The following is a 119589-nucleotide window of genomic DNA, read 5'->3' as shown; positions in this document are numbered from 1 at the left end:
GAGTAGGGAAGGTGGTCAAGCACCAAAGATAAAGAGGAGCCTTTCATCTTTATTTTACCAGGAGTACAAAACATCATTTGGGGAGGTTGGCAAAACTGAATGGAAATGATAGGTCAGTTTTTATTCTGCTACTGACTGGCATAATAACGACCTACACTTTAGAAGATGCAACGCTGGTCCTGTCCAGGTCAGTTAGCCTCACTGCAGCCATATCCCTGTCATTTCAAGGAATCATCCCTTGTCAGCACTCCAGTCTAAGACCCATTCTCGCCTTAACAGACATCACAGAGCTGTGTCTGTCAAACAGCAGCAATGAGGAAACCCTACAATTACAGACGTGACCATTTCACTAGCACTTATCAAGTACCCAATGAGAACTACTGATCAACTGTATCTTCTACTCTATACTATATATAAAGACAGACAGACCTTGCTTCAGGGCTTTCTCCCTGATTAGCAGCAGCGTCCTGAAGTTAGAGACTTATCAAAGACAACTGCCCTATAAACTCTGCAAATAAAATCTTTATCTAGATACAGCAAATAAGGTTTGTGTTGAACCACTTCCTGAAGCTACCCATTCTCCACCAGTACTAAACACTGTTTACTTTTATTTTCTAATTCTAGCCTGTCTCTTTTTTGTTTAATTGCAACCTGGGAGCAGACAGCTCCAGTTTTTATTACCCACTATATTACGCCCTCTAATTAAACAAATCCTGACGATTGCATCAAAGAGCGACATTCAAACCCCACATGATAGGAATAGAAAGTTTTGTACAGGAATTCACTGCAAATCTGCTGCATATCAAACACTAATCACTCAGAACAAATAGCCCTGCTTTTCTACTACATTCCTCCCCATCCCACATACCAACCTTGAAACCTAACGAAGTTCTGTTATCTTTGCATCCACTGTCCAATCCATTTCAGGTCAGGGAATCATGCACATGTAACAAGGATCTCCAGCAAATGGATCACACCTTCAAATGCTGTTGAAGTTTAAATTACAAATGAGTTGATAGAAAGAATCAAGTTAATTGTCAGTCATTTGGAAACTATTTTGCAGTTAATAGGTTGTGTTTGTTTTTTTTAAATCCAAGATCTCAATGCTTAGAAAGGTAAGTATGAGTTCTCCTTTCAGAACATGGAGTACAGAAGTTAAGTGACTTCCTCAAGGTCAAGCTGCAAATCAGCAAGAGTCAGAAACAGAATGCAAGTTTGATGTCCAGTCTCTTGCTGTAGCCACTAGAGCAGAAAATCCTCTTGCTCTAAAATAGCAGCATTGAGTGTTTTGATAAAAGAATCAACGGGTTATTTGGGGATGGAGAAATAAAGTGGAGCGTGAAGGAGGACGGTAGGGGTCTTGTGTTCCCAGCTGGGAAAGCAATGACCTCTTGCTAAGTCTTTGCATCTTGGACTGAGCAAGGTAGCATACTGAACAGAGTATTATGCAATGCACTTGAAACTCAAACGCTATTCCAAATTTGGCTGCTGCTTCCACTATTGCTTTGGGATAGAGACCAACAATCACCACAAGCGTAGGGGAGAGGTGGAACTCTGCTTTTGCTCTGATGTGCCAGTGGTGCAGCACAAATAGTTACGGACTGATCCAAATTCTGATTTCTAGGAGTATAGTCACCTGACATACATCACATGGGTTATGCTTTCAGTGACACCCTGGAAAGAGCCAGCACAATCAAGTTATTACAGCCAATGTTTTGCCTATAGATTTCCCCACTTGTTAGAATTGGTTGAAGCAGCATTTTGCCAGCAGAACAAACTTCAAAGCTTGTTTGGCCAGCAACACTGACATAGTATTACTGAAGTGTCAAGGTAATAGACAAAAAACAAATTGTAAGGGAACAACAGAAGTTTGATCACTCAAGTTAAAACAGACGTTTCTCAAATTCTCCCAATAACTGGGGCAAGCAACATGAATGTCTCTAAAAATCCCTTTACCACACATGAAATCCACAACCAGTGTTTTGTTTCCTAAAGATTTTACAGAATGCACCAAACTGGGCAATGCCTATGTTTAAGGGGTTCATTTATTATGTCAAAGAAAGATGGCTCCTGGAAAATATCCCAAAGTGCAAGTATTATAGGATTTCACCAAGAATAAAGGGTTTAAGTTGTGATGGTTTGCCCCTGATAGAAGGCTTCAGCATAGAGGCATGCAAAACTCAAAGAACATCCTACCGTTTATCTGGTCTTTCAGATTTTTATCTTTTAACAAAGATCACAGAGAAAAACTGGGGCAAAGTTTAAAAGCCTCAGAATATTTGTTTTTTCCCTTCACAGCTGAGTTTTCAGACAGGGATAACAGTACATCATCGGCTTACAGGCTTCAAGGGACAGAAAAGCAGACTGAAAGCCTAGTTAGGATACATCTGAAAAGCTCTGCAGAATGAGTGTGTCAGCCTTGCCCACTGTAAATCTAACTCAGATATGATCACAGATTAAGAAACTGGCAGGGAGCAGGAATGTGTAGAAAACTGGACTCAAAATATGATCAACACCAAGTCAAGTTTTGTGCCTTTCTAGAACATTTGGACCATCATTTCTCTTGCCCTTTGTCATTCAACACATCAGGTTGTAGCCTGCTAAGAGGCAGCAGGATTAGATTCGCTCAGGAGGGCAACAGCCGAATAATCACCCACTACATTCCTGTTTCCCTGATAAGGAATATATCCAAGGACTCAGCGCTCTGGACATAACACACTCCTGCTGACCAAAAAATGTTTACTTAGATTTCTCACAAGCCACAGAGGCAAAGATTTCTCTAGCAATTCCTTACCAGCTTGCTGTCAAAGTTACGGGCCACCAGCTTGAGACAGGCACCTTCTTTAGTACAGCATCCTGGGGAGGAAGACACATTGTATCCTGTGAATTTAAGTACAAGCCACCTGTTAAAAGATTCATCACACCAGTCCTTAAAGTAAATTTTGATCCTCCAGTTTCATTAAAGTAAATGTGCAAGTGCCATGCTTCAGAAAGTCAGAAATCCACAAAGGAATTTTTCAGACAGGGATAACTTTGCATCATCACCAGCTCCGCACTCAGGATTTCTAATTTCTCATTAGAAATCCTTGTTTACAAGGACACCCATTTAAAAAAGTGTTACCTATAGTTACTAAAAAGAAAAGTCTACCCCATTTTCCCAATCTCCTCCCAATTTGGGTCCTTTGAACGATCAGCACTGTGTGATTACAATCAGTTTGCTCTGTGAGACAAGGCTGTAAAACCACACACTGGCAGGGAGAAGAACAGGCAGGTCCATTACCTGAGGCTACTTTGAAATTAAATTTTTATTGACTATATTTCAAACCAACGGCATCCCTCTTAGTCCAACTTTTTCAGTGCTCTTGGCCAGACGCTAGTTTTGGGGCACTTCCACTGGCCACATACAGAAATACGTGGTCTACAAAACAGTGTCCTCCGCATGGCTTGTCCTCACCCATACAATGCATGCGAGGTCATGCCGTACAGAGGACACCATTTTGTAGAGCAGGTCTGCTGTGGGGTGGACACTTCGGGGGGCCACCAGTTGGACAATGGAAATGTTGCATGTTTTCTTAATGCAACTCCCCCTCCCGGCTCCCATATACAAGAAGAATCCACCAGAGCTTTCTGTAAGACATTTGAGGGCTTATTACACATAATACATCTGGGCATATGGAAAATATATTAATACATCCTTTGGAGGTGCATTTAGCTTTTATATTCCCTGCTGAGTCACTGCTTGGATTATCTGCTCTGTGCCTCCCCTCAAGCCAAAAAAAAAAGCTTAAAAGGGTTTCAGGGTAAAGTCATGGTCAGTGCACAGACTTTTTCACTAGCACTAGTCCTGTGACAAATATGCTTGTGGGATGAGCTGCACCGTATGTCTCCAAAAGGGAGTGTTACCCAATCCCGCCATACTCCGTTCTCCTAGTCACCTTTGACTGTGTCAGCAACCGGATGTCCGGCCTAGCACAGACTGACAGACAAACCTCCATCCGCAGAACATGGCCTTTCGACTCGTGGTCTTTGAAAGCAAAGGGCTGTGCATTCAAGTGTCTGTTGCAACAAAGCAGCAGCCATGCCGGGGGAGGGAGAAGGGGCAGAGGACCTATAATTACATCAATCAATCTATTGAGCTTTTATATCTGCGCTCATTAGCCCGAGGGATCACAACAGAGTCATTCAGCACCACTGGACAGAGCAGCCGTGCCTCCATTTTCCAGTCACAACGAAAGGGACCTAGTTTTTTGACTGCACAAGACAGATGCTAACATTCCTCACCATTGTGCAGGTGAGTGAACACTGGCTAATCAGAGGAAATTTCACCTTCATTCAAGACTCATGGGCGGTTAGTGGGAGGGATACTCTCGTCCAGGAGCCTCAGCCTTGATTTCCAAATAGAAAAAGATGCTGCACCCTGGGAATTTAAGAACAGGACACAGGATTACAGTCAGTCAACAAATGATAAGACAAACTTTCATTTCTGGGTTTCCTTAAATCAACTTTGCAGTGCTGAGCTTCAGAACCACAACTCCACAAGTGAAAAGATCTTTTTCAGACAGGGATAACTTTCTATCATCACCTGCTCAGCTTTCACAATACTTAAGACCTGTCCCAGGCAAAGCCAGTGTACAAAGCCAAAGGTTCTACTCTGTGACTGTTTCTTTCATTACCATGCTCTGCACCTCATGTGACAATGACACCAGGTAGCATTCTCAGTACACACCTGGAATAGTCTCGTTTTCTTTTGGACATTTCAGTTAGAGGCTGTGTTGTGCAAAGGCATTGCAAGTTGAGCATGAAGGCTGTTTGGTAGCTCAACTCATCACCTGTGCAGAAACAAAATAAACCTTTTAGTATCAGAGTATTGCTGTTGTAATAGAAATCACACCAGAACTGCTTAGATAAGCACTTACTTCTCTTACTGAAGAGAATGGAAAGATACCTATAGATTTCAAGAGATTTTGGAAGGGTTCTTTAGTTTTCCCTATCTGTGCAGTTCTCCCACATAGCAGGAGAGAAACACACCATACACAAGTACATGTTCCTGTAATTAGCAGGGGCAGTCAGCAGAACCCAGCCTGAAAAAAAACTTAGCTTTGTTATATTGACTGGATTTCATACTGACTGTTCTCTGTTAAGGTAACCTGAAGAAGAGACCCACGGAACTCGGCACAGACTAAAATCTTGTCTTTCACTGGACCAATTTCTGTTGGTGGAAGGGACATTACTTTACCTCCCTTGACTCCCTGGTAAGGTGTCAGACGTGTAAAACGCTAAAGTTTGAGCAAGGAAGGACCAGACTTCAGGCTCTGTTCCTGGGGGAAAACCACTCACTTTAGAAGTGAAAATTCTCAGACACCTCCCACGGGCCAGCCCGCCCCGAAGTGCTTTTCAGTTTAGCACCAACAGGACTTACAGCACCAACAGCAGCAGGATTCAAGCTCTCCATTCAAAGAGGGCAATAATAGACTAGAGTCACCGGAACAGAACAGCTGCCTGGGAGGTGTCCCTCCGAACCACAAACCTTATCACTCATGTGACTCTCAGGGGCCATTAGCAACGCCCCGGGAGAAGAAACGAACCAGCGGGCGTGCACACAGAGAACCATGGACTAGTTTAAGGAACAACCCAATGGCCCAGCAAGACGAGACCTGGTAGGGGCGGGTTAACCGTGAATTACTCTAGTGACGTCAGGCCAAGGCCCCAGCCGCCAGATCCCCTAGAGCAGCTTGCTCCCCCCTGGACCTGCACCGTCATTAGCCCAGCGCCGAGGGGCTTTAAGCGCCACACTTACCAGCTCTCAGCAGGGTGCTGTCTGAGCTCGCCGGCTGCAGCCGGGCTCTCGTCCCGCCCGCAGGCTTTCCGCAGGCACCTGCAGTAACGGGGGCAGCCAGGGGGTTATTGCGGCATCTCACCCCCGCCCATGCCCCGCAGGTTCTTCCCACCCAGCTGGGCCCGCAGCTGCAGGGGGAACAGAGCCGGTTCATAGCGAGGCACCGGGGCACGTGGCACTTTCCCGGGCTGGGGGGTGAAGGGAGGCAGCCCTGCTGTTCTCCGCACAGGCTGATGGGGGAGGGGGGGTCAGGCCTTACACCACCAGAGCGACACGATAATCGGGCACCGACCCACCTGATACCTGGCCGGGACGATGCCCAATCGCCGCCCGATCCCATTTCACGAGATCGCGTCCGCCCACCAGCCGCCGTCACCGAGGATGGCAGTGGATCCCACCAGCAGCACAGCCCCAGCCAAGCCCCGCACCAGCCCCTGCGAGACAGAGAGCGAGACCCAATCCGCGGCCTATCCAAATCCAGGCAAGTCTCGTTTCATCTCACCAGCCTCCTCTCGCGAGGCTGAGAGGGGCTCACGGGAAATGTAGTCTTTCCGCTCACCACTAGGGCTGCCAGTGCCTGCCTGACTCCCTGAGGAGTCTATTGCAGAGAGGCTGAGCCGTGGGTGGATGGGTGGGAGAGAGAGAGGGAGGGGGTGTGTTCCCGTCGTGCAGCCCGCCAGGACCTCCCAGCAGGTGTTTTACATGCCGCTGCACGGGGCGGGATGCTAACTTTATTCACAATTAACTTGCATGTTGGGAAGGCCAAATTCTGCTCAGGATTGCACCCGGCTGGACAGTCACCATCAATGGGGCTGCAAATCTGCTCAGAATTGGGTTCATTTCTTTCTGCCAGTCCTGTCTTGGCCCTTTCTTCTGTGCTGCTCCCTGGATATTAAATGCCCTACCTAGCCGAGCTCCTAAAGCCGCCTCCACATCTCCATTCCAGCCCTTCCTAAAATTATTATTATTCCTCTTTATGCAGCCACAGCGCCTAGAGGGAACAGGCGCTGCTGCACTAGGCATTGTACAAACGCATAATGAAAGTCCCTGCCACAAAGATGTAACCCTCTATGTATACGAAGGTTGCTACAGCAAAGAGAGGGGAGATCTTGAGGCACCAGTGAGACGATTTTCATTAGCGTAATAAATGGTGGTCACATCACACCAGTTGCCTAGCCATTGTCAAGTGTTTTGTAGGTACCGGAGCGGAGGTGAGTTTTAAGAAGGCATTTGAAGGACAGTGCAGTGACTTTGTGTTTTGATTATGGAGAACTCCTAATGGGCCCCACTCAACCCATGAATTGTAACAAAATTTAAATAGCCAAAATGTGCAATGCTCTAAATGACACAGATGGAACAAAAAACAAGAGTAGCAAATATACAAAGTATCCATTTCTACCTTTCTGGGGTTTATCTGCTCATGCCTAGATGTTTTCTTTAACCTGAACCTGCAGGTTCCTATAATATAGGAAAAACTTTGGGCACCTTCCCTATATTAGAAATCAGACATAAAGATTCTTTTCCCTTTTCTTAGGATTTATCTTTCCCCCCCACCCACCCACCCAAAAAAATAGTGCTGGTGAAAGCCCTCCTAATTCTTTCTGTTGTTAGAATAATGTGCTGGGGACTGTAATAACACCCTGTGGCCAGGAGAAAGTCTCTACTCCAAAGAGCTTAAGAGAGAGAGAAAGTGTGAGAGGAGAAATAGAGGTGAAGACATCTGAGGTCACACAGCAGGTGAGTAGTAGATGTGGGAACAGAACCCGGTTCTCACAGACCATTCGACTAACCACGTGACTGTCCTGCCTCTAGGTGCCACCCTGTGTCTAACCAGAGACCAGGCACAGTGTGGGCACCAGCCATTCATGCTTACCCAACAACCCTCCCCACCAATGACCTGACCTGGAGAAACCATTTCCAGGGATGATATTGGAGTTCAGTCTCCGTGTCCATTCAGTGCTTGACCTCCCAGTGGAGGCTGCTAAGACGGATGCCAGCTAGTGCCAGTTGTGGTGGTGTTTCTCTGTGATGTGGGCATCTGACGACTAGGTGCTGGACTGAAACCCACCAGTTCAGTCTCTCTCTCTTCTTTGCACCTTTTCTCGTCAACATTTATCATTACAGGTGATTGAAACATTCTGTAAACTTTTATCCACTTTCCCACAATTAGGGTAAATTTGTTGGCCCAGTTATTACAACACTCCAAAAACCCCACACCAGCCAACCAAACAATAACCCTTAATAAATCAACCGTAAAACACAATAAAGGTGAATAAATAAAAAAAAATTTAAAAGCCCCCAAAACTAAAAGTGTACCCCATGCAGACCCCGAAAGGAGAGGAGAGCCAAAGACTCCATGAAGTCCATTAGGGACTTTGCTATTGCCATAGATTTTGGGTGGAAGGCATCAGATACTACAGTCATGGACAGCAGTGAAAGCCTAAGCTAGATAGCTGGATACCCATAGCAAACAAATTAATTTTGCTAAATAGAAGTAAACAAACCAACACAATAAATAAGTGCCACAATATGTACTTATGTCTTTTATCTGAGTTGAGTATGGTTCACTGTAATTATTTAAGATCCTACACTCCCAGTGAAGCAAAAAATGTTCCAGGGGATATTTTGTAAGAATGACAAAGTCCCTGTACTATGAAAGCCGGCTACAATAGTGCTTCCACTCTTAAATCTTTACTGGGTGATGGAGAAAGCTTTTTGTTTGTGTGAGTGTTGGAGTTTGTGGATTAACAAAGTGAGAATTAACGAGGTTCCACGAATCACGTCACACGATAGGTATATACATGTTTCATTGCTTATCCACAAAGACTTGTCTCCTTGAGAAACTTGATCTTCCCTTCATCTCTAGGGGGCGTCCATGTCAAACAAATCTTCAGTGGAAGAATTTTGCCTTACAATTGTAGTGTATGGAAAAGTCCCATAGAATTCAATAGAAAATGATAGCTTTTCTGTAGGCTTTATGAACCATTCTGTAGAACTGAATAGAGAAGTCTATCCCTGCTTAAATAAACCTATAGTAGCCAGTACCAGATGTTTCGTACAAAGAGCAAGACACCCCGTAAAGGATGTAAATGGAAGAATCTGCGCATCAGGGAAGATTTTCCCTAACCTCTGTCAGTCAGGGGTTGGCTTACGCCTTGGAGCATAGGGATTTATATCCCTTATTTTCTATCCTGTCTCATGCAACCGTGGATGTTATTATCAACACTATAAATATCTAATCTTATTCTGAATGCTAATAAATGCTTGGCCGCTGGAAGATTTTGTGCAAATGAGTTTGTCAGGTTAATTAGGTGCTGGGTAAAAACAAAAATTAATCAATTTCAACAGATAAGTCATGGGTTCTCTTGTTTCAGTCATACAAATGAATGGCAGTCATCACTTGAGTTTGGGGGGTACAATATTTCTGTGGTATTGCTGATCCCCAGGTCATATGCCAGGGTGATGAGAAAGGTATATGAGGGATGAAACCTAGATAGATAGATCAATCCATCCATCCCAGGGGTAAAATAAAATCCTGTCTCCACTGAAATCAAGGGGAAAACCTCCATTGATTTCAATGGGTCTGGGATTCCACCCCAGAATTGCAGGGGGAGGTCACTTTTTCAGTATTGCCACCTGACCCCACTCTTGCCCATATTTTGGTATAACAAGCATTTTCACAGGGAGAAGTTTGCTTGCTTATTAAATGTATCAATTGAATTATGCCGCTCCCTTTCCATCTTGGAACCCTGTCCATCACAGTCTTGCCCAGCAGCAAACACCATGGGTACGTGAGGCTTGGAAAAGCAAAGTGTCCTTTGGATTTGAGACCTGCTACTGTGGTTATCTGCTTAAACATATGGGCATTTGAATTGATTTTTTAAAAGCCCCCCATTGCTAAATGTTTTCTGTGAGCAGCAATCCACAGAGGAGGTTTCTGAAGCAAAGGGGGAAGCAGTGGTAGCTGAATAGACTGGAAGTCTAGTTTGTTACCTCTGCTCTTTGGGTTCTCAGATTTCAACCCACTGCTGTGCATATCAAGTTGGCCTTAGGTATATGGCTGGAGGCCAGATCCCAGTCATTCTGATGTTAGACTGTAAGGAGGAAATACCTTTATGTTGCCCAGTTGTACTAAGGAAAGCGCAAGATGAGGCACTCAAATCTAATTCTCTGGAGTCTCTAGAGGTTCACATCAATTCCAGGTGGTACAAAGAAGCCCCCCAGACCTCAAAATAGAGCACAATAGACAGAAATTATACCCCACCTGCACTGGACAAGGCATAGTGCAAACTAAGGCCCCATGATAGAAAACACCCCTGTATTCACACCCTACACATCATCGTAATAACCATCATACAAAATATGCCTTGTAAAGTATCATTTGAAAACTAATAACTTGCTGGTCAATAATATCATGGTGAAAATTATGTAGCAACATTATATGTAAAGTTATGAATTCTCCAAGTATGATGTTGTTAGCACGTGTGCAATCCCACATAACCCTGACTTGGCAAAAGCTGTTAAACAGGTCTGTCCTAAATTAAGGCATGTAAGTCTACCTCATTTTACATATAAGTAATAAACAGGGTTCTGGAGACATCAAGAGGGGGAAATGGTAGGAAACAAGACAAATCCGCAGTTCAGCATACACAGAGGAGAAGAAAGAACAGGGAGCCACCTTCCTCTCCAGACTCCATGTTGCATTTTTCTGTTTGAATATACTTTGCTTTGAGGGGTAATCCTCAGAAGAATCCACTTCAAAGGGTGACTGGACTATAAAAGTGAAAGACAAAAACACCTTAAGGGATCTCTCCTGATATCTCTCCCTATCTTTCTCTTTCTTTCTCTTCCCCCCCACCCCCACAAAGTCAAAGGGACTTTGGGGGGGACCCTGACCTGAGATTTTGATCAGCAATGCTGCTGGAAACGTGTGGTAAGGCTTTTATCTTGAACCAAGTCTGGCTTGTTAAGTTTTAGCTATTAGAAAGCGTTTTTATCTCCTGTAACCATTTCTGACTTTTGCACTCACTTACAATCTAGCTCTTTGCAGTTAGTTAAACTTGTTTTATTCTTTAATTTAAACTAATCCAGTGCTGTGTTTAAACAGAACTGTTTGGGTAACTCCAGGTAAAGTAGCAAACTGCTGCATATTGACCCCTTACAGGAGCAACGGATCTTTAATATCGGAAGTGCCCAGGAGAAGGTCAGTGCAGAACACGCTTTGGGGAAAAATCAGGATTGGGAGTGTGTTGAGCCACTCTGCAAGTAGTAACCCAGGCTGGTGGAAGCCGGAGTGTGACTGCAGTGTTGCTGAGAGGTTGCTGGGGTCAGAGCTGTTGGGCTAGGACTAAGGCTGTGCGCAGACACTCAGGGTGTGAGCTGCATGCTGTTAGATTGTTGGGAGCTACAACGGGAAAGCATTGTGAGGCACCCAAGGTTATGGGGCAGGTGGTGACTCAACCTCTCAGTGGTCTGGATTGCACCTTGGAATGAGACAGGCCCCAATTCACCAGAGCACTTAAATACAAACAACTTCAAGCACATGCTTAAATCCATCCCTCTGGATCAAGTCACTTAAGCTCATATTAATGTTTAAACACGTGTATAAGTGAATTGGGGCCTAACTCAGGAAAGAATTCAGCTGAGAACGGGGTGCGCTGACTGATGGGCCCATTTGACTCAAGCTGGAATATTAGTAAAGGCCTGTGCTGCACACTTCAGATACGGATTCAAAAAGATCCAGGGCTCTGATTTGGGCCCTTCACTACTGAGGGTTTGTCTTCATGTACAACGCTACCGTGGCACAGCTGCACCCATGCCTACACAGGGAGTTAGGTCGGTGTAACTACATCACTCAAGGGTGTGGATTTTTTCAGATATAGGTCTGTAGTGTCAACCCCGGCCTGAGACTGGAAACTGATCTCCTGTCTCACATCTTATGTAAATGTCACCAAACAGCGGAAGGAATGGATGATTCACCCAGCCAGCTCATTATTTTACTGACTTCTTCCCGCTCTGGCTCCACTCTGCCATTTGCACACCTGCCCCGTGTTTCGGAAAGAGTGCACAGGCTACTCCTGAATGCATTCTCTTTGGAATGCACTGCTGGGTGTATCTAGCTCCCACAGGTACTGATATGGAAACTGAAGCCAGAAACTATTTTAATTTTCAGCTTCATGTCAGATGTTTTAGTCAATCAAGGCAGCCGGCGTTCTAAGTCCCGGTCAGATTGTATCAGCATCTTGTCTTTGAAGGAATAAATTATGACACATGAACACAAAATAAATCATTCTTATTACAAAAATAAACACATACATATAGGGGCCCACCCTCTGTACTTGTTGGACAATAACACTAGGGGTCCAGGTTTTCCATGGGCAAGTGACGTAAACAAAATTCCGCACCAGACGCACACACCCGTGTGCACACAGAGTAGACACAAACATGCAGCATGGGTGCACACATACCAACACACCCTGGGATGTCACTTTAAATGTCTGCATTGCAGAGATGGGGTCAGGGCCAAGAAGTTTGGGAGTGATCATGTTGGGAAGTTGCTTGAGGCCCATCTCTGACCCATTGCAGATGCGTGTGTGCAGGACACACGCTGACACATGCCTTGGACACACAGAAAGACCGGCAAACAATACACTGACACACACATGAACACGCACACATGCAGCACATGAGGGAAATGTTCTTGCCTTCGGCACCCCACACGACTCCTCGCCAGATGACATTTCAGGCCTTGTGTCTTATAACATCCCATCCTGCCACATCCAGGGCAATTTCTGTGGCCCTGGCACCTTCTTCTCCCACATCACCCTGATGCATGGGACACCTTCGCCACCACATCCCTCCTGCATAGTGACTTCTGATGGGCTCTCCACAAGCAGGATGCTAAATAAACCCAAACCACCAAGTTCTTCCGTCCTCTGATTTCCCTGTGTGCCCTGTCATCTCAGGATACATCTACACGACATGCAGCTGTTGTAGACCCAGGCTCTGAGACTCCCTGCCATGGCCTGCTGCTTGCCAGATGTGCCCTCCGTGTCTGTCTGCTAGACGAGGGCATTCATGTGTGTGTACTGTTCAGCACCAAGGAGGGAAGCAGCATGGAGAAGCCACTGGGCAAGGGAATTGGGAGACTCACATTCTATTCCATCTCTGCCATGGACTCAGTGTGTAGCTTTGGTCAAGCTATGGTGCCTCTCTGTGCCTCAGTTTCCCCATCTGTAAAAAACAGTCAAAGATACTTCCCTTCTCTTTGTCAATTGCTTTAAGATCTGCAGCTGGAAAGTCTCATATAAAAGCCAAGGCTAGATTTTTAAAGGTATTTAGGTGCCTAACTCCCACTGATTTCAAAATCAATACTTTTAAAAATCTGGCCCTAAGTTTGCTCACAAATAGTCATTATCTTACAGAGCCCAGAGCATGGTAGGTGTTGTGCAGTACAAATGAGGTGGCTCCAGGCCTGATCAGATATTCTTACTATCTCCTTTTAGCCATGATGCAATGGATGGGGGGAACAAAAAAGTAGGGAGCCTAATACATTAATACATTGTGTCTTGCCACAGAGACTGAGGATGCTGGTCAGGGTTGGGTCAGCCGGTGAAACCCAGGCTGCTTGGTGTCCATTTCACACTGTACGTCATTAGCACCCATGTCATGTTTTGTGTCAGACCACAGCAACGTAAGCGGCACTAAGTAATACCAGTAATGATCATAAAGAGAAGCAGCAGCAGTTCCGTTTACTGGCTGGATTTTCCTCTGTTGACCCTGAAACGCCTCCTCTGCATCTCAGCAGCCTTTATCTCAAATGTGCAGGAATTCTTTCGTGTCAGGGCCTGGAAGGCATTTCAAACAAACAAACAGAGATTTGCAGCCAGTCAGATAATTGAAGTGAATCGGCCAAGTTCTAATTCCCTTTGTACTCGGAGCAGACGTTTAAAAAGACGAAAACAAGAGAGGAGGCTGCCAGGGGGGAGGCCGGCCTGCTCTCCAACCCATTCCTCCCAGGACACCCAACCCACCCAGGACAGGTTTTGCCCCTGATCCATGTGTGGAGCCTGGAACTAACACATAGATTAAAATTCAGGGCTGACATCAAGAGTTGACAGGCGTAGTACAAACATCCAGTTGGACAGGATGTCTGCACAGGCCTGAAACACCCCCAGGCCTGTCCCAACCTGCCCAGAGCCTGGGCCAAAGCCGGCCTGGGGTATTAGGGAGGGTTTCTATTTTGTTCTGGTAAGGAACATGGAGGTGGACTTTCCAGGTCATTACTTCAAATTGTTCCTTGTTAAGCCTAGTTCCACTTTACTTGATGCCCCAGCTGTGGTGCAGACAGACAGGTGTAAGCTTTATTTTTCTCCTCTTTAGCCTCCCCAGTCCCAGCTCTTCAGACTTCATCGTGTGCAGACCAGACAAAGTGGTACTGTGCCATGCTCATCCCTCCACGCCACTGGTTTCCTATTGATTGCGAAGGCTCCACTTCAAAACTGCCCTCTTTGTTTTTAAAGCCCTTCCCTGCATTTGCCTCCAGCTTATCTCATAGATGGGGTCTCTGTCCCTCTCCCTGCTTCCACCCACTCACTGCTCACCCCTCTCCTCTCTGTCCTTTCACTCAGGCATAAAAATTGTGCAAGAGCCTTCTCCACTGAAGCAGCCTCCTCAGACTCCATGCCTCAGCAGCGCTCCATCTCCTTCCAGATTTCAGCTGAAAACATATGAACCAAACCTGGACTGCAAATCCCTATAGGTTTGCCCAGGCCAGTTCAAGTGCCTTTCTTTTTCTTTCCAGCTGAACCACAAACACATTTATTGTTGTTTTTCTGTTGACCTAATAACTCTGGCATAGCTAGAGGCTGAACAGCCTTCAGATGCCACTGTATTTGCACGTTGCAAGCACTTTCCTTCCCCCCCCACCACCCGCCCAGCTCTCATCTAAAACAGGCTCGCTGCTGAAAGAAAGTGGGAGGGGAAAACACAGAGCATGCAAGATGGCTGATCTTTGATGGCAGTCATGTGTGCTTGTGAGGAGAGATGGGATAACTCAGAGAGCGGGATAACTCAGGAGGGATAACCCTCCTTTCCTCACTCAGGGAGATATTGCCTTAACAATCATCACTCCGCCTCCGTTCCTGATCTAGACAGTGCTGCTCATGTTGGGTTTCTCAGTCTCTGCTCTCTGCCAGATGCGGCCACTGACTTGGCATGCAGCAAGTCCGCCCATCCCATCCCATCCCATTCCTTCCCCAGCAGGGAATCCTGCCTGCACTGCGTTAGCCAGGTGTCTGCGGAACGCAGGGGGAGAGCCAGGGGATCCGACAGAGGCTAATGAGAGTGGTGATAGCATCCAAGCAGTGCAGGTAAGAGCCTCCTAGAAATACTAATAAACGGAGAAACTACAAAAAACAAAACGAAGCTGTGAGGGGAAGCCAAGGCCACCTGCTCCCTCCAGTGGGATCAGAGGAAGAGGCAAAGCATCGTGGGATAAAGAGGGGCACTTCGGCTGGATCCTCAGCCAGGCCAAATATCTTCCCATCACACTGGCTGCTTTTCAAGGGCCTGTTCTGCCTGTCACACTGAAAGGACTGACTGGGCTTGTGCCCCTCATGCCAGACTCTCACCGCTGTCTGTAGTGTCTATAGTATTCATGCTTTTTTCCCCTCTGGTTTTTGAAAAATTGATAGCAAAAATTATCAAAATTCAAAACTGTTTAATTAATGTTTGAAAAATATCTTAACACGCCTCATTTTTGCCCTCAAAATGAAAAAAATTCAAAATTTTCATTAAAAATTTCAATTAAAAAAAACCCACCTTCCTCCTCCTCCCCCCACAAAAAAAACCTTGTCATTCAAAAAATTCCAGCCGGCTTTATTGACAGACTGGTGTTTTTTGGTAAGGAGTTCAGACAGAGCAGTGATGCTCATAGCTGCAGAGATTTTAATAGGGGGCACATGAAGTCCTGGTACATAAATTCCCATGCAGATCGGGTACACATAGCCACAAACGCTTGACCCAGCGGAACCTTTTATCTGGAGTCTCCCACTGTATGGATTTTCTACATGTAGTCTGGGCATTTACCATCTTGTATCCTCTTCTTGATATTACTGTGGGCCACTCAGATCACGCTGCAGCTTCTCCACGTTTTAATCACACCTTAAGTCGGCAGCCCTGGTGCTTTGTGGAGTTGTAAGGCTAGGACACCGGACTGGAACTCAGGTTAGCTGAGTCCTCGTCCTGACTCTGTCTCTGAGGGCTGCTCTATACCACTGAGCTTTTGTCGACAAAACAGTGGAGGCACACACTCTGCAGTGCTCCCCCCACCGATGTAACTCCCCTGCTACGCCGACATAAATAAAACCACCTTCAACGAGAAGTGTAAGGCTTATGCCGGTGTAGTTAGGGCAACGCAGGGTCAGTGCAGACACTGTGTCCTTTACACCAGCTGTCGGCTGTTATTCTTATCAATGTCAGGGCTCCACACGAAAGCCAGGTAGCTAGAGCCCAGCTCCCCTCGCCGCCCCCTTGGATAGCTGAGAGGCTGGACCCCACTCCCGGCGGGGAGCGAGGCAAGAAGCCAGGAGTGGCTTCCCCTGGCTCCCAGCAGGGAACAGGGAGAAGTCCCAGGTGGCTTCCCCCAGACCTCGTGGGGATTGAGAAGTGTGTGTGGGGGGGGGGGGAGGCAGCGGGTGGGCTTGCCAGGTGCCCAGGAGCATGTGGGGTAGCCGGGCTCCCGACAGGCAACTGCCAGCCTGGTCTCTCAGCTCCTCATACTTGCCCCTCTAAGGTCAGTGAAAGTTCTTCTGGTGAGGATGCGCACCACCGACCCCAGTGTGGACATCAGCCATCGCACTAACGAACGCGGTGACTGTAAAATGGAGACAGCAATGCTGACTTCCTTTAACAAGATGCTTTGAGATCTGCAGAGGGACAGTACTCAATGCTAATAATAATAAATACTTTGTTCTTCTTTAGCTCCTTTCACCTGAGGATCTGAACATACTTTAAAACCACGATTCACAGCTCCCCGTCCTACGAGGTAGGTAAGTAGCACAATCCACATTTTACTGATGGGGAAGCAGAAGTGAGGTGACCACGTGGAGCTGTCAAGCAGTGCGTGTGTGGGGGTGGGGGAGGATAGTGTTGTGAAAAGGGGGGGGGAAATGAATATGTGGTTCTCCATAGAACTCTGGAAAGAGCTGAGGGGACTTCCTCCATGGGTAGAAATATCATCCCCAGTGGTTCGAGAATTGCCCGTTGGTAACAGGGTGATCCCATGTGCTTGCAGGACTTCACTTTAGGGCCCTCGTCAAGAAGTGTCATTGTGTTGCAAAGTTATACTGTGTTAGGGCCACATTTGGCTGGGCTGAGATGACAGTCTCTGAGTCTATGAGACACTGTGTTGCATCCTGAGGACTGTCTCTTTGTTCGGTCACTGCACAGCACCCAGCAAACGGTCTATGACTCGGGCCCTCAGGCCCTCCAGTAACACTAATAAATAACAATAAATAACGTGCCCTCAGAAGGCCATGTTGTGTCAAACCATCACAATAAGCCAGAGCATTATAGCCATGTGACGACCCAGCATCTCGGGGATCCAGGTCACCCCGCCTGACAAATTCACAGTGGCCCGGAGGAGGCAAAGACATTTGAGAGGCCTTCCTCCTCACCCTTCATTACTGATGGAGTGTTCCCAACGGCTAATCATGCGGTATTTGAGTTATGTGCACAAGGTAACGCAGCCAACTGGTCCTTCTTCCGAGTTCCCTGGGATACCGCATCAGGGGAGAACGCACACACCTGCGCTGAAGCCAGGGGCTGGCAGTTCCAGCGGCTGTGGGGATAATACGAGGGAGGACAATTCCCACCATTGAACTGTCGCTGACTTTGTGACACCTGTACAGCCAAGAGAGATCCCAGCGAATAACGTCTCTTCGTCTCCAGCCCCAGAGGTGTTTCCCGGGTCAGCGAATCCTATGGACATTGGAGATGTTGCCTCTGTCCTCCTGTCCTGGTGCAGAGCCAGTCTCTCAGCTGTCTTACGTCTCAAGACTGCTCCAGTCAGTGGAGATTAAGATAACATTTATTGTTAGGACAGTAGTTGAGCAAGAGATCAAAGCTTGGTGCCTCCAGCTGGAGAACCAGCTGCCAGCCAGCTCCTGCAGAGAGGGCAGCCTATCACAGCAGTTACACAGAACGGGAATTGCCTTATAGCTGGGATCAGTGACCCTGGTCCCTGAGGTCCTACACAGCAATCCAGAGCAGTGCTTGGAACTGACCCGGGCTCCATCTGCCTTCCGGCTCCAGAGATCTTGAACCATTCTTGGCCAGTAACATCTGATTCTGCACTTCCTCTGCCTGGAGAGCGAGGGGCCAGTCTTCCCTGCTGGAGAGCACCCTTCCATGAGTTACGTGTAAAACACGGAAATGGGCGCAAACCAGAACTCGGAGCCAAACCCCCTCGAACTTTAAGGCCGTTCAGATTTGGACAGGCGTGTCCGTCTCTGCTAATAAAGGACCCTTCCTGCTCTCCCGTCCACTCAACCCTCAAGAGCTGGTTTTTCACCTGCCTGGGGCACTCTGCTGTCCTTTGTGGGGGATTAGGAAAAGTGCGTCCATTGCAAGGGATTATTCCTGGCACCAGCCCTCCATGTCAATACCAAGGACTTTGCCATCGACTCACCTTGTGTTCAGCTCTCCACGCCTCCATTTCCTCTTCAGTGAAATGAGGCTAATAATCTCTGATGGCTGGGGCTGGCTCTGGGGATTAAACCCCACTTGGGGTATCAATCAGTTAATGTCTGCAAAGAGCTTGCAGCGGGCAACTGGCTGCGTGTGATGATGAAATTGCTGGAGCTCTGTTCTCTTACACCCACTCTGAATCTGGCCTGTACTAGTGAACAAGGCAAGCCTGAGCGAGGGAGAAAGGGGGAGAGAGAGAGAGAGAGATGAAAAGCCCTCTGGACTTGGAGAGGCGCCCTGTGTAAATAACATCCACTGCACGCAGGAGCTTCAGCCGTTCCTTTTCCTGCTGTCTTTTCTCAAATGAAAAATCTGATTTGCCTGACAGATGGCTGCAGGTAAACATTGTAATCAAGGTGCTAATGAGAATGCTTCGTGGCACCCACAGCTTTTTAGATCTCAGAGGCAGACAAGCGTGCAAAGAAAGGCCATTCACACTTTCTGGAATATATAAGCGGTGCAGCCAAGGCTGAGAGACAATGATCAGCCAAATGCCAGTGACATGATAATGTGCAGAAATCCCCAGGCAAACTGAGATTGCCGTGTGTCCTGCGTGGGAGGGAGGTGTGTGGAGGGGGGGAGGGAAGCATGGAACGAAGGCGGATGCCACTTGTTATGTGCCTCCACCTCACTGCTGCAGTCTGACACATTTCACCACCACCCCCATCAGGTCTGGCCTGGGGTGGTTGGTGCCTTGAGTTTTCTTGTCTTTCCTTCCCCTCCCACTGACCCGGGGCTCGGCCCATTTTGCCCTGGGTTTAGAGGGAAGGTTCAGAGGGTTGCTGTTACTTGCTGGATTGAGTGTTGAAAGAGGGGGATTCTGACTAACGGGGGTTGGAAAGGAAGGATGGTCCAGTGGCGAGCTGGCCAGCTAGAACTCAGGAGAAGTGGGCTCAAGTCCCTGCTCTTGCTTCTTTGGCAAGTCACTTAGTCCCAGATCCTCAAAGGTATTAACTCCCATTCAATTCAGAGGGAGTTTGGCAACTAATGCCTTAGAGGAGCTGGCTTTAGTCTCTCAGTTCCTCATCTGTACGCTAGGGGTAACAGCACTGCCCTGCCTCCCAGGGGAGCTGTGAGCATTAATACATTGAAGGTTGTGCGGTGCTCAGATACTACAGTAATGGAGGCCATATAAGAACCATAGGTTTTGCTCTCATTCACACTGGTTTAATTCTATTAGACTCCATGGAAACTGAGAGCAAGATCTTGGCCATGTTCTGAATGTAGACGGGTGACCAAATGTAGACGTATTATCCATGGGTGAAACTTCCCTGGGTGGAGTTACACTGTGGCTGTATTTAGCCTAATGTGTGCATTGGGTTTTGACGAGACATTCCCTGGACTGGTTTGGGATCTAGCATGATTGCCGAGAGAGTTCTATGTAATTGCTCCAGGGCAGATGGCTTGACCGGGTTTGGGATGAGTTTAGAATGAACCCGAAAATAAATCTGCATTAGATTCAGAGTGACTGTCACAGTCGCCAGGTCTACACTGGGAAATGCGCCATGTTGGAAAACATGCTAGCTGACACATTTTAACTAACATGATGTTAAGCATGATTTTGTCCTGGATGTAGACAGGGACAGAAGTTTTTCAAATATGTTAGCTGGTTACGGTGACCCGAGGTTTGACCACCCCTTGGGAAATCCAGATCTAGGGTTAGCACTAGGTGTTAGGTGTATTTAACATCATGTTAGTGAACATTTTCAACTGTGACACATTTTCCCGTTGTGAGCATAACCTTGGACTGGGTCAGATTTATACTGAACTTTGTAACAGTTTTGCTTTGGGTTGGAGATTGCGCCCCGTGTCCTTGTCCACCTGTCATACTCTGGACCCCAGCCAGCCAATGTGGGTCAAAGGACAGTCTGTATCAGTGGTCAGCATTCATGCAAGAGGTTCTGATAGCCAGGAGAGCCAATCCAAGGGGAAGGTACAGCAAGGCAGTTGGGGGGGTTGGGTGGAGCAACAAAGCCAGGTCAAGCAGGGTCCAAACAGCAGCTAGCCAGCAATGGCTTCTTGTTCAGACAAGGCCAGAAAGCAAGCAGGAGTTTTATATGCGATCACCAGCCAATCAGGGTCAAGACCATGTGGCCAATCAGGAAGTAGGTTGCAGAACTCTGGAAGATGGCCCACCCAAGTTTGTGAATTCTCTGATCAGCTGGAGTGGAACAAGAGCCACGGCTGCTTCCAGAGGGTCTGGGTTTGAGACCGAGGTTCAAGACCAAGGTCCTGACACAACGTAGTTGGAGACTCTTATAGTTCATCTCTCCATCCCCTTCCAGACATGGATTAAAGACCTGCCCTGCACCATCCCCAGTATCGGTGACAGGGTGGGTTAGGGTTGTATAGTACCATATAATGAAAAAAAACATGCCATTGTAATTGATATGAGCAAAGGGACAAGCTTGGGTGTGGCAACTGGAGGAAAGCATGTGTGCGAAGCTTTCTAGGCATGTATATTGGGGAAAAGTATTGGGATCCGGAGCCCCCTTTGAGGTGAGAGCGAAGTCTCTGGCCCATATCAAAAGACTTCATAAATAAAGGTTGGCTGGAAGCGCTGAAGGGGCAGAGTTAAGGTTAATTTAAATAACTAGGGCTAATAAAAAAACAAGGGGGTGGAAAGGAACAGTCAACATTTTGTCCAAAAAAAAAAAAATTCCTTGTTTTTGTGGTTGAATTTTGAAATGTCTGCATTCAAAATGTTTCCCTTTGCTCTGTAGTTGAACAAAAGCGAGGGAAACAGTTAACAAAAATGTGATTGACGTTTTCCTCCCTTTCTGGGTCAAAATTTGAAGTTTCTTTGTCAATATTTCACTACCTGAAAAATTCTGACCCGCCCCAGGAATAATGTTGCAGACAGGAGTGAGAATATTTGGCCGCTGTGGGTTCTGAAGTCTCACCCTCCCCATTGCTTCTGCTGCTGTGTGGACTAAACCTGGCTGAAGGTGGGCAGAGGTCTTGTTAAATGAGTGCAGCAGAATTCAGTTGGAGCTGGAATTAGGCTCTAGATCTCTTTCTTTCCTGCACCAGTTTCTTTCTCCTCCTTGGCTTTAGAAGCCAATGCCCTTGAGCCAGGCATGCCTGATGTGGGTAGGCGACTGGAAACAGCAATTCTTTCATTCAGCCACATCCTTCTGTTTTTGTTTGGCTTTTTTTCCCCTTCTCTAATCAGTGCTGTGCCCGTCTGGCAGCCGATGATCCTTGGCTGTCTCTCTGGGAGCAGCAGGAAGGTGAGGGGAGAGGGGCAGCAGCAGAATCAAGCTGGGTCAACAGAGGATTAATTACGTTTCTGGCACTTTGCAGTGGTGTCGCATCAACACAGAAAAATCAAGGCATTTTCCCTTCGCCCAGCGCATCGGGAATAGCAATTAGTATTGTAAAGGGCTGATTAGAAATACAGCACCGCGTAACCAGCTTCTACCCTTTGTAATGCTCTTTTACTTGGTCTAGGCTACGGCTTAGCCAGCCTGTAGTGACAGGTGATATTTATCACCATCAGCTCTCACCCTCTTAAAGGTGACTGCCAGTCATTTTCTCATGGATATGAACAACTGTCTCAGAGAGCAGCTGGCACATCACAAAAGACATTCCAGGGACAAAGTATGCTGCTCCCCAATGACCTGGCTAGTGTGTCTGTGTGACACTGCCCTCTATCTGAGGGTGTCATACCTGTGTGTCATAGACCCTGTACTGCTAGAAGCGCATGAGAGTCTCCTTGGGTTAGAAGGCGCCCATACTCAAATGACAGAGGCCAGGCTGTACTTGGATCTGGCCTTAGTTAAGCCCTGCTTGTACATTCCTCCCCTTCCCAGTGGTTCCTAGGAATTCCAGGTGGTGCTAGCTCTTGTGATTCATGGTGAGTCTGGAGAGATTTGGTGGTTTTTCGTAAATTCCCAGCTCCTGGAGTCATGTGATTGCACGTGACTCTTGGCTTTCTTTTAAAAAAAAAAAAGGAACTTTCTAGCCCTCATGGTTGCAAAGAAATCTTGAAAATGTGCCCCTTAAGGCTAAAAACCTCAAACAAACCTCAAAACCAAAACCAAAAAGAAATCCCATACTCCAGAATGCAAATCAAAATAATCCAGCATTTGTTTGGTTTTTTTTAATCTCATGATTTTTGGGGTCAGAGTCCTGATTATTAAATACTTGGCATTGGCTATATTGTATTGAGTTCCAACCAACACAAGGCAGTGACACTTTATAACAAAGAACACATGTATACAGATGAAATAAAACCAAGGGACAGCATACTGGGTGCAAACATAGATCATGCAGGGAGGAAGAGTACAGTTGGGCTCTAGCAGAGTGAAGATGAGGGTATAGCTCGTAAGAGAATGATACCCAGAATGAAGCATCACACAGTCAGAAATCACCTTAGTAACACCGAGACTCTTTTTTGTTATAGAATACACTGTTACATCCATAAATATGATTATGAGTTATTATTTATAGAGTTGTGCATGACACTTGACAGACAAATCAAATGACAGACAAGTTCCTGGCTTTTACAGTTTAGAACAGGGCTGGAAGGATTAGATTTAGATGAATAGCTGGTGTGGTGTCAGTAGCTGTGAAACGATGGCTGTGTCTACACTTAGTGCTGGGAGTGTGGTTTCCAGCACCATCTGATATACTCGCACTAGCTCTTATTGAGTTGGCATGCTTCAAATTGTAGGGAAGCCGCAGGAGTGCAAGTGGCGGCCTGGGCTAGCTGCCTTGAGTATGTATCTGTGTGGGTTTGTATTCCAGGCGACTAGCCCATGCTACTGTTGCTGCAGCACAAGCTCCTGCAGCTACGCTGCTGTTTTCGGTGTCCTAGCTCAATGAGAGCTGGTGTAAGTGTGTGCACTTGAGCTGGGAATCACACCCCCTAGTGTAGAGGTCATTTATGTTTCAATGTTTTCTGTGTCCTGCATCTTACAATTTCTAAGAACTTAGCCTGCATGCAGAGACATCAGCTGTTTGTTCTCAGACGTCAGTGCAGCTTGTTAAAGAGAAGTACTCACTGTGCTCTCCCAGGGAAACTTTACTTGCGTTCTTTCTTGTTTTGTTGTTTTCCCTTAATCTAAAATAAAACAGTTTAGCCTGAAAGTATATGGTTGTTCGTTGTGTAGAGTTCAGCTTTCCTTTTGCCAACAAACAAATAAATAAATAATAAACAGAAGAAGAAGAAGAAGAAGAAGAGAGACAAAAAATATTCATAGTTACTAACTACAATATATGAAAAAGGAAAGCTAATTATTTTTAAATTGTACTTAAAGGCTAATAAGTGTGTTTATGTTCATTTAAAAATCATTATTTGATTCTGCTTAAAAGTAAAATATAAGTACATTAATATAATGGAATATGATTGCAATTTTATTTCTGAATCTGTTTTGAATCTCAGCTTCCAAAGACATTAATTTTTTGAGTAACTAGTACTGGTTTTCTTTCTTTCTTTCCCGCTAATGCAAATAAATATCTATATTACTTTTTGAGTTTCACCAAAGATCAAAATCAAATCCTTCCATAAGGTCTAATCATAAGGAAAAGAATTACAACATGAAAATGATGTGTAATCTGCGCCTGATTCTGTTTTCTGCCATTCCAGTGTAAATCAAGAGAAATTCCAATTGGAGTTACATCACTTGGAAATTGATTAAGTAAGGTCAGAATTAGGTCCACTGGTAAGAGTTGGGATCTAGGCCGGGTTCACTGTGATCAGATGTATCCCATAAATGTTGCAAGAATGGATGATGGTCATGAATAACTTTTTGTATGAGTATGTATGGGTGCAAAGTTACTCGTGTGTGTAAGTATTTGTAGGATAAGAGCTCTGAAGTCTTAAGGTCTTTTCCATTCTGCAAGACTGACATTTCTTTTTCTAAGATCTCAGTGTTATTCAGTGGAATGCACCCTGCAGGGCAGATGGTATCTTAATCTCCGGAACTATGGAAGGTATCATGGAGCTCAGAGGATTGTCTTCTGTTAATGGTTGTATCAGGAAATGGAAGACATTTTTTCCCAGTCACAGTGCAAATGATTTGAAATTGGCAGTCTGTAGTCAGGGGAATGCTGATGCATGTGTATAACTTTGTTGGTCTGGTTATAGGAATCCCCCGAGGTTCTCTCGTGTTCTAATATACATCTACTGAATAATCACTTTCAATGAGACAGATGCAGTTCTCCTGGGCGCTGCTACCGTTCAGTGCAAGCTGCTCTTCGTGGACAGCAGTGTTTCAGGTGGGCAATGGAGGCTTTGTCACCTTGCCGCTGCTGCTGCTGCCACCACTGTCACCAGAGGACTCCTGAAAAATCAGAGAATGCATCTTGCTAGTTCATTTCCCTTTAAATATTGTCAGTAGCTCCCCCCACCTGCCCAGTGTAAGAGCTAAACCTTCTGTACTGAAGACCTGTCTCTGCGGGTGAGCAGAACAGCACCAATCAGCTCAACTTCTCTTCTGCTTGCAAGATCGATCCTGCTACCAGAGGGCCCCTAGAGTGGCACTGCTCCAACATATGGTCAGTATCGGTCTCGTAGCTAACCACATGCCTGGTAAGAGTTGGCTCAAGGTGGCTCATCCCAGCTGCCAAACACTGGGTTGGCTCCTAGGCAGAGATAAACCTGAGCTGCATGGCTTAGATCTATATTTTCCTCAGTGTGTTTTGGTTTGGCCCATTATAATAGGGGCAACATTTGCATCTGGTTCTGGACTTCCCAAAGTCTGGACATGCTCAGATCTGGGGCCTTGGATATCCTCCTGCTAGAAGTACACAACACAGCCCTCTGGGAACAACTTTGGCAGCCATAAATGGAAGCACCCAAAGGCGGTGGCTGCGTTGGAAAATGTGGCCACAGATGACTTGTCGAGGTCCCACAGCTAGTCGGTGGCAGTCAGGCTTGGAACCCAGGAATCCTGAGTCCTGGTCCGGCCTGGATGAACCGGTGTGCACTCTGTGCGCTTGCACACGGCCCCCCAATCGCAGGGGGCCACCAACCAGGTTTGGACCTAAGGTTGCCACCTTTTAAACCGGCCTGGCTGGTTTTAACTCCCGTGTTGCCGGTTGCGATGTGCTGGGGCTTTCTTCACTTGGAACTAGTGAAAATACTCCGGCAAGTTGCAACAGCGCAACACCTGCTGTGTGCATGGGGGGGGAGGGTGTGTGTGTGTGTGTGTGTGTGTGTGCCAGTGGCTGCTTCCACTACAGCGCACAGATGGCAGGGCATCCGGGAGAGCTGCCAGCATGGCACCCTGGATCCCATGCCACAGACTGGGCCTCAGCAGGCCAGCCTGGAAAACAGGCACGGATCTGAGACTCACCAGCAGGGAGCGGTAGGGAGCAGGATGGGGGAGGCAGGCACTCCTGGGAGGGGCTGGGTGTGGGGAATGGTTTGTGAGCTGGGAGGTCTGGCAGCTGGTGGGGGGCGCCTGGGAGGGGAAAAGGAGGGTCAGGCTGGTGGTGGTGGTTTGGGGGGAGGCAATGTCCGTTTCCTCTGTCTCTCAGAGGTGGTAACCCTTGGGACCCGCCCAGGTTTGACCCGGCCACCCCCATGTCATGACTCGTGTTGGGGGGGGAGGGGGGGAGCAGACCAAACTTCAGTGAGCGGCATGGCGACCTGCACATGGGAGCGCTGCCCACTCAGCTGTGGTGCCCTCGGCAGCTGACCCTCCTCTCAGCACACTCCCCGGTAGCCCTGGTGATCAGAGCCATGTAAGAGTAGGGGAGCTTCTGAGAGGGGTCCAGTTTCTCAGGTCCCTTCAGGAAGGTGGGGGCCCCCCAATTTCCACGGTGCACAGGGCCCCTAAATGCTTTGATGCCGCCCTTCTCTTGGCCCTCCGCCCTAACCAGTAGACAACACGCTAGCTAAAGTACGTTAGAGTCGAGGTCAAGCTGCACAATTCGGGTCTGGATTCTCAGATGCGGAGGTTGAGTTATGGCGCAATCTGAACCATAAATGAAGCCAGATTTCTCCCCTCTCTGTGTCCCTCAACCCTGCCTCTGTGAAGGCACAAGGGAATGGTTCACGGGTATGGACAGGGGTCTGAATTCTGTGTGGAGTTTTATCAATACAAATCTGGAGTAACTCCACTCACTTCACCGGAGCTAGACCGGAGCTTACACTCGTGCAAGTGAGAGCAACATTAAACTCACAGACTGCACAGAGCATTGTCTATTCAAAACAATGAGGCCAGGAAAGCCAGCCAATCGAGCCATTAGATGGACCACATGTTCCTTAGTGCTTTATACATTCCTTTAATGGGGGCAAGTGGGCCTGCTTGATTTATTATTAACCAGACTGTACAATCTGAATATTTCTGTAAATTGGGGGTGGGGACTCCAGTCGCTCAAGCTAAGCTCCAAGTTGATGAATGTATTGTATTTAGAGACTCCAGGGGCCCCGGTGGGATCATTGACAGGATTAGTGCATAGGGGAGAAGTGGAATTTTCCACCCTTCATCTCGCCTGTGAAATTAGCAGACTGGCACTGTGCAAGTTGTGGTCATTTCCCAGCTTTCCCATTTCACTTGGTGGGAATGGGGGGGTACAATGAAAAGAGTGCCCTGCCCCCTTTCCTTCTTTGTCTTTCCTCTCCTCTACTGTGTTATTTGAAAGTGTGGGAGGAGAAGAGGACTCTGGTTGTAAATTAGCCCTGAAGAATTTTTCAATTTCAGATGTGTGTTCTCCCCCTGTTATTTAATCTCTTTGCTGCCAAACTCCAGAGAATTAATCTTGGTCTGGGCTGACAGAGTTTACATTAAGTGCTGCTCAGATAAACCATATCACCCAGTGCAGATGAAGAGGAGACAGGGAATGGGAAAGGAAGGGACGGACTCCTGGTTAGTATCATGGCTGGGAGGGATTTTCTTTCTTTCTTTCTTTCTTTAATCTGGGGTAGTCAGTGCAGCTCCAATGAAGTCAATTGAGATGTCTAAATTTATGTCACTTTGGGATCTGAAATCAATGGGAATTAGGCACTTTTGAGGATCTGGGCCTTGGCCCATAAAGTATAGAGGAAATTAATCAGTATCCCAAAACACTGCACAATGCCATTAAAGATGCGGGTTAGAGATCAGGCAAGTAAGCTCTTCGGGGCAGGGACTGTCTTTTTGTTCTGTGTTTGTACAGCACCTAGCAGAATGGGGCCCTGGCCCAATACAAATAAAGGAGGAGGAGAAGAAAAGGGGATAGAGTTCCTTTGAGGTTGCAAAAATCAGGCAGGATTTATCTATCTATCTATCCATCATGCATTAATAATGAAATATTGATTTTCTTTACATTTGTATTTGATGGCATGTTAGCTGTTTCGAATGATCTTATATTCGCCTACTAGGGTGAGGGGAAGAAGAAATTTGCACAGTGATTCATGGTCTTTGCTGGGATCCCAAATAAGTGGGAGAGCTAGATTTGCCTGGGCCAGCTCTGACTTTCAACGATGCGCCAGGGTGCAGGACTGGACGGTCAGTGGTACGCTGCTTGCTGGATAACCATGCTGGCGCAATGGCGGGCTGGTGCGAGGAATTTGCACTGGGACAGATGTGTGTGCTGAGGATCAGAATGGAGGTGCAGAGCTCCCCGAGGTTTTGTCTTAACCATTCATTGAACTGGAATTTTCCATTCATGTTCTCCTTTGGGGCAGGAGGGAATCCAGGTTCTGGAAGTGAAAGCTGCTCCTTGGGGGAGATGAATTACTACGTGTTCGACCGCAGGTTGATACATTTATCCTGTCTCCAGAGTCTGCTGTGGATCATGTTACAGCCTCCTTTCTCTGAGGGCAGAAGCCCTCAGAGCTAATAAAATGACCCCTCACCTTAATAATAATAACATTGGATGGGCTACATTTGTAAAGCTGGGTGAATGATTTGGGCAGAAGTTTGGAGCTACCTCATTCTAGCTGCCCAGCTGTACCTGTTGGTGAGTTCAGGGTTAGTGAACACAACATCGTGCCAGGCGTAGGGCTGGGGGAACCCGTCTGGTGTCAAACCCCTTAGAGGGCCCTTAGGTTTAAAGATTCAACTCTAGCTTTATTGAGCTTGTGGCAGGGTGTGATCGGGCATACAAACCCCATGCTGGTTAGCCAGGGGTTAGAAGGAGCCTGAGCCCAATTAGGCCAGATGGCACCTGGTCTGGGATGCTAGGCATAATTGGTGATCAAACCCAGCTGGGGAGGAGTTAGATCTTCATACAGGCAGGAGTTGCAGGGAGAATATGCTGCAGTTTCTCTGTTGGTAGTAGAGCTCAGAGGAACAGGAAGACACAGCAGGAGATGGCATAGAGAAGGCTGTGGTAGAAAAAGCTAGGCTGGAATACCCTGCAGAGCAGATGCAGAAGGCTCATGTGGGGCCGTGAGTTAAAGGGGTAGAAGCAGCTAAGCCAGGGGAGCCGAGCACAGGAGCGTGATTTTTGGAGGCGCTTGGCAGGGGCAGAACTTGCAGGGGCCCTGGTATTGGGCCTGCTTGCCCTGACGTGCGGGTTGTGATGGGTTGGGAACATGGCCCAGGGCAGGAACTGGGCTGCTGGGGGGAAACCCTGGGAGGCCTTGCTCACTAGAGGAGCCTGGCAAGAGGCTAGGGAGAAAGTTGGGGTGGGGGGAAGTGTTTGGTAGGAAGAAGTCCTGGGAGGAAACAGCAAGGAGTCTGGAGGAGAAGCCTGTCGCTGCTTGGTTATAGGGACCTTGGACTGGGCCCCAGTACAGTGTGGGGAGCTGAGTTGGGGAAGGTGGCAGGAGGCGCCTGAGATGGGAAGAAGGATGACAAAGCCCTGAGTGAAGGGGTGCAGGGGCTGAGGGGCCCAGTGTTGAGTGCTGAAGACCTGACCTAAGGACTTTGGACTCTTGGCTGTTGGACTTTCTGTTCCTTTGGAAAGAATGGCACTAAAATGTGACCTGGCAGGACAGCCACGTCCCAAGAAGAGGCAGATCCCAGCAGGACCTGAGGTGCTAGAAAGAAAAGAGCTGCTCTGCCCTGGCCATCCGTGGGAGGCGTGCTGAGGGTAAGCCCCCCTTCCATTCTGGGATATGGTTACTAAATGGGCTGGCTGAGCGGGAGGGAGAAAGACACTGGAGAAAAGAAGGAGCAAGAGAGTGGGTAGGGGTGGAGGTAGTGGGAGAATCCATCAATATCCTGAATAGACACTGATTCAGCTGAGCACAATGGGTCCATCCTGTGTTGGCACCACCTATCCTGGGCTGACTGTTGTCCTGTATCTGACCATGGGGCATAGGGAGGGATTCTCAGCTGGTGTGAACTGTCACAGCTCTATTGGTGGCCCAATGATCGCTTATGCCAGCTGCGGGTTCAAATTTAAATATTCGTCTAATGGACTGGACCAATGAGTGTCAGTCCCTGTTACACTATCAGATGGTGGTTGCCAGCGTGCACCGCTTGAGGCTAAGATTTAGGCTCCAAGTCAATATTTGGGGAGCTAAACATGTGGTCTGACTGTCAGAAGAGCCCCTGTCATGTCCCACCCCGCCTGTAATCAATAGCGCTGTTGAAATTTTGGACATCTTATTTAGGCGACTCAGTGTGTACTTCAGAGCCTCGCTTTGGACGTGTCGTTGTTAAAATCTCGGCTGTAGTATTTTAAAGCACTGGATGGTCTGGCTGTGATCTCCCATGCGCTGGTGTAATGCCAATGTTTGCAGAGCTACTCCGAATTTGCACTGGCAAAGGAGGGCTCAGAGTTGGGTCTAAAGGGCTGAATGTAAGAGTCGTGCGTTGGAATCAATCTGATTGCACTTCTTAAACCCCAGGCCAGTTCAGATCCAGGTTTAGCTGTTGCCCTGAATGAGATGATTTCCTGAGTTGGGGCCTTAGACTGTAAACTCCTTCAGGCGGCATTTATGCAGTGCTCCGCACCTAAGTAGTAGTAATTGAGTGCGTTGCGAGTGGTCCCAATGGAGGGATCAGATGTTACTGGTCCATCTGTTTGTCCATGTGTACTGGTGGAAGGAAGAAACGGGCTAGGATGGGGGAGAGATGGTAAAAAGACAAAAGGAGGGGGAGCCATGGAAGGAGCAAAGGTACTATGGTGAGGGGTGGCTGTATAAAAACCTTAGAGGAAAAAGATAGTGGAGGAGGAGGAGACAGAACTGGAAAAGTTACAGAAATAAAAGGACTGAGAAGAAGGAAACAGAGGCCGGGTGGAAGAGGAAGTTCATAGATTCGAAGGTCAGAAGGGTCCATCGTGATCTGGGGGGATCTCCTGTATAACACAGGCCATAGAATTTCCCACACATAATTCCTAGAGCAGATTTTAGAAAAAAAAATCCAATCGTGCTTTTTAAATTGCCAGTGATGGAGAGTCCACCATGAACCTTGGTACATTTTTCTAAAGGTGTTTTTTTTTTTTTTTTTTTTTTTTTAACAGCAATTAACCATGTTTCCCTTTGCTGATGGCAGCAGAATCCATCCTCTTGGCACTGTCCCTACTCACCAGAGCAGGAAAGACACTGGGCTCTAACTGAAGGGCCTCTGGGTGCGTCTAGACTGCAAAGAGCCCGTGGAGCCGCGTTTCAGAGCCTGGGTCAGTGGGCTCAGGCTGTGGGGCTAAAAATAGCAGTGTAGCTGTCCCTGCTCGGGCTGGAGTCTGGGCTCTGACACCCGGCGAGAGAGAGTCTCAGTGCCTGGGATCAGCCCGCACAGGAATGGACACATGACTCGCTCCAGCCCAAGCCCCTGGCGCGGAGACTCGGCACTGCAGGTTTTTTTTGCAGTGTAGCCAAGCCCTCAGTGGCCTACCCCCAAGGTTTGGTGGGAATGAGACATGTGCAGGCTGTCCACAGTGAGTCACATCTCACTACAACCCAGGCCCACTGCTCCCGGTAGGTGAACTCTGTGAGCAATGATGGGACATTTTCTGGTGACAACAGACCAGAAATTGTTCTTGAGCTCCTGAGCTACAGATAGACATTTGGCTGAGGTCACAGAGGAAGCCCGTAGTAAACTGAACCCTGGTCTCAAGTCCCAGACTAGCGCCCTAACCACTAGGTCACACTTCCCCACTCTGAAATAAGCCCATTTTGGTGCGAAGGTGGCTCATGATTTAAAAACACCAGAAAAATCTCCCCTTCACTATGTTCCTCTGCAAGAAACAAGCAGTTGATTGTAACCACAAATCGGAGAAGTCGGGGCAGGCCCGGAGAATGGCACAAATGAAATGTTCATGAAAATTCACCCCACCTAAATGGTCATCATTGCATGGGAGGAGGAGATGTGCAACGCCTCTGCTGATGAGTTCTTGTGAGGCGGAGCCACCCGCCAGCATGTCCTAGCCTGAAATCTTAGTGCTTCTCCATGGAGGTGGAGAATTCATGCTAAGCTTTCACAAGTACTCCCGGGAAGATCGTTGCTTGCCCGTTCCATTAATAATAATGCATCTGGAGCGCTTTTCATCCAGAGTGCTCCCCAAATGAGGTGCTACTCAGACTCCTGAGGGCCATTTCTTACTACGTGTTTGCACAGTGCCTGGCACGCTGGGGCCTCTGGGTGCTGGTGTAATATAACAATAATAACCAATGAGATCATTCTCCCCATTTTACAGGCGGTGAGCGGGGAGGTCTCTCTGGTCCAAGTCTTTCTTTCCCTGTCTTGTTTCTCAGTCTTTTTTAAAAATCTCATTCCTTTTGCAAATGTTTCCCTCTTGTATTCCCATTGTTGTTCTCCTCTAAGTTCTTTTCATTCTCTTTTTTTTTAAAGTCCGTCTTGGCTGGGGGAAGCAGGGAGGCATTAGGCCTCAGGCAGAGAGCTGAGGTTCAATGATGGAGACAAGCTATCTTGGAGACTACTTAAGTATTCATAATTCATTGGCACTGAATTATTTGTGCTCACTGAGCTGTTTGCAGCAATTAAGCATGGAACTTGGGAGTAACCTTAGCGGCTCTGATCTGAGCCGCATATGGCCTGTCTCGCAGAAAGCAGGCAGAGGCAGGAGGAACTGTTGCTCCACTAACGCAGTGGGAGGAGGGCTGGATGCCGTGGCCGTAGAGTAGACCTCTCTGTTTTACCAGCTCTAAAATGCCACCCTGGGCACTGAGGTAACGTTATTGCTGGCGCTCGTTCAAATGCCTCTTGGATAGATTATACCTAGGGCCGCTGTGCCCCAGGAGATGATGCTCTGCCAAGCAAACAAGTCGTTTCATAGCCGCCTTGATTCTACCACCCCTAGTGCAACGCACAGCAAGGAGAGCGAAGCTATTACTTGCCAGTGGTGCTATGTGGGCCCAAGAAAGATTAAACCCCAGGCGTCGCCTCTGCACCAAGGGGGTGCCAGTCTCTCTCTCTTGCACTTCAGCACACCACGCTAAAGTGGGCGGGAACAGGTGCGCAGGTCAGTGTGTGACTCTTTTGCCTGTGAGGAGGGTACCCAGCTACCCATTTAGGTTCCACTCCGGCTACTAGGCCCTAGCTATGTTCTCCTAGTGCTGCATCTGGTTCCACTGCGCTCCTTGTCCTGCTCTTTACACTGTGCTTATATCCCCAACACTCCCCATCTGCAGGGCTGAGCTGGGAGGGGAAAAGGCAGCTGCAGGTCGATCCCATCCGCTGGGTAGACCTCATTAAGGAGGGCTCAACGCAGCTCACAAAGGAAGGGGAACCTCTTTACAATCCAGACACGCTAGCCCTGGCCCTCCCTTTACCCAGCAGAGAGGGGTTTGGAGATTTGGGGCCTGGATTTATCTTGTGGGAGGCTGAGTGTTGGCAGGTGTGGTGTGAAGATGTGAGTGTCTGGGAGAGCCCTGCCCGTTAGCTGGAAACGAACAAAAGAATGACCGTAGCATGCTGCTATAAGGGATCCTTTATGGAAAAAATAACTTCCTGCTCAACAGTCCTGAACAGTGGGTTATTAACACCCAAATGTCCCTCCCAACCCCATATTTCGTGTTATCCCTCTTCTGGTGTAGTAGGCTAGTGACCTTGGGAGCTGGGCCTGGTTCTCCACTCTTCCACCTGTTTGTTGCTGCTGTCACTCCATTAAGCTACCTTGGTGTAACCCTGGTGTAGGGCAGTGGGTGGGTTCTTTGCATGTTGCTAACCCCACTGCCTTCCAAGCTGCTGCTGATCCTGGTGCCTTAAATTTTGTTTCAGATTTGCCCAATAGTTCTCCTGAGTGAATGTCCATGCTGGAGCTGGGTCATCAGACTGAATCAGTCTCTGTCTATGGAGCAGATGCAACCACAGTGCAAGCTTTCCCCAGCCCATCCCTGCCTAGGGGCCACTCACCCTGGCCTGGAGGAAGCCTTCTAAGAATGTGCTGGTTAGCACAGGCTCCACACTGAGCAGAGGTTCACACTTGGTTGCTGTGCTGAATTCTCATTCTGGAAGGGGCATGTGGGCTTGAGACTCTGGGAAGGTAGTGTGATCTAGTGGACAAAGCCAGACCTAATTTCAGAAGCTAAGTCGACCCAGCTATGTCTGCTCAGGGGTGTGAAAAATCCAACCCCCTCCCCCACAAGCGATGTAGTTCAGTTGACCTAACCCCCGGTGTGGACAGCACTAGACAAGAATTCTTCTATGGACCTAGTGACTGCCTCTTGGTGTGGTTTAATGCAGCCGTCACTGTAATGAGGGTCTATGGCGTAGCGTTTCAAATGTAGACAAGCCCTAAGATACCGTCGCTCTTGGGTTCTCCTGCTTTCTCTGCTACTGATTTGCCATGTGGCCTGGGGGCTAATCTTTGTCCCTATAGCAATGGCCTGATATTTATTACCAATTCACGTAGGTGTCAGGGATTAATTAACGTTGGTAAAACTGGAAATTCTCTACCAACGTCTAGGTGCTGGATTGAAACCCGGCCCCCATGTATTCACACAGGCCAGTGAAACCCCTCCAATGGGAATGCCTTGTAATTGCTACTGAGCTGGGTGAGGTTAGACCAGCAGTCTAGAGGAGAATGGTTTCCTATCTTCCCCCCTCCCCATAGGTTCCCCTGAGCCTTCGGTGAGGTCAGGGTTACACATCTGGCGATTAGCAGTTTGAGAGCGTTGGATGGTAATCGACTTCCTCCATTCTGCTGGAAGCACGTACAGGATGTGGTGGCGACCCCAACGACTGTGTATGAATTATATTTAACTGCACCTAATGACTTTTCCGAGTAACAGGCGAACACTGATTTAACTGGTGAGTTAGCACTCTTGGGTTTTGCTCAGGGCTTGTCAAAGACGTTCTTGTTAGGGGTTAATCCAACAAACAGCTGGTCTCTGTTGTCTTGGCTGGACAACCAGTCACATCTGCTGTCCAGAAAAGATGCCACCTCCGACAATCTGACATGAGGGGTCTCCAGTTGGACACCCAAACTGAGGTGGATCAAACTCGTGAGCACTTCCAGACTCTTGGCTGGTCCCCGTCTGTAAAATGGATATAATAAAAGTATTTCCCTACCTCACGGGGGTCAGGAATGGATGTGAGGCTCTCTGAGGCTACAGCGATAGGGGCCGGATTAGTACCTAGAGAGGTGATGAATGGGCTCAGCTCTTGCTGAGAGCAGGGAATACCTAGCACTGGACAGGAACAGGCCCTCAATTCCGCAAAGGCCAGCTCCAAGCTGTGCTGGGGCACTTGTCTTCTCATTGGCTTCAGTGGGAAGGATCAGCCTAGAAACGACCTCTTTGGTTTTTAGGGCAGGGAAGAATTTCACAGTTCGTGGGGCAATGAGACCTGTCGCTCCATTGTTCCCTGCCTTGCCATGAAAATACCTAGAAACTCTCCCCTTGTCCTTGCAAACAGGAGGCTTTTTGTTTCCAGGCACAAGTCTGATTTGGAGAGGACCATTTCACAAATCTGCACATGGCCGCATCTGTGGTGGCCGTCAGGTGCCTTACAACATCCATTATAGGCTATTTTCCCAGTTAGTCCCAGGCAGTTAATACTAGATGAGCGATGGACTGAATTTTAATAGAACCAGTGCTTGGGCTGGCGCTAGAGTCACCGCCATGTGTAAGTCCAGGGAGAAGACTCTTCCAGAGAGACGATCCTACTGAAATAAGTGAAGAGCAATTGGACAAAATCAGGGCGCTCCTCTCCTGTCAGCTACAGTGGAACCCCCGTTTGTCTGACCCTCCATTATCTGGCTCTCTGTATTAACCAAACAACCCGTGCACACAGGATCAGAAGCGAGCAATCTCTCCCGTGACTGCTAGACCGCGCTGCAGCCTCGTCCTTTCCCATTCTCCGGATTAGCCGAATTTTTGGCTAGCTGATTTGGCCCTGGTCCCAATTAGACTGACGAAACAGGGTTCTGCTGCGCTGCAGGGATTTGGTTTGAACACTTTTTTAAAAAAACGTGTGAACAGCTGTTGTAACAGCGGGTTCTGTCTTTGGTTGTGACATAGCAGCTCCGCAACATAGACTCTACTGAAAATATCACGTGACCGTCCGTCTAGCACTACTGGGTCCATAACTAAACCGTGGATGCGATGATGTGATCTAGAACCTGGATGCTGCCGTGCAGTTATGCTGAAGGGGATCCATTCAGTCCCCACTGAAGTGAATGTAAAGACTCCCATTTATTTCAGTGGAAGTTAGGCAAGGTGAGTGAGGATACATGAGGGACTGGTGGAGTCTTGTAGCGTAATTTATGCTCTGAACTAGAGGCTTGAGGATGGGAGAGGAGCACAGTAGAGTGGCTGAGCTAGGTAAATTTAAACCAAGACTCCTTAAATCTAGCCGCCACCTTTATATTGATCCCCAGGGTGACAGAAACCCAGGAAGAGACTGTTGAGGATAATGGGTTTGATTGGTTTATCGATGGGAGGTACAAGTTCAGTTTAATGACACAATTTTGTCCTATTACAAACATACTAAAAACCTACAAAAAGAAAAATTACATCCATAGTACACGAAACGGCATGTAGAAAAAAAGCACAGGCGCGCCAATAACACGTACATGAACAGTACCCATTATAGTATTCTTAACACAGAAGATACAGAATTACGGCTGACGAAGTTGGTTCACAAGCGCGGGTCACCGTGGGACTGGATAAGGACAGACTAACAATCAGACAACTTTAGCTATGGAAAATAGTATTGTTACGATTTGTTAAATATTTCAGACCCACGCTTTTATTTATCCCACGCTTTCTTTTTAAAGTTGGTCCACGCTTTTTTGCACTCTCTGCTGAGCATCCATCCTTTTTTTTCTGATACTGCCTTTGTTGACATGGCAACCTGTGCACTGAGCCCAACACAACAGTGCAACTTCACTACAGTAATGAGTAGGGAGGACGTGCGCTGGAGGGCAAACTCGGGTCCCATTTAAGTCAACAGGAATTTTGCCATCGATTTTCCATGAAACGAAGAACTCCTTTATTAAAAATAACAAAACCAAACCACAGCAGGATTCTACAGTGACAGCCTGAATGCTGTGATATTGCTATTGTAAGCTGCAGGGCTTTGGACCTTTATTATAGTCCGGAGAGTATAGCTGATATTTTTGTAAGATACCTAAGGGATCTGGTGTCCAAATCTTAGCTGGCTGTGAAACCTCTGCCTATAATATTTCAAAAGCAAATCTCAGAGTGGGGATGGGGCAGAGGTCTCATCAACCCTCTCTCCATTTCCAATGCTCCCTTTCTTCCCTCCAGCACCTAATTTCTGGACCACCGTCATTCATCCTGCTATTGGCCAGGGGATACAAAACCTTTCATGTCCAGCTCACCAGTTTGTACTGACAGCAGCTACACTCCATCTCCGGGTTATTTGGCAGCCTGTGCAAAAGGAATGGGTGGTTTTGGCTCCAGTCAGAGTGGACACGTGTTCCTGTGAGAGAGGCCTCCGTTACAGAGGGCATTCGTAGTTGCTCTCTTGTTTGCACCCTAATTGCTTCGGCGGGTTTGAAAACTTCAGCCCCCATGTCTGCGTTTATGTTTCTGCTACATATTGATACCTCTATATGTTCCCACACAACCATGTATAAATGCTGACGTTGGCATGCAGGTATTCTATTTAGTTTTCATACAGCAACTCCTCTGTAGCTATATTTAAAAAAATGCATGTCTATAGGCTACAACTAGATACACATGGGATCCATACCCTCTGTTGTGCGATGGGAGAGCAACGCACAAACACAACCCATCCCTGTTAAGGATTCTCTACTCCTCTAGCTTCCTTCCTCAATAATCACCGGCTGAGGTTGGGCTACTCAATGTTCTGGCACCAAGGCTGGTGCATGAAGCAGAAGAATTGAAGAGCTTTGCTAGGACTTTGTACCGTGCAGCAGGGGGGGCAGAGGCAGTTGTGAGATACTACAAGGAACATGACCTGCATCTATTGAGTTAAGATGTACAGGAGCATCACTGCCACACACCCCTTAGACCGTGTGGATGGTGAGTGTGCCTGGTGCTGAATTCTCTCACAGGGTTGCCATTTCCAACCTGAGGCTTAAACTGCTAACCAGTTCCTCCTAGACATTTCACTCACGTACTTTGTTTTGTGAGTGAGGGCCGGCTGGCTCTATGGAGTCACATTTACGTGCACAACAGAGTCCCAGGGAAAACGTTCAATGCACCAAAGTCCCTTAAGCATCTCTGTTCAATTGACTGTTAGGGAGATTAAAGCTCCTTCATGTCTGGGCACCAAACTCCCATTGAAGGTCAGAGTGAGGTGTCTAAATGCCTTTAAAAATCTGGCCCTCAATTGCTTTGGAAAATGGGACTGAGTTGTATGGGACTTAGACGCTTTTGAAAATTGTACCCATCTTTACAAATCGTATCAACTATCCCAGCACCAAACACGTCTCCTCTGTGACATCACCCCCAAGGCTTAGCAGAATTGTAACCTTCAGGGGAGCCTGAACCTCATCCAAAATGGAAGTGTCCAAACCACCAGCCCCGAATCTAAAACCAAGAGCCACTGGGGAGAACAGATTAAGAACAGTAACAAACTCAACTGCTGCACCTCCCTCCCCCCCAGTACAGAGCCTTCAGCCTGGAAGACGCTACCCCCTGCAGGAAACATCCCAAACTACTTGTCTCCAATACAGAAGCAGGGCTGGACTGGAAGTGGGAATGGGAAATGCAAACCCAAGGAGTAACAGCTGTGCAGCCAACCAGACCAAGGAGAGAGCAGACTAAAGTGGCCCTTTCTATTCTGTTGTCCTGCGTATGAAAGGAGACAAGGAAAACTATTCATCAAAGGGTCATACAAGCCTTGCCACTGAAAAGTGAGGCAGAAAACTGTGTCAGCTGAGATGTCAGGGACAGCAGAGGTAGCACCGCAGTACGGAGGAGCCCGCGGTTGAGCCAGAAATGGACAGATATAGCAACTGGACACGGGGGACAGGGGCTGTAACCCAAAATGCGTGTGAACTCGATGCTGGGCATACGTTTGATCTAACTATCTCCTTCTCTGACAGACCCTGTGTGTTATCTTTTTTACCCTTGGGCACTAAGAAAGTGAGGCAGCAGCATGGAAAGGGTTAAAGGATCCCTGCCTCCCTCAGCTAAGGGAAAAGCGCACACACCCTTCCCCGCTGGGACTCCGCTGTTTCTTCCGTATATGCCCAGCCATGCGACAGGCAGGGATCCTTTCATTCTTTCCAGGCAGCTGTTCCCCTGGTCACAGCAATGCTGGTACAGCTGGCCGTGCCCATCCGTGGTTTTAAAGTTGAACCAAAGAGTGTTTTGTGAAGGGATATTATTACTGTTGTGTTCATGGAGCTCGGAGCGTAGTGGAGAGGCTTTGATGGGAGGCGAAGGACTCCAGAGACCCGGTGTATCAGAAGGACACGTAGTGTCCTGGGACTGGTGGACATGACCTTGGTGTGCAGGGACAGGAGGACTTGAATTGGGGACAGCAGAGGAATGCACAGGAGACCTGATCGCGAGTTCAGTGGGAGCCTTTCCGTTGACTTTGTGGGTTTTGAATCCGGCCATAAGGTCCTGAATCGGCCACTTTTAAAACAAACAGTGCCTTATCATGCAGGTAGCCTCCCTGATTTCCATGGACTAATCTCGGAGTGAGATACTACTCAAAGGGGTAGCAGCATCAGGGCCTGTGTGTGCTTAGGCAGCTTCATCAGTCTTTCAAGCCAAAGTAGGTTAGCCAGGCATTTTCTCTGGAGCTGTGCAAAGCGTTGCCTCTGTAACAAGTGGCTCGTAGACAAGCCAAGAGGCAACGTATTGCATGTCCACTGGTCAGGGAAAAATGATGCCAGAGAAATGAAGTCCAGTTTCCAAGAATCTCCACTTCAAAATTTTGGATGGTTGTGAGCCTTTGGGATGTGAAACGGCTGTCTGGAACATGCGGCAGCTGCGTGTGTGTGTGTGTGTTTTTGCATGCAAGAGAAAACCATGCTCAGAGCCAAGACCAGTTCTTCCCTTCTGCTCTTCCTCACTACATTTCTCATTCCTGTCTTGTTCTGGAATTATTTCCCTTTCAGTGTTCCACTTGCTTTTGTCTCCTCTCTGCTGAGATTATTTTCCTGATCTAAGCAAGCCCTGTTCTGTTTCGGGGGTGGAGAGGGGGTGTTGACTTTCTCTGTCTATTCCCTGGCACAGCCCCATTCGTTCTACTTCCTACAGAGCTGGTAAAAATAAACATGTTTTTGTTTGCATATATTTGAGTGGCCTGCAGTTTGGATTGTTGGGTGGATCCTCAAGGGACAGCAGCTGTGCACAGCTGGATGTTATTTAGAAAAATATATCTTAAAACAAAATACACTAAGTTGTGCTATATCTTTATAATATGCTTGTCTGGGGAGTGTGGAACTCAGAGCAGCAATTTGCTCAGGACGCAAAATACCAAATTTTTCAAGCATCTGGGCATCACAGGCTCCCAGTTTGAAACACGGAGGACTTAGCTTGACTTCAGCTGGAGTTGCAGGTACTCAGCACCTTAGAAAATCAGCCCTGGGTGTCTCCCGTTGGGCACCAAGAAACCGAGGCATCCAAAATGAGTGGGCACTTGGAACTTTGTGGCCTTGGTGTCAGTCTCCCACGCCGGACTACTACAATAAATTCCAAACCTCCAGAGTCACAATCCTCCAGGCCTTTCATAGGCAGTCTAACTCCCGCTGGCCAGCCTTTCTGCTGATTTCATGGCAGTTGTATCCGGACCAAAGTCCTAGCTCCATCTCTAGCCCTGGAGTAAATGACTCTGACGGCATTGGAGTAAGTGGAGTTGTGCCCAATTACACCAAGAGGGAATGTTTGGCCCATCATGACTTATGGAGAAAACAAGGTCTGACATGTGGGAGAAGAATTCCCTCGTGGAGAAAATTACTCAAAATGCTTTGAAAATGTAGATTTCCTAACTCACCTTACTCATCGCCTGTAACAGCACTTAGCACATAAAGGCACAGTGCCACAGCAGCATTGCTCCATTGAAGTATCTGAAGCTATGCTGATTTACACCACTGGAGGATCTGGTCCAGCATCAGCACAGGACTTAGATAGCATGAGCTAATTATAATGGTTTCTGCTTCTAGAACACCTTCCGCCCAAGGACCACAAAGGGCTTTGCAACAGTTAACGAATTAACCCTCGCTACCTTCCTGTGGGCTAGGCAGAAGACATCTGAAATCCCCTCTGTTAGATGTCCATCCTTGCCCTGGCAGGACCATAAATTCAATGAACTAACAGGTCATTTCTCCTTTATAATGAATATGAGCCTAGCTATGAAATGATCCAGCTACAAGCTTAGCTGACAGGTGGAACACATCCCGGAAGTTCATGCAAATGGTTAGCAGTTGAAGAGACATTTGGATGTTAGCTGTTGAGATGTTTCTGCACGCAATCTGATTGGCTGACCGTACAGGGCACTGATTCTCCAAAACAAGCCCAGTACGTCCCAAATGACCCTGCATTGCCCCTAATTATAAATCCATGTTCCCATGGGCTTTTAAAAAGACAAAACCCTTTAATCTTATAACAGTCTCAGCCCTGGGGATTTATGGGTGTCTGGGGTTCAGATACTATAATGACAGAGATTGTATAAGAACCTGGAAAGACGGGTAGGCAGGTTGGATGCTCATTTCTACCCAACTGGTCATTTATCCCCAGGAAATACCCTCCCTGACAGCATGTCTAACCATCAATGACCTGGCAGAGGGTATCGGTTCTGTCTGTGCTATGGAGGAAAGAATTGCAAAGCAAAGTGGAGTGGTTGTGGCTCTGCCCTGTCTCTGAGAGAGGCACCAGGCAAAATGACTCAAGGGCCTGTGCTCATTCAAGACGTGAGTTTGTCACAAAGTTCCAATCCAGAATGGGATATGAATCCAGAGCATCCCACACCTTCCGGTTCCGATCTGACATGGTCCATTATAGTGTTCTAGATTGGCTCTAACTTCCCCCATGTTCTGAGATGGATCCGATATGGTGGCCTAGCGTGGACCTACTTCTAGCTATTTTATTTTAAAAGTATCCTTTGTTTCTTTCCTGGAAGAATTTGTCCTCCCTCTGCTTGAATGTTAAATCTCTACCTTTCCTGAAAGGTTTGAAGACCCCTGCGCTGGGTGTTCCCTATTAGCCCTGTAGTCAGTGATCAGAGCCGTACGTGGCAAAATGAGGCTAATTCAGGAGGGTGGGGATGATTGGGTACTACAGAAATGGCTGGGTAAAGAGGCCGTGTGATGTCTAATATTTCACAAATGCTAGTTTAACACCAGAGTCTGAAGAGTCCAGTCAGGGGCTAATGCAATGATCTATGGACTTTATAAGCCCAAACCCTGGCTAAAATCCAGGGGTCAAAAAAGAGGGAGGAAAAAAGCCGAGAGACTTTTTCATAACATGATTCCATTTCCATTGTGTTTGAACTAGGCTGTGGCCCAGGGGCTGCTCTGTCAGCATCTGGCCACTGTGTCTGCTTGCATTCCTTTTCTGTGCTAGCCTAGAAGTCTCGTGGGGGCGTCAGTGTCTTATGGAGGGGAAAGGTGATTGTAGGTGAAGAGGTGGGGAGAAGAGCGCGACCGGTGCTGTGTAATAGGAAATGGGTCCTGGCAGGACCCATTTCCTATCTTTTAGGCTCAGAGGGGGATGAATTTGAGGGGGATTGCTTTTTTGGGGGGGGGGGGGGGAGGCTCACACATGGATAGAACAAGGTAGAGAATCCTATTTAAAATTTTTGCCCCCATCAGTGTCAAGAAAGGCAGGTACACACGTGAAGGTGCCCAACGAAAACCCCACTGAGAAACTCATTAGCAGCTCTGCTCCTCTTGTACTCAAGATCTCCTGAGCCATGCAAACACAGAAGCCGCAGATAGTGTCTTTGGCTGGGAAGATTGCAATGTGCGTGTGTTGCTTTTGGAGCTTGTTACTAACCTGGCCCCAGGGGTCCAAGAGGAAGAGGCCAGAGCATTTCATGCCCTGAAAAAAAAGAAACTCCTTTGAGATATTTCAAAGAATAAATCAATCTGGATGACGGTGAGTGAAGTTAGGAATGTCTGGCTGCTTGCCACTGGGGGACAAGTTATTCCCAGGGAGAGTTAATGTATTTATCACAGACTTGCCTCCCATTCAGTCTTGGAATAAACTCCCTCATTCTGCTTAGTTCTCTTCAACCCGCTTGGATTTTTTTTATATATAAAATTGGCCTCTTGCTGCTTTTAAGTCCTGTCAATGTCTGAAGCTATAAAGCTGTTCTCTCTGCTGTGCACGGCACAGAAAGCAGATCCTGAGCAGGCTCAGACCTCTGGTCCTGAGTTTTTCTTCTGCTAGTTGCAGGTGAGAGTGACCAGGGGTGGTTATTGTGACACCCTGGACTCCTGTCTGCTAGAGTCTGGAGTGAGACCAAACTATTCCACAGAGGCCACGGACTAACAGTCACAGGATAATAACAATTCCGGGGGAGATTTTCCAAGTTGACAATAGGAAATAGGTACCCAGTTCCTGCTGACTTTTAATGAGGATTGGGCATCGAAATGCCCTTTGTGCCTTTTAAAAAAAAAAAAAAAAAAAAAAAAACTGTCTCCACCAAGCTGATGGGGATTTGAACCACTGACTTAAGGGTAAAGGGCTTTATACTCTGGAATACCCTGAGCCATCTTGGCTCTTGAGAGGAGTGGATTCATCATCTTTTGATGTCTTCAGATTAACACTGGCTGCCTTTCTGGAAGAGATGCTTTAGCCAAACTCAAGCGATTTGATTCAATACAGGGGTTATGGGGTGAAATGTAGTGGCCTGTGACATACAGGAGGTCTGATTAGATGATCTAATGCTCTTTTCTGGCCTTAAACTCTATGAATCTATGTCCCGATGCTCTCAGCAGAGGGACTAGATACTGAAAGTGCACGGAGACTGAACTGGCCTCTCGGTTCAAGAAAGTCCCTCTGAGTCAAGGTCAAGACACATTGGTAGCAGAGGGCAGGGAAGTTTGCACTACCGCTGCTTATGCTGTGCTTTTTTAGTAGCTAAATACAGTAGAGGACTTCAGTCTTCAGGCTGTCTATTCAGTACCGTCCACCAACAGTACATTCATATACATTTTAAAGGACTCAGGTTGGCCCAAGGAAACAGTCCTGGTTCTTTGTGGGTGAGAGAAAAGGCTGAAGGAGGAGGAGGCCTATCTGTGGGTGATAAGAGAATATTGTGGGGTGGGGGGGATCTCTACAATTCTCATCAAAATCTGAGATTGGAATTTTTTTTGCTACCATTCCCCTCGTGCACAGAGGAGGAAAGCAGATGAAATTGGGCTTGGGGATCCTTTGAAAATCTGCAGAGACCCTTTGTCTGACACCCTCCCCCGCAACACGCACACAATTTTCACTTGGACTCTCCAGAAACGGAATGTGCTGAAAACACTGGGCCCCAAACACCAGCGGGAAATTTTGAGCAAGTGGAGGTGTGGGTTTAATAAGTCAGCCCCAGGATATCTGTAAGAGCTGCTACCAAATCTCAGCATAGCCTTGTGAGTAGATCAGGGCCATAGCGCCTAGAAGTCGATAATGCTGGGATCAAGCAGGCCTCGCTTGAGAATGTGTGACGGTTCTGAGAGCCAGCAGCTGAAGCAGCGCTCTGGTCGCAGGAAGTCCAATGAGTATCCCCAGAGAAGGGTCTGATTTGGGGAAACTGGGTCTAGTAACTAGATCAGTCTGAGCTGGGGGGAGCTGAAGAGCTAGTTAACCCATTCACCTGAGGAGCAGAAAGGTACACAGGGAGGAAGGGGCAAAGGGGGAATGGCAGAATGGGAAAGGTTGGTAGCAAGATTGCTTCCTTCTGGCAGAAGGGGGTGATGTTTGTATGTCCTTGTTAATGGAGTTGCTGCACAGGACTGTAAAAGAAGGGATGGTAAGTTGAGGTGTAACAAATAATCTACATGCTGGTTTTTACACAGCGGAGGGGTTAGAACCATCTGTACAAGACAGGAACAGAGGGCTGTGCCGTGCCACAGAAGCTAAGAAGGATTTAGTGTCTGATCAGCTGAGCTGAGGTTAGATTCACTTTGAATTTTATTGGCACTTTGCCATTTGGTAGCTGCGGGATGCTGAGAAAGAAGAGAGGCACCAAGGGCTTGATCCTGCCAGGTGCCGAGTGCGCTAGGCCTGATGAAGCCTGGATCAAGCCCATTCATGCTTAAAGTTAATCAGGTGCTTAAGTGCTTTGCTGGATTGGGGCTAACGAGCGCAGAACTTTGAAGGATCAAAGTCCAGTTGAACATGTGTGTCCCTCCCTCCCTCCCCCCCAGGTCTCTGCCTCCCAAGGAGTTCCAGACCCGTGGGGAAGGTTACAGAGAACTGCAGTAGACAAGGACCCAGGTACAAAACCTTCTGCTACTTTCCACTGCATTCCTCCTTGTGAGAGGCGAAGAGACGTGTGCTCTACCAGGCATGCTCGCGGAAAGGGAGACGGCCCCAGCTGATGCAAACAGGGAAGGATTTAACTCACAGCAAAATGATTCTGTTCTTCATTGGTGGAAAAGGGCGAGAGAGAGATAAATTTCCTGTTTGGTCAAACTTCACCACGGCTACTCCTTTAGTTCCATGGCACGTAACGTGCATGAGCAGCTCTTTGCTACTAAGTATTGTGAATTAAGCATCAATGGTGCTCCTTGCTGTACAGGACACAGGAGAAGATGCAGTTCCTGCCCCAAAGAGCTTCCACTCTAGATAGGGCTCTTGCTATCTGACTGGCTTGTCTGAGAGCTAGCATGCCTGGGACAAACAAGGCGGAATATTTATGGAGTAAATACCATCCAGTAGCGGGGTAGGGACAAGAGAAGTACTTTGTAGCAACAGGCTGTTTACAAAGGAAATACAATGCACTGTATAGGTGAGCACCACATTACTGGTAGGGCATTTTCAAGGAAAGGCCCCTGTGGTACTTTGTATGCCGTGTTTTTTGTAGCCATGTCCGTCCCAGGGTGTTAGAGAGACAAGGTGGGTGAGGTCGTATCTTTTATTGGCCCAACTACATTACTGATCCTGTGAGTCGTACAGGGAGAGAGGAGGCAGAAAGAGGCAGAGGAAGGGGGGCAAATAGAGGAGCTGGAGGAAGAATGACAAAAACCAGGAGCGGTGGAAGGAGCAGGGAGGAATGTTAATCCACAACCGGTGAGCAGCTTTGGGGAAGTGACATCACTTTAGTTACTGCTTAACACGGTCACTTGGCTCAGTGCAGCTCCCGTGCATAGCGCCTGCATGGGGCCAACTCCATCACTGGGGTAACTAGTGATTTAGCCCAGGGTGGACGCCCCTGGGCTCAGAGAGTGCTAGCACCAACCATGTGACGGAGTTGCTCTCGTGAGAACAGCCACGTTCTGAGCCCCAACTGGAAAGAACAGCTCCTGTAGGGGTGAGAGGAAGGGGGCGTTCCTGGTACAAGAGGCACATTCAGATCGCCCCCAAGCTTGTGGTCCTCTTGTGTGTGTGATTAGGGGAGACTCCCAGCGCCACGCCCTAGGAACTGACCCTTGAAGGCTCCTCAGGGGATGTCTGGGGATGTAACTGGAGACACACATGCAAGCAGCACAAGAGCAGCTCTCTCCCCGAGTGCAGACTGCATCTGAGCCTTGTGGGTAGTCTGCCGGGGAGTCTCCGAGGAAAAGAGCCCTGCCCCTGGCTCTGAACAGCAGCGCTTCCTGCTCGAGCTGGCTGTGTCATGGAGAAGTCCACTTGTTTCATTAGTGGATGAAAAACATGTCAAACGTCTCTGAATGATTTCAGCAGCTTGGCTGTTCATCTCCAGAGTCCTTCACAAACCTGCACTGATCAATCCCTGCAACACCCCTTGCATGGGAGGAGGGGGGGATTAGGGGAGTATTACTGTCCGTTTTGACAGGTGGCGAAACTGAGTCGGGGAGCCAAGTGACTTGCCCAAAGCCGCAGAAGGAATGAGTGTCAGAGGCAGGATTAGCACTGAGGACTTGCAGGAGCTCAGTGTGTGGCGGTAGCGGCTGGACTCTGCGTCTCTCTCACACAGGGAGATGCTGGAGAGAGTCATTTGCTATGTATTAATGAGGGGATCTATCAGGTGCTCACGATACTGAATTGGTGTCTTGCATGCCATGATTTTTACCCAGCCCTTAATTTGGAGGAACCCCGTTTCAGTGTGAGGGCAAATATATGCTCTAAGGAGCAAGGGTTTTTTTTTTTTTGTTTTGTTTCTTTTTTCTTCAGTGAGTAGAGACTTTTCATCATGCTCAGGAATGGACCCTTAACCTGTCCAGTTCATCTTTCTACCCCTTTCCTGCTCGTTGCCCCCTCCAGCCAGGGGGAACTAAGAGTAGTGTGGGCTTTGGTGCACTAAACCTCCCATTCTTCCCGCAGAGGCACAGGTGCGAATCGCCAGCTCCCTGGGTAGTGACCACTGTGAATAGCACACGCTGGCTGAGTCAATTCAGAGACCTGTCCTGGCTTCCCTCGTGTCCTATGACATGACGGGGGGAGTTAAAGGACCAAAGTCCTACTTCTGCCCTGCGTCTCCTTTTCCCTGGAGCCTGCATTTGCAGCAAGGAGCTGGCTGGCAGCTGTCCGAAGCTGCCACTTCTCTGACTGCAGGGCCCGGAAGCTGTGCTAATCTCCTCCCCTGTGCCAGGAATGGTACTCTCTGCCCACGAGGTTGTACTCCAAGCCCTATAAAGGGAATCCCATTACATGCCCTGTGGTGCCTGAATTGCTTCTGAAAACACAGCTGCACACCTCACAGGTGGGCTGGGCCTTCATGCAACAGACGGCCATGGAGAAGGGCCTTTGTGCAAATGAAATACTGCTGCCTCAGGATGGGGTGAGGATGGGGGACTGGTTAGACTGCTCCAGTACCAGGGATTTGTAGTTCAGTGTGTGTAGGGGGGTGTTTCTGCATCCCTCGCTAATTCGGGGCTGGAGTCTTCCCAGCTGTGTTTTTTCTTTTAAAAAATGCAAACCAAGCACCAGTTACATGTTTCCTTTGCCATCCACCCAGGAGAGCAGTACAGGACCCTGATAAACCACACACCCCATGGGTAGGGAGCCCAGGATGACTGGGGACATTGCAGACTGTAGAGGGTTAGGATGGTGTCTTAATTCTTCGGTAAATTTGAGCTATAGGGCTCTGACTTGCAGCAGAATTTGAGCCAATACATTTCTCAGTGATTAAATCAAAGCCACACTGTGGGTTTGGGAAGGTCACTAATTTACTGGCTTCTGGAACAAGAGGGGGCCACCAACCAAAACGATTCCCCATCGCCACCCCTGCAATTCTCCCCACCCTCTTTTTTTTTTTTTTTTTTTTTTTTTTTGTCGGGGGGGGGAGGAAGGGAGGAGATAAAAATTTGACTCTGCTGTTACAGAGCGAACCCTGCCAGGCCGCTCAGATCAGTGAGGTTCTTGAGTGGAGACCATAGTGAAGTCTTGATGCACATCCCGCCCTGCCCCGGTCCCTGCGTCCGCTCACATGGTGGAATTTGGATACTGCACCCAGCCCACCTCCTTGTACGCGGCCGTCATGTGCGTGTAGATGAGGCTCCTCATCTTGGCCCAGGCTCTCTGCACCTCGGGGGTGAAGTCGTTGGCATATTCTTCGGCGATGACCTCCAGCATGATGCCGGTGAAGAACTGAGGGAGAGGGAGGCAGGAAAGGGTTACTAGATTCTCCAGGAAACAAGGGGAGAGGAGAGGAGGTCGGGGGGCTGCTGCACTAGTGCTTTGTCGAAGGTAACTCTGCTGCTGAGTTCTGGGGGCTTCTGCCATCTTACTGAGCTGGTCCCTAGTGCTGTTTTACTCAGCCCCTTGCGCAGAGAGAGTGCTAGACATTCGTCCGGCTCCAGGACGCCTCCAGGAGGTGTAAAGCAGTGTTCTCAGCCCTGCTGGGCAGCAGGGGTCCAGGCCTATATTTTCAAGTGCCCGCTAATTTTAGGAGCCCCAGTTTTTGGGTCCCCAACTGGAGAGACACAAGGGCCAATTTTCAAAAGGAGCTCTGCACAGCCGGCATGGAGCTGGTTTGAAAAGCCGCTCTCAAACAAGCGTCACAGCGGGAGTTGCTGGGTGCTGAGGACTTTTGACCATCTGGGCCCGACCCTGGCGAGGGAGCACTTTGAAATCTGTCCTCGAGGGTCTGATTTGGGTGTTAAGCACCCACAGCTCTCACTCAATTCCTTATTCAGCGCTGCTGACAATCAGTATCTCAGGCCCCTGGTACCTCAGGCTGGCCACCCAGAGCCGGAGGCGCCCAGAAGGAGGGGCCGCTTTTGAAAAGTTTGGCCTATGGGGCTTGCCTGAGGCCATGCAACAAGCCCGTGAGAGGGCGAGGGACAGAACCCAGGTGTTCTGCCTGCCACGCAGCTGCTGAGCTCTGGACGGGGGCCCTCTCTAGGCGCTCGGCACCTTCTTCTCCATCCTGCTTCTCCAAGTGTGGCAGAGAAGACCGCTGGGCGGCTGCCCGTAGACATAACGTCCTAAAGGGAAGAGTCACTTTGGCACCAGCCTGCCCTGAATCTCCTCATCCTCTTTTCTCCGCAGTGCTGCTCTCTGCCATGTGGGGGCTTTCCACGACTTCCCAGTGTCTTTATCCCCTTCCCCCAGTTGAGCGCTAGATATTGGTAGGGTGAGGAAACCCTTTACCTCCACCCGCAGCTGTGGGAGAAGGAGTTCCCTGTGGAGGAAAGGCAGGTTTCCATGGGCAGGGGTAGGGGAGTCTCTATGGGCAACTCTATATCCTACTACCCTGGCCAATAAAGCAGCTGTAGATGAGCTGGGCCAGAGCTAACCGAGGCCCCTCATATACTTTCTCTCTCCCACAATCCACCTCTCCCAGTTTTGTGATGAAAACCCACGCTCTGACCCATTGACTGCTTCTGGCGCCCGCGGCTGGGGCCAGGGGCCCATGGTGGCGAGTCTCCCAGGCAATTTCCATCTGACATCAAGGACTCAGAAGTGGGCTTCCCCATCTCCCCTCACTCCCCCCCCCCCCCCGTTCATCTTCAAAACCATGAGAAGGGCCCCTACGGCCTGTCAGAGCAGCAGGGGGTGTTGGGCTGTGTGGCACGGGCTGGTGGGGATGGCCCCAGAGGAAGGTGGAGAGCGATTTCCCCCTTCCCCCCCCATCCTATCGTACCCGTGCAGGGAGCGTGGCCATTCCCAGAGTGTGGCTCTTGCCCCGGAGCTGCGGTTCAGAGGAGGAAGTGGAGGCACTCGGAGGCTGTACAGACACTAACTTTGCTGCTTGCTCCGTTTGCTCGCCCACGGGCCGTTTCCATTCCAAGGCACACCAAGCACCAAGCAAAGGAGAGAACCCTCAAATTAGGCCCCCAGCTCTTTTTTTCCTCTTCTCCGTCTCATTTGCTTGCAGCTCCATTGCTCCCAATCCTCCCCTCCTGGGACACGTGCCCTTCCCCTGCACTCCCCCTCCAGAAGCACCAAAATAGGCCCCTACCTTGGGCGAGCCCCTGCCTTACTGCACCGCTTCTTTGGTGTGGAGATGCTTCTGGGATGCAGCCCATGAACGCATCCCTCCTTTCCCCCCAGCTCGGGCTGCCTGGCACTTGGCTGCTAAGCGGGATGAGAGAAAACTCCCAGGTGAGTGGGGCGGGATCTTGCTGACTTGTAGCACCGACCCCGGCCTCTCTTCTCCGTGCCAGAAGAGCCTATCTAGCACAGCGCAACTTTCAGGCTACCCAGGAAACTGGCTACTCCCCTTGTAAAAATCCATCAGCCTAGCCAGCATCCTAGGGGCAAGAATAAATCAGCACAGCCCCAGCATCTCTTGCTCGCACTCCTATATCATGTGGTCCGTATCCCCTCCCTCCCTTTCCCTTTAGCGCCCCAGAGCCTTTCGCTCCAGTCCTTTACCTTGAAGTAGACAGGCTCCACTTTGTGCTTGAGGGCGTGGGCCTTGCCCACCAGGGCCAAGACGGACGAGACCTTTTCGGAGTCATTGATGTTCTCCACTACGGTGTTGATAGCGCCCATCACCCGCCGAGCATGCTTGCGCAGCTGCGGGGTCCTCTCCATCTCCAGGGGGTCCTCCATGTGCTTGAACTGACTGAAGTACTGCTTGGCAGACGGGAATTTGACAAAAAACCTGCACAGTGCCGTTGGGAGAGGAGGAGAGGGAAAGAGAGAGACGTCGCATGAATTCCAGGGAGAGCTGGAGCATGGCTCAGAGCTAGAGCAAAGCCCATGGAGGGGAGCCAGGTGGGATCTGTTCCCAGTTGTGCACATCCTCAGCGAGTGACCCGCATGGCTTATAAGGGGGTGGGAGTTTAATTGGTCCTGAGCATCTGTATCTCCCGGTGATGGAGTGGGAGTGGGGATACCCGGCCCATCTGCCAACCATGTTTCGGGAACTTCCCCAACTATTTCAGGGGCCTTTCAGTCAATAGTTGCCTGCCTAGCAGTGGGGTTGTGGGGCTGAATTCACCATCATCATTTTTACTCCTGCTTCGAAAGGCCCCCATGGGCTAGGCCCTGTACACACAGCATGAAAGTTTCTGCCCTACCGAGCTTGCAATCTAATCTTTGCAAAGGCTTTTTCCCATCTGTGCAGAGCCCTGGCAGACAGGTTTTCTTTCCTCCAGAGGCAGGGCAGCGGCAGCAGCTTTCCAATGGCTTTCATGAATAAAACGGGGGCACTTTGCCCCTGCACTTCCACGCAAATTGAGTAATGCTGCCCTTGGCCATCCCTGTGGTTCCCCTGAGTTGTCCCGGAGGTAACCAAAGGCCCAACATGGCCCAGAGAATCCAGCCGGGGTTCCCAGTGAGAAATCAAGTCAGCGCTCAGAATGTTCTTGCTGGGGGGCTGGTGTTGGGCTGTTGGGTCTCCAATGTGTCGTTCCTAGTTATTGCACCCTACAGGGATGTCGCCTTCATCCCATGCTGGGAGAGTGCTGTGGTCCTGGGACCAACCCTCTTTCCCCAACACCAGGAAAGGGGTACAGGAGACCCTCAAGTCTGGTAGGATTATAGCCATAGGAACAAACGAATCCCTGGTGAAATGCAACTGACATGAAAGGAGTGGTGCTTGAATTGGCCACATGGAGCTAAACCCTCGACTCCCTCTCCATTCCCCAGTAGGAAAAGAGCTGGGGAGGGGTGTCCGTGTGTCTTTGCTGTTGTTATTTAAGAATCAGCAACCCCCCCTCCCCTCCCGATCTGCTGGGGCTGCCCCAGCCCCGCATAGAAAGCACAGCTCTGCTCTGTGCTGCGAACAGGGGCTGGTGTGCCTGGGGCAGAACTGCCAGGGCGAAGATCTGAAATGCTAGGAGTGAAAGGGAAGTTTCTCCAGAGCTCTGACTCCACCTGCCATGTGCACAGGGGATCCCACAACAAGCTGACTAGGGGTGAAAGCTCTATTATGTTAGGCTAATGAACCAATGTACCTCTTTGTAACAGGAGGCAGAAGCAGGGGGAGTGAGGAGTGTGTGTGTGTGTGTGGGGGGGGGGGGGGGGGGGTTACAAGAACCTACATTGTATAAATCTCTGCTGCGTTACTTAATCCCTGCACCACAGGTGCGATTCTGCTGTCACCTGCTTGTAGGGCAACTCCATCAGTCTGTAACTCCATTGATTTCAGTGTAGCTACTCCACTTTTACACCAGGATGAGCGAGATCAGGATTCAGCCCAGCCTCTCCACTCCAAACATCCGAAGGTTGGAGCAGCTGCGCTCTCTCTGCGTCCTTATGTGTGTATATTAGACTGGGCGAGAGCCAGTTTCGTCTTCTCAGGAGGTGGTAGACTCCGCTCCCAGGGCTGTCCCCCGATGTCTTCTTTGTCCGCAGTTCCAAACACCTCCCTCCCCCCATCTGCCTCCTCCCTTCTTCCGGGCTGGTGCATCCTTCTCCCCTCCCCCAGATCTGCCCCGCACAACTCCAGTACACACAACCACCTCCCAGGCCAGGTGGGTTCATCTTCTGTGTGCACCAACCAGCCCATGGGTAATTGCGATATGAGGAGCAGACTCTCGTTTACCACCTCGTTATCCTCTCCCCCCCTTCACTGGCTCGTGGAGGATCCGGGGGGGCTGCCAAGAAAGCTGTGCGAAGCGGCGAATGGAACGTACATCGCTTCTGTTGCTTCCCGGAGGCATCTGGGATTCATCAGCTGGCCCAAAATAGGTTTCGATGTGTGAAGAGTGAGCAGCAGGGGGGAGGAGGGAAGGTGGGGGAAAAGGTGTCGGTTTGAAAATCAGAGAGGGAGCCGCGAAAAAGCTCCTCGGATTATTTTTTAACCTCTCCCGGCAGAAGCTTGAAGAGACTCCCCGTGGCACATCTGTTCCCTGTCAGAGGAAATCATTTTCCCGAACCCGGATCCCTTCAGGTCTCCCCATCAAAGCCTTTGTTAGCCGATCTCCTTCAGTTCACAGCTGTCCGGGAGAGACCGAGAAAGGGCTTTGGAGTTGCATGCACATGGCACCACGGCCTGGGGACGAGGCTTTGTGGTCTCGTGCGTCCTTCTGACAGAGCATTAGCAAGATCAATGAGCTTCATTAGGACAGGGTGGCTGTGGCTGGGGAGATGCAGCAGGGTAGGCTATTGTTATAGAGATCCCGGTGGCAGCGTCACTGTTAATGTTCCCCTTTTCCCTGAGTTTCCAGGATTCGGCCTAGAATGTCTGCCAGCAGGACGTCAGACATTCCCCCTGCAGCAGTAGGATTTCTTTTGTTCTTACTTCACCATGAGCCCTGGTCTCCGAGCCTGGATACCTGCTGACTCGCTCATTCTGAAGTTCTTTCTCTATCCCATTCTCCCTTCCTTCCCCCAGCCTCACTGCCACAGGAAAGAAGACAGGTTTTTATGCTCAGTGCTGTAGCCTGAGCCAACAAGAAAAGATCAGTCCTAATATCAATATCTAAAAGTCCTTCCCAATGACAAAGCTGGTCTTCTCTGTGCCCACAAGAGCAGATCTCTCTTCCTCCCAGGCCATGGTTCACTGAGACCAATGTGCATGCTAATGACGCCATCCTCCCTCGTATCCCAGGTATTAGCATCTCACCCATCATGGCAATCTGTAACAGAGGATCTGCCCTTCTCAGTACTGCTGTCACGCTGCCCAGCTAGCTAGATCTTGCCCCCTCAGCAGTGATCACCTCTGTTCAGTGCTGGTACGAGGGCAGGTTAGACCCGCAGAAGGGCCACTGGGGAGCAACAGCCAGAAGAATAACTGACCTGGCATACTGGATGAAATCCATCTGTCCTAAAAAATGCATCCAAATCAAAGCACAGGAGTCCTGATTCTGCTCTCAGTCATGCCAATATAAATCCAAAGGAACTCCCTGGAAATTGCTGAAGTTGCACCAGAGTAAGACTGATCTAAGTGAGAGGCGATACGGATGCAAGAAAAGCCCAATAGATTGCCTGCATGGAATCTAGTAGATTAGTAGGGAGATGTTGAAGATGGATCCTTCCCGTCTCCAAACACCAACAGGATGTCAGAATCCCGGATCATGTGTCCTTTGGGATTTACTGCTATAGTCTTACTTTTCACCCAGGACAGACTACACTGGGACAGATCTTCATCAAACTCAAGGAGGTGCATATTTGCCTGAGGTCTATCGGATGGTAGACCAGGAAGTGTAAGTTAAGAATCTAGATGGCTAGACAGAAACTACATAGTATTGTAGGTGTGTGGCCCAGATTCTGGTCCTGCTGACAATGCAATTGAGGTGAGCTCTCTGGAAATCAATGGAGTTACACTGATGTAAACCAGTGTAAGAAGGAGGAGGCTCTGGCTGCATCTTTGCTAGAGCTGGAGAGAGATTGCAAAAAAGAACTATGAACATTTATTCAAGTAAAAGCTGGGCATTCACCCAGGTTTCCACTGCCCCTTTTATTTGCCTTGTGCGAACATTTTGCAAGTTACATTGGCCCAGATCCTTGAAGGTATTTGGGCTCCCAACTTCCATTGATTTCAGGCTCTGGGCCATTGTGTTTGCAAGGAACAGAAAATGTTGTGAGTACTTGTGCAAACGTGTTTTCTCTCTTTTGACTATTTATAATTTTTAATACACTACAAACAGACAAAGGTCACAAAACTTGATGATGAACATTATTGTCATTAACTATGTGTGGAGCAGTCGTCTTCTGATTCACACCAGCTGAGGGTATGGTTCATAAAGTCTATGACCAAACTGATGCTCATAAGGTCCCCATCACCACAGTGTCTGATCATGTGCCAATCCTTTATATATTTATCCTCACATCAGACCCTTGTGAGGTGGGTATGTGGGAAATGACACCCTAGAAAAGAGTACTGCAGAAAGGGATCTGGGGATCAGAGTGGATCACAAACTCAATATGAGTCAACAGTGTGATACTGTTGCAAAAAAAAAAAAAAAGGACCATTGTTCTGGGATGTATTAGCAGGAGTGTTGTAAGCAAGACACGAGAAGTAATTCTTTCACTCTACTCTGTGCTGATTAGGCCTCAGCTGGAGTATTGTGTCCAGTTCTGGGCGTGACATTTCGGGAAAGATGTGGACAAATTGGAGGAAGTCCAGAGAAGGCAACAAAAATGATTAAAGGTCTAAAAAACATGACCTATGAGGAAAATGAAAAACTTGGGTTTGTTTAGTCTGAAGAAGAGTAGACTGAAGGGGAACATGATAAAAATTTTCAAGTACATAAAAAGTTGTTGCAAGGAGGAAGGAGAAAAATTGTTCTTCTTAACCTCTGAGGCTAGGACAAGAAGCAATGGGCTTAAACTGCAGCAAGGACGATTTAGGTTGGATATTAGGAAAAACTTCCTAACTGTCAGGGTGGTTAAGCACTGGAATAAACTGCTTAGGGAGGTTGTGGAATATATCTCCATTGTTGAAGGTTTTTTAAGGGTAGGTTAGACAAACACCTGTCAGGGACGGTCTAGATAATACTTAATCCTGCCATAAATGCAGGGGACTGGACTAGATGACTTCGCGAGGTCCTTCCAGTCCTATGATTCTATGGGGAAGTGAGGCACACGAGGTATGTCTACACAGTATTTGGGGGTGAGCAAGAGTGAGCCTGGAGTTCAGGCTTTGAAGCTTAGGGATGGGGTGAACTTCAGAGTCTGAGGTCCTGCCTGAGCCGCACTTTCAAAGCCCTATCTACACAGCTATTTTTAGCGCACTAGCGGGAGCCCCACTATCCCAAGTCTGTTGTCCTGGGCCTGGAGGCTCACTCAGTCATGCTGTGTGTGCAGACGTGCCCATAGAGATGAAGGTCTGTTCTACGCCTCAAAATCAGGTTGAGCTAACTACATTGCTGAGGGCTGTGAAAAATGTCACACCCTCTGTGATGTAGCTAGGTCAATCTCACCCCCCACCGTAGATGTCGCTGAGTTGATGGAAGAATTTTTCCGTTGACCAAGTACTGCCTCTCAGAAAGGTCGATTAACTACATCAGTGGAAAAACCCCTTCCGTCGATGAAGGAAACATCCGCGTGAGAGCAGCACAGCTGTGCTAACGTAGTGTAGATGTGGCCTACGTGACCTGCCCAGAATCATATAGGAAGTCTGTGGCAAGACAGGGAATTGAAGTCAGGTTCCCTGAATTGCAAGCTGGTGTTCTAACCATTGGACTGTCCTTGTTTCTGGGTGAATAAAACTGGACATTCAAGACTGAAACTTTTGGCCTATACGAAGAAGAAAAATACTAGTGTTTAAATTCAAGAAAGGCATATTAAATACAAATTCACTTGAATCTAAAGAAACTTTTTCAAAAAGTGGGTCAGTAGTCATTACTAATTAACTTAGGAGATTAATTTACCATTTTGATAAAGGACAAACAAAAGCAAGGGGTAGAAGAAGAGAAAAAATAAAAAATTCTGGTCAATAGGGAATTTTTTTTCTATCTGTTGCATTTTTTTTTCTGTAGTTCAAACATCTCAGTATCTGGAAATTTGTTTTCTGATTCATCAAATATTATGACAAATGTAATATTTACCATTGCATATCACACAAAATTACGATTGATACAAAACAGATGCCTGAATACCGATTTCATTAAATTCCTTGTAAGTGATCCGATTCCGTCCCCCCTAATTTGTATCGCATGAGCTACATCTGGACAAAATGGACAGGATGTCCTAAGTGTAATTTTTTTCTTCTTCCCCTTTAACCATTTTATGTACACAACCTTTATCAGCAACAGAACCAAAGCAAGTAACTGAAGTGCATGACGGCTGCAGATATTGGGAATCTGCTCTTTGTTCTCATTTGTTTGGAATCTGAAACTTGCTGGAGGAGGAATGAATTTTCTATAAAATATTTTATTGAGTAAAGTATTTAGCAGGAGCTTCCCCTTGCAGCAATTGTGATACTCACTTGTTTACCAATGGGAGAGTTGTTTTCTGAAATTTCAGTTCTTCTAGATCAAGACATATTTTCTTTAATCAGTGAATTCGTACTCATGCAGAGAAGAATTTATGCAACAGGTAACCCTGCTGTAATCAATGCGGGCAGGGACGTGCATAAGGCGGGACAAGCTGGGGCACGGGTCTCCCCAATAACGGCGGGGCACAGAACTCCTCCGGCCCCAGGGCCACAGTGGGGAGAATGAGTGTCTCTAGCCCTGTGCCCATGGGGTGGGGAGACACAGACCATGTCCCCCCAAAAGCAGTGAAATTGTTATTGCTGTGCACGCCCCTGAATGGGGCTACTTGACGTGGAAGGCAGTGGGGAAAGAGGAAGAATGGCCCAGTGATTGGGCTGGTAGCCTGGGCCTTAGGAGAGCCAGGTTCAAGTCCTTGCTTTGTCACAGACTTCCTGTGTGCCCTCGGGCAGCTCACTTAGGGCCTGGATTTACTAAGATATTTAGGAATCGCGTGGGGTTTACAAAAAGTGCCTATGTAAGTCGATAGGAGTTAGTTGTAAGTCCCCCACTTTGCTTCCTTAATTAGGTACCTAAATGCTTTGTAAATCTGGCTTTCCGTACCTCCGTTTCCAATCTGCATAATAGGCATAATTCTGCTGTCCCTCCCTGGGACGCTGCGAGGATGAACACATTAAAGCCCGTGAAGTGCTCAGATACCATGGTAATGGGGGCCTGCCTTGATGCCTACTACTTGATGTGAGCAGTTATCAGAATCTGGCCTTTTAAGATTGCCTGTCTGAGCTTGCCCAACGTTGGGTCATTAGTTCGTGTCTCTAATTTACCTTCAAAATTATCTACAGACTCCTTACTTTCAATTTGCCCAGAAGAGCTTTAATTCATCCACGTTCGTTTCAATAGCTGGCAAAGCACACATCTGAAGATGCAGCACGTGTGATTTCACTACTTAGGTCCCAACCCACATATGTACCTCCCTCGTTATTCATCAGTTCATTGGGAGTACTCATGTGCTTAGACGAGATCACAGTTTAACAGCCACCCATCGTCAAGTCCTTTCCTCCCCCCCATAAAAAAAAAGCCTGTTGAACTAACTGATGAAGAAATCGCCACGTTTGAACAGTATTCCCCTGCCTCACCCCAGTCTAGGTTGGGCAGTCTGGATATCTGGGGTCTGTTCCTGGTTCTGACACATGCTCGCTGTGATGACAGGCAAGTCACAGCTCTGTGTGGTTCAATTTCCCCATTTATAAAATAGGGATAATAGTGATGGTCTCCTCTGTAAAGTGCTTTGAGATCTACAGAGAAAAAGAGACCCAGAAGCACTGAGTATGAGGAGCCATTTGTTAAATTTTCCAGCAGGCAGCTGGGCGTTTTCTCCCTTGCTGCAACCACACCAGGCACACCAAAAAAAATCTGTTCTCTACACCAGGCACTCTGAAATCACAGCACTAGCTCCAAAGAGAAAATCCGGGACACCCACTGAAACACACTTAAAATTGCCTTCACTACACAAGGCCACTCCACCTGAGAAGTAGATCGCATCCTGCAAAGGACCGCCAAATACCCCAGGAGAACCTGCTTCAATACAGAACCCCCCCCCCGCTCTCCCCGACCAAACACTGATCGCACACCCTTAGTTGCCACCTCTCACCCCACACTGGAACCCACATGGGGTATCAGCAAACAGTTACAACCTCTATTTGATGGAGACCACACACTGAAAGAAAGCTTTCCTGAACCCCCTCTTCTGGCCTTCAAACACCCCCCCAACCTCTCCAAACTCTCACCAGAAGAAAGCTCCCCACGGACCGGGACCCACCAACTCAAAGCAGAATCAGCCCTACCAGAACAACACCTGCAGGACGTCTCCACTGCTACAAAGATCAGCACCCTCCACAACCCACCTTTCAATATCCCTGGGTCCTACACGTGCCTATCATGACAGATCACTTACCTCATCCGCTGCATCAAATGCCCCAGTAACAACGTGGGTGAAACCAGACAATCCCTCCGCTCTTGAATAAACTCGCACAGAAAGATGATAAAGGACAAAACTACTCTGTCTGCCCTGGGTGAACGCTTCTCACAGAGTGATCACTCCATATCTGATCTTTCAATACTTGTCCGCAAAGGAAACCTGCACAATACCTTCAAAAGATGATCCTGGGAGCTTAAATTCATCATACTTCTAAAAACCATGGAGTTAACAGGGATCCTGGCTTCATGGCTTCTTACAACAATCTGTAACACACGACCGCCTGCTAACCCTTCATGGCCCACTTCAGACCCCTTTTGTGTAACAATCTAACCCTTACTGACCCCCCCATTTCAAGTGGCTTCCTACAACGTGTTACCTCTTATGTTTAACTGTGTCCCAGCTTCTATTAAACCCAGACACCGATTGCTTTCCCCAGATCTGAAGCAGAACTCTCTATCGTTGGAAAGTTTGTACCTTCCCCTGAGGGAAGTTGCTCCAGTAAAAGACATCACCTTATCTACTTTGTCTTTTTCATATCCTGGGACCAACCCAGCTACAACAACACTGCACACAACTTATAATTGTCACACTCTTTATCTGGTGGTCTCCCCTGTCGTCTGTTGTCTTATTCTTAGACTATAATCTGTTTGGGGCAGGGCCTGTGTTTTTGTTGCACGTGTGTGCAATGTCTCGCACAATGAGGGTGTGGCCCCAGGCATTACAATAATAATTAATTAGGAGTGGGAATACGTAATAAAACGTAACCAATCTCCTTCAGGCCATGCTCTTTGTGGAGTTATGCCCAGGCTATCTTGTTCGGCTGTGCAAATATTTTTAACTGCCCATCCCTAGATGTCACGCCCAATAAGGCACAGGCTGGATGATGGGGCTGAGTCCTAACGTCACAAGTGGTGGCAGCTGTGGGAAGGGGACGTGCCCTGGGGCCCACTGAGTTGCTCCAAGGACAAAGTGGCCGCAAAAGCTGAAGCTAAAAGCCCTGTGAGGTCACAACGCTTCTCCCTTTGCCTTGCCAATCTCAGGACCCAGGAGCAGCACTGGTGGCAAAGTGGCCCTATCTTGTGGGGTGCTTAGAGCTCTCCACATTGCAGAGGACTCTCAGCACGACTGGGGATCGGGCCCAGAAAGGGGACATTTCTAAAGACCTCCTCTCCCCTCCTGGTCAAGTCTGATTGCAGGGGCCAGAAAAGGCCACACTCAAGGTCTAGGAGCAGCCACCAAAACAGAGTCTCCCTCGACTGTGGGTGCAAAGTTGTGTCTGCACCAGGCGCATTCATGTGGCCCTCTTGAAAGCACTTTGTGGGTCATCCAATCAAGGAGCAGAAACCATGCCATGGGACTGAGCTGGCAGCACCTATAGTAAATTACGGCACAGTTCCTGATCAAAGCAATAGTTCACCATCCTCAACGCTTCACCTTTATACGTGGCAGCAGAAAAGCATGGCCTGGTGTGAAGCTGTGCTGCTGCTGTGAGTCTCAGAGTAAGAACTTCACCCCACTGAACGTGCGTGCCCAGAGATCTCAGCACAGGCCTGATCCTGCTGGCTGCTCCCACAAGGTGCTGAGCATCCTTCACCCATCCCAGACTTTGCAGGAATGCACCACAAGAGAACAGGGATGCATAACTGAAAACGAGAAAGGCCAAACCCTTAGAGCGAAGGGGAGGAAGGCTGTTGTCAGAGAAAGTGACCCAAAGCGACAACACGCAAACTAAGATCCATTGGATCGTCTCAGAGGTCAGCAGTGGAGCCCTCAGCAACATCACGAACCAACCCTGGCAATAGTCTCCCAAGGGAAGAGGAGGGGTATTTAAAACTGGACCAGGGAAAGCCTGATAAAAATATCCTGCCCTGGCTGGAGAGGGGCAGGGAGCAGCAGGGGTGACCTCCTAGGTCTTCTCTGTTTCAAACTCCTCCGATTCTGTGAAAAGCAAAATCCAGTAGGTGGATTTTTCCCCCTTTTCTCCCCCTTTGTTTGTTCATCTTTGTGCCATTCCCCCAAAGGGGGAGCAAACTAAGGGACACCTAGCAACTGCGTAATGCTGAGGAGCTGCTTTCATTCCTTCCTCAGCGTTACACAGCACCGTTGACCTTCTGCAGACAGCCGTCTGTCCTTAGTAGTGCTGTTGTCTTGATTTCAGCAGCTCCATCTTTGATTTATCAGAGGCTTTCTAAGATGCTGGCCTCAAAAAGCTGAGGCCACCGCTGTGCTCTGAAGTAATTACCAGCCTCGCAATGTGAAACCTGGTCATGTATAGTCATTTCACCACCACAGGCAGCGCATCCCACTACACTGCATAATGGGCCTCGGCTTCACTCTGTCTTTATTAAAGCGGTGGATATTGCCAGAGACCCAAACAACCCTTGATTCATAAATCTAGCTTTCCACTCAGTGCTCTGCAAGCTCTTAATTCTGACAGTATCTATTTTGGTTTTCTTGGAGGCACATGGCTCCTGCAGTGTCTTCTTGCAAAAGCCATTATAGCAATTACTTCAGTTCCGGGCATAAGTGATCTGGCCTCATGCTAAGAAACCCATATTCCTCTTTCCAAAAGTCTCCCTGGAACGATGGTTGCAGTTGGCACAGTTTATTATTATTACTTTAAAATTTCCAGTTGTTCAGACCCTTCTCTGGGACCAGGGCTCTTCTGGGCCGGTGTTCGCAAGCCGTCAACGTGCACTGCCAGTGACACGGAGTCTAAGCAACAGAGCTATAGCTCTGCAAATAACCCAGCCAAAGTGCACCTCTTACTGCCTTTCCTGGGCTTGTCTCTTCCTCCTCCCAGCTACTCAGCTGGCCCAGGGAGGTGGCCCCTGCCCTGTGAAGGGGCAAGCGAGACTGTGCAGACAGCCTTTTGCCCTGTCACTCCACCCCAGCTCCAGGGAGACGCTCCCCAACCCAGAGGCTAGGGTGGCCAGATGTCCCCATTTTATAGGGGCAGTCCCGCTATTCAGGGCTTTTTCTTATATGGGCACCTATTACCTCCCCACCCCCTGTTCTGATTTTTCACATTTGCTGGTCACGCTTTCAGAGGAGCAGGACCTGCGCACAGAGGGCCACAAAAGCCCACTGGCAGCAATGGAAAAACTCCCACTGATGCCAATGGGTCAGGCCCTGAGAGATTTCTGGGAGGAAGAGCCGTGGGTGAAGACCTTCCTAAGGTCAGACCTTTGGAGCTAATACCCCACCCCCAACTCTCAGACAGCCAGAGGTGGGAACTGTGGCTGAAGGGCGATGGCTGAGGAGAGTGGGGGCAGCAAGCTCTGGGTCCCAGCTGAGATGAGGAGAGGCAAGGTTGCCAGAGTTTAGACAGACAGGGGGAAGACGTTTGAGAAAGACTAATAGCAGGATAACAAATAATGGAGGGGGGGGCTTCCAAGAGAAATGGAAATGAATGAAAGGTTCAAGAGGAAGCCAGCAAGGGCGGACATGGCATTAACATAGCTAACAGTGTGACAAAGCAGAAAAATAGAGATGATTTTTTATGACAGAAGCCCCAACCAAAATCAGGGCCCTATTGGGCTAGGGGCTGTACAAACGCATCTGAGAGACAGCCCCTGCCCCGACAGCTTACGCTCTAAATAGACACGGTAGAAGTAGTGTTCTTCATGTTTTAAGAGGGATTAAGTGAGCTGTCCAAGGCAGCATGGGGAATCTGTGGCAGAGCCAGGTTTTAACCCCAGATCACTTCAGGCTTTGTCTAGGGCCTGATCCACAAAACTCTCCTGTTTCCCTAAAGAAAAGGTCAATGAAAAATAAACAATGGTTTTAACATATAAAATGAAAGAAAGAATTGGCGGGACCAAAAGAAAAATACAAATATTGTAGATAAGATTTAAGAATAAATTAAAATAATGATTAATTATTAGCTGTATTATTAGCTGTAGTAGCTGTAAATCAACCTACAGAATAAAGAAATAACTAGGGTTCTTATCCTACAGTTGAAATCCATTGGGGCTGCATGTAGGTGCAAAGGTCTGTCTGCAGGATTGGACCCTATATGTATCCCTGACATCACTTCAAATATTTTGCTTGTTTGCTGTCTCTTAATTGCTGTTTGTCTGTCTGGTCTATTGAAATTGTAAGATTTTGGGGGTAGGAACAGTTTCTTACTATGAGCAGGTTCCCCTCTGAACACAGGGGAGGGCCCTGATCCTGAAGGGGCTTTGGGCACTACTGCAGTATAATATTAAATAATAATGATCCTAAACAGAATTTAGTTTTCATGCTTCAGGGTGTTAGCTGCTCATTGCAGTGGTCAGGAAGGAATCTTGCCCTATGTGACAATTTGGGGAGTTTGTCTGTCTGTACAACTTATGAATGATGGCTGATGTTGTGAAGTTGTTCTTATGAAAATTGCTGCATCATGAACTACCTCTACATTTATGTTTATCCACTATGGGCTGACAGGGCCTGTAGCATGTACATCCCCGACTAGATACAATGGAGAATAATTCATCTTAACCACTGTACTCTGACCCAGGAATAGATATGCTAAGGAGGTTGGCTGGAGCAAGGAGAAGCCACTTCCTCCTGTTGGTCGATAGGGGGCGGGGACTTCAAAAGTCAAAATTATCAGCAGCATGCCAAAGGATCCAGGGGTTGGTGGTGGGACATGAGGGTACTTGAGAGTAAGATTCACTTGAGGGTAAGATTCACAAAGCCTCACAGGAAGCTTTTGGGAAGAAGAGAGGGGAAGACAGGCAGGATTTTGTAGCTGGGGGACCCAATTTAGCTGTGAGACCAAGCAAAGTCAAAGCAAGCTGAGGTGGGGGGACAGGGAACTCCATGGTTGAGCAGCCAAGAGCTGCAGCAGAAGGGCTCTGGCTGCCCCCCGAAGACTCTGACACCCACCTGAAGAATGCTCCTAGGTGGTGAGAAAACTGAGGCAGGGACGTGTGTGTAGGTTTTATGACTTTTGTTTAGATCTGTGCATTTGCATAAAGAGCAATGGCGCCTGAGAACCCTGCGCCGAGCCCAGCTGCGTGTTGCGTGTTACATCTGTCGCGTGCCCCTTGAAGAGGTAACCCGTGGACCCAGGACACCCGCACAGATGGAGTTCTGGGAGACGGTGGAGAGTCTGGGGAGTGGGTGCTGGACCCCGGGGCAGTGCCTGGACTCTGTTCAGGCTCTGGTGGTTTAAAGCACGTGGGATGCCGCAGTTGGTTCCCCCACAGTGAGTGCCCAAGGGGGGGTCTTGGACTAGTTCTCTGATGCCCCTCAATAGCATCGCATTGCACAGTGCTAGGCATTTTTAGACCTGGGGCAATTGCTCCTGAGGTTGATCTTGCATCTTTCTCGCTCCTCTGTAGTTGCCAGATGAGGGCAATGCGTGTGGCATGTCTCATTGCTCAGATTTGCATGTCTCAAGAGGAATACAACCACCTGCAAGGGACTAAAGTTTGCCCTTTGACTATCCCGATTTTCTGTTATTTCTTGACCCTCCCCAAACCACATCCGCTGCAATAAACACCCAGTGGCTCCCTCAGACTTGGCATCACCACGTGGGCCCCAGATCATCAGGAGCACACATGCTAGAGGACTTTTCAAACCCTGAAGAATGGGCAACATACCACAGACAGCTCCACAGATCAGTCGTCCTGGCTGATACCTTGGTGTCCAAGGACCCTGGACAGTTACCCACTTTCTAAGGTTGCATGGTTAACCTTAAAACTGCAGCCCAGGTGGATGATTTGGCCTAGGAAGTGCATCTCTTTCAGGCAGCCTGTATTTCTAAGGTTGAGAGATGTATGCTGTTTAATTAGCGTTGCCCGCTGCTACCATGATGTATGAAAATCTTAGCTTCTGCCAAATATACCAGGGATGTCCTTACCGCTCAGTGATTTTTAATGAGCATTGTAGCTCGACAGACAGAAGCACTTTGTAGCCGACAGCAAAGACGTTTTGTGCATTTATAGATACACCAAGCCGTATTCTGCTCTTCGCAGCTACAGCACACAACTCCCATTAAATGGAGCAGTTTAACGGCACAGAGAATGTGGCCCACGTACCCTGTTCTAAATGAGAGATTCTCGTGGGCTGGCACAAGTCAGTTTCGCTAAGGACTATTCACATGCTGATCAATAGTTATCTTTAACATTTCATTTCTTACTGCTGCTGCTGAATTGTCCTTTTGTGGCAAACGCGTGAGTCTGGAAAATGTTCCCTGGGGGGTTCTCACAGTTGTTCTAGTTCATCAGAATGTCTCTTAAAGAAGAATCTTTGCATTGGGGGAGACTTCTATAGACAGTGGATTAGAGTTAAAAGTAAATCACTGTATCAAAGGTTTCAAAGAGGATGGGGAGGGAAGAAGAGAAGCATCCTACTTTAAAGTGTCCTGTGTTCTTCTTCCCCAATGTGCACCTGTTTTGAAATGAAGCTGATTGGTTGACAGTTAAATTTGGTATGAATTCTTGGATTATATAGTCTCTGTTACATGTGACTGTGAGGGTAGGGAGGCACTGGGCTGGGAGTCAGGTGACTTATGCTCTGTTCCCTGCTGGGCCACTGCCCTGCTGTGTGATAGTGGGCATGTGACTGCACCTCTCTGTGACTTTGTTTCCCCTCCCAACTTTATGTCTTGTCTGCTTAGCTAGTAAACTCATGAGGCAGGAAACATCTTTTGCTCTGTGTGTGTTCAGTGCTACCACAATGGGGACCAGATCTCAATTGCACCTCCAGATACTACTGTAATACAGATAAATAAACCAGACGGATAATAAAAGTGGGGTCACAACTTCATAGAAAGAGTCTCACGGGGGCCTCCTCCGCGGTCGCCATCTCACAAATCACGTCTTCTCCCATTGGCCATCATTGAGACCCCCTCCCCTATCATTCTCCAGCAGGCAGATCACCTTCCCTCCCATTGGCAATCACTGACACCAACTCCCCTCCCACTGACCCCTCTCCTGTTTGCCACCGTAGAACATCCGTGAGGCAGCCGCACACAAGGAAGAAGGATAAACGCTAAAAGCACACTTCAGTATTTTCTCGGATCGTCTAATGCTGGTCAGCAAAGGAGAAGGAGGCAACCAGCAGCCGGAGGCCAGCAGGTGTGCCACAAGCCACACAGTGCAAAGTGCTGGCCCCATCCGACTTCCTGCGGCTGCCTAACATCCCCAGTGAACGTTGCTGGCTGAACTGGGGCATTCGTGGTTAAGCTGCATATTGGATCTGTTTTCTTGCCCCTCCGTTCTGAAGTGCCTTTTCCAACGCTCAGACGAAGGATCTACTTCCCGTACATGCTTATTAAACCAGGAGAAAAAAACCAACCCTTTGCCTGTCTTGTGTTTTCATAAGTCTGCTTACCAGGTCTGCTCATTACTAACGCTGCTTGATATTTAAACCGCAGGCTCCTAATAACACTAACAATGTCTAGCACTCATCGAGTGCTTTTCATGCTCAAAGCCCTTTACAAACAGGGGTCAACCGCTGTTGGACTTGCTCCTACAGACCTCCTATTGAAAACGATAGGGCCTGACCCTCCGTTTATACTAACTCCCCTTTATGCTGCTCTGGATTGAGTGGGACAGAGAGAGCGTAGGAGAGAGAAGGGCGTATAAACCACGGGGAGGAAGATGTTCTGAGAAAGTAAAACTAGAACTGAGACAATTTGGGAGAAGTCTCTCTGCAAGGTCAGAGGTGGGGCATTGAACTATGGAAAGTTCGTGGAAAAATGCCTGGCTCAGTATGAGACAGTACGCCTTGCAATGGTTTTGACAGCTTCATTGCCGTCTGGGCTTGGTGCAACTTTCAAATGTGATGTGATCTTTCATTGCTCTTTTGCTTCAAAGAGATTAATGAAAGAGTCTGAGTTTTTCACCCAAGAGTTCGAAGGGGCATAAAGTGTTTTCCAGCCTTTGAGTCTCATCCCTGCGAGCACGGTGCTCCTTCCTGGTTGTGTATCAACATGCATTGCACATGCGAATTGTGCCGTTGAGTGTGGCAAAGGTGTGTGTGTGTGTGTATGCTATATGCACTGAGTTTGTGAGTTTGCATTCTTTGTGTGTGTGTTTCTCTGAGAAGCATGTTTGTGACTTTGTGTAGGCTTTCCAAGGTCCCTAAGGGAGTTTGGCCTCCAGCCCTCATTGACCTTGAAAGCTATTCTCCTTGGTGTCTTTAAAACTCCCAGCCGATACATTGTGGTGTGTACTTTCTGTGTGCGTGTACGGATGTGTGTAACACGTATTTCACTCTGCAAGGTTTCAGTCTGTGTTATCAATAACCCTTAGCAATATAGATCAGTGCTTTACAAAAATAAGAATAAGCTGTGATCTACAAATACACCATCAGTGGAAACACCTACTAAGCAGGGTAAAGTCTATTATATTTGCACTGAGAGCTGTTGAATACAATTCTGTCACCCTTACTCAGGCACCTACCTGTTACATGCTGCTTTTCATCTACAGATCTCAACGTGCTTTATAAAGAAAGGAGTATCAGCAGACCTATTTTACAGATGGGAAGACCGAGGCAGAGAGCAGGGAAGTGATTTTCCCAGGTCATACAGCAGGGCAGAGTCAGGAACAGAACCCAACTCTCCTAAGTTGCTATCTAGTACCTGACCCACTGGGCCATCCTACTTCGCCATACACCTGTGAATAATCCCACTGAAAGTTCAGGTACAGAGATCTGTGGGTCTACTTGCACCAGTAAGGCCTATTCAGTGTTGTCTAGAGGCACAACTCATGCTCTGTTAAGGGTTAAACATGTAGTTAGATAATGATGTTAAATGCAGAGGCCTCTGGTTTCTCAGGGGAGGCATGATGAATGAGATAAAGATGCTGTGTTTCCTCAGGCAGGAGATTCCCTAGCAAAGAACACGGTCAATTATTTAAATACTTTTAACCACACAACTTGTATTCCCACGGACTAGGGATAACTTTGCCAAATGGCATTTCTACTGATCTATTCCAGTGGTTCCTGGGAACCCCAGCCAAGATTGGGACCTTCCTGTATGGAAGGAAGAATCAGAGAGGAAGGATGGTCCAGTGGTTAGGTCATCAGTCTAGGACGCCTGAGGCCCGTTCCCTGGTCCGCCACAGGCTTCCTGTGTGACCGTGGGCAAGTCGCTTACCTTCTCTGTGCTTTGGTTCAATGGGGATAACTGCCCTGCCCTGCACTACCTCGCAGGGGCGTTGGGAGGATACATTCACTAAAGACTGTGAGGCACACAGCTACTACCGGGGAGGCAGGGGGGAGGCTAGCTGAGTGCCAGACGTGCTGTTAGGTGCTGCTCATATGCACAGTGAGAGTGAGCCCCTGCTCTGAAGAACTTACAGTTAAAGAGACAAGACACTCAACGGGTGAGAGGGGAAAATAAGGCAGAGAGAGGGGACGTGTCTTGCCCATGGCCGCGCAGCAGGCCAGTGCAGAGCCAAAAACAAATGTCCAGTCCCTTGAGTCACAGTACAGCAGTGACTGGACCCACAGTCTCTTCCCAGGGTGCTCTGTGCCATTCTCTCCCAGTACCTGAACAAGCCCGTGTACCACCCCTGCTCCGAGCAGTTATGATCCCTGGAAAGTTTCTCTCATTTAAAGAGGGATTTATACCCTGGAGCAGGAGGTTTGTGTTTAAGCCTGGCCATCATAAAATACAGGGCAGAGGCAGGAGAGAGGTGCAGACAGCATGTGCTGGAATCAAAGAGAGACAGATCGAAGCGGAGACAGGAGGGAGCTGTTCTTTGCAACAGGGCTAGATTCAGTGGTGCCTTAGCTGGGGTTTTGGCTTCTCTTTACCAGGTAAACAGGACTTTTGTACCAATGCAGTGCTCCAGAAAATACCCTGGCTCTGAGGAACCTAGTCCTCTTTCAGTGGGAAACTGACCCATCCACAGTCTGCTACTGTGTGGCAAAGGGGCAGGTGTCGGGGGGGGAGAGGCGCACCATGACTGATCAGAATGCCTGCACTGTGGCATTTCCCTTTGGGCTATTTGAGTCTGTTTGCTGATGCAGCATGTCGTTTCACTACCCAGTGCAGCTGTACATATCCCCGTTGCCGTGTGTTTTTATATCTTGCCTCTCTGAGTGTATTGCACATGCTTTATCCTTGCTGTGTAAGTTTGCATTTCCTGTCCTGTAGGCCGGCTCCTGCTCTTGTTGAAATCAACAGGAAAGCTCCTATTGACTTCAACGGGTACAGGATCGGCCCCTGTATTTATCAGCATTATTTCTTTCCAAGGGTGCCCACGATGTGCTAAGCTCTTTCCAAAGGGAAAAAATAAGACACAACCCCTGCCCTGCCCAGCTCACAATCTAAGGCAGCCAATTTAATGGAAAGAGGAGGGGGAAAGTGAACAACATAACAAAAGCACAAACATGTATGGCTAAACTTTAAATAGGCCATGAAGACGATGCCCGAGTTACCCCTCAGATCTGACATTGACAGTCAACAGAGGTAGTTGCTTATTTTTGCAGAGTTGCTCTGGCTTAGTGGTTCAAGCAGGTGGCTTGTGGTTAAGAGACCTGAGTCAGCTTATTTTCCTTACTTCTGCCACTGACTCCCTGGATAACCTTCTGTATGTCACTTTGCACCTCAGTTTGCCCATCTGTAAAATGGGAATGATGATACTACCCCCCCCTCCTTTGCAACTCACTTTGAGATGATAGGAGAGAGGAGCTATATCACTGCAAAGCATACGATGCTTCTGAGCCAGTGCTTTTTTGCATCCTGGAGTATATCTGCGGATTGTGCCTGGCTGCATGTGGGGGCAGACATGAGAGATTGTTTTGTCCATGCACACGTGTATATAAGTGTGTCTGCGTGCGGTCAGCAAAATAAAAAGAAAGTGACCTTTGTAGTTGTTGAGCTGCTGAATCATTTATAAGAAAGTAAAAGCAGAGTGTGATTCCATCTCCTTTTCTCTTGCTCTGCCTCCCCCCAGCCTCTACACATGACCCAGTTCTCCTGGAGGGAGCTATTGCTAATGCCAGCTGTGAAATGTAAAGGCACGCAGGAACCAGCTGGGGGAGAGCTGTTCTCACAGGTACAGACAATTCAAGCCAGGGCTGCCCTGTTTCTACGCTGCACGCGTTTCCCCGGGGAGCTCTGGCGTGAACTCACGGAGGATGGTGGGAAGCGATGCATAGAGTGAATCCTTCCCAGCAAAGGAGGATTTACTAGCAATTTCAGAGCTTCTTGATCTGGCCTTACTATTCAGAGCGACAGCCTGTGCTCTGCCATTCCCCTGTGAACGGGGCCGCCTCTCTTCCCACTCACTTCTTCTCATTCACTGGGTGGGCAGCTTGTGACTATGCTTTGCCAGCCCTTTGTGGTCTCCCTGGCGGTGGGGCAGTGAGTCCCCGGCAGCGTCTCATGTCACCGTGATAGTGGGAGCTGCTACTTTTGCGCCCTGGGAAAGGGTGGGTCACTTGTCTACTGCCTCGTCCTTTCCTAAATGCTCTTGCCTTCGCCACCATCTGCAGGTCCCCTGGAGAGAAACACACTGCTGTCAACTGGAGTTTAAGAACATAGGATCAGCCATACTGGGTCTGACCAATGGTCCGTCTAGCCCTGTAGCCTGTCTCTGGCGGTGGCCAGTACTTGGCTAAATCCCAGGCGCTAAGTGTTAGTCAACAAAGTCACCCATCCCCGCAGGAGTCCTCTCTGCTGCCCCACACTGGCACTAGTTTTGCCAGGAAGCGCTTTCCTGAGTCTTGGCCCAATGACGGAAAGCCCAGAACGCAGTTCTGTGGCCTCATGCAGAAAGCACCCAGGCACAGAAAGCACCCTGAGCTTTGGAGAAGTTCAGCTCCAGATCGGAAACTTGCAGCCGGGGCCCCTCTGCCAGCTGTGTTCCACGCCTTCCCTCTTCTCAGTTCTCTCTGCTTTAGGTCTGTTGTGTAACACCCCCGACAACACATGCCAGCTGGCCACTACTTTCTCCCCTGGAATGGCTGCATCTTTGTTTTAGTACCTCTCTTCAGAGAGAAATGAGCTTGGCTCCCCAGTGCATTTGGCCACTTGTGGCTTTACCTTGCATCCTCTTCCACCTCCTGTGAGTTGGACTCCAGCCCCTTCCTGCCCCATCAACATGGATAGCACATGCATTTTGCACACGTGCGGTACAGCATCGATACCAGTCACTCACTGCTGTTTTCTGGCTCTCCCCGTCCCATGAATCACTTACACCCTCCCTGAAACCATGAATGAGCTGGATCCGTCCTGTCTGCTTGGAAGTAACAAGTCTTTGGGCAGCTCATTGAAGACAGGAATTCAGGGCATTTGCCAGGCTAATCTGCCCAGGATAGGCGGTCGGGTACCACTTCTACCACTGGTCCATAGCTGCTCCCCTCCCCCATTTCCAAAGAACTGCCACCCTCCCCCCACACACAACACCACCTGGCAGTTTTCCCAGAGGAGGGGGCAGATGTCCAAGGAGACAGCCCTGAGTCAGGAACATGCCAAGAGCCTGTTTTCAGCAGAGACGGGCTCAAGATACTGGGATGAGATTATCCCAGCTCCCTATCTAAGGATCAGAGAAGTTGCACTAAACATCCAGGCTAGGTTTGCCCTGTCACTCTCACAGCTGGAAAGGGTTGTGCACGAGTGAGCTGGCAGGTAGCAGCAGCCAGTCATGTCGGGCACGAGCGTAGGCCAGCCGAGGTCTCTTTCAGCGCCTCATTTCACGGCAGCGGGAGGAATGATCAGACCTAACGAAGCCACAGGGAAATCACCAGCTGCAGGTTTGGGGCCCCTCTTCCCAGACCAGACCCTCGGCAATTCCCACCTTTCCCTTGCTCGTGGCTCAGAAGACTAATAAAAGATGAACCCAGCAGAGTCCAGATCTCAGAGCCTGTTTGGATTTGAGGGGCTTGAGCCGGGGGGTTGGGGCTTGGCCCATTTGAGAAAGGAGGAGGAAGAGGTAGCTGCAAGGTTCAGCGCTGAAGGCGATCTTCCCCAAGGGGAGGGGCAGGGAGGGTTTGCTTTAGATTGACACTTGGAAGTCCTGGAGTGAAATTCTGGTAAAACTCCAATTGCCTTCAATGGCACCAAGCTCTAACCCCGGATGTTTACCTAAACTCTGTGAACCACTCGAGTGTATTGACTCGGGCAGGAGATCTCCCAGGAATGGGCTTTCTGGGCAGTGACTAAACCTAAATATTTCTGTCTCAAACAAGGTCAGGCTGTAAGAGTAGGGAGAGGTTCAGGGAGGGCTGTGGGATGGGGCCTTCCTTGAATTGTATCCAAACCAGTTCTGTACAGAGCAATCCTGTGGGGGAAATCCTGGAGTTGGACCAGGGGAAAACCAAGAAGGGTCACCTGCACATCCTAGGGAGTTTCTGCTACCTCTGCAGCTCCCCTAAGCTCAGCTCTGAGCCTCCTGGGAAACTTTTAGATGATTACTAGTGAGAAATGCATCAATCCAAGTGTTTCTCAGAACACGGGTCAGTCCAAGGCCACGGTCTGCTAATCTCAAGGAACAATGTTTGCATCCAGATGTCAAACACCCCAGCTTTCTCCAGCTGGGGTTTTGTCCTGGACCATTGTGAGGGAAGGAGGGCATTGGCCAAACATGGATCTGGATTCAGCTTTTCCCCCAGCATTCCTGGCATTGGAGCTGGAAGTTGAAGTTCAGGTTCATCCCTCAATCAAACATTTTTGCTCAAATCAAGTGGCAATTGGTCTCTGCTTCTATCTGCAGCCCCATATTTCCCTCAGCTTCCCTTCCCCAGCTCCTTCTTTGGTTCTTCTGCACGCTCCTTTAACCTAAGGCTGGATTCCCCTCCCACCTACTCCAGATGTGGATCTGGGTAACACCAGTGACTTCAGCAGAGCTATTCCTGATTTACACCGGTGTGAGCGAGACGAGACTCGGTCCCTGAGTCTGTGCTGTCCCTCAGGGCGGACCCAGCGGGTTCAGAAGCACAACACAAGCTCTAACATTCAATAACAGTGAAACATTCTTTGAAAGCAAACAAGTCCATCTATTTTAGAAAGAGAAATCCCAGTAGTAACCTGCCCCTTTCTTACCCCTGGAAAGACACGCATCATTCCCTTTACCTGCAGGTCTGTGCAACACAGAATATGGTGCTGGAAGATAGTTTCCATAGCCCACTTAAAATGCAATAATGCCTCCTTTCTCCAGGGCTCATTACCTATTGCCACATGCCCCCCTTCCTCCTGCTTATGACCTTCATACCAGCCATAGCAGGCAACTTCAGCATTATCCTTTATACCGCCACTGTAGTCCAACAAACAGATGGTGCTGTCAGAGACAGATCTGTTTTGGTTTCATCTTGGCTTGTAAGTTGCATTATTTCACCCAGGAACCTAGTACATATAATTCCATCAGCAGGGATCTGAGTAGAAACCACTGAACAGAAAACTGTGTATAGCTCGTCCCTCCTTCTACACCCTCCCCACCCCCGCCAACGCTGCACGCAGGGGATAAGGTGACCTTTCCAATTGAAACACCGATTCCTACAAACTACATTAAAAGCGTCCCCCCCCCCCCCCCAACGTGTTGAAACGAGAGAAGTGCTGTGAAATTGTTCACGATCAAAGCCAATAGGGACTCAGAACGGTTCCTGTCTATCTGTCACTCATTTCATTTCCTTTTTTTTTTATTTTTTATTTTTTTCTATTTTTTTTTTTTTGGCTTGTTTCTTTTTTTTAAATACCTGATCAGAATGGAGACCCCAACGTCCTCGCAGTTCATGTACACTCTGCTCCAGGTCTCTTGAATCACCTTTTTCTCAGCATCTGACAGCTCTTCGCTCCTTTCCCATCTCTCAATCTCCATTTCTCCCTGGACTTTCTCCATGAAAAACAGCCGGCACAATCCTCCAGGAAGCCAGGAGGAGATAAAGAGAGATGTGTGTGTGTTTGTGTGTGTGTGTCCTCTGAGAAAAGAAAAGGTGTTTGTTTGGTGGTGGTGTGGGTGATATGTCTCTTTCTATATGTGTGTCTCTATATATGTATATGTGTGTCTCTCTATATATATGTATTTAAAAATATATCCAAGAGATATAATGCACGTGATTAGATTTCAAATCTTCTAGTGCTGTCCATTGCTGTAGTTTGCTTCAGCTCAGCGTGTGCATGTATGACTCTGACTCTGATGGGAAACTGACTAAAAGTAAAATATTCAAAGGCATTACAAGACCAGCCTCTTTACCAATGTGTGAACGTGAGCTCACTTTCTCTCTCTCTCTCTCCTCCTCCTCCTCCTCTCTCACTCTCTCTCCCCCCTTGAACAGGGAGAGATGAAAAAGAGGTCCTGTGGAACATCAGGATTGTCTGCTTAGGGGATTTTATGACTAGTGGTCTTTTTTCAGCCCTTGTAAACAACTCTGAGGAAATGCAGCATCCAAAGTGAACCGTTAAACTTATCCCAACAGCTGGCTTAGCCTTTTCTATTTCTTCTCTGTCTTGTGTTACCTAATGTTGCAGGAGATTGTGTTTTGAAAGAAAAATCCCTGCTTGCTTCTGATTTCCAGCCTGTCTGTGTGAGGCGGGGGTGGAAGGCAAAGGAGAGAAGTACCTATTAAATCAATGTTTAACTTCAACATGATCTAAATTATTTTCTGTCCCAACGGGATGTTTTTAATGATAAGAATTTGATTTCTCTTCCTTTCTCCAAATACAGTGGTAGAGGAATGTGGGCTTAGGGCATGCCTGAAGGAAACATATTGGTGTATTATTATTAATTAGTGTTGATAATTTTGTAATGGAGATTGCATTCTTCAGATATTCCCCCCATCTCAAGTAGCACTTTGGCACGCAGGGAAGGAGACTGAATTAGAGGAGAAGAGAAATACTTATGTTGTGGGAGGGATTTGTATTTATTTATTTATTTATTTTTACCCAAATGACATTTCAAACTAATTGAAAATCAGGAATACAGTACCTGCAGCACAGACATTTGCATATAGAGAGAGAAAATACTACAGGGGCGTGCAATAACAGACAATATCCAGAGGGGGATTGGAGACCGAGAAATAGACAGACTGAAAAAGTGTGTGTATATATCAGTGTGTCTCTCTTTCTCTTCTCCTTCATCGGTTTGTCTGTCTGTGTACACTCTTGCAGAGAGAGAGAGAGAGATCAGACAGTTTCAGACTGATGGAGAGGCAGATGCAGCAGGCAGACAGAGAGAGAGAACCAGTGTGAAAGACAGGCCCATAGGTATACACAAGGAATAAATAACTGGTGCCCTGGGAAGTGCGGCTAGCCACACAGTGCAGTATGATTTGTTTTCTGAAGCAAGGTCCGTGCAGGGCTCACCACCGCGGGCTGCTGGAGCACATGTGCGCCACGAAGCAGAGAATGTTATCATGTGCATGTAACCCAGCTGTGTGCAGGGGACGCTGTGATAGCAAGCATGTACTGTGGAGTGCACTCTGTGCGTTGCTATAGCCTACATAACCTAGGAGCAAAGAGCAGGATCTAGTACAGCAGTTAGAACGACAGCTTGACTCTAGAATTAAGTCTGCTGTGCTAGATGTGATCCCCAAAGTATCTGAGTACCTGTCAATCTTCAAGGCATCTCCCTGAGAGAGAGACGTGCCATTATTCCCATTCTAAAGGCAGGGAACAGAGGCCACGGAGACCAAGTGATTCACGCAAGGTCACACAGGAAGTCTGGGGGAGCAGTGGGAATTGAATTCCTGTCTAGGGACTCATAGCCTAGCCCCCTAACCACTGGACCATCCTCCAGAGCAACAGATGCTCTCTAAAGCAGTTTTCCTTGAGTTTACTGTGGTGCATTGCTGTGACTGCATGTCTTGCGCTGCTTGCCTTTTCCCCTTGGTTGCTTTAGCAATTCCTTGTTGCTTCCGGTGGCATTTCATGTTCTTCCTTTTCTCTTTTGGGTCCTGTCTCTGTTGTTGAGGGCCACCCGGGACTTTTCTGATCAGCAGCAGTATGGAGAAGATAGAGGAATGGGTGTGGTGGAACAACTCTTCCCCCACTGGTGAGACAAAGTGTTTTCTTTAGCCCATCAAAAGGAGACTATGGGGCATTTGATTTGCACAGGAAGAGAGACTCCCAACTACACCTGTATTGCCAACCCCATGCATTTAAAAATCAGTCAGGCCTCCAAAAATCATGAGATTGGCTTTAAAATCATGAGATTTCAAGGAGTGGTACGCTTTGGTGGGGTTGATTTGCCTTCTGTTTTTTGAGCTTCTGGGGGTTGAATTTTCAAACTTTTCTCCACAGCTATGAGAGCTAGAAACCTACTTTTATTTTTCTTTCTTTCTGGAAATCTGAGATTTTCACAAAATCACAAGACCCCGGGAACTGGAGCCTTAACAAAAATGCTAAATATCTCATGAATCGTGACAAAATCATGAGTTGGCAATGCTGATTTAAAATTAAAATTACATTTAAACATTTAATTTAAAAATGCTGCAGAATTCAGTACATTTATATATTCAGTAATTACATCTTCCTGTTAAAAATGTAGGAAATCATGCCCTGAATCAATTTCTAAATTAGAGAGAAAAATCAATTTTAGTGCAACCTTAAACATATTGAAAAATGAGAAATTGCACTTATAGAAAATATGAAAGTGCATGCAAATAATCTAGGATGAATGTATGGTCTGTTTCACTGTTCCCCAAGTATAGCCCCCTACTGTACTCCTCTGATAGCCCGGGTAGCTGGCTGCTCAAAATCAGCCCCCAGGTGATCCGCCTCCATGCTCCATGCTGGGGAAAGCTTTTCAACTTTAGTCTCACCAATATTACGGAGTCTCCCAGGATCACTCTGGGCATTTCAACATCCCCCATTGGAATCTTCTAGTCTAGAAAGAAAGTCTCTGCTTACAGCCTTCTGTACAGGCCATAACTCCTAGCTGCGGAAGGTGGCGAGTGGCACAGTGGGATAGCTACCCATAGTGCACTGGTCTCAGTGATCATGCTAGAGCACCAACCATGGAGGCGCTTCACCGACAAGCGTGTTGTGTGTTTTTTGATCATCGGCATAGCTTGTGCCGACAGAACTCCGTAGTGTAGACAAGGCCTTAAAGCCCCAGTTTCTGGAGGCAAATGAGTACGTGAGAACCTCAGCTTTCATTTAAAAAAAAAGTTTCTAACCCTGTTGGTTGCAGAGAAAAGCTTAAAAATGAGACCTGCATTCAAAGGCTCAAAAATATTTTAAAGATCCCGTGATTTTTAAGCCAATCTCGTTATTAGAATTAATTTATTCATTTGTATTACTGTGGTGCCTAGGAGTCCCAGGCATGGAGCAGGACTCCATTGTACCAGGTGCTGTACAAACACAGAACAAAAAGACAAATCCCTGCCCCAAAGAGCTTACCATCCATATTCCATGATTCTGGGGAATCGGACCCATTTTTTGAGCATTTGGGGTTGGCAGTACTGCAGTTGCCACTTTTCTGTGTGTGAATCTCTCAGGCAGCAACATGATGGAGGAAAATTTTGTAAAAACAAGAGCATGTGATTGTAAAACCAGAATAAAAATGGGACATACAGATGGGCTGGTAATGGATTGAACTTGATTCCCTGGTCTTGGTCACATGCATGAGTCAGGGGTACATCATGTGGTGCCCCTGTCACATGGCAGTGGTAATTTTCCATGGTTTCCAGTGGGTATTGTACAACAACAGGCAGGGGGACTCCAGGCAGGTGTACAGTACATGAAACTACTTTTAACTCATTTTAAAAAACTGAGTTTAAGATGACACTGTCTCTTTAAAATCCTGAAGCTTGGTTATGCTACTATCCAATCAGCATTTTCTTTTAATTCTCACGTGTCATTGCAATATTATTTTGCAAGGTAGTAAAATTAGTATTGGGTGTGAAATATATGTACCGCATCGTTTAGCATCTTCAGGCAGGGCCCCCACATGGGAGAAGGGGGAAAAGGGTACACTTTACCAGAGCCCAGAAGCCCTGGGGGGCCCGGCCCAGGCTGCAACCCCCATTACCATGAGGAAAACATTTTTCGTGGCTCATGAGATTGTATGTCTGGGATGTGGGATTGTGGTATGTGTGTGGGAGGGGGCCCGTGTAACAAGTTTGTACTGGGCCCGAAAAAATTATGCTTGGGCCCTGCCTTCAGGGCCTGATTTGTCACATTGTCAGCCCAATCCAGCTCGTGCGTTTTCCCATTCACTTCATTAGGAGATGGATCAGCTCATGGGGGGTCATATATATCTTTGCAAACTAGGTACCAAATGAGTGGAATGATGGTCCACTGGTTAGCATGCTAGCTGGAGACCTGGGTTCAGTTTCTGGATCTGCCACTGACTCTCCCTGTGACCTTGCGAGAATCACTTGGCCTCTGTGCCTCAGTTTCTCTCCAGGCACTTCACTTCCCTTCTTTGTTTTTCCTTGTTCCATTTAGGTGTGGTCACTTTCCATCCAGCATCATTTATCTTCCTAGTCCCCTTCCCTCATTCACTCTCTGCTCTGCATTTTTTAGGTAGGCCCCCCCATCTCTCTCTCTCTCCATCTGTTCCTGCCATTCTCCATTTCAGAACTCGGCTCCCCTCTCCTCAGCATCCTCCCCTCTTTACTGTCTCTCTGCTCTGTCTCCCGTCTTGCCATCTTGCCCCGTCTGAACCAGAGCGCAGTCCGCCAGCGATTCTGCCAAGGCTGCCTCTGTCGTGGGCTGGAAATGACAGGATGCTGACCTGCCTGAAGTCAGGGAGTAGAGAGGTCAGAGTCTTGTCAGTTTCAGGCTGCTTTGGAGACAGCCAGTGCAGCTCCTTGCTCAGCTTCAGCACAGCAGTACAAGATCAAGTGCATTCTAGGGCATCCTCCGTCTTCCCCCCCGCAGGAGGGGCTGAAGCGATGCCGACATGCATTGTGGTCCCGTTTAACCACTGCTCTTCCCCAGGCCCGTATTCCCTCTCCAGCTTCCCAGCTTCAGTAGTCTATCCTCTTTCTCTTCCCTTTCTCCACCAGCTCCATTGCCTCTTCCACTGCCTTTGCCCTTCTATGTTGCCTCTTCTGTTCCATGGATATGCTGGGAGCAGTGTGAAAACTACATGGCTCCTGATCTGAGAGTGGGAAGGCAGCTCAAGCCAAGACTTCAACTCCCAACAGCTTTGAGTCTACCCGTTAGATTCCTGTGCATTGCTGCCCAGTTTGATAAATGCCTTTAACTCTAGTTCTCAGGATGAAGCACTTCTCTTGGGAATGCTGCAGTCCTGACTTCGAGTGCCATCCCTTGCAACTTTGTGCTACAGGCTGTCAAGCCATAGGTCCCTGTAGGCGGGTGCAGGGCCATTCTCCTGACTCACCCTGACAGCCAGAACAGGGGAGTCTCATTAGCTCCATTAAAGGTGGAGAGTCTCTTTGAGATGACAGAGAATTCAAGGAGCGGAGAACAATTGGTCCTGCAGTGAGAAATCCGACCAGCCCTCTCCGAAAGGAGTTTTGAGCTAATGTCTATACATGCAGCCCTATCTTAGGCCTGTGTTACTATAATTAAGAATCCCCAGGGAAGGGGAGAGCGTGAGGACTCTCCACTATGTGCATGGTGTGTTAGGCATGATGTGAGAATGCAGCCTCTTTCCATTTCCATATCTGAATCAGTGTGCCTGAAGAGTGTTGTGAGAGGAGGGTGGTGGTCTTTTGTCTGCAGGGGTGGGTTTCCCAGTCCCAGGACCCCTCTTGTTCCTGCTTCCCACCCCAGACAGTGCTGGTGCCCTCTGGATGGAAAAACCGTTGCTCATTGTCGCTGCTCTTTTTACTCTGGGATCTTCAGCTTTTCTCCTCTAATGCTGCTGAGACTAAGCCCTCTGGCTTCTAGAACAGATTGCACGCATTACCCACAGTGCCTTGCAGCGCAGTTTCTCTCTCTCTCGACTATAACCCTGCTGTTGATGGGGAAGGACTGGGGTGAAAAGGAATTTAACAAGACTTTAGGAAATGAGAGAGGCTTTAAGGAGCTCTCGCCACAGCCAGGCACCCTGGAAAGGAGAGATTTTGCCTAAAGCCCATTTAAATGCCATTGACTCGTTGGTTTCCTTTCTCTGTCATTACTGATCACCAAGAGATTCGTGTGTAAACTGCAGTTCAAGTTCTGCCCTGGCTTACACTGAGCTCTGTGGGGATGCAAAGGTATAACACCTGAGGCAGAATGTGCCCGTGTCTATGTGAGTTGTCTGATGCCGCTTGAGTTTCAAGCTTGAGTTTCAAGGAACACCCACAGAGGGTCAAAGCAACATGCAAAAGTCAGTGCAGCCCCTGCAGAGCGTGCCAGATGCTGTGACATTAGCTGCTTCGCCCTCCCTTTTTTTGCAGACGTAACTTCGCTGCAGCAACATTCTGGTATCTCTCTGGGCTGGATCCCTCGCCTGCTCTGTTTGCTCTTCCTGCAGCTTGTGTGCCGCTGGGCCAGCTCTGCAGAGCCCTGTATCTCTACACATACAGAGCAGGGAGCAGAACCCCCATTGGAGGTTGTCCTGCAGGAGACAGCCCAGTGCCGTGAAGCAGCGTGAAGAGTACCGCAAGGAGAGGGTGGAACATACACAGATTATGCTGTGGTTCGGATGGGCTCCTCGGTCTGGCTAAGCACCAGCTGCCAGGTGGGTGTAAATGTGGAAGGATGCACAGAAATCCTTCCCCATCCCAGGCCACCAAGCCACCGTCCTCGGCTCACTGAAGTTCGTGCCTTCTGTGATGCCCGCAAAAAGTTATGCACTAATCATTTTAACTGGAAACACACATACTAGTCACCCCCTGCTGGGAGCTTCCCAGCACGTCTCCTCCTTCTGTGCCTGTCTTGAGTAGAACGTGAGCAGGCAGAAAGGACGCAGAGCTGAGCACATTGTCATTGCCTAGAAATTAGAAGAAGAAATCCCTTCTGCATGTGATTAGTGCGGGAGGGTGGGGAAATCACACCCTCCAACATCTGAGAGAGGCTTGAAGCCTTCTGGTTTCTGAAGCCAGACCGACCAAATCTGTTCACCTTCCTCTATAGCCTGTGGGTGCGGGTCACTTGCCAGGGTTATCTGGGTCACTGAATCATTTCCCTGCCATTGCAGAGGACTGGGACATCAATACACCTCTCTCCCTCCCATTCTCTGCCTGTGGCACATGATGGTCTAGTCTCCTGTGGGCTGTAATGCTTTGGTCTAAGTTTGGTTGTTGGGTTTAGTGTGCAGGTGCTGGCTGCTGTGGGTGGCCTGTAATTTGCAGGAGGTCAGACAAGATGACGGGGTGGTCCCTTCTGGCCATGAACTCTGTGATTTTGTGTTGCTGTAGTGCAAATGCTGTCTATAGAGCCTTGTGATGGAGGCACAGGGACCGCAAGGACGAATGGCGCTGACATGGGGCATGGCGGGATCCTTGGTAGTTTATTCAGCTGGCCGTCCCAGGAGTAAGTTGGGTGCTAAATACACAATTTGCCAACCCACACCAACTTCATATGGGCTCCCTCATTCCCGGGGGCAGGTGAGTCCACCCACTCCAGCTGCCTGCACATGGAAGAGCCTGGCAGAATAGATGAGCCAGAAGGACAATAATTTAAGGGCTTGTCTAGGTGAGATTGCTGCACTGGTTTAACCCAAGAGATCACTTTAAACCCATGTAGGTAGAGGAGTACAAAGCTCTGGGTGAACATCCTCACTGTGCTTTAACCAGGCTTTTCGAAGTGTGCCTTCAGTTGATTGGGAACAGGTTTAAACTGAATTAGCTTCAGCCTCCGTTAAACTGGAATAGACGTGTCCACACAGGGGTTTGCACCAGTTTAACTAAATGGCTTTAAAAACCAACATGACTTTCCCACGTCAACAAGGCTTTGCCTGTGGCTTTGTGGGATCAACAGGGGAAGGAAATTCCAGGGGTAACGACCCTCCAGTGAGAACACCCAGCTCCCAGGTTCAGGTGTTTAAGTCAAGCGGCGTTAGTAAGAGCACCCAGCCTTCGCTGCAGCTCTGGGAAGAGTGCTGACCAAACAGACAGCAGGGATCTCGGCCACATAGGGCTTTAGAAATCCCGAGTGAAATCCTGACCGGGATGCCAGTCAGTGCAGCTCCACAGAATACCCCCAAGAGGCAGCAGCCATGTCCTGAGTTAGCTGCAAATTCTGGTCTTCAGAGGTAGGTCCTTGCAAGGATCCAGCTGGGAGGTGACAAAGGCAGTACGGCTGCATCACAGAGCAACAGGGTGCAGAAATGGGGGAATAGTGCTGGGGAGGCGGGAAGAGCAGCCCGAGGACCCTGGGAAGCAGGTAATGTACTGTCGCACCCAGCGCCAGAGCTGAGCATCAGCATCACCCCAGCAGCGTAGGTCCGGCTGGGAAGGACGGAAGAGAGTGACTGGGGAAGTGCAGTAAACTGCTGACCTCTTTAACATGTATGCATCTGGAAAGTCCCCCTGGAATGAGCTGTCATCCGATGTTCTGGAGACTAACAGCTTAGTCAGCTTTGGAAAAGAGAGGATTGGAGCCTCTACGGAAAGTCTTGTGGAATAAAGGAACCGGCTGGGCACCTGAGGCCCTGACACACTCTGCGTTGCAGCAGGCAGGATGATGGAGGGCCAGGGTAAATGTTTCAACTAGTCCCTTGAACTCCCCATCGTGGGAAGAGCCCTGGATGCCTCTGGCTTTGTGGAAGGTTGGATTTGCACAGACAGGAAGGAGGAAGGGAGAGTTGTGGCAACCTTCTTAGCGAGTTATTATTACAGATGCAGCACCCACCCGTTCTGAGAACTGAAGTGAAACCACCAGCTTCCCATACGGAGATTGGGGGAACTGAAACTTTGTGGTTAAGCACAGAGGGTTAGGGTAGGGACACTCAGAAAATGGGGTGGTAGATAGATAGATAGATAGATAGATAGAAGGGGTGCATGGGGATGGATAGATTAGATCATGTGGGACAGGATTATGAACCCAGGCGTTGCTGCTAAACATCTTGGGCCCTGATTAGCCTCCGATTTCTCCTCCCTCATCTCAGGCTCCAGGCTGCCATGTGAAGCATTTCCCGCAAATGTCCCTCCGCAGTTAGTACCTCCCTGCTGCCTTCGCTCACGTCTGTGCATGGTGCTGGCATAGCAGCACCCCTTCTTCTGTGTGGCCAGCTAATCTGCCCCCTCTTGGAGCCCTAGTGAAACAACAAAGGGAAGGTCCTCAGCTGATCCAAGCACCGATACCGTCTCGGGTGTCCAGGAACCTGATCCAGGTGTTGCTGCGATGCCCCACCCTGAGTCCCCAGCAGTCATAAATGCAGCCTTTGTCAGGGTCGGACAGCTCGGCCGTGGTGACAGGATTATTGGGAAACAAGCCAGCGCTTTCAACAGAATTCTCTTTGTTGCAACTTGACTTTGTGAAGCTGGTCTGATCCTGGCAGGGGGAATGTGGGAAAGCCAGCCTGCTCATAGATTCATGTCATCTTGCATTCGGTGCCAGCACATGAACCAACACTGTCAAGGAACCTAGCTCAGGTTCAAAGACAAGCCCCGTTTCTTATTCAGATCACATTACCCAGGCTCCCCATAAAGATTCATTGATTCATATCTTAAAAAGAAAAGCCTGCAGAACCCATTAAGGCTGGCTTTCCACTCCATCCCTGCTCTCCAGGTCTAGGGCAGGAAGCATTAACGAGGCTGCTCACATCACCTTGCTTTTGAACCGGGTCTCTCTCCACGTCAGTCAAGTTTGTTTGGAACTGATCTGCTGCATCCCCATACAACAAGTTTCGTAAAATGAGTTCATTGAGCTCTTTGGGCTGGTTCCACCTGCGGAAAAATGTCATTTCTTCATTCCAAAGAATGGCCAGAAATAATGTCTATTAAATGAGCATAGCCAGATCTTCAGCCAGTGTACATCAGTGTAAATCCACCAGCTACGGCAATTTATACCTGCTGAAGACCAAGACCCAGTAACTGGGGAAGGCATTCCATCCACAGTGCAGGTTCTGCACTGAATTCTTTTGCAGGTGTGACTTCTTGGTCAGGATACCCAGATTTGTGAGCCCCCATGTGACCCCTCTCAGCCTCAGTAAGTGAGAGTTTTGCTGCTGCTAAGCTACTTGTCAGCTCCCTGACACACCAGCTCATCAGCCTCGCCAGCAAATTCTTCCGGACTCTGCCAGGCCAAACCTTGCCTGACAGGTAACAATCAGCGGCCTCCAATCCCTGAGTTCCCCAGAGACATTTCTCAGATGTGCCCAGTCCCTCTCACTGGACACTCGCAGAAGTTATTAGTTCACTGCCTCCAAAGAGACAGAACACACACCAGTCTGTTTGGTTAGGTCAGGACTCCCTCTCTAGTTTAATACACAGCACTCAGATGGTTTTGTGATAAAACAAGGATACATTTATTACGAAGAATAGAGCTTTAAGTGATACAAAGAAGAACCATCAAAGAGGTTATGACAACTTGAGATTTAATGCTGGGACAGGAAGGTAGGCTGGGTCCCTTGTCAGGGATAAGCGTTCGGCCAGAGGTAGTGACTGGGGTGGGGCAGGTTCATTGAGCACATGCTTCATGTTCAGATTTAATGATGTGACGGCATGTCAAAAAAAAACGTTCCTAAAAAACTGTTGGAGTCAAGCACAATCTAGTGTCCTGGGACAAGGCATTAGGCTCTATACTGCGATGAATTCTTCACCGCCACTTCAGTCCCACTAGAAGAGAAACTAGAGATGTTACAGAAAGGTTTCTTTTTTCACACTCCCCGTGGGCCCGATCCTGCCAGCGTGACAGAGCTGCGTGCGGGTTGGGTCCCAGGTTAAAATCCAAGTACAGGAAATGAGGTTGCTTGGTGAATAAGGTTTAGATGGACTTGGTGGGGGTAGTGGGGTTTTTTTTACTGACATTTTCCTGAAATTCTTTCTAGTTGTTTATATGCTAGTTTCACTTGGAAATGATACAGCCACTGAGTGACTATTACTCGTGCTGCTTTAAGAATCCTGTGACATTGTAGTTCATATGAGAGAGGCGCTCATTGTTTGTACCCAGAACTGGATTTGAATCCAGATTTCTCTAAAGCTGAAGGCTGCATGAATCTGTGGTTCTGACTTGACCGATTACAGAAATAGATCCCGTTCTTGATGTGTGGGTTTGGATCTAGGTTTGAAATCCTACCAAGATTGGGGGGGTTGTATGCGATGTCCTCTTCAGTTAAAAGACATTGTTAAAGCCGATTTTACAAGCGGACACTGTGTGATATTTTCAAACAGAACAATACAAACAACACAGCATGGTGCTGTACTCAAAAGTTCCCCTAAAGCCAATGGGATTTCAGGGTGAATAAGGAATGTAGGAGCTGCCCTCCTTGTGGTGTTTTACAGGGTTTAATAAAGGGTAGAGTAGGGTATAAATGACAGAAGGCAATGGGGTAAAGGCCTGCTTTGAGCAGGGGGTTGGACTAGATGACCTCCTGTGATTCTATGATTCTATGAAAGGCACCGTACGTGCCCTGCATGTAGATATGTACGTGAAAGGAGAAGCGGTCATTCTGCTTTGTGTGAGCCGGACTTTTGAACATGGAGGAGTCTCCCTGGCCGTTGTGAGTTGCCATTTTGCACTTCAGTTCAGGATGCAGAATGGGGCAAGTTGAGTCACTGTGGTCTGTCAGTCGGTCTGCGGCTACTGCCAAAAAGGTTTTCAGCGAGATAAGTAACATGCAGTAGTTACCTCACTGTAACATCCCAGTGCAGACGAGGCCCCTGGAGCGTTTCCTGCGAGATAGTTAGGTGAGGCCCTCACTATTCCTCTGCCCATGGCTGCCCTCGCCTACTTTTCCTCATGGCAGAAACTCCAGGGCTTGTCTGCACTAGCATTTTGCAGCAGGATCGCTCATGTGTTAGTTGGCCTGTGGTAAAACACACCTTCTTTTAGCAATGAGAGCAAAGCCTAAATGTGTGTGTCTCCTGCCTTTGTCTCTCCTATGGAGGCTTCTTTCTTCATTGCTTTTCTGAACCTGAAATAAAAGTCACCTGGCCTAGGAAATACATGGTTAGCAGGGGAAGGTGAAATGGGCTGGGGCCTAAGCTAAGCATGTGCTTATAAGACCAACGGCAGAAAGAAAGAACTAAGAGGTGTGAGCAGGGCCCCACATGGGGGTAGGGGGAAGGGTACACTTTACTGGAGCCTGGAGGGGCTGCAACTCCCATTACCATGAGGAAAATGTTTTCATGGCTCCTGAGATTGTATGTCTGGGATGAGGGATTGTGGGATGTGTGTGGAAGGAGGCCCGTGTGACAAGTTTGTACTGGGCCTGAAAAAATTATGCTTGGGCCCTGGGTGTGGGGAAGGGAGAAGACGTGGCTGCAGGTTTTCAGATGCGTTTTGAAAAGGGGAAAAGGTCTGAGAAGGAGAAGGCTCGTCTGGAGGACAGGAGCGGCGGAGGGGAAGGCGCTCACATCACTCTTGAGACTATATGAAGGGACAGAGAAAAGAGGAGGGGAGTAGGGATGGACAAGGTCTAACAGATCAGCTGGCAGGAACAAGTCCTTGGGGAATTACATGCAGTCTGCAGCTTGTCGGATTATCCGCGAGGAAGGGAGAGGCGAGGAGAGGGCAGGCTATGGAGAGAGGAGTGAAGCCAGGATTCAGAGCTTTGTAGGCACAGAAAGGGGAGTGGGAAGGGGTGGGAAAGAAGGAGTCTGGAGCAGTGTACCCAGAGACAGGGGGAAAGCAGGGTGGAGCACCTAGAGACTGGTGTGATGGGCGCTGGAGGGCAGCGGTTCTCAACCACTGGTGCATGTACCCCTGGGGGGTAGGCAAAGGTCTTCCGTCAGCTCATCTAGATATTTGCCTAGTTTTACAACAGGCTCCGTAAAGAGCGCTAGCGAAGTCAGCACAAACTAAAATTTCATACCGACAACGACGTGTTTATCCTGCTCTATACACTGTGCACTGGAATGTATGTCCAATATTTATATCCTAGCTGATTTATTTGAGAATGATATGGTAAAAAGGAGAAAGCCAGCCATGTTTCAGCACGAGTGCGCTGTGACCCTTTTGCACCTTTATGTCTGATGTGGTACGCAAGTCGTTCGAAGTGAGGTGAAACATGGGGCACGCAAGACAAAGCCTGAAAGGGGAACAGTAGTTTCTGGGAAGGTTGAGAGTCGCTGCTGTAGGGAACGCTAAGGCAGGTAGGTAGGAGGGATAGTAGATAAGTACGGCAGGGACAGAAGGCAGCATATAACCCTTATGTCCAGAGCCAGCAGTTTGGGGAGAGGAGGCCTGTGTGATGGTGTGTGCGTGTGAGAGTGTGTGTGCGTGTGAGGCTGGGTGCAGGACAGGATCACTACACAGAGGGGACAGTTGGCTCTGGCCTGTCATATCAGGGGCTGGCCCATTACATGAGAATGGGGTGAAAAGCCTACCCCAGTTAACAGCCAAAGTTAACTGGCTGCCCTGCCCCCTCCTATCCGAAGATCAGAGGAATGTGTCCTCGTTTGTTGCCCATTAATTACGTCTGATCCTGCTCTAATCCCCTCTAAAACCAGTCATGAGAGCCTGCAGGTGACCGACTGACTGGAAAACAACCTGCTGGCGGTGGCTTGCACGCCAGCCCCGGGACCAGACGGGACGGAGCCGCTCTGCCACTGCCCCCTCGGTAGCGCGGAGGATGGGGTCGGCCTGCTGCTTTTTGTGGTGATGGAGGAAGAGCCATGTGCACCACCCTCCTGGTCATCAGCACCCTGGCCCTCCTGCTGCGACGCCACTTCTTCAACAGGGTCGAACCGTACGTCCTTCCCCATCTCTCTTTGCCCTGTGGCAGCTGGCGGTACATAGGGCGGAGGGGGAGGGCAGGGGGAGGACCTGTGGGGAGGGGGCACGGGAGCTGGCTCTTTCTAAGAAGCCCAGCTGCATCGGCACCGTCTAATATGCTTGGAAATTTAGGGGTCGGCTGCCACAGGGGACAGTGATTTTTGCTAGTGCTCAGCACCTTATCTAAGGTTATGAGTAGTTTCCATGTAATGTCCTCTATTGTACCAGATAGAGGGGGGCTGCACCTCTCTGGCACCTGTTATAGAGGGCTATAGGCCTGATTTCCAGTGTAAATCAGGAGTATCTCCACTGAGAGCCACACCACTGTATAACTGGTGTCAGGATCAGGCCCCATACATGCTTGGCCTCTGTTATCTAACCAGCTCTTTCCTTCTCTGACTCAGATAATCCTGGTCTGTGATCCCTGAATCTTTTTTATAGGCCTCGTTAGCACAATTTTTGGCTTGGTGGGGCAGGGCTGTGTGCTCATAACTCCTGAGCCCTTTTCAGATGTCAGGAAAATGTGCATAGATCAAGAGTGTAAGTCTGTTTCCTTTCCATAATGTGCATGCACAATGCCATGATTCAGAGTATTTGTTAATCCAGATGGCTTTTTACGGACATTAACCCGCGTTTGCACTTGTTTACTGTGATTGGTAAAGCTGTGGCTAGCATTGCCATGCATATAAATGTTGTGTTGGTGTGCGCTGGGAATGACATTCAGCTGCCTGCCACTACTGACATATACCGGCAGAACTGCATTTCCAAAGGAGCCTTCATCTGTGTTCTACATATCTGGTCCCGAAGTGCTGAGTGTGCATCCTCAAATCCCCCTGAAGCTAATGAGAGCTGAGAGCTCTCAAGGGATCTCACAGGATCAAGCTCTGAGTGTGCCAACGTGCAAACCTGCTGGTGCAAGATTGTGCTGCCACTTCTAGTGCAGTGCAGTGACATTTTCTGGCAACATGCAAATGTCCCTTCTGTGCAGTGGGGGTTATTTTTTAGTGCAGTCTCCACAAAGAGGTGATGTTGGCAATGAGCATTTAATAGCTGAGGCTGAGATTCTGCCACGCTGACTTACTTACTTATTCCATGAGTAGCCACACTCCAGTCAATGTGAGGGTCGCTATGTAGTTCTACAGACACGTGCAGCAGGGGTCTGTTTTGTACAGTGAGACCTGCCTATGCAATGCTGAGCACCTGTAAAGCCTATTGATTTCAATAGTGTTGTTATCTGTATTACAGTAGAGTCTGGAAGCCCCAGCTGCAATCAGGGCCTCATGGTGCCAGGTGCTGTACAAACACTATGAGAGACAGCCCCCGCCCTAAAGAGCTACACTCCAAAGAGCGTGCAGATGGGAAGTGAGTTGTCCAAGGTCACCCAGCAGCAGATCTGGGACTAGAACCCAAACCTTCTAACTCGCAGCATACAGCTCCGTCCGCTGCCTATCGTGGTGGGGGAGGGGGTGGTTTCAGTGAGTGTTGGAGGTTTTCAGCTCTCATTTAGCACCTGCCCCTGTTTGGCGCAGATTGAAACGACTCAGCAATAATGGCCCTGTGCTCACAAGGAAGCAGGATGAAAGCCCCCACACGGCTTCGCTGCACTCCACCGAGCAGAGTGCAATCCTGGAGATAGAGAGGCCCTGCAGAGAGTGCAGCTGTTCTCTTCAAAGAGAGACTCGGCTTGAAGAGGGTTTTGTCGTAGACACAGAAATCTATTTATCAGCGGAGACTGGAGACATCTGAAAGCCAGGTCGGTGAAATTGGCATTTAAAGAGCCAGCTTCCGTCAGGGTGAAGACGAAAATGTGTCTGATTCCAAGCAGGGTCTGGATTGTCCAAGCTGCCTCCTGTACTGCCTGTAGCAGACACAGAATTAAAGACTAATTGGTTGCCCAAGAAAATGTTTTATGAATAAAAGCCCACGTCCTGGCTCTGTGCTATCCGGGCAGGAAGGGAACTGCCGTTGCACTGAGGGAGGCAGGTTCGAGGAACATGCCCAGCTGACATTCTGCAGGCCCTCCACACGCTGAGTTGCAAAGGGCAGGAGACTGCACGGTAACACTAGCAGCGAAGCTGTGGCAGTATGGTTCAGCCGCCATGCGAGTATGTTCCCAGGGTCCCAGATGGGCATGGCTACCCCTTGTGCCGACCGTGCTGCTGTGGCTTCACAGCTATCGTTACTCAAGCTAGTGTCCACCTAGCTAGATCACAGCTAGCTCAGACATGTCTACACGTGCCGCGGTCACACCTCCCAGTTGCACTGTAGACAGTGTCAGAGGGTGGGTTCCACAAAGGTGATGTCCTTATAGTAGCCTATGGGTTTGAGTGTGAACCTGCCTGATTCTCTGCTTGGAGACCTCCCACTCTCAGTACAAATATTCTTTGTGGGTAGCCCGAACACAGCTTGTTTGGCACCCAAGGGCGACAAAGTAAAGAGAGAGTCTGGCCTGCAGTTATGGTTTATGACACCCTGCGGCTGTAAGTGTACGTGGTGTGTTACAAAAACGAAAAGAAGACATGGTCCCTGCTCTTAGCTTCCAGTCTAAATCAACACGTGAATCGTAACAACAGGCCTGGGCTGGGAAATAGGTAGAAACAAGGGCTGGAATGTAGGTAGTAGCCGAGATGTCCGGTGTGAGAGTGTGAAGTTTGAACTTGCTGTGGTAGGAGCCAGGGAGGGGTGAAAGGACTCCAGAGGGTGTTTGCTGTGGTCAAAGGAGCAGGAGTGGAAGATTCAGACATTTTAAGGCCCGAAGAGGTCACTGTGATCATCAGGTCTTACCTCCTGCACAACTGAGCCCAGAAAATGTCACCCAATAATTTCTGCATCAAGCCCATAACTTCTGTACGAATGACACCCTCTGTGAGTCTTACTGCAGGCTTGAGCTACTAAGCCAGAGTGAGTCGGTCACGGAGCTAGCCTGAAGCAGAGGGTGGAATAGAATTCAGGGGTTCCAGTTCCATGTAGAGCCACGAGACGGTGCTGTCTATCTGTAACCCACTGGCAAAGAGTGTGCCACATCCCCTGTGGTGCTTAGTCATTATACATCTCGGGAGGAAGACGTTCCCATCTGAGAACCCAGCCCACAGTCAAGCAAAGCTCTCATCAATCTAACAGTGCAGGGAGAAAAGCCACACCACTACATGGGAGCCTCTCTCTTTCTCCATCCACCCAGGCACCAAAAATCAGAGCATGGCTTAAGAGAAAGGATGAGTGCAGACACAAACAAGCAGCAGAGTGAAGATTCGGTTACGTAAGAGTCTCTGTTCGCTTGACTTTCTTCATATCTCGTCTTCCGTTTATACGACTTGATGGTTGCAGGGGTCAGGCCTGGGCGTCTGGTGCCTTCAGTTTACAGTCTCGTGAATGGAGTGGATAGCGTTCTGCCTTGGCGTGGCCCTACCTCTGCTCCTTCTTGAGTCCCTCCTGCCTCCGAGTCTCGGACGATGGCTGCCATTTTAAAGGAGAGGGTTGGGGGTCCCCTGTGTGTTTGCCACGAGGGATCAGATGTATTCATGTGATTTCTGTGCACTGGAAACTAAAAGCAAATTAAAATTCTAATCTGGACTCATCTTTCCCTGGCAGAAAAAGAGAGATCAGGAATGTGGCTTCCTGGGCTTTAAAGCTTCTGATTTCCATATAAATTATTATTTATTCTTAGTTTAGCCAATAGTTGATGGGAAGATGCTAGAGATTATAGGCTGTATGTCAGAGGTGCCTCTACTTTGTCTTTTGTTCTCGCACCCTCTCCTTGGTTCTCATTAGATGGCGTTGCCTTTTCAGTAATATCTGTTGCTCCGTTAATTATTATTAACATGTTTTTTATGTAGGTGGATGTGTTGCTGAAGGAAAGATATAGGAGGGTATGCTAGCCCTTTAAGGCTGGCTACCTGCCCAACAAGATCCTAGCCCCTATTTGGAAGAGGGAAGTTCTGGGAATTGTAGTTCCCAGGTTGCATGGCAACCATAGGCCTGATGGCAGGGAATGTGGGAAGTAGTATAAGAAGGAGCCTTCCAACACAACAGGCGAGATTTGGGATGGAGAAAGGGCTTTGGGCCAGCTAGGTGGGTGCTTGGACAATAGCAGAGCAAAGGACGTAGCCTTGAGAGAAGAGGAGTGAAGTTTGGTGCTACAGGACTAAAAATAGCAGTGTGGACGCTCCTACTGGGGCTGGGGCTCAGATCCTGGGCTTTTGCCCAAACGGGAATGTCTACGCTGCTTTTATGAGCCCGGAGTCCATTGAGCTGGACTCTGAGACTCGCTGCCGCCAGGTTTGGGGTGGTTTTGCAGCATAGAGGTGCTCTTTATCTCAGTTGCCAAGGCTGGCGCTTGAGGAAGGAAGAGGTGAGCTCCTTTTGACTGAGGGTGGATATGTAGGGCTGGATTTGTAGGGCTGTCAGCTCCATAGTGGGGGTGGCTGGATGAAGGCTTGGACTCTCATTTGGACTTCTGGTATCCCAGGCGGAGTGAAGTTCTGGTCTTGCTGGTGGGCTAGTGAGGGGGAACGTGAGAAGACAGAGCTAAACTGCTGCTAAAGAAGGGACGTCCTGAACCCGAGGTCAGTGCAAATGGACCCAGCAGCTTTACATCTCTCCGCTTTAACGGTTGGTCAGCTCAGTCCCATATGGAAATGGAAACATGACCTCAGATAATTTCTACCACTGCAGCATGGTTGGCTGCGCTGCAGACAGGAGCAGCAGCTTTGTTCAACCGTGCTACGTAGAATGTAGCTACAAAGAAATGCACAGACAACAACTGTCCTGTTAATTTCTGTCTAACTTTAAATATTCTTAAATTATTAAGGCCAAAAGTTCATTTAAAAACAACTGTGTGTGCTAATGGCATAACTATGCAAAAAACCTCCTCGAATGTCTGCCAAGCAGTGACAGCCACACCTCTTCTCTCTCAGAGCCATCCAGTTTGCTAGATTTACACTTTCTACTATTGCCATATTTTAGTCCAATATCAACAGAGCTAGTTAAGTCTCAGTCTGGGGATTAATTATAACAATTCGTGTATAAATGTCTGTGAACAAACAGAAGGCAGTGATGATACATTGGTTGCAACTAATGTTCTATCAAGCATCTGTTTTTAATTAGTCTAGAGAAAAATCTGTGCAGAAGACCAGCTTGAGAGCTGCTCGTTGGGAGAGGGCTGTCTCTCAAACTGAATAGGTGTTTGTTTTAACTCTCTCCTTTTTGGATGTTTAGTGGGTTTTTTTAAATACTTCATTTTACAGTTAATGCCAGCAAATGCCTATTGATAGCTTGACAAGTGAATACAGAATATATCAACAAAGAAGTCAGCCCCAACTTGTGTGTAAATATTAAGAATTCTCAGTGTACCATGGACTAGAGAAGAAAAAGCTTTCTGATGATTAAACCACGGTGACAATAAGGCTAACCTTATTGGTGTACAATGGACTGAAATAAAAAACCAGCTTTCTTTGCTCTTCAATGCAGATAAAATGTCTATTTGTAGAATGTAATTAATCCCTCATTCAAAATCAAGAACTGTAGCATTTCCTAGTAATAACTCACTGATCAGCTAATACTTTTTTCTTCTTCTTTTGATTTGGATTGAGTTACCAGAATCCTAACGATCTTTAAAAATAGAAATAATCCTAGCCATTCCTTTCTCAGGGCTTCACAATGCCTCATTTGCTGTGTCTGTTAACTCCCCAGAGCAAGGACTTTTGGGCATTGCGTGTCTTGTACAGGGCCCCATCCTCTGTCAACACTTAACTAATAAAGCCCAGATTTTTAAAAAGTGCTTCATTTCCCATTTAGCAGGCAGCCAGATTTTTCCAAAGAGCACATTGGCTGCTGAGCAGGAACAGAAAATCTGGCCCTGTTTAAGTGCCTAAATGAAAGATGATCTCCTCTGAAATTTTGTTCCCAGTTATGGGTGTTCAGCAGCTGAAAATCTGCCCCAAAATAGATACGTATTTATCTATCAGATGGAACTTGGCAGGGAATGATGCTGAAATCGCTGTACCCAAAGGAACTCTGTTTTCAGAGTCGTTATTTATTTATCCATTTATTATATTACAGTAGCACCTAAATGCTCCAATCAAGATCAGGGCCTTGTTGAACTAAGCATTGTACTAGTGCACAGTGAGTGATGGCCCTTGCCCTAGAAAGCGTACGATCTAGATACACAAACATTTAAAAAAAAAGACATGACTGTAAAACTACAGATTTTGGCAGGGAATCTCAAGGGCAGGTGTGGCCCTGGGAACTACTCTTTTCTCCCATTTCAGTGCTCTGGTGTTGCTTTAATAAATATCTGGCCTGTTGCGAAATGAAATCATTAACTCTGAAGCGGGCTTGGTTGGGGCAGTGTATTGACTGCAGGCTGTGTCAGGACTCGGCAGAGCAAAAATAAAAATAAGGGAAGACACAAAGGTTCACGGAGCTGTTTCAGGTTCTGAAAGGTTTGTGTTTGGGGCGGAGGGTGGGGGAGTCTGTGTTTGCCCAGAAGGCAAGGCTGTTGATCTCAAGGGAGGTGAATGAGCCTGCACCACAAGAGAACAGAAATAATAATAATAAAAAAAAAGAAGCGTGTCTCAAACTTTAATTCCTGAACTTGCCTTCCTCATAGGCACGTCTGCGCTAATGCTCTGAACTCAGGAGCGCCTGAGTTCTAATTCTGGCTCTCACCCTGAGTCCCTGTAGAGCTGAAGGCCACTCATTTATGCCTCCATTTTCAACCGTGGCCCCGGAGCCTGCATGCCTCAGTCCTTAGTCCTGAAACATCAGCCTCTGTGGCTCAGTTTCCCCATCCTAACGGTAACACCACCGACCTGCTTCTCCAGGGACAGACTGGGATTCCTTTGGAAGTGCTTGTAACGCACTCTGAAGAGAGTTGGTGCTCTGTATTTTTACATGCCTGCCCAAAATGTACTGCAGGATGTCACTTGATCGCTTTTCTTTTGGGTCCTGCAGGGCCTAAATTAAGACCAGCTTAGGCACTGCTTACTGCCCTGCTCCAAGAAGCATCCCCATCGTTAGTCTGTATGTGCTCTGCATTGGAAAGGCGCAAGGAATGGGCCCTATTCGAAGGGCAAAGCCTTGTACTCTAACCCCACTGTACTGTTAAACATCCAGGCTGCATTTTTAAATTCGCTTAGGGGAGTAAGGTGCCCAATTCCCATTGAATTTCAGTGGGAGCCCAACTCCTTTGGGCTTCCTTGAAAAATTCCAGCCCCAAAGTCCAAGTGAAGGACTAAGTGAGATCAGGTGAGGAGTTGGGCTGGTTGGGAAATGATGGGAGGGATGGGGTCATGAAACACTGGCTTTTGGGCCAAAAAAAATGTTTTTTCACCCCAAAACTCATATTTTGATTGAGAAATGCTGCTGCAGCATCGCACAGGAGCATGTCCCCGTTCTCCTCTACAAACTGGGCTTCCTGGCTGGACCTCCTGCGCTGCACCCCGGCTTCCTCTCTTCCCAAGCCACTGCAGTGAGTCCCTGGCCATGGGTCACCAGATGAGACCTACTCTGGCCAGAGAGCTCAGCCCACACAGAAGGATGGAGGGCACGAGTTCCCCAAATCACAGCTCCCAGGAGGCGCGGCAGTGGCATGTCCAAGCTGGAATGTTTCCGTTTTCAGGAGTTTGGTTTTTCACTGAAAAGCTGAAATGTCCCATGGCAAGCTAACCCGTTTCACATACAACATTAGCTGAGCCCAAAACCCCATTGTCTGTCCAAAAGTTTCAACAGAGAGCTTCTGGCCAGCCCGAGACAGGAGGGGGGAGAGAGGGAACGCTGTGTACCTTGCTGTCTCCTGGCACTGCCCCAGGAGGGGTGCATGTCTGGGTTCACCATGTTCTTTTCCATCTTTCAGACACGCTGAGGTAGCTGAGGAGACCAGGCAGGAGGTGGGCTCGGACTCCCCCACAAGGTAACGGTGCTTCAGAATAAAAGCTGGGCCTGGCGGTTGGGTGCGGGGAGGCCGTGTGGGTGTGAGATTGCAGAGCCTGGAGTTGGGAAAAATCTTGGAAGCAAAACACTAGCCCGGCACAGAGCGTGATCATCATTTTCTGTTCCCCGTTGTCTTTTCCCGGACAGATCTGAGTGTTTGTACCAGGGCTGTGCGAAATAGTGGCGGTTTTTGGTGGTTTTTTTTGTCTCCCATGGAAATTTTCACGACAGCGTCTCCAGTTTCGTGCCCATAAAATGTAGCTTTTGGGGGGTCGTTTCATGAAATGGGGCTTTCACGAGGGGAAAAGATGCACTAGCGAGTGAGTAACCCCATCCTGAGCCTGTTGCTGCTGCTTCAAGTAACCACACGCAGGAAAAGCAGCGGGTTTCTTTCAATTCCCAGCCAAAGTCCTTTGTGGACGCCTGGCCGTCATCTGGGCCCTGCCTCCGGGAGCTCTGCCTGCTTCTGTCCTGGGGCTGTGGGCATGCCCAGGCTTCCAAGGGGCCATGGGGAGCAACAGAACTAGCATCGGCTTGGCAGCAGGACACCGACTCTCCCAGCCGGGAAGGTGCTGAGTGCATGACTGATGGCGCGTGCGTACGTGGGAGGGAGACTTGTATCGGACATTGGGGACGACCCACAGGTTTGTGCTTTGTGCAGGGGAACCAGAAAGTGAGCTCCAGTCCCTCCAGAAGGCTGTCCCCCCATGGCTCTGCTCGGAGGATCAGGAAAGGAACCGTAAGAACCTCACAGCATGCTTCTAGCAATAACAGATAACTCGCACCCCCTCGCCTTGGGGGAGGGGAGACACCTGGGCTGTACGTGGGGGATGGTGCCCAGGTGCTGGGCATGCAGTATCTGCACTCCGATCCACAGCTGAGTTTCACAGCTAGTTTTATCCCCACGATAGACCCTCAGTAAACCCCGGTGCTGTCCGGGGAGCTCCCACTGCCTCTGCTCACCTGTTCAGTGTGTATAGCGGGGACATTGATCTCTAAGCTTGTGTGTGCTTGGATCCTGGCCTACCTCGGGTCCGTGTCTGCTACTTAATAAATCAAGGTCTTCTCATTGTGTTTTGTTTCTCAGGATCGCTGGATTTTCCCCCCAACCCCGACTCCAGGTGCTGATCGGGTCACAGCCTCAGCTTGTTCGGAAGCAGCCCTGCACTCCCCACCAGCCAAGGTACCAGCAGCAGTGGCTGGAAGATATTGGCCAAGGCAGCTAGCTACACATCTGACGAATGCACCCAAGGGCTCTTATTGTGGCTGCTGGAGCTGAGGGGAAGAGGTTACCATGCCTTTAATATACAGCAAATACACGATGGCCAACAGCCCCAGAGAGGTCACCTCAGCAATGCCACCCAGAAGCCATGACACAACCTCAGAGTCTGCAGCAAGTAGGAAATTATCACAATTCACCTGGGAGAAAGTCCTGCTCCCAGGCAGCAGGGAGTCACACCCTGGGTAGGGTTTCCTTTTATATAAATATGTTAATAAAAGATCACTTTAAAGACCAGCCCACGCCTGCCGATAGCATTAACGGCACGTTCGCTTCCATTAAATGCCAATCTCTTGGTGGTTTTGTTTTGTTTTGTCTATTAGCCGCAGTGATCATCACTTTCAACTTTCAAGACCCTTGTTATTGCGATGGGGGGAATATTTTGCATCAACAGATTTTGGGCTGAAACCAGCCAAAAACTGGAAAATGGTTGGTTTTTGGACAAAATGTTTTGGACGTTTGGTTTTCCAATGAAAAATCTATTTGTTTTTTCCATGAAATCATTTGTTTGATTTTCCATGAAGTCATTTGTTTTCCATGAAATCATTTGTTTAATTGAAAACCCAGTTTTCCAGTGAAAAAAAGTTTGGATGGAAAATTTTTGACCTGTCCAATTAAAGTTATTTATGGAACTTTCACTTTGAATTTCTAGACTCTCAAACACTTACTTACTCTTAATTCTACGTTAGGCCTAGTCTACGTTCAAAAGTACCAGTATAATTAGGGGTATGGCTTTTTTTTTACTGAAATAGCTATAGTGATGCAACCCCTAGCATGGACACAATTACACCAGTGTAAAGGTGCCTTATACCAGTTGAGTTTATTCCCCTTCCTGTACAGAAGCACTTTACTAATATAACTGCATCCACACTAAAGTCTTGTAGTGCTTTGTCTGCACCAGTATCGTTAAAGTGATGCAACTTTCAAAAGTAGACTAGAATATCCTGGTTTCCATAGTTAGATTTTTGATGATGTCTACTAAGTGTTTTCTAATGGACTCTCCCCCTCCCCCCCAAGCATTTCATTAAGTCTTTACAATCTCAGTTCAATGATGATCATTTGTTTTGGTCTGGAAATAACAATGTCATTGGGGTGAAGAAACTCACTGCTTAGCTGGAGCTGTTTCCATTTTTACAGCTGATTAGGAAAGTGAGAGGAGGACAGGGCAATGGAGCAGATAATTAGGTATCAGAAGGATCAGGTAAAAGGAAGAGGCAGCACCATGCATTCAGTGAGGGCAAAGTAGATGAAGTGAAGGGCTGTACTGCTGACGGCTAGAATATACTGCAGCTTCCCAAGTGGGGCCCAGATGTTCTGTTGGTGTAAATTGGCCCAACTCCACTGATTTCAATAAAGCTAGGTTGATTTTACATCAGCTGAGGATCTGGCCCTACGAGACAGTCACATTTTTTGGTGTACTGACTTTTTGTTTTTTTTAATATACACAGGGCTTAAACCCAAGGCAAATATCAGGTTTGCCTTGTTGATCACGTTTCGTTTCAGTGCAATAAGAACATTGTATTCCCAGGCAGCCTGTATCCCCACTGGCTTTGGAGGATAAATTACACAGCCTCTTTCAGCTGAGCTTCTCAAAGTACATTACAAAAGGAGGTGAGGATTAGTTTTTTTTTAAACTGGGGAAACTGAGGCGGCGGCCGTGGCAACGCTGTAGGCGTTACAGTGCCTCATTTTCACTAGGGATTTTAGCATTTAGGAGTCGGGGATTGACTGTCAATGGGATTTTCAAAAGTGAGACTTACAAGGCCTGGTCGACACGACAGAATTAGTTCAACGTAAGGCAGCTTATGTCGACCTCCCTCTGTGTGTCTGCACTACAACTCTGCTCCTGCCAAGGTACGTCATCCACCGCACTGACCTAGTGACGCCACCTCCGCGAGGGGCGTAGCACTTTGGTCCCTGCAGTTCGGGTGACGCGGTGTCTGCGTAGACACTGTGTTACTTACATCACCCGTTGGCTGTCAGCCCCGAGCCCCGCCACTGCTCCCCGGTGAGGTATTGGGCGAGGGGGCGAAAGGAGAGCCTCAGTTCTCAGTTCCTCTTGGGTTCTTCTGCCCCCCACTCCCAATCCCTCACCAGGAGGTGGCAGCAGGGCTCTGGGCTGTCAGCCCCGGGAGGCAGGGGGAGCAGCTCCAGCTGTGAGCCCTGTGTGGGGCTGTGATCCCCGGGGCTCCAGCTGTCAGTGCCCCACAATGCCCCACGTCAGTCGGTGGAAGCGTTCCTGGCGAGGACATGCACCGCCGACAGAAAGGGCTAGAGGGGACACAAAAAATCGCAGTAATTGCTGCGGTGGCTGTACGTCACCCTAACTTAGCCAGACCTAATTTTGTACTGTAGATGTAGAGCTTCTAAATCAGTCAGGCATTGAGCCCAGCAATGACTAGATATCTTTAAAAATCTGGGCCTATGTGACTTGCATGTTGAGACAGCGGCAGGTCTCGCAAGGCACAGCTCTGAATTCACAGCCACTTGCTCTAACCTCTCTTTCCTTCCAGTAAAGAGAGAGGCACAGAAGTCAAGAGCCAGGACCGAGAAATATATACATTCAGTTGAGATCTGAAGAAAAGATGGTGAGCCAACGAGGCAGAGTAGAGAAATATGGGGGGCTGCCCCACATGGTAAGAGCTGCAGAGGAGAATGCTATCCAGCTAGTGCTTTTGCAGTGGTACAAGATTAGTGGGTGGGAGGGTGGGTAGGGGGGAGATCATTTCGGGTAACCACAACCATGTGAGCAGAAGAAGCCAGATGGATTTGAACTGGAATCCCTGATCCCCATGTGCAGAACGTTGGGAAAGTTTGGATTCAGATCTGGGGCTGAACTTTGCAACGCGGGCCCATCTCGACATTCAGTCTTCAGGACTGTAATGAAAGTATTGAATGTAATGAAAGTAATGAAATGAAATGTAACAGCAGAATTGTGGGGTAAGCTGGAGTTAGAGAGGGCAGCTGGCACTGAGCGGGTGAGAAGGGAGGCGTGCAGGGGCAGCTGTGGCACCAGGCCTGGGTGAGACCGGGGTCTCTGAGCTACTGAATGGGGATAGGGATTCGTAAACAAACTGTGTGTGGGACATAGTAGATTTTGGAGATGAAGTTTCCCAGAGTCTTGGGAAAGGCCAGTTCCCATTTCTAGGAATCTCCCAGGAGGTGGATTCCGTGAGAAGCTCTATATTTATTTGATTAGTTGTGGCCAGCGGCTGAGCTAATAATGGGTGGATCCGCTTTCAGTGGGTGGCTGAGTGAAGATTTTTGGCCCACAACGAGGTTTTTGCTGTCTGTGCTAAGATTTGTGTGACTCCCAGAAGGCCCCTGATGGGTGGGAGAGAAATTCACGTAACTTCATTATCTACATCTTCCCTCCTGGCCAAAACCACACTCGGCTTAGCAAGAAAAACAAAACTGGAACTGCCACTCCCAGGGGAGCCTTAGAGACCTGACACAGCCTCGTTGGCATTCTGCCGCGCCTTGCCCTTTAACATCCACCCAGCCTCTTTAAAACTTAGATACTGCCCAGAATGGGTCAGATGGGGCCTGGCCCCTGCCATGGTGCATGCCTGCCTGCCTGCCTCTCAGAAGTAGCCTGAGGTGGATGGAACAAAGTCCTGAGCAGCGCTGCAGCCTTGTCAGTGTGTCAATGTTACCGAGCCGTCCCCTTTAGAGAAGAAGCAACTTCCTTTCATGGCCATAGCGCTGTCCTCACCCCTCTCCTTGTTTGCTGCTCCTGCCTGACCCTTGTTAGCGCTGGGAGGAAGGAAGGGTTGTGACATACTTTCTCTTCTTCTTTCCTCCCACCGCCTCTTTTAAAACTGAGGTGTCTGGGGGCCAAAGGGAAATGAAATGGGGATGCAGCAAAGACAACTCAGTCTTGGTCCGAGCGGACGTGGGCAGGAGGACCTTGCTAGTGCAGCTGGCAATGATAGGAAGGCAGTTCTTGGCACCTGCTCCCAGGAAGGGGTCTTTGGCTTAAATTTCTTGCCAGACCTACCTCAGAACTGGCTGACGTGCCTCTGCTTTATCATCTCTCCCAGCGTGGCTGTGACGAGACGAAGGGACCATACAGCAGCACAAAGTCCAAGAAATCGGCGGGGAAGGCATCTCTCTCAATGCAGGATGGGTCCACCTCTCCCCTGAATGCCCCCCTAGTCTCATCTCCTCCTTAGTCCTTTGGCTTCTCCCGCGATGTGCGCCTGACCTCAGCCCCTTGCCCTGCCGCTCTTTGTTCTGCCAGCTGAAAGAGACCACGTGTGTGGGGGGCAGGGATTTGCTACAGAAACTCCTCACCCTTCAGAACCGCTTCTCAGAGTTGAAAGGTTGCTGGCTCTTTAGGGTCATCTAGGCTTTTCCCTTTATAGTTCCCTCCCTTTCTTCATCACGCTGGGAGAAGAGATGCGCAGAAGCTCAGCCCACATGTTCCTTTGGGGAAAAGGATAAGCGCTATCTCCCACGTGCAGGGAACCAGTGGAGATCACTAACGACAGCTGTGGTGCTTTCCACCCTGCCCTAGGGCATAAAGAGAAGGGCAGAAGCAGCAGAGTAGGAAGGAAGCATTCATAATGAGATCTGGAACCGCACCCAACTTGTCTACTCTGGGGTTTGAAATGCCAACCAGTTTCCAGTGGGTTCGGGCCTAATTGCCACCTTCTTTGGAACTGAACTTCCTCAGATCCCAGGGGCATGTGGATCCAGAGTGGGCCCAGTCTGGACATGGGAATCCAGATCCCAAGGGTGTTTGGATAAGGCTCATTAGCAAGACAGGCTAGCCGCAAAGCTCAGGTTAGATCCCAGGATACTTAAGGTCAGGGGTCTAGGGTAGGTGGGCCCCATGTGCCTGGGAGCTTTCACTTTAAATCTGTTGCAGTCTCCTCAGGCTTCCCCAAACCAGGTGAAATTCTGTTACTGGAGTTCTCAGGGTCCTTTCAGCCCCCTCAAAAAGGGAATGAAACGGGAGAGGTGCAAACACCCTCCCCTTCAAGACTGAGCCTGAAGAAACCCCCCACTACGAGCTGCCCTGTGAAGAGCTGAACTTCACATGGCCCCGAGGGGTGGTATTACAAGGTCTGTTCCTAGTTACTAATTAGGACGCTATTAAGGCTGCCTCCTGCTCTGTTACCTCATGCGACACCCATCCACCCCCCAGGTCAAGGTAGGTTAAACAGGTGCAAGTGAGTAGAATTTGGCACTTTGTCTTCCTGCTGTCTTACATCCATCTTCAGCTGCAGACTCTGGAGGACAAAAGGGTTGATCTTAGCAAGAAGGCTCCTTCCATTTAAGTCCTGATTAGAGACAGCTTTTCCTGCTCTAGGCAGAATGGATGAGCCAGTCTATCCCACCCCACACACACTGACTGGCTCCTAATATGGTGTTGCATAGGGCTTGCCCTCTGTGGCAAAGCTAGTCGTGGTCAGAGAACCTCCCTCTAGACTGATGTACTTTATGTGCTGCCTCCCCTGGCTCCAGTTACAAGATTGGAGCCTGTATTCTTGGCCCAGCGTTCTGAGGATATAAAGGTAACATGCCTCCTGTATCTCTTCCCTGCCAAACCCATGCTTCCTTAGGGCAGAAAAGCAAAAGCAGTGGATGGGAGAGGGATTGACTGCAAGTTGTTCCATGACATACTGGGGAAAACATGTCCTTTCAGGCTGCTCTGGAGAGAGAGGGGGGGTTGCACCTCACTAATTAATGCTGATTTATTAAGAGGGCCAGACAGTCAGACTGGGAGATGTTCCAGCTGCTTTTTTCAGTAAATATGGAGCCTGGATTTTGATGCATGCATGTAGGTGAGGGATGGTTCCCCTTCTGTCTGTTTGCATTTGAGATGACATAGGCTCTAGCCAGAAGGTGCAGGTTTGCACAAGAATGACTTGTTCTGTAGCAGGTACATCTCATGCCTATGTAATTAGAGCAATGACATAAGCTTAGACAAATATTTATGATGATGTTTGGGGAAGGTAACTGATGTAGACATAAAATATTAGACACCAAATTAAGTCACCTGATTTTCAGAGACTCTGAACTTTTATAATTCTCAGTGGCTGTGTACACAAAAGCAAAACAAAACAATATGCTGATCAGTTAACTGGAGCGAACAGTCCATGATTTCATAATCATCTGTGTTGTGAACATTACAAGTAAACTGTACTGGGTAAACTAGATTCTACCTGAAAGAAAGTGTGGTATGTCTTATCTATAAATGGCACAAAATTAACTGAAGGTGGAGAATAGGAAGGTAGTACTTCATACTAGATGGTAGTACTGTGAATCACAATACGAAAGTAGGATTCAGACAGTCTAAAAAGCAGGGGCTGTATCATGGCTATGAATGAAGTAGGTTAGCTCCAAAATTTGACCTACATTAATATTGTAATAAACGGGGGAGGAGGGAGAGGAATATCTTCTGGAATTTTGTAACCAAAACAAACAGCTCACAATTTGGGCAGGGCCTACTCAAAAGGAGTTTTGTTCCCCCTGACTTGTATCCCATGGACAGAATTTGGCTGAAAATGTCTCCAGTGTTTTCATTTCCTCTGCTAGCTTAGAGCAGCAATTACTTTTAAAAACGTGGGGCCTGATTCTCTGTCATGCTAAGACCCCTTTATGCCAGTCCAGTACTGTAAAGAGGATGTTAACGGTACCCTGAAAATATCCCCATCCAGGCACCCTCTTGGCTAGCACAGGGATGCTATTAGGGGTCTACACCAGCCCCGCTCCCCGCCTGTGCTGGGTTTGAAGCGTGGCCAGAGCACTCTGTGTGGTGGCTCCTTTCTGCTTCCTGGGATCATAAGAAGCAGACTGTAAATCAGAGCAACTCTGAGGCTGCAAAAACTTCTACTGGGAGCTACGTAGACCACTGCCTGGCCTACAACATGCTCTGTTGCCAACCGCAAACATTTAAAGACAAAATCACGAGACTGGCTTCAAAAAATCACAACCTTTTTTAAAAAAAAAAAAAAAAAAGAATATATTTTGGGGTCTTTTAATTTGCTTTCTGGTTTCTGAGCCTTTTGGGGGAGCACCTAGGTCATGTATCCCAGCTTCTCCTCTACGCCCAGGAGTGCTAGAAACTTATTTTTCTTAAAATCAGTAAATAAATGAAACTCTCATGTTGGTAGCCACTCACCGGAAAAAGAAAAATAGCCCAGCCATAGAAGAATGGTTCAAAAAAAAAAAAAATGGGAGGGTGTGGTTATAGAAAAATTAACGTACCAGTTATGCACCCAGCAAAACAAAGGACTGATAGATAGTTAGATATTTGTTTATCTTGTATTCAATACTGAGATAAAGCACATTCTCTGGCAAAAAACCCAGCATACCTGTCCAATTTTTTTTAATATTAGCATTTGACATACATATCTGTTTTGAACGAGAGATGTTCAGATCTTCACTTTCTGCTGTAAACTGGTGTTGAGGAACCTTTTCTGTGTCACCTTCATCTACCAAATATCACCAGTCTCTGCTAGCAAAATCTCTCCTTAAGAGCAAAAGACTAAATGGACTGGGGGAGAAATGTTCTTTTCTTCATGATGACCCTGCACACTCCAGTACTTCTAAGAGTGAAGAAGAGAAAAGCCGGGGGGGAAATCCCAAAGATAATGTTGGCATAAATGGACACTTCAGATCTGCATTTGTATAATGGTGATAATTGGGATAAATGTCAGCAAAGCTACATAGAAATCAATAATATCTCACAGCTCCATAACAACCATGTGCTTTGCAAACTAAAGTGTGTGTATAGGATCAGTGCAGCCACTTCTGGGGTGGAAGGGAGGAGTGGTCTGACAGTGCACAGGAACCCTCTACAGGAGTGTAGGCTAGGAAACGAAGAATAATATTGGACCAGAGCTTGAGCTGGTGTAAATCAGCATAGCTAATATGTGAGTTACACTGGATTACAGCAGCTGAGGCCAGTTAAAACAGCAGGCATGTACAGAGACGGAATGTAATTACCCGCACTGGAATCCTAGTTTAGGAAGGGAGGTAGAGCTGAATGGGTCCAAGTCGTCCCTGGTGTAACTCTACTGGCATTACCCCAGGGCTATCTTTGGCCTGAAACATTTAAACTATCTCATTTACTGTTGTTCATGCTCTACTGGAGATGGAGATGTTTATACTAAACAAGAGTCTCGAATACTCCATGGAAATAATGGAGTGTGAGGTTTATATGGGCTCTCATTTACGAGGGGAGCTGAGGAGGCTAACTTGTCACAGATGCTGCGGCAGCCGCAGATTCCATGGTTCTTTAACCAGGGTTCCTGGCAGGGGAGGCAGCTGCACGTTCTCCTTTCTCCTCCCTCCTCCTCCAGCTTTCCCGCTTCTAGCAAGTGGTTCCCATCCCAGCTATGTCCCAGCAGGCTTGGACTCCGATCCACAGTGGTACTTTGTTCCTTGGGGGGGATAAGCAGGGCTATATGTGGTATTTGAAGGAGCTGGGCCCAAGGTATGGTGAGGAGCTGGTATTTTGAAATCAGTGAGAGTTAACTTAGCAGCTCTTGCAGTGACTGATGGGCATGTCACTGGCTGCCAGGAAGCAAAAGTAGGTGATACAGTAGCCGGGGGGAAATGGAAACTGCTGAGGGGCAGCGTGGTGTGATGAGGACTCTGGCTTTTGTTCCGAAAAGCTCCCATAAATCACCAGGGCAAAAGTCCCTGTGACAAATTTGCCATCCTAGTTATGACAAAAGAGGAAGAGAGAACTTACACACGTGCTTAGCCCTTTGGAGGAACTGCCTAACTTGCCTCCATCTGCCTGACTAATGGGAACAGTACAGAAGAGAATTCAGATGTGTGGGATCCGTGCCCTAAGGAGTGAGCGCTGCATTTAACTTGGCACACATGCATGCGCAAAACAGTGCCAAGAGACAGACTGGGTGTCCTCCTCGCTCAGTACTCCCAGCTGTCATCCAGAGGTTATTTCACTTGGTTAAAGAATCCGTCTCAAGGTCCTTCCAACTTGCCACCCAGGCGAGGTGCTCGTATCTCCAGCTTGATCGTAACCACAGAGAGCTGGGTAGAGTTTGTACAGCCAGACTTCAGGGCACCCATCTTCATTCCTCCCGGTTCAGCTGGGTCACCTTTACCAGGTCTGGAAAAATGGGTGCTCTGTGGTTCTGAAAAGCAAAATAAATGGGCTAAATGCATCCCTGGTGCATCTCCACAGAGGCCAAGAGCATTATGCCAGCGATGAATTTAGCCCTGTATTTTTTTTTTAATGTCCAACAGCCTTCAGAATCCAGTCCAGGTATTAATTCTCTATGCAGCCATGTAGCCACATTGTTGCATGTCCTTTGCTGGATTTTTGGAGGACTGGTGATACAGTTCAGTTAATTTTGTGTGCGTTTCTGTTCTACAGGGGAATTTTCAAGCAGCATTGTGTCTTTCCCTGGACTTCCTTTCCACTGGAAACCCCAGACAATATGCAGACTTGTTTGTTCAAATGCAATTTCTAATGTCTCATGGCTTAATGGGAAATGAGATGTTCTCCTCAATCCTGACTGACTCAGGAGATTTGATTCTCCCTGCTTATCACAAGTATCACTTCTTGTGACACCTCCCCACGTGCTGTAGCTGTTTCCTTTATTTGAATTCCCAGACTCTTCAAAATGAGTCTTAACAGAATCAGCCTCTTAAATTACTTGCTTCAAACTTTCTTCTGCTATGTTTTTCCAAAGCCTGAATAACTTGCAGCATTCCCAGATGTCTCCCATGGTTTAAACCTGGAGAAAGTGTGTCCGGTAACTGTTGGAGCAGGAGACTCAACGCAGGACTCCTGGGTTCTATTTCCTGGCTTCCCTGCTAATTCCTGTGTAAAAGGGGCATGGTACTTAGCTCACAGCTGTGCCAGCAATAAGGTTGCATCAGTGCAGATAAGAGGAGCAGGCAGTGCTTCATTTGTATTGGGGCTTGCACCTTGCCACCTCTAGGCTTGGCAATTCATCGCTCCGACACCTCTGGGCTGGCTGCATCTGTTCTGAAAGTTAAAAAACAATTGCTTGAGCCTCAGCACCTCTTTCGTTGTAAATTGGACACGGAGAGTAGTGCAAGTTGGAATTGATCATGTCGCTGTGAGCCAGCCTCCTTCTGTGCAGGTGCCCCAATAAGAGACTAGTTCAGTCTCTACACCCACGTGATCTTTGCCCATTCTGCTGATCTCCCCAATGAAGGTGGCGTTGTTGTTGTTGTTGTTGCAATGTTTCCACTGGGAAGTAAATGGAGAGCACTGGCTTATTTCACAGAGGCCACCAGATGGTCGGGGCCGTTGCTCATTACCAACCTGGGCTGGATCCCAGTTGGTGGCCTTGACGTGAAAGGCTTTTTATTCCTCTCCCCGTCCACCTGAGCTAGGCTAGCCAGCCCCCGCGAGCAGCAGTGGCCCTGCTCAGGGGACGCTCTGCTTTGATCCGGGTCTGCCCTTGGCATTTGTGTGCGTGCGTAGCAGCATAGACCGAGACTCCTGAGTCTGGGGAGCAAGAAGCGGTTTGTATAATTTGCTGAATTCCTAATAAACCTCAGCTGCCTCTCCTGACTCCAGCTGCCCTGCACATCCCGTGTGTAAGCCATTGGGTTGCTATACACAGAGGAAAACATATCCCCATTTCTGTTAGCAGAAACCCAGGCTGCAGCCCAGTTGGCTGTAGCTCTTGTTCCTCTCTGTCAGCTATTTAATCTTTCCAGGAACACCCCAAATCCCCCTCCCCCCTCCATGTCTCCTGCTGCCTCCCCCTCGATGTTCCCGCCTGTGCATGGAATCCTTTCACTTCCACTTAACATTCTAGTATTTCATAGACCCAAAGATTGATGGATATGCTGCTGCTGCCCCGAGAGACTCCTCGACCAGCTGCCACTTCTGATCGGTGGAGAGATAGCGAGAGGCTGGGGGCAGGGAGGGGAATGGGGGATACAGCGGGAAGGCGAGGAAGCAGAGTGGTGCTAGCCCATTGGGACCCTAAGCAGGACCATTTCCCCCTCTCCCCCCCCCCCATATACTAAAAAAGCAAATAGGGGGCCCCTTGGAGCTGCTCTGGGCGCTAAGCAATTGCTTCATCTGCTTATGCCTAGCGCCCGCTCTGCGAGGAAGAGAGATTACAAGGGAGAGAAACTAAAGTAAAAGGAGGAAGGGAGAAAGTGACCAGAGAAGGGGTAGAGAGAGAACATTTCAGTGCTAAAGGGATGAACTGAGAAAAGGGGAGAATTGGCCACCTGGTGGCAGGGGCTGGGGGCGCAGCACAGGATCTCAGGGCCCAATTCTCCTCTGATGCTGGGCTCAATCGGGAGTGAGATTAAAGGAGTGACGCTGGTGTAAATGAGAGACAAATCAGGGCTTCACTCCTATGGGGAGACTAGAGTCACCCACGTGACTCTGCAAAGCATAGTGGGCCAGTTCTGTCTCTTGCTCCCTCCCATTGCCCTCTTGCCTCTCTTTCCCTTTCTCCCACGAGTGATCTTTCGCCTGGGGCAATCTTCTAAGGTCCCCCATCAGGGAGGGCAGGAAATGCTGAAGAAGTTCATCTTGGGGGGGCTTTGTGTCTGCCAGCACACTGAGACCCACCCCCTGGCCCCAGTGGATCACCCTTGGGGCTCCTGGGACTGCTCTACTTTTATTGCCCCTAATGAAGCGGATGCCATTGCACATCATCAGCATTTGCATATGGCTCAGGAAGGATCTCCAGGACTGGGGGGAGGGGGAATGCACAGAGCTAGTCCCTAGAAAGGTGATGGTCAAATTTCCCATGGTTAGAAGAGACCCTGCCCTAAACATAGAGGCGGGCCGCTTTAGCTGGGACGTTCAGCTGGGACATCTAGCGACCCGAACACCCAGTCCCAGAAATAAATGGCCAGAAGCCAGCAGTGATCCCATGCTTAACAAGGCAGCCGTATCCAAGAAGAATATGATAGCGGAGAAGTAAGGGTCTGTGCCCAGCGATGACTGGGGAGACGACTGAGGGGGAAACAGACTGCTAAGCTGTGAGAGAGAAATGTCAGCGCGTGGAGAGCACGACCAATTTTCTTTCCCTAGAGTTTGTGCAATTCCAGCAGTGCCTAGAATAACAAACTCTTTCCACCATCCAAGCCTGACTGCTGCAGGAAGCTGCTGAGAAACGTAATTGATTAGCCAAATGCCTGCGTGAATAGATTGCCCAGCAGCCATGAAGTTACTGTCCTGATCGCTAATGCAAAGGTTGGGGTGAGGCTGGAGGAACCGGCTGTACCTTCGTGTTGCACAGCCCCTTCTTTCAGTTCAGGATCAACACGGGCTTTGTTTGTACTGGGGGGGGGGGGGCGTTTTGCAGCCCCCCTAATGCTATTGCTGTAATGCGGAGGGATTTGAATCCAGGAGCAAATAGCCTGGATCTGGTGTTGCACGGGAAAGTGACATTGGTCAGCTTGACCCCAGAGGACGGCAGGGACACAGGTAAACAGACCAGTCAGTCAGAGGCAGGCCAGGCAGTGTGGGAATAGTGGGTGCGTGAATGAGCCATGTGTGCACCCGAACATCACTGTGTACTGAGCTGGCACAGAGCGGACGTACTGCGCTGTCAGCTGGAAACGACGCTTTCACGGGGGAGCGAGGACACTTGGAAGGGCTTGCCTCGCGTCTGCAGGTCATTTCAGTGAGCGCAAACCCAAACGAGTGCACGGTAAACGAGCTGTTGGGCAATATGATGGTAAAAACGCCTGCTCCCTGTCTACACTACAGCCTCTACCCCAGCTACCATGGGTGGCGCTGCACCAGGGTGAAGTGTGTCCCCCACTGTTAATGTAGCCACGGCCTGGTTCTGTTCTATCTCCTCCCCCTTTCCTGCATGCCTGGCTCACCCCACCGGTCCAGCGAAGGCACTGAGCATTTCAGGTGCACCAGGAAGGCAGGATCTGGGCCCTCATGTGTCTGCCTCACTTGTCCCTGCTCTTTGGGCCCCGCGGGCCCTTCCCACGCATGTCAGTGAGTGTGCTCAGCAGCTTCCACTGTGCTAATCCTACATTCCCGCAGCAAGCGCCGTCATGCAACGGGGGCACGATCTGGGGCTCGGTTGGAAGCTGTGCCATGTTCCCCCTCCCCGAGTGCTCCAGTGAGCCTGGGGGGCAGTGTGTGAAATTCTGGCTTCCCCACTTGGGCCCTGAGTGTCAGAGCCCAGCTGCTTTTTGCCCTTTTGGAATATCAGGCTCCTTTTAGGTACCGAGTGTCCCAAAACTGAGGTGCCCAAAGTGAGGCGTTGCTTTGGAAAATGTGAGGTGCCCGCCCCCGTCTACGCTCACCCATCCAGCGAGCGGGACCGCTGCATTATTCACTCGGCGGCTCTAGCTCCATCAGCAGAGGCGACTTCTGTCCTGGATCAGCAGAAGAAAACAAGAAGCCAAAAGGCTGGTGGGGCCGTGAACCTGCCTGTCATGTTGCCTGACAGCATCAGCATGTTCCTTCGGTTTTGTTTTTCCCAACCTGTCACCGCGTGTCGTGGCCCCTACTCAAACCGTCGCTCTAAAAACTTCTCAAGCCAAGAGAAGAAAGTGGAGTGGGGGGGGGAGAAGGTTCTTGCTGGCTAATAGTGAGCATCGTGCCAGTGAGAGATGCCAGCCCCTCTGCAGAACGTCTGTAACACCCATGGGTCGGGGTGTGTGCCAGTATTGCCAACCCCAAACGTTCAGAAAGCATGGCTCAGGCTCACCAAAATCATGAGATCAGCTTTAAAATCATGAGATGGTGTAAAAATAATGGGGGGGGGGTTCTTTTTATTTGCCTTCTGCTTGTCGAGCCTTTAGGGTACCCTGGGGTCACATTTTTGAAGCTTTCTCCACAGCCACAAGGGCTAGAAACCTTTTCTTTAAGACTGAAATCAGCACATACTCACTTGACTCCAGGAGCTGGGGCTTTGAGGGAAACTGTAATTACCATGAGACTCATGACAAAATCATGAGCGTTGGCAACACTGTGTTCTGTGTCTCCATGGGTGCCCACTCCACAGAGGCTACGGGTCTGTTACAAACCACGGTCAGAGCCTGGTTCTTTACCTCGAGCTGCCTAGTTGTGACCTTTTGGCTCCGGAGGCCCTCAGTTTGATCCTTGGGGTTGGCTAAGATGGTGACTGTCACACAAGCTTCCCCAATGTTTCCTCCTCGCTATTTGACCTGGAGGATGAGAAGGGAGTTTGGTCACAGAGGCTTCCTGGGACAGGGTCTGTTTTGTGGAGGAAATGGGAACAGAGGAACTGTTGGGAACTGGCACAATTATAAATCCTCCCTCAAGGCCTGGCATTTCCTGAGGCTCTTGTGGTTGCAGCTGGGCCATCCTGAGACCCAGCGGAAACACAAGGGCTGGAGTTCAATGTTTGTGGCCCGGGACCTTCACAACTCGTCAGTGCTGCTTCCCTGATGGCCAGAGGGGTTGATACAGAGCAACGAAGGAGAGGATCCTGCGCGGTCAAGGGATTGCCACCTCCTCAGCTGTCCCAGCCACTACTATCGCCAGAGGGGGAGGCTGGCTTTGAGACTTCGGCTGGGATCCCCCTGTCCCCCGGCTGCCCCCAGGCCACCCACCCAGGCACACACTCCCGCCTGTCAGAAAAAGGCTCCTTTGGCGTTTGGAAGAGGCTCCGTCACTGAGAATGGATTCCGGTGACTCCCACCCGTTGCCCTCTGACCCCTCTCTGGCATTCCCCGTCCGAGCTGACGGGAAGCCGCTGAGGTTTCTTGCTTTCATGTTCGTAGCCCAAGAGCCTCCACCCCTGGCCTGGCCAGACTCACTCTGACGCAGGCCAGCTATCTCCCCGGACCACCAACTACCTCTGCCTGACCTCTCCAGCGTTAATTGCTGCCTCCCCCGATCCTGTAAATGTGCCTTTAGGATTCCAGTCCTCGGGGGGGGCCAAGGCAGCCTCCTACGAGCGGGCCAGGGCGATTCTATTTATAGCTTCAGTGTCTCACAGGGCAATCATTTATATGGGAATAAAACCCAGCAAATCTAAACTATCATCCCCCACAATGTACCAAAGGTAGCGTGCTGCCTTCCAGCCCCCTGGCCTTTTCCTGTTTGTTTAAATACTCCCGGAGCTCTTGCAAATGTTTATTCTTTGGAAAAGCAACCAAACAAAACAAAACAACAGTCCCGCCAGCCTGCTTTATTTTTTAATGCTTTCTTTCCATGGAACTAGTGGGAGGATACAATTAATAGTAAGCAAGAGTGACCTGGGGGTAGGTCTCCTTGTCTCACAGTGCTCTGGGCTGGCCTTCCAGTGCTGAGCATCTCTACAGTCACCAGGAATGACGTGGGTGATGGACCCCACAACAAAGCTCTCAGGGGTTGAGGGACTTCTCAGGAACCCTCCCCAAACTCTGGAATTCCCCGCCCCAAGAGATCACAATGAACATAAATCATCCCAGTTTTAGGGCACAGTGCAAGACCCACCCCCTTGCAGAGGTGCTATGGAGCTATCCAGAGTGGATTCAAACATTGTAGCAATAAGGGCATTCAAATGAGATTGGATTTGATTGACTCTCTCTACCTATCACCTGGACGTCAGCCATCAAAATAATCTCACTGAGGCCAGCAAGAGAAGGAAGGGGAGGGTGAAAGCTGCAGGTCCTTGCTTTGGGTAGCATGTGTCTCTTGGCTTGCTAGAGAGGCCCTAGATACAATGGGACGGATAGATTTGAAACGCAAGAGGATAAAGACTGAGCTCAGTTGGTATTGCTATTCCCTTTTCTGGATGGGGAAAATGAAGCACAGAGAAGCTGAGGGGCTTGGGCAAGGGCAGTGTCAGAGTCAGGATGAGAACCCGGAGCACAAGCTGCTGCCCATAACTATGTGGACGTGGATCTGAAGATCGATTTTTCCCGCTGAAATGAGGGTGGGCTGCACAAGCCCCCTCATGTGGGGCGGATTCGATGCCAAGTGCTATTTGTTAATTATGCACACGGTCCCTGAGTTGTGACAGTGGCGGCAGCACCCACTGTCACAACCGAAGAACAACGTGTGCTAATTCTGGACAAACACAAAACAACAAGCTGGTGTTTGCTCCAAAGAGCTTCCAATCTATGTAAAAGACGAGACAGCAGGGGAATGCAACAGATGGAGGGGAGCACTGGAAAAGGGTTGTAGAAATGTAGGGTTGGGAAGATGACATCCAGCCCCCACGCTGAGGCAGGACCAAGTCCACCTAGATGAGACCATGCAGCTCAGCAGGCTAGGCAGAGATCCCACGCTGACAGTCTGGGGTTAAAAAACTGCAGATACATTCTCGACAAACGTGCTATTTTCTCCCAGCCGGTTCCTAACCAGCCACCTCCTGCGAGCTGCCCCCTTGCAGACAATGGGCTTGTTCTCCAGCCTGGAGGAGACTTTTCCCCCTTGTGGAGACTCAGGACTTTTCCCCCTTGTGGGGAATCAAGGGGCAGTTGGCCAGAGGGTTATGCCGGAAAATCCCAGTGGAAGCCCTCGTAGCCCAGGGTAGGCAGGTCAGGCCTGTGGATCTGATTCTCCGAGGTGCTGAGCACTCTCGGCTCCAGCTGACTGCAGCTGGAGTTGAAGGTGCTCCAGCTTTCTGCAAATCAGGCCTGGTAAGACTCCTAGCGTAAGGGGGGCAGGCTGTGCCCTGGGCCGTGGGTCTGCTTCTGACACTCCGAGAGAATGTTGCAGCAGGAAGAATGTCGTGGCGCACACGAGGGTGGCCAAGAAATTCACTGTTAACACTGGCACTTATGGGCCCAGGGAAACAAAAAGGCCAGTGGCAGGGATTAAGGATGGACTATCACAGAAGCGTCACCACAGCTGGCACTAAACGGCAGCCAAGAACGGAGAGAGACCTGGAGCCTGAACTCCCCCTGTCCTCTCCCGAAGAGACCCCCTGTCCCACCAGCGTAGGTAAATGATAGGACACTGGGGGGGGGGGGGACTTGTTCTGTCACGGCTGTGCTGGCTCTGGACAATCAGCTGATTTCAGCCATTAGGGCTCTGAGTCTACCTTGAGTTCACTTGAAAACAGAAGCTGATGAGGATCTGGAGAAAGGAACCGGGATCAGCAGTTTATCCCACTTCCTTGCACAATTAATAAATGATTTCAAAATCCTTTTGTCTCTGTCTCTCCCCCCCCCCCCCCCCCCCGTCTTTTTATTAACTGTTTTACATGGAAGGGTTTTCAACCTCCATAAGTGTCCTGGCCAAATGGCTGACTCCAAAGGTTTGTTTATACCTTGAAATTTACCAAAATACCTATTCCTGAATAATAAACGCAGACAAGCCTCAAAACCTGGGAGTCTCACTCATCTCTGGTTGCTCCTAAGTCCTTTGAGAGGGTAGGACATTTTTGGATAAGAGAATGCAAGGTGGACTCTTCTTGGAGAAATGCTGTAATATCAGACTTGCCAAAGAAGCTGCATATCTAGGCATTTATATCACGATGGTATAAGTCTTTGACACTGGCCTTCTGTTCTGGGTGCCCTCCTTGCTCAGCAGTGCTGGAAATAATCTTTTCCGCAACTTCAACCAAGAACCAAAGTAGGTTCAGTCTGCCCTCTGCTGTTCTAGGTCAGAACACTGGCAAGATGAGGAGAAAGAAACCCTACAGGTACATTACCTAGAAAGACATCAGGGGTATGGAAAACGCTATTGTGGTTACATGGGAACAGCAGCAGAGACACTGGAGGAATAAGTCTTATTTTGTTACTATACAGTGATAAGGAAGGAACCAGAGATGGGGGACTCCTACAACCATTGTACACAGAGAGCAAGCCCCGTGGGATATGGGAAACTGCATAGCTATTAGAGAGAGCAGGGGACAAGATATCAGAGGCCCGGGGTGTCCTGCAGATGGTGCATAGAATTAAGACCAGGTGCCAAGACATGGTGGGCATAGGACATCACCCAGCCTCTATACAAGGCTGAAGCCAATACACCAGATGTATGAGGACTTCTACAGCTTTAAAGTTTTATGAAAACTAATGTTACAATGATCAAATACAGAGTTTAAAGAAAGAGTTTCTATACATCCAGGCATAATGCAGAAATTAGCCAAAAGTAGAGTTTGGTTTTAAAAGTCATAAAATTCAAATAACACATAACCTGCAACAGCCCCAATTAAGGGTAATATATTTAGCGATACAGTTAAAATGTTAGCATCCAAATATTTAGCTACATCACTCATAAAAAAATTATACTGAGAGGAGTTTGTGGAAAGCAAATGTAGCAATGAGTGTGGATTGTCGCTCAGTGAATGTGACTTTTAGGATCAATTGTCCTTCAGTAAACATGATCTATCAGAAAAGAATATCAGTGACTTTCCTGGCTTCACTTTTCAGTAGCAGGCAGGCTCATTTCTCCTGGTATTGCTTGTCTGGTGACATGTTCTAAATCGATGTCCCTTGACCACCTGATGGTCTGATTCCGCATACCCACAACACTCGCTTGTTACTGGGACCCCATGTGCCCAGGGCTCTGACGATCAGCGTGTGGGTTTGAACCTCATAGCCCCTAGCTCTCAAGCCATCTTCCAGAGGGATGTATTTCTCCTCCTTTCAAGCTCAGGCGTTGTGGAAGGCAGGGGTCCTGTTTTCAAAGGAGACTGTGACATCTACCAGGAGGATCCTCTTCTGTTCCTCATTTGGGGTGACTATGTCTGAGCACAGTTGACTGTTCCAGGGATGGTGGACAATGACCACCTTCCCCATGAGTGGCGGGATGGCTTTGACTAGGCGTGCTTGGATGGTGTTCAAGTGTTGGAGGAGCCATAGGATGAAAGGCACTAGCTTAATGTGAAACGGTGAGGTTGCTATAATATCAGTAGGTAACATAGGTCTGGACTTGACCAATTAATACTCTATAGGACAGTGGCTGGTAATATGGGCACTGAGACCTACAGCTTTAAAAAGTATCCACCAATATTAGGTGTCCACTTAGCGACACAGGACCAAATTTCTGAGGAGCTGAGGGTCCACAGTTCCCATAACCTGCCGTGGGAGCTGTCAGTGCTGGACCCCTTTAAACATGAAGCAAACTGGGTCCCCCAAAATTGAACTGCCCCAACTCAGTAGCCATCTTTGAAAATTTGGCTAAACTGGGGTTAGAATTCCAGAGTTCCTGGATCCTGGGCCAGTGCTCAGTCACCAAAAAGTTTGTCCCCCCTCTGCTCCTTCTAGCACCTTGATCTGGTCTCATAGGCAGGTCCATACTGATGAATCTCATAATCCAGAAGAAGAGGGAATCCGACCCAGTGCTGCAGGAATGTGTGCTAGGGGTTGACATTTTTTAACAAGACGATGGCAGAACAAATGTTAAAGCTTGAAGAGGACCTTAGTGGGATGGTTACAATTATCCCTTAGGCGCGTGAGAGTTTGGTGCACATCTCAGAGTTCAGGCAAATAGCTACCATCCTGCCTCCTTCTCACCTTTATGTAAAACACTATAGTGGTGCTGGCATGAAACCCGCCTTTTTTGAGCACCAAGAAATGATGAAACTTCAGTGAACTAAATCGTAATCACAGAACGGGTGCAGCAGGTGGTTCATGGACTGCACTACAAAGTACTCCCAGTAGATGGTGACTCTGTCCTATAAGTGGATCATAGCTGTTCAAGGAAACATAGCTTGCCAGAGATGTGCAGCTGTCAGTATGTGTCTCTCAACAACTCTCCTTTCCATGCGGAATGATCGTCCTCTGCCTGCCATGGCTCAGGGATTTATTTATCTGTCTAGGTTCTAACACCATATCCCGCCCTGTGGTGCTATCTAAGCACCTGTGGGGGCCCTCATTCAGATACATGGTGGACTTCTGAGCACCTACAGCCTTTATGTCCATCCCAGCAATTGGAGCAATTGCGTGTCCTGGAAAAGGCTGACACTTACATTTGGAAGGTGGCATTTCCCCCCTTCTTAAGAGAGGGGAATCCTGCTGCAAGTCCTTCTGAACAGCTGTCCCCGCTAACAAAACGGGGTGTCTTCTGTCCCTAACGGCCACCTGCAGCATGAGGAGTGCTCAGAAAGTTTCTGCATGCATTGCGGGGCAGTGTTGTACCAAAACCTGACAAGATGCAATGGGTCGGGGGCACATGGAATGGTGATGGAGTTGCTCTCTCCACCTAAAATTACCCGCTCGTTCCTCATTGGAGAGGGACCTGAACCAAACCTCACACCCCCAACGTCCTCAAGCCAGGGGGGAGTTTCAGAGCAGATGCAAACTCTACAGCACAGCCCCATCTCTAGTCATAGGACCTGCCACCGTTGATGAGACCCACCATGCAGCCAGTTGGGTATCCTGACTCCAACAACAGCCAATTGCAGACGCCTCAGAGGCCGGTGGAAGATCCCTATCATGGACAATTGCAGGAGAGTCGGCCCCTGCAGAAGTTTCTTCCCCAAGCAGTTATGGCTGGATTCTCTCTTGAAGCACGAGGGTTTCAATCCTAACTAGTGCAACTGTGGATATTATTATTCGTGGTAATCTCCTCCTCCAGGATATCTAGTGGCAGTGAGTCCCACAGGTTAAATCCACGGTGGGCAATTGAGTGGGTGTCTTTGGCGGACGTTGCAGTCACCCCCACTGAGGTTCAAGCTCTTCTGCTGTACATCCTGGGTGTTTTCCTAGCCGCCCTTTTCTGATTAGGTCAGCCGCGATTACTTTGGCCTGCAGCCCAGCTGACATATGGATCTTCTGTCTAACTCGGTTCCTGCAGAGGCCTGTTTTCAGATACTCAGCTGCCAGTTCCCACTGCACTGCTGGGTGCCCTGACCATGCCCCAGTAGCCACATAATTAGCACTCAGGCACCCCAACGCAGCCTGATTTCTGACTTTGGCTGCGTATTGATCATGCTTCTTTATTCCCCAACCCATATCACACACAGAATTTGCACAGCGCTACTATTGTTCCCTATTGCATTGTTCCCCCTGCTATCTAAAAACAGCTAACTCTTGTTCCCCTGCCCTCCTCTTGGAAATGGGCCCAGATCTGAACATCCTCCTCCCCAAAGTTTGGGAAAGATCTGTTCAGATCCCACCCTTGTGCCTACCCCTCCGGCTGACCCTGCAGTGTCTCCAATAGTCAAAAAGAGACGAGACTCACGCCGAACCCATGTGAAGGGAATTCTTTCGTGAGGCTGTTGCAAACAGCTCATCCTTTTGGGTCCCACGCTCCCAGCCTGTGATGCCACAAACAGCTTCCCTAACTCTTGTTCAGACTAAGCAGTCACATGAAGAACGACTGGTCTGAACTCTCCCACACATGAGGAAAGGTCACATCTAGCCTGTGTGGCTCACGCCTACAATAGCCACCTGCAGATCCTCTCACGTCCCAGCCTGCTGCTCAGTCTAGTTTATTACACAGTCAGTGACTGGGGGCCATGCCTGGGATTATTTTGCCTCCCCGGAGAGGGGTCTGCCTGGTCCCCCCGCCCCCACACTTGACCCGCACTGCGTTTGTTGTCGGGCTTTCGCTGCTCAGTTTCACAGCCCAATAGGGTTAGGTTTCAGTTCTGCCCAGTTACGAGAAACAAGATTTCAACGGGGACTGAGCCAGGCCCCTAAAGCAATTTTACCCCCGCCCTTCACTCCAGGATCTAAGAAATCTAAATTAGCTGGCAGGCCCTTTATCATTTCGTGATGAGTGTGCAAGAGGCGGTGGGCACCAAAAGCAACGCTTACTTGCAGCACAAGAGATGATGGAGACATCTGTGGGCACTGGGCGCACCTTTTTTCTTGGCTTACCTGACATGGAAGAAGGAGGAGATGAGAGAAAAGAAAGATTAAAAAGAGGGACCTGGGGTTTTTTTAAGCCTTTTCTTCCTTTTGTCTTTCAGTGGATGGGCTATATCTCCTCCCAGCCCCATTTATAAGACTCCCCTGTCTGTCAACCCTGTGCCCACTTACAGCAACAAAAGGAACGCAACACATCAGCTAATCAATGTTAACTCTCACAGGTCATGTAACTCATTCACCAGTGCAACAGATCAGGCACTGGAGTGGGACGCAAAACATCTGTTCTGTTACTGGCTTGTCACTGATGAGCTGTTTGCCCTTGGGCAAATCACGTCATTTCTCTGTGTCTCTCTTTCCCCTCCTCTTTGCCTAGTTAGGTTTAAGCTCTTCAGCCAGCTATTGTCTTTCCCTGGGTGTATGTACAGTGCCTAGCACAATGGGATCCTGATCTTGGTTGAGGATGTTAAGTACTACTGAAAGACACATAATGACCCAGACTTTCCCCAGGGTCTTCTCAAACAACTCCATGAAGAATCAGTGCCCGTGATAAGGGAGAGCCTTAGAGACTGAAGCTGAAATTCAGACACAGCACATGGACAACACCAGCGGGAGCTTCAGACGCCCCCCATACCCCCTGCCCATACCAACTCTGACAGCTCAGGCGCGTGACCCAGGGACATCTTGGTTCCACCTGATAGAAGACATGGGGGTGCATAAGGGTTACAGGGATCCCCTGGGTCCAGTATCTACGTGGTAATTTGCCACAGAGTGTGGGGTAAGGTCTCTACTGAAAGCCTGCATCACACTGGTAATTATAATCATGGCACAACGTCTTT

The 119589-nt window shown here is 48.7% G+C and overlaps 1 protein-coding gene, 3 long non-coding RNA genes and 2 other non-coding genes across 7 annotated transcripts; 2 read left to right on the top strand and 4 right to left on the bottom strand.

The window, feature by feature from the left end:
- Nucleotides 1-2979: 2979 nt before the first annotated feature.
- Nucleotides 2980-3053, bottom strand: LOC137152941 (small nucleolar RNA R38). Its single transcript, XR_010919667.1, has one exon. It is a non-coding gene; the product is annotated as a small nucleolar RNA R38 (small nucleolar RNA).
- A 1459-nt stretch (nucleotides 3054-4512) lies between these two features.
- On the bottom strand, nucleotides 4513-4590 carry LOC137152940 (small nucleolar RNA R38). The gene has a single exon (XR_010919666.1). It is a non-coding gene; the product is annotated as a small nucleolar RNA R38 (small nucleolar RNA).
- Nucleotides 4591-7451: 2861 nt separating this feature from the next.
- Nucleotides 7452-66487, top strand: LOC137152737 (uncharacterized). The gene is made up of 3 exons (XR_010919581.1): nucleotides 7452-7573; nucleotides 16820-16883; nucleotides 66141-66487. It is a non-coding gene; the product is annotated as an uncharacterized lncRNA (long non-coding RNA).
- Nucleotides 28776-45460, top strand: LOC137152735 (uncharacterized). 2 transcript variants are annotated; one of them, XR_010919578.1, is made up of 3 exons: nucleotides 28776-29560; nucleotides 44837-44932; nucleotides 45188-45460. It is a non-coding gene; the product is annotated as an uncharacterized lncRNA (long non-coding RNA). The 2 variants fall into 2 exon arrangements; XR_010919579.1 differs by lacking the exon at nucleotides 44837-44932.
- CYGB (cytoglobin) lies at nucleotides 47214-74371 on the bottom strand. Its single transcript, XM_067547609.1, has 3 exons — nucleotides 73839-74371; nucleotides 50766-50997; nucleotides 47214-48533 (listed from the first exon to the last, which is right to left on the bottom strand). The coding sequence occupies exons 1-3, from the start codon at nucleotides 73979-73981 to the stop codon at nucleotides 48369-48371; spliced, it is 540 nt and encodes a 179-aa protein (XP_067403710.1). The 5' UTR covers nucleotides 73982-74371; the 3' UTR covers nucleotides 47214-48368.
- Nucleotides 74372-99806: 25435 nt separating this feature from the next.
- On the bottom strand, nucleotides 99807-102071 carry LOC137152736 (uncharacterized). The gene is made up of 2 exons (XR_010919580.1): nucleotides 101073-102071; nucleotides 99807-99949 (listed from the first exon to the last, which is right to left on the bottom strand). It is a non-coding gene; the product is annotated as an uncharacterized lncRNA (long non-coding RNA).
- Nucleotides 102072-119589: the final 17518 nt, after the last annotated feature.

The sequence above is a fragment of the Emydura macquarii genome, unplaced genomic scaffold, assembly GCF_026122565.2.
Source record: "Emydura macquarii macquarii isolate MOO-44397 ecotype Brisbane River unplaced genomic scaffold, CSIRO-AGI_Emac_v2 contig_1230, whole genome shotgun sequence".
Taxonomy (NCBI): Eukaryota; Metazoa; Chordata; order Testudines; family Chelidae; genus Emydura; species Emydura macquarii.
This window is presented reverse-complemented; position numbering and strand designations above follow the sequence as displayed.

What these genes read in the sequence shown, in the direction of transcription:
- CYGB (XM_067547609.1), bottom strand. Translation starts at nt 73,981, where the DNA reads ATGGAGAAAGTCCAGGGAGAAATGGAGATTGAGAGATGGGAAAGGAGC. An exon ending in GGGGTCTCCATTCTGATCAG is followed by an intron (nt 50,998 to 73,838) that starts GTATTTAAAAAA and finishes GGCACTGTGCAG; the next exon opens with GTTTTTTGTCAAATTCCCGT. An exon ending in TGGAGCCTGTCTACTTCAAG is followed by an intron (nt 48,534 to 50,765) that starts GTAAAGGACTGG and finishes CCTCTCCCTCAG; the next exon opens with TTCTTCACCGGCATCATGCT.